The sequence below is a fragment of the Salvelinus fontinalis genome, unplaced genomic scaffold (assembly GCF_029448725.1).
Source record: "Salvelinus fontinalis isolate EN_2023a unplaced genomic scaffold, ASM2944872v1 scaffold_0137, whole genome shotgun sequence".
Classification (NCBI taxonomy): Eukaryota; Metazoa; Chordata; class Actinopteri; order Salmoniformes; family Salmonidae; genus Salvelinus; species Salvelinus fontinalis.
The window spans coordinates 8,382-121,905 of NW_026600346.1; the positions used below are offsets into that span (position 1 = coordinate 8,382).

At 49.4% G+C, this 113,524-nt stretch overlaps 1 protein-coding gene across 1 annotated transcript; it reads right to left on the bottom strand.

The window, feature by feature from the left end:
• Positions 1 to 7,845: 7,845 nt before the first annotated feature.
• LOC129843452 (regulator of G-protein signaling 7-like) lies at positions 7,846 to 51,423 on the bottom strand. Its single transcript, XM_055912164.1, has 4 exons — positions 51,074 to 51,423; positions 49,884 to 49,996; positions 32,250 to 32,346; positions 7,846 to 8,181 (listed from the first exon to the last, which is right to left on the bottom strand). The coding sequence occupies exons 2-4, from the start codon at positions 49,959 to 49,961 to the stop codon at positions 8,114 to 8,116; spliced, it is 243 nt and encodes an 80-aa protein (XP_055768139.1). The 5' UTR covers positions 49,962 to 49,996; positions 51,074 to 51,423; the 3' UTR covers positions 7,846 to 8,113.
• Between the last annotated feature and the right edge of the window lie 62,101 nt (positions 51,424 to 113,524).

Sequence of the window (113,524 nt, forward strand, 5' to 3'; positions counted from 1 at the left end):
ACTGATTGGTTACCTACCTGCAGATTCATCCAGGGTAGTAACATCATGAGTTGGGATTGTTTCCCTAGCTAGCTAACTAAATGTCTTAACTCCACTATGCAAGTAACCATTTCGGGTGCGTTCGTAAATTCAGTCTGGCCATCTACTCCGATTTCAGAGCACTCTCGTCTGAGTGTGCCAGAGCGCAGAATAACTGATGAATTTACTAACGCTCAACACCTGTTGAATACGGCCGGTGTCAGAAAACCGTTGGCAGAAAAGCGTAATTAAATTGTTGCCAGCAGCACAGTTACAGTCAACCAACGCACTGCATAACATGAAAACAGCCTAACCAGCTCTGCTACGGTGAGTAAAATGATCAGAGTGAGGTGTTCTCTCATTTGTGCTCTCTGATCAACCCTACTCCTCGACCAGTGTCCAGTGTGCTCTCAGATCAACCCTACTCCTCAACCAGAGTGTCCAGTGTGCTCTCAGATCAACCCTACTCCTCGACCAGTGTCCAGTGTGCTCTCAGATCAACCCTACTCCTCCTCCAGAGTGTCCAGTGTGCTCTCAGATTGTCCAGTGTGCTCTCAGATCAACCCTACTCCTCAGCCAGAGTGTCCAGTGTGCTCTCAGATCAACCCTACTCCTCGACCAGAGTGTCCAGTGTGCTCTCAGATCAACCCTACTCCTCAGCCAGTGTCCAGTGTGTTCTCAGATCAACCCTACTCCTCCTCCAGAGTGTCCAGTGTGCTCTCAGATCAACCCTACTCCTCAACCAGTGTCCAGTGTGCTCTCTGATCAACCCTACTCCTCGACCAGTGTCCAGTGTGCTCTCAGATCAACCCTACTCCTCAACCAGAGTGTCCAGTGTGCTCTCAGATCAACCCTACTCCTCAACCAGAGTGTCCAGTGTGCTCTCTGATCAACCCTACTCCTCAGCCAGTGTCCAGTGTGCTCTCTGATCAACCCTACTCCTCAGCCAGTGTCCAGTGTGCTCTCTGATCAACCCTACTCCTCAACCAGTGTCCAGTGTGTTCTCTGATCACTCCGAGAGCGAAACGCTCTGAATTTACGAACGGACAATCTGACAGCACAGTTTCAGTCACCAACACTCTGGATAACTTAACAGCCTAACCAGCTCTGCTAGGGCGAAGTAACGTTCAGTGAGCTGTTCTTTAATTTGTGTCTGGAAGTAGCTAGCAAGTTAGCTTGGGTGCTTGACTGCTGTTGTTAGTTGAGAGTGCTCGGATCACCCCTTAAAGAGATGGGTGGGACTAAGGCTTAAGAGGGTGTGAACGATGCTGAATGGGTGTAGACAAAGAAGAGCTCTCCAGTAGGTACCAAAAACATTCAAGGCCATTTTCTCAAAAAGTTCAACTTTCAAAGCAGAATTACTTTCCCATTGTTCCTCAACTATAGTGTATGATATACCATGTTGTAGCTCTGAGTCTCTACTTTTATCCAATGTAAAAAAAAAAAAAAACATTTCAAATTCCGATTTGAGCCGGTCGGTCACATATGTGTCTCTAATATGGTCATACATTTGGCAGGAGAATAGGAAGTGCAGCTCAGTTTCCACCTCATTTTGTGGACAGTGTGCACATAGCCTGTCTTCTCTTGAGAGCCAGGTCTGCCTACGGCGCCCTCTTTTGATAGCAAGACTATGCTCACTGAGTCTGTACATAGTCAAAGATTTCCTTAATTTTGGGTCAGTCACAGTGGTCAGGTATTCTGCCACTGTGTACTCTCTGTTTAGGGCCAAATAGCATTCTAGTTTGCTTTGTTTTTTTGTTAATTCTTTCCAGTGTGTCAAGTAATTATATTGTTGTTTTCTCATGATTTGGTTGGGTCTAATTGTGTTGCTGTTCTGGGGCTCTGTGGGGTCTGTTTGTGAACAGAGCCCCAGGACCAGCTTGCTTAGGGGACTTCTCTGATAGTTTTTTGTGTGCTCTAGGGCAATGGTGTCTAGATGGAATTTGTACTTGTGGTCCTGGCAACCGGACCTTTTTTGGAATGCCATTCATTTTGTCTGACTGAGATTTAATATCAGGGCCCAGGTCTGACAGAATCTGTGCAGAAGATCTGGGTGCTGCTGTAGGCCCTCCTTGGTTGGGGACAGAAGCACCGGATCATCAGCAAAAAGTTCCCATTTTAACCGCACACTTGTTGTTTGTGTACATGGATTTTATAATGTCGTATGTTTTAACCCCAACACCACTTTCCATCAATTTGTATAGCAGACCCTGATGCCAAATTGAGTCGAAAGCTTTTTTGAAAGACTTTGCCTTTGTTTTGGTTTCTTTGCTTGTCAATTAGGGTGCGCAGGGTGAATACGTGGTCTGTTGTACGGTAAATTGGTAAAAAAAGCCAATTAACCATTTGAGGCTGACCCTTCGTTAGAGTCCTAATTGTATTTTCATATGGTTCATTATGATGCAGTTGACTCTGGCCTGGTGAAACGAACAAGAAGAGTGCTATATCAGAAATGGGGGCCATTTTGCCCACACTGTGTTTTTTATCCTTCTGCAACACTTCAAAGCCAGCATCCCCTCCCTCCAGTGAGAAGGCTTTCTGAGCTGTCCTCCCCTCCCCCCCATCTGCTCTAAAGCTCATCAAACGAAGGGTCACGGTTTGAGGGGTTCAGCCTCTACTCTGTCCACAGCTGGGAGCTGCTGTGTGCTGGGCTGATGGCTCAGGGCTGGGAGCTGGGATGCTGTGCTGGGCAGACCAGGTGCCAGGGGACTGCGGTGGGGCTCAGAGCTCGGCTGGAGAGGAGTCACTCAAGGAGAGCTAGGGGAGAGGGAGTTTGAGGAGAGGAGGATTGGATGAAAAGGAGTTTGGGAGGAGGGGGATTAGAGGGGGAGGGGGATTAGAGGAAAGGGAGTTTGAGGGGGAAGGGGATTAGAGGAAAGGGAGTTTGAGGGGGAGGGGGATTAGAGGAAAGGGAGTTTGAGGGGGAAGGGGATTAGAGGAAAGGGAGTTTGAGGGGAGGGTGATTGGAGGAAAGGGAGTTTGAGGGGGAGGGGGATTGGAGGAAAGGGAGTTTGGGGGGAGGGTGATTGGAGGAAAGGGAGTTTGAGGGGAGGGTGATTGGAGGAAAGGGAGTTTGAGGGGAGGGGGATTGGAGGAAAGGGAGTTTGAGGGGAGGGGGATTAGAGGAAAGGGAGTTTGAGGGGAGGGGGATTAGAGGAAAGGGAGTTTGAGGGGAGGGGGATTAGAGGAAAGGGAGTTTGAGGGGAGGGGGATTAGAGGAAAGGGAGTTTGAGGGGAGGGGGATTAGAGGAAAGGGAGTTTGAGGGGAGGGGATTAGAGGAAAGGGAGTTTGAGGGGAGGGGGATTAGAGGAAAGGGAGTTTGAGGGGAGGGGATTGGAGGAAAGGGAGTTTGAGGGGAGGGGGATTAGAGGAAAGGGAGTTTGAGGGGAGGGGGATTAGAGGAAAGGGAGTTTGAGGGGAGGGGGATTGGAGGAAAGGGAGTTTGAGGGGAGGGTGATTGGAGGAAAGGGAGTTTGAGGGGAGGGGGATTGGAGGAAAGGGAGTTTGAGGGGAGGGGGATTAGAGGAAAGGGAGTTTGAGGGGAGGGGGATTAGAGGAAAGGGAGTTTGAGGGGAGGGGGATTGGAGGAAAGGGAGTTTGAGGGGAGGGGGATTAGAGGAAAGGGAGTTTGAGGGGAGGGGGATTGGAGGAAAGGGAGTTTGAGGGGAGGGGGATTAGAGGAAAGGGAGTTTGAGGGGAGGGTGATTGGAGGAAAGGGAGTTTGAGGGGAGGGGGATTGGAGGAAAGGGAGTTTGAGGGGAGGGGGATTAGAGGAAAGGGAGTTTGAGGGGAGGGGGATTAGAGGAAAGGGAGTTTGAGGGGAGGGTGATTGGAGGAAAGGGAGTTTGATGGGAGGGGGATTGGAGGAAAGGGAGTTTGAGGGGAGGGGGATTAGAGGAAAGGGAGTTTGAGGGGAGGGGGATTGGAGGAAAGGGAGTTTGAGGGGAGGGGGATTAGAGGAAAGGGAGTTTGAGGGGAGGGTGATTGGAGGAAAGGGAGTTTGGGGGGAGGGGGATTAGAGGAAAGGGAGTTTGGGGGGAGGGGGATTAGAGGAAAGGGAGTTTGGGGGGAGGGGGATTAGAGGAAAGGGAGTTTGAAGGGAGGGGGATTAGAGGAAAGGGAGTTTGAAGGGAGGGGGATTAGAGGAAAGGGAGTTTGGGGGGAGGGGGGTTAGAGGAAACGGAGTTTGGGGGTAGGGGGATTAGAGGAAAGGGAGTTTGAGGGGAGGGTGATTGGAGGAAAGGGAGTTTGAGGGGAGGGGGGTTAGAGGAAAGGGAGTTTGGGGGGAGGGGGATTAGAGGAAAGGGAGTTTGGGGGGAGGGGGGTTAGAGGAAAGGGAGTTTGGGGGTAGGGTGATTGGAGGAAAGGGAGTTTGGGGGGAGGGGGATTAGAGGAAAGGGAGTTTGAGGGGAGGGTGATTAGAGGAAAGGGAGTTTGGGCTAAAGTTTTCACCGAATAAAAATCAAATGTTTAAAGTGTTTCCAACTCTACCGATAGTTTTGTTAAATAGATAATAATAGTTTTGCCACAAACTGTCGCGTTAAATAGAAAATGTGCCTCCTCTGTTCTTGGCATGTGCACTCTAGCCAACAGCGCACAGATCCAGTGCTGGTTGGCTCTGCAGCTAGGCAGACACAGTGCTGGTTGGCTCTGCAGCTAGGCAGACACAGTGCTGGTTGGCTCTGCAGCTAGGCAGACACAGTGCTGGTTGGCTCTGCAGCTAGGCAGACACAGTGCTGGTTGGCTCTGCAGCTAGGCAGACACAGTGCTGGTTGGCTCTGCAGCTAGGCAGATACAGTGCTGGTTGGCTCTGCAGCTAGGCAGACACAGTGCTGGTTGGCTGTACAGCTAGGCAGATAGTGCTGGTTGGCTCTGCAGCTAGGCAGATACAGTGCTGGTTGGCTCTGCAGCTAGGCAGATACAGTGCTGGTTGGCTCTGCAGCTAGGCAGACACAGTGCTGGTTGGCTCTGCAGCTAGGCAGACACAGTGCTGGTTGGCTCTGCAGCTAGGCAAATACAGTGCTGGTTGGCTCTACAGCTAGACAGATACAGTGCTGGTTGGCTGTACAGCTAGGCAGACACAGTGCTGGTTGGCTCTGCAGCTAGGCAGACACAGTGCTGGTTCGCTGTACAGCTAGGCAGACACAGTGCTGGTTGGCTCTGCAGCTAGGCAGATACAGTGCTGGTTGGCTCTGCAGCTAGGCAGATACAGTGCTGGTTGGCTCTGCAGCTAGGCAGATACAGTGCTGGTTGGCTCTGCAGCTAGGCAGACACAGTGCTGGTTGGCTCTGCAGCTAGGCAGATACAGTGCTGGTTGGCTCTGCAGCTAGGCAGACACAGTGCTGGTTGGCTCTGCAGCTAGGCAGATACAGTGCTGGTTGGCTCTGCAGCTAGGCAGACACAGTGCTGGTTGGCTCTACAGCTAGCCAGATACAGTGCTGGTTGGCTGTACAGCTAGGCAGACACAGTGCTGGTTGGCTCTGCAGCTAGGCAGACACAGTGCTGGTTGGCTGTACAGCTAGGCAGACACAGTGCTGGTTGGCTCTGCAGCTAGGCAGATACAGTGCTGGTTGGCTCTGCAGCTAGGCAGACACAGTGCTGGTTGGCTCTGCAGCTAGGCAGATACAGTGCTGGTTGGCTCTGCAGCTAGGCAGATACAGTGCTGGTTGGCTCTGCAGCTAGGCAGATACAGTGCTGGTTGGCTCTGCAGCTAGGCAGACACAGTGCTGGTTGGCTCTGCAGCTAGGCAGACACAGTGCTGGTTGGCTCTGCAGCTAGGCAGATACAGTGCTGGTTGGCTCTGCAGCTAGGCAGACACAGTGCTGGTTGGCTCTGCAGCTAGGCAGATACAGTGCTGGTTGGCTCTGCAGCTAGGCAGATACAGTGCTGGTTGGCTCTGCAGCTAGCTAGACACAGTGCTGGTTGGCTCTGCAGCTAGGCAGACACAGTGCTGGTTGGCTCTGCAGCTAGGCAGATACAGTGCTGGTTGGCTCTGCAGCTAGGCAGACACAGTGCTGGTTGGCTCTGCAGCTAGGCAGATACAGTGCTGGTTGGCTCTGCAGCTAGGCAGATACAGTGCTGGTTGGCTCTGCAGCTAGGCAGACACAGTGCTGGTTGGCTCTGCAGCTAGGCAGATACAGTGCTGGTTGGCTCTATTGGAAAGGAGCATCAAGTTCATCACCGTGCACTTTCACCACCCTGTGAAGTTCATCGTAATGTATTTAATCTGTAGCCTAAAAAAACTGCATGGTTTCCTGAGTCGTAGTGGGAGGATCACACACCGTGTCATCGTGTGACAAAAAGATCATGCCATGTCAAACAAACAAATTATCTATTGGTTTTTATACAATAGAACCAAAACGTCCTGTTATCACAGCTGTATTTATACAATAGAACCAAAACGTCCTGTTATCACAGCTGTATTTATACAATAGAACCAAAACGTCCTGTTATCACAGCTGTCGTAATTTTGTTTTATACTGTCTGATTTTACTCCATAAAATCCGTGGATGTTGTTACTGTTGATACCACAAGTCAAGACTATTGATACCACAAGTCAAGACTATTGATACAACAAGTCAAGACTATTGATAAAACAAGTCAAGACTATTGTTACAACAAGTCAAGACTATTGGTACAACAAGTCAAGACTATTGATACAACAAGGCAAGACTATTGAGCTAGTGGCACTGATACAACAAGTCAAGACTATTGAACTGATGGCTTTGATACAACAAGTCAAGACTGTTGATACAACAAGTCAAGACTATTGATACAACAAGTCAAGACTATTGATACAACAAGTCAAGACTATTGAGCTAATGGCACTGATACAACAAGTCAAGACTATTGAACTGATGGCTGATACAACAAGTCAAGACTATTGATACAACAAGGCAAGACTATTGAGCTAATGGCACTGATACAACAAGTCAAGACTATTGAACTGATGGCTTTGATACAACAAGTCAAGACTATTGATACAAGTCAAGACTATTGATACAACAAGTCAAGACTGTTGATACAACAAGTCAAGACTATTGATACAAGTCAAGACTATTGATACAACAAGTCAAGACTATTGGTACAACAAGTCAAGACTATTGGTACAACAAGTCAAGACTATTGGTACATCAAGTCAAGACTATTGATACAACAAGTCAAGACTATTGATACAACAAGTCAAGACTGTTGATACAACAAGTCAAGACTATTGAGCAATTGGCACTGGTACAACAAGTCAAGACTATTGATACAACAAGTCAAGACTGTTAATACAACAAGTCAAGACTATCGATACAACAAGTCAAGACTATTGGTACAACAAGTCAAGACTGTTGATACAACAAGTCAAGACTATTGATACAACAAGTCAAGACTATTGGTACAACAAGTCAAGACTGTTGATACAACAAGTCAAGACTATTGGTACAACAAGTCAAGACTATTGATACAACAAGTCAAGACTATTGAGCAAATGGCACTGATACAACAAGTCAAGACTATTGATACAACAAGTCAAGACTATTGGTACAACAAGTCAAGACTGTTGATACAACAAGTCAAGACTGTTGATACAACAAGTCAAGACTATTGATACAACAAGTCAAGACTATTGGTACAAGTCAAGACTATTGATACAACAAGTCAAGACTATTGATACAACAAGTCAAGACTATTGATACAACAAGTCAAGACTATTGATACAACAAGTCAAGACTATTGATACAACAAGTCAAGACTATTGATACAACAAGTCAAGACCATTGATACAACAAGTCAAGACTATTGGTACAACAAGTCAAGACTATTGAGCTGATGGCACTGATACAACAAGTCAAGACCATTGAACTGATGGCTTTGATACAACAAGTCAAATCACATTGAATGTTAAAAAATCTGAAGCATTTCAGAGGAAACAAAGTAATGTATTTGAATGGTTGTTGGATCATTCTGGATTTCTAGGAATTTAGAGTCTGAATCGTTCAGATCCTTCATTAGGAAAACCAAAACATTAGATATGAAACAGTTGAGTTGCTGACATTTCCAATGATACATCAACACCAAAAACAGGCACATTGAATGTAAATAACATCATAAATAAATCTTACCTTGATCATCAATGTTTAGGTTTTTGATCATCCACTGTACAATGTCAGAACCTGCAAGACAAAACAAAACACTCAACATTCTGCAAGACAAAACAAAACACTCAACATTCTGCAAGACAAAACAAAACACTCAACATTCTGCAAGACAAAACAAAACACTCAACATTCTGCAAGACAAAACAAAACACTCAACATTCTGCAAGACAAAACAAAACACTCAACATTCTGCAAGACAAAACAAAACACTCAACATTCTGCTTCTGCTGGTATGAAAAACATGTGAGCGGAAAAAATAACATATTTAAATAACTTAACATAAATGTCTCTTCTCATGTATGGTATATTGTTACGTGCATATCAAAAGGAGAGGTGAGTCTGGAACATCACCACGGCTCTCCTTTCCTTACTGCAGCAAATCTCCTGGCAGTCTATATTCACCGCTCCCCAATCCAATCTCCTAGCAGTCTATATTCACCGCTCCCCAATCCAATCTCCTAGCAGTCTATATTCACCGCTCCCCAATCCAATCTCCTAGCAGTCTATATTCACCGCTCCCCAATCCAATCTCCTGGCAGTCTATATTCACCGCTCCCCAATCCAATCTCCTAACAGTCTATATTCACCGCTCCCCAATCCAATCTCCTGGCAGTCTATATTCACCGCTCCCCAATCCAATCTCCTAGCAGTCTATATTCACCGCTCCCCAATCCAATCTCCTGGCAGTCTATATTCACCGCTCCCCAATCCAATCTCCTGGCAGTCTATATTCACCGCTCCCCAATCCAATCTCCTGGCAGTCTATATTCACCGCTCCCCAATCCAATCTCCTAGCAGTCTATATTCACCGCTCCCCAATCTCCTAGCAGTCTATATTCACCGCTCCCCAATCCAATCTCCTGGCAGTCTATATTCACCGCTCCCCAATCCAATCTCCTAGCAGTCTATATTCAGTCTATATTCACCGCTCCCCAATCCAATCTCCTAACAGTCTATATTCAGTCTATATTCACCGCTCCCCAATCCAATCTCCTAACAGTCTATATTCAGTCTATATTCACCGCTCCCCAATCCAATCTCCTAACAGTCTATATTCAGTCTATATTCACCGCTCCCCAATCCAATCTCCTGGCAGTCTATATTCACCGCTCCCCAATCCAATCTCCTGGCAGTCTATATTCACCGCTCCCCAATCCAATCTCCTAGCAGTCTATATTCACCGCTCCCCAATCCATTCTCCTAGCAGTCTATATTCACCGCTCCCCAATCCAATCTCCTAGCAGTCTATATTCACCGCTCCCCAATCCAATCTCCTAGCAGTCTATATTCACCGCTCCCCAATCTCCTAGCAGTCTATATTCACCGCTCCCCAATCCAATCTCCTAGCAGTCTATATTCACCGCTCCCCAATCCAATCTCCTAGCAGTCTATATTCACCGCTCCCCAATCTAATCTCCTAGCAGTCTATATTCACCGCTCCCCAATCCATTCTCCTAGCAGTCTATATTCACCGCTCCCCAATCCAATCTCCTAACAGTCTATATTCACCGCTCCCCAATCCATTCTCCTAACAGTCTATATTCACCGCTCCCCAATCCAATCTCCTAGCAGTCTATATTCACCACTCCCCAATCCATTCTCCTAGCAGTCTATATTCACCGCTCCCCAATCCAATCTCCTAGCAGTCTATATTCACCGCTCCCCAATCCATTCTCCTAGCAGTCTATATTCACCGCTCCCCAATCCAATCTCCTAGCAGTCTATATTCACCGCTCCCCAATCCAATCTCCTAGCAGTCTATATTCACCGCTCCCCAATCCAATCTCCTAGCAGTCTATATCCCCCGCTCCCCAATCCAATCTCCTAGCAGTCTATATTCACCGCTCCCCAATCCAATCTCCTAGCAGTCTATATCCCCCGCTCCCCAATCCAATCTCCTAGCAGTCTATATTCACCGCTCCCCAATCCAATCTCCTAGCAGTCTATATTCACCGCTCCCCAATCTCCTAGCAGTCTATATTCACCGCTCCCCAATCCAATCTCCTAGCGGTCTATATTCACCGCTCCCCAATCCATTCTCCTAGCAGTCTATATCCCCCGCTCCCCAATCCATTCTCCTAGCAGTCTATATTCACCGCTCCCCAATCCAATCTCCTAACAGTCTATATTCACCGCTCTCCAATCCAATCTCCTAACAGTCTATATTCACCGCTCCCCAATCCAATCTCCTAACAGTCTATATTCACCGCTCCCCAATCCAATCTCCTAGCAGTCTATATTCACCGCTCCCCAATCCAATCTCCTAGCAGTCTATATTCACCTCTCCCCAATCCAATCTCCTAGCAGTCTATATTCACCGCTCCCCAATCCAATCTCCTAGCAGTCTATATTCACCGCTCCCCAATCCAATCTCCTAGCAGTCTATATTCACCTCTCCCCAATCTCCTAACAGTCTATATTCACCGCTCCCCAATCCAATCTCCTAACAGTCTATATTCAGTCTATATTCACCACTCCCCAATCCAATCTCCTAGCAGTCTATATTCACCGCTCTCCAATCCAATCTCCTAGCGGTCTATATTCACCGCTCCCCAATCCAATCTCCTAGCAGTCTATATTCACCGCTCCCCAATCCAATCTCCTAGCAGTCTATATTCACCGCTCCCCAATCCAATCTCCTAGCAGTCTATATTCACGGCTCCCCAATCCAATCTCCTAGCAGTCTATATTCACCGCTCCCCAATCTCCTAGCAGTCTATATTCACCGCTCCCTAATCCAATCTCCTAGCAGTCTATATTCACCGCTCCCCAATCTCCTAACAGTCTATATTCACCGCTCCCCAATCCAATCTCCTAACAGTCTATATTCACCACTCTCCAATCCAATCTCCTAACAGTCTATATTCACCGCTCCCCAATCCAATCTCCTAGCAGTCTATATTCACCGCTCCCCAATCTCCTAACAGTCTATATTCACCGCTCCCCAATCCAATCTCCTAGCAGTCTATATTCACCGCTCCCCGATCCAATCTCCTAGCAGTATATATTCACCGCTCCCCGATCCAATCTCCTAGCAGTCTATATTCACCGCTCCCCAATCCAATCTCCTAGCAGTCTATATTCACCGCTCCCCAATCCAATCTCCTAACAGTCTATATTCACCGCTCCCCAATCCAATCTCCTAGCAGTCTATATTCACCGCTCCCCAATCCAATCTCCTAGCAGTCTATATTCACCGCTCCCCAATCCAATCTCCTAACAGTCTATATTCACCGCTCCCCAATCCAATCTCCTAACAGTCTATATTCACCGCCCCCCAATCCAATCTCCTAGCAGTCTATATTCACCGCTCCCCAATCGAATCTCCTGGCAGTCTATATTCACCGCTCTCCAATCTCCTAGCAGTCTATTTTCACCGCTCCCCAATCCAATCTCCTAGCAGTCTATATTCACCGCTCCCCAATCCATTGTCCTAGCAGTCTATATCCCCCGCTCCCCAATCCAATCTCCTAGCAGTCTATATTCACCTCTCTCCAATCCAATCTCCTAGCAGTCTATATTCACCGCTCTCCAATCCAATCTCCTAGCAGTCTATATTCACCGCTCCCCAATCCAATCTCCTAGCAGTCTATATTCACCTCTCCCCAATCCAATCTCCTAGCAGTCTATATTCACCGCTCTCCAATCCAATCTCCTAGCAGTCTATATTCACCGCTCCCCAATCCAATCTCCTAGCAGTCTATATTCACCGCTCCCCAATCCATTGTCCTAGCAGTCTATATTCACCGCTCCCCAATCCAATCTCCTAGCAGTCTATATTCACCGCTCCCCAATCCAATCTCCTAGCAGTCTATATTCACCGCTCCCCAATCCAATCTCCTAGCAGTCTATATTCACCTCTCCCCAATCCATTGTCCTAGCAGTCTATATCCCCCGCTCCCCAATCCAATCTCCTAGCAGTCTATATTCACCTCTCTCCAATCCAATCTCCTAGCAGTCTATATTCACCGCTCTCCAATCCAATCTCCTAGCAGTCTATATTCACCGCACTCCAATCCATTTCTTAAGGACCAGACAGAATCAAGGGAAAAGAGAGTCAGAGTCAACCTGCAGAGACTACATTACAGAATAAAGGGAAAAGTCTGACTAGGATTCAATCTGCAGAGACGACATTAGAATGTAGATTAGAACACAGAACACACAAAGCCAACTGCTGGGTTTGGATAAACAAGTCAAGTGTCTATATTTACCTGAATGGCGTTAATCACGGTTAGCTAATCAAATAAAATGACAATCAGTGGAAATTCTATGGAGCATTTTATTTTACAACGTAATTTCACAGTGAAAAAAAAGCAAGGCCTTGCCGAAATAAAATCCAAGGCACGGAATACAAACCTGGTCCGATCTAAATCACATAAACATATACTGTAGAGATGCACACACACAAACACTCTACGGAACCATACAATCCTAGTAGACCCTCTATGGACCCACATGATTCTAACAGACCCTCTATAGACCCATATGATTCTAACAGATCCTCTATGGACCCATATGATTCTAACAGACCCTCTATAGACCCATATGATTCTAACAGACTCTCTATGGACCCATATGATTCTAATAGACTCTCTATAGGCCCACATGATTCTAATAGACTCTCTATGGACCCACATGATTCTAATAGACTCTCTATGGACCCATATGATTCTAATAGACCCTTTATGGACCCATATGATTCTAACAGACCCTCTATGGACCCATATGATTCTAATAGACCCTGTATGGACCCATATGATTCTAATAGAACCTCTATGGACCCATATGATTCTAATAGAATCTCTATGGACCCATATGATTCTAATAGACCCTCTATGGACATATATGATTCTAACAGATTCTCTATGGACCCATATGATTCTAACAGACCCTCTATAGACCCATATGATTCTAACAGACTCTCTATGGACCCATATGATTCTAATATACCCTCTATAGACCCATATGATTCTAACAGACTCTCTATGGACCCATATGATTCTAATAGACCCTCTATGGACACATATGATTCTAACAGATTCTCTATGGACCCATATGATTCTAACAGACCCTCTATAGACCCATATGATTCTAACAGACTCTCTATGGACCCATATGATTCTAACAGACCCTCTATAGACCCATATGATTCTAACAGACTCTCTATGGACCCATATGATTCTAATAGACCCTGTATGGACCCATGTGATTCTAACAGACCCTCTATGGACCCATATGATTCTAATAGACCCTCTATGGACCCATATGATTCTAATAGACTCTCTATGAACCCATATGATTCTAATAGACCCTCTTTGGACCCATATGATTCTAATAGACCCTCTTTGGACCCATATGATTCTAATAGACCCATACGATTTGAATATAAAAGGCTCAATCCAGCACCATGGACAGCACTACTCACAGCTCCTACAGTATTGACAGTAGCTCCTATCAGAATATTGGCTCCATTCAGAACCATGGACAGCACTACTCACAGCTCCTACAGTATTGACAGTAGCTCCTATCAAAATAATGGCTCCATTCAGAACCATGGACAGCACTACTCACAGCTCCTACAGTATTGACAGTAGCTCCTATCAGAATATTGGCTCCATTCAGAACCATGGACAGCACTACTCACAGCTCCTACAGTATTGACAGTAGCTCCTATCAGAATAATGGCTCCATTCAGAACCATGGACAGCACTACTCACAGCTCCTACAGTATTGACAGTAGCTCCTATCAGAATATTGGCTCCATTCAGAACCATGGACAGCACTACTCACAGCTCCTACAGTATTGACAGTAGCTCCTATCAGAATATTGGCTCCATTCAGAACCATGGACAGCACTACTCACAGCTCCTACAGTATTGACAGTAGCTCCTATCAGAATATTGGCTCCATTCAGAACCATGGACAGCACTACTCACAGCTCCTACAGTATTGACAGTAGCTCCTATCAGAATATTGGCTCCATTCAGAACCATGGACAGCACTACTCACTGCTCCTACAGTATTGACAGTAGCTCCTATCAGAATAATGGCTCCATTCAGAACCATGGACAGCACTACTCACAGCTCCTACAGTATTGACAGTAGCTCCTATCAGAATATTGGCTCCATTCAGAACCATGGACAGCACTACTCACAGCTCCTCCAATCAGAATAAAGGCTCCATTCAGAACCATGGACAGCACTACTCACAGCTCCTCCAATCAGAATAAAGGCTCCTTTCAGCACCATGGACAGCACTACTCACAGCTCCTCCAATCAGAATAAAGGCTCCATTCAGCACCATGGACAGCACTACTCACAGCTCCTCCAATCAGAATAAAGGCTCCATTCAGCACCATGGACAGTACTACTCACAGCTCCTATCAGAATAAAGGCTCCATTCAGCACCATGGACAGCACTACTCACAGCTCCTCCAATCAGAATAAAGGCTCCGTTCAGCACCATGGACAGCACTACTCACAGCTCCTCCAATCAGAATAAAGGCTCCATTCAGCACCATGGACAGCACTACTCACAGCTCCTCCAATCAGAATAAAGGCTCCATTCAGCACCATGGACAGTACTACTCACAGCTCCTATCAGAATAAAGGCTCCATTCAGCACCATGGACAGCACTACTCACAGCTCCTCCAATCAGAATAAAGGCTCCATTCAGCACCATGGACAGCACTACTCACTGCTCCTCCAATCAGAATAAAGGCTCCATTCAGCACCATGGACAGCACTACTCACAGCTCCTCCAATCAGAATAAAGGCTCCTTTCAGCACCATGGACAGCACTACTCACAGCTCCTCCAATCAGAATAAAGGCTCCATTCAGCACCATGGACAGCACTACTCACAGCTCCTATCAGAATAAAGGCTCCATTCAGCACCATGGACAGCACTACTCACAGCTCCTCCAATCAGAATAAAGGCTCCATTCAGCACCATGGACAGCACTACTCACTGCTCCTCCAATCAGAATAAAGGCTCCATTCAGCACCATGGACAGCACTACTCACTGCTCCTCCAATCAGAATAAAGGCTCCTTTCAGCACCATGGACAGCACTACTCACAGCTCCTCCAATCAGAATAAAGGCTCCATTCAGCACCATGGACAGCACTACTCACAGCTCCTCCAATCAGAATAAAGGCTCCATTCAGCACCATGGACAGCACTACTCACAGCTCCTCCAATCAGAATAAAGGCTCCATTCAGCACCATGGACAGCACTACTCACAGCTCCTCCAATCAGAATAAAGGCTCCGTTCAGCACCATGGACAGCACTACTCACTGCTCCTCCAATCAGAATAAAGGCTCCGTTCAGCACCATGGACAGCACTACTCACTGCTCCTCCAATCAGAATAAAGGCTCCGTTCAGCACCATGGACAGCACTACTCACGGCTCCATTCAGCACCATGGACAGCACTACTCACTGCTCCTCCAATCAGAATAAAGGCTCCGTTCAGCACCATGGACAGCACTACTCACAGCTCCTCCAATCAGAATAAAGGCTCTATTCAGCACCATGGACAGCACTACTCACTGCTCCTCCAATCAGAATAAAGGCTCCATTCAGCACCATGGACAGCACTACTCACTGCTCCTCCAATCAGAATAAAGGCTCCATATAGCACTACTCACAGCTCCTCCAATCAGAATAAAGGCTCCGTTCAGCACCATGGACAGCACTACTCACTGCTCCTCCAATCAGAATAAAGGCTCCATATAGCACTACTCACAGCTCCTCCAATCAGAATAAAGGCTCCGTTCAGCACCACGGACAGCACTACTAACTGCTCCTCCAATCAGAATAAAGGCTCCATTCAGCACCATGGACAGCACTACTCACTGCTCCTCCAATCAGAATAAAGGCTCCATTCAGCACCATGGACAGCACTACTCACAGCTCCTCCAATCAGAATAAAGGCTCCATTCAGAGCCCTATTCCCTATATAGAACACTACTGTTGACCAGAGCCCTATTCCCTATATAGAACACTACTGTTGACCAGAGCCCTATTCCCTATATAGAACACTACTGTTGACCAGGGCCCTATTCCCTATATAGAACACTACTGTTGACCAGAGCCCTATTCCCTATATAGAACACTACTGTTGACCAGAGCCCTATTCCCTATATAGAACACTACTGTTGAAAGGCACTAGACTTTAATTACAGCCTTATCAACCCTCATGGAGCAGGACACACCAGGTGACAGACACTTCAACTCCAGTGTTCTGATTCTATTCCAAAGTTCTAGTGTTCTAAATTCAACTCCAGTGTTCTGATTCTATTCCAAAGTTCTAGTGTTCTAAATTCAACTCCAGTGTTCTGATTCTATTCCAAAGTTCTAGTGTTCTAAATTCAACACCAGTGTTCTGATTCTATTCCAAAGTTCTAGTGTTCTAAATTCAACTCCAGTGTTCTGATTCTATTCCAATGTTCTAGTGTTCTAAATTCTACTCCAGTGTTCTGATTCTATTCCAAAGTTCTAGTGTTCTAAATTCAACTCCAGTGTTCTGCAGACTATTCTAATGTTCTAGTGTTCTAAATTCAACTCCAGTGTTCTGCAGACTATTCTAATGTTCTAGTGTTCTAAATTCAACTCCAGTGTTCTGCAGACTATTCTAATGTTCTAGTGTTCTAAATTCAACTCCAGTGTTCTGCAGACTATTCTAATGTTCTAGTGTTCTAAATTAAACTCCAGTGTTCTGCAGACTATTCTAATGTTCTAGTGTTCTAAATTCAACTCCAGTGTTCTGCAGACTATTCTAATGTTCTAGTGTTCTAAATTCAACTCCAGTGTTCTGCAGACTATTCTAATGTTCTAGTGTTCTAAATTCAACTCCAGTGTTCTGCAGACTATTCTAATGTTCTAGTGTTCTAAATTCAACTCCAGTGTTCTGCAGACTATTCTAATGTTCTAGTGTTCTAAATTCAACTCCAGTGTTCTGCAGACTATTCTAATGTTCTAGTGTTCTAAATTCAACTCCAGTGTTCTGCAGACTATTCTAATGTTCTAGTGTTCTAAATTCAACTCCAGTGTTCTGCAGACTATTCTAATGTTCTAGTGTTCTAAATTCAACTCCAGTGTTCTGCAGACTATTCTAATGTTCTAGTGTTCTAAATTCAACTCCAGTGTTCTGCAGACTATTCTAATGTTCTAGTGTTCTAAATTCAACTCCAGTGTTCTGCAGACTATTCTAATGTTCTAGTGTTCTAAATTCAACTCCAGTGTTCTGCAGACTATTCTAATGTTCTAGTGTTCTAAATTCAACTCCAGTGTTCTGCAGACTATTCTAATGTTCTAGTGTTCTAAATTCAACTCCAGTGTTCTGCAGACTATTCTAATGTTCTAGTGTTCTAAATTCAACTCCAGTGTTCTGCAGACTATTCTAATGTTCTAGTGTTCTAAATTCTATTCCAGTGTTCTGCAGACTATTCTAATGTTCTAGTGTTCTAAATTAAACTCCAGTGTTCTGCAGACTATTCTAATGTTCTAGTGTTCTAAATTCAACTCCAGTGTTCTGCAGACTATTCTAATGTTCTAGTGTTCTAAATTCAACTCCAGTGTTCTGCAGACTATTCTAATGTTCTAGTGTTCTAAATTAAACTCCAGTGTTCTGCAGACTATTCTAATGTTCTAGTGTTCTAAATTCAACTCCAGTGTTCTGCAGACTATTCTAATGTTCTAGTGTTCTAAATTCAACTCCAGTGTTCTGCAGACTATTCTAATGTTCTAGTGTTCTAAATTCAACTCCAGTGTTCTGCAGACTATTCTAATGTTCTAGTGTTCTAAATTCAACTCCAGTGTTCTGCAGACTATTCTAATGTTCTAGTGTTCTAAATTAAACTCCAGTGTTCTGCAGACTATTCTAATGTTCTAGTGTTCTAAATTCAACTCCAGTGTTCTGCAGACTATTCTAATGTTCTAGTGTTCTAAATTAAACTCCAGTGTTCTGCAGACTATTCTAATGTTCTAGTGTTCTAAATTCAACTCCAGTGTTCTGCAGACTATTCTAATGTTCTAGTGTTCTAAATTCAACTCCAGTGTTCTGCAGACTATTCTAATGTTCTAGTGTTCTAAATTAAACTCCAGTGTTCTGCAGACTATTCTAATGTTCTAGTGTTCTAAATTCAACTCCAGTGTTCTGCAGACTATTCTAATGTTCTAGTGTTCTAAATTCAACTCCAGTGTTCTGCAGACTATTCTAATGTTCTAGTGTTCTAAATTCAACTCCAGTGTTCTGCAGACTATTCTAATGTTCTAGTGTTCTAAATTCAACTCCAGTGTTCTGCAGACTATTCTAATGTTCTAGTGTTCTAAATTCAACTCCAGTGTTCTGCAGACTATTCTAATGTTCTAAATTAAACTCCAGTGTTCTGCAGACTATTCTAATGTTCTAGTGTTCTAAATTCAACTCCAGTGTTCTGCAGACTATTCTAATGTTCTAGTGTTCTAAATTCAACTCCAGTGTTCTGCAGACTATTCTAATGTTCTAGTGTTCTAAATTAAACTCCAGTGTTCTGCAGACTATTCTAATGTTCTAGTGTTCTAAATTAAACTCCAGTGTTCTGCAGACTATTCTAATGTTCTAGTGTTCTAAATTCAACTCCAGTGTTCTGCAGACTATTCTAATGTTCTAGTGTTCTAAATTCAACTCCAGTGTTCTGCAGACTATTCTAATGTTCTAGTGTTCTAAATTCAACTCCAGTGTTCTGCAGACTATTCTAATGTTCTAGTGTTCTAAATTCAACTCCAGTGTTCTGCAGACTATTCTAATGTTCTAGTGTTCTAAATTAAACTCCAGTGTTCTGCAGACTATTCTAATGTTCTAGTGTTCTAAATTCAACTCCAGTGTTCTGCAGACTATTCTAATGTTCTAGTGTTCTAAATTCAACTCCAGTGTTCTGCAGACTATTCTAATGTTCTAGTGTTCTAAATTCAACTCCAGTGTTCTGCAGACTATTCTAATGTTCTAGTGTTCTAAATTCAACTCCAGTGTTCTGCAGACTATTCTAATGTTCTAGTGTTCTAAATTCAACTCCAGTGTTCTGCAGACTATTCTAATGTTCTAAATTAAACTCCAGTGTTCTGCAGACTATTCTAATGTTCTAGTGTTCTAAATTCAACTCCAGTGTTCTGCAGACTATTCTAATGTTCTAGTGTTCTAAATTCAACTCCAGTGTTCTGCAGACTATTCTAATGTTCTAGTGTTCTAAATTCAACTCCAGTGTTCTGCAGACTATTCTAATGTTCTAGTGTTCTAAATTAAACTCCAGTGTTCTGCAGACTATTCTAATGTTCTAGTGTTCTAAATTCAACTCCAGTGTTCTGCAGACTATTCTAATGTTCTAGTGTTCTAAATTCAACTCCAGTGTTCTGCAGACTATTCTAATGTTCTAGTGTTCTAAATTCAACTCCAGTGTTCTGCAGACTATTCTAATGTTCTAGTGTTCTAAATTCAACTCCAGTGTTCTGCAGACTATTCTAATGTTCTAGTGTTCTAAATTCAACTCCAGTGTTCTGCAGACTATTCTAATGTTCTAGTGTTCTAAATTCAACTCCAGTGTTCTGCAGACTATTCTAATGTTCTAGTGTTCTAAATTCAACTCCAGTGTTCTGCAGACTATTCTAATGTTCTAGTGTTCTAAATTCAACTCCAGTGTTCTGCAGACTATTCTAATGTTCTAGTGTTCTAAATTCAACTCCAGTGTTCTGCAGACTATTCTAATGTTCTAGTGTTCTAAATTCAACTCCAGTGTTCTGCAGACTATTCTAATGTTCTAGTGTTCTAAATTCAACTCCAGTGTTCTGCAGACTATTCTAATGTTCTAGTGTTCTAAATTCTATTCCAGTGTTCTGCAGACTATTCTAATGTTCTAGTGTTCTAAATTCAACTCCAGTGTTCTGCAGACTATTCTAATGTTCTAGTGTTCTAAATTCAACTCCAGTGTTCTGCAGACTATTCTAATGTTCTAGTGTTCTAAATTCAACTCCAGTGTTCTGCAGACTATTCTAATGTTCTAGTGTTCTAAATTCAACTCCAGTGTTCTGCAGACTATTCTAATGTTCTAGTGTTCTAAATTCAACTCCAGTGTTCTGCAGACTATTCTAATGTTCTAGTGTTCTAAATTCAACTCCAGTGTTCTGCAGACTATTCTAATGTTCTAGTGTTCTAAATTCACTCCAGTGTTCTGCAGACTATTCTAATGTTCTAAATTAAACTCCAGTGTTCTGCAGACTATTCTAATGTTCTAGTGTTCTAAATTCAACTCCAGTGTTCTGCAGACTATTCTAATGTTCTAGTGTTCTAAATTCAACTCCAGTGTTCTGCAGACTATTCTAATGTTCTAGTGTTCTAAATTCAACTCCAGTGTTCTGCAGACTATTCTAATGTTCTAGTGTTCTAAATTAAACTCCAGTGTTCTGCAGACTATTCTAATGTTCTAGTGTTCTAAATTCAACTCCAGTGTTCTGCAGACTATTCTAATGTTCTAGTGTTCTAAATTCAACTCCAGTGTTCTGCAGACTATTCTAATGTTCTAGTGTTCTAAATTCAACTCCAGTGTTCTGCAGACTATTCTAATGTTCTAGTGTTCTAAATTCAACTCCAGTGTTCTGCAGACTATTCTAATGTTCTAGTGTTCTAAATTCAACTCCAGTGTTCTGCAGACTATTCTAATGTTCTAGTGTTCTAAATTCAACTCCAGTGTTCTGCAGACTATTCTAATGTTCTAGTGTTCTAAATTCAACTCCAGTGTTCTGCAGACTATTCTAATGTTCTAGTGTTCTAAATTCAACTCCAGTGTTCTGCAGACTATTCTAATGTTCTAGTGTTCTAAATTCAACTCCAGTGTTCTGCAGACTATTCTAATGTTCTAGTGTTCTAAATTCAACTCCAGTGTTCTGCAGACTATTCTAATGTTCTAGTGTTCTAAATTCAACTCCAGTGTTCTGCAGACTATTCTAATGTTCTAGTGTTCTAAATTCTATTCCAGTGTTCTGCAGACTATTCTAATGTTCTAGTGTTCTAAATTCAACTCCAGTGTTCTGCAGACTATTCTAATGTTCTAGTGTTCTAAATTCAACTCCAGTGTTCTGCAGACTATTCTAATGTTAAAGTGTTCTAAATTCAACTCCAGTGTTCTGCAGACTATTCTAATGTTCTAGTGTTCTAAATTCAACTCCAGTGTTCTGCAGACTATTCTAATGTTCTAGTGTTCTAAATTCAACTCCAGTGTTCTGCAGACTATTCTAATGTTCTAGTGTTCTAAATTCTATTCCAGTGTTCTGCAGACTTGCGTAACCATCTGGAGAGCAGGGCACTAGCTACCTGTGTTATTGACAGAGTCCTCGACCCTCCTCTACTCCAAAAACACTCTCTGAAACCATCTGATCCTCTCTGATAACTTTAACCTACATTCAACTACATGACAGCCCCCACAGGAAGCAGTTCCAGTAGTATCAGAGAGAGTAGTACTGCGTCAGACCTGTACCTTCTAAGATCATGTATCCAGCAGCATGGTTCCATAATTCTGCTGGTACATTACACAACACTCAGTTAGGAAGCAGCGTCCAGGGTTAGGGTTACACAGGAAGCAGCATCAAGGGTTAGGGTTACACAGGAAGCAGCATCAAGGGTTACAAAGAAAGCAGCATCCAGGGTTAGGGTCACACAGGAAGCAGCATCCAAGGTCACACAGGAAGCAGCATCCAGGGTTACACAGGAAGCAGCATCCAGGGTTAGGGTTACACAGGAAGCAGCATCCAGGGTTACACAGGAAGCAGCATCAAGGGTTAGGGTTACACAGGAAGCAGCATCAAGGGTTACACAGGAAACAGCATCCAGGGTTACACAGGAAGCAGCATCCAGGGTTAGGGTCACACAGGAAGCAGCATCCAGGGTTAGGGTTACACAGGAAGCAGCATCCAGGGTTAGGGTTACACAGGAAGCAACATCCAGGGTTAGGGTTACACAGGAAGCAGCATCCAGGGTTACACGGGAAGCAGCACCCAGGGTTAGGGTCACACAGGAAGCAGCATCCAAGGTCAAACAGGAAGCAGCATCCAGGGTTACACAGGAAGCAGCATCCAGGGTTAGGGTCACACAGGAAGCAGCATCCAGGGTTAGGGTCACACAGGAAGCAGCATCCAGGGTCACACAGGAAGCAGCATCCAGGGTTAGGGTCACACAGGAAGCAGCATCCAGGGTCACACAGGAAGCAGCATCCAGGGTTAGGGTTACACAGGAAGCAGCATCCAGGGTTACACAGGAAGCAGCATCCAGGGTTAGGGTTACACAGGAAGCAGCATCCAGGGTTAGGGTTACACAGGAAGCAGCATCCAGGGTTAGGGTTACACAGGAAGCAGCATCCAGGGTTAGGGTTACACAGGAAGCAGCATCCAGGGTTACACAGGAAGCAGCATCCAGGGTTAGGGTTACACAGGAAGCAGCATCCAGTGTTAGGGTTACACAGGAAGCAGCATCCAGGGTTAGGGTCACACAGGAAGCAGCATCCAGGGTTAGGGTTACACAGGAAGCAGCATCCAGGGTTAGGGTTACACAGGAAGCAGCATCCAGGGTTAGGGTTACACAGGAAGCAGCATCCAGGGTTAGGGTTACACAGGAAGCAGCATCCAGGGTTAGGGTCACACAGGAAGCAGCATCCAGGGTTAGGGTCACACAGGAAGCAGCATCCAGGGTTAGGGTTACACAGGAAGCAGCATCCAGGGTTAAGGTTACACAGGAAGCAGCATCCAGGGTTAGGGTTACACAGGAAGCAGCATCCAGGGTTAGGGTTACACAGGAAGCAGCATCCAGGGTTAGGGTTACACAGGAAGCAGCTTCCAGGGTTAGGGTTACACAGGAAGCAGCATCCAGGGTTAGGGTTACACAGTAAGCAGCATCCAGGGTTAGGGTTACACAGGAAGCAGCATCCAGGGTTAGGGTCACACAGGAAGCAGCATCCAGGGTTAAGGTTACACAGGAAGCAGCATCCAGGGTTAGGGTTACACAGGAAGCAGCATCCAGAGTTAGGGTTACACAGGAAGCAGCACCCAGGGTTAGGGTTACACAGGAAGCAGCATCCAGGGTTAGGGTCACACAGGAAGCAGCATCCAGCATCCAGCATTAGGGTTACACAGGAAGCAGCATCCAGGGTTAGGGTTACACAGTAAGCAGCATCCAGGGTTAGGGTTACACAGGAAGCAGCATCCAGGGTTAGGGTCACACAGGAAGCAGCATCCAGGGTTAGGGTTACACAGGAAGCAGCATCCAGGGTTAGGGTTACACAGGAAGCAGCATCCAGGGTTAGGGTTACACAGGAAGCAGCACCCAGGGTTAGGGTTACACAGGAAGCAGCATCCAGGGTTAGGGTCACACAGGAAGCAGCATCCAGGGTTAGGGTTACACAGGAAGCAGGGTTAGGATCACACAGGAAGCAGCATCCAGGGTTAGGGTCACACAGGAAGCAGGGTTAGGGTCACACAGGAAGCAGCCTCCAGGGTTAGGGTTACACAGGAAGCAGCATCCAGGGTTAGGGTTACACAGGAAGCAGCATCCAGGGTTAGGGTTACACAGGAAGCAGCATCCAGGGTTAGGGTCACACAGGAAGCAGCATCCAGGGTTAGGGTTACACAGGAAGCAGCAACCAGGGTTAGGGTTACACAGGAAGCAGCATCCAGGGTTAGGGTTACACAGGAAGCAGCATCCAGGGTTAGGGTTACACAGGAAACAGCATCCAGGGTTAGGGTCACACAGGAAGCAGCATCCAGGGTTAGGGTTACACAGGAAGCAGCATCCAGGGTTAGGGTTACACTGGAAGCAGCATCCAGGGTTAGGGTTACACAGGAAGCAGCATCCAGGGTTAGGGTCACACAGGAAGCAGCATCCAGGGTTAGGGTCACACAGGAAGCAGCATCCAGGGTTAGGGTTACACAGGAAGCAGCATCCAGGGTTAAGGTTACACAGGAAGCAGCATCCAGGGTTAGGGTTACACAGGAAGCAGCATCCAGGGTTAGGGTTACACAGGAAGCAGCATCCAGGGTTAGGGTTACACAGGAAGCAGCATCCATGGTTAGGGTCACAAAGGAAGCAGCATCCAGGGTTAGGGTCACACAGGAAGCAGCACCCAGGGTTAGGGTTACACAGGAAGCAGCATCCAGGGTTAGGGTTACACAGGAAGCAGCGTCCAGGGTTAGGGTTACACAGGAAGCAGCATCCAGGGTTACACAGGAAGCAGCATCCAGGGTTAGGGTTACACAGGAAGCAGCATCCAGGATTACACAGGAAGCAGCATCCAGGGTTAGGGTTACACAGGAAGCAGCATCCAGGGTTACACAGGAAGCAGCATCCAGGGTTAGGGTTACACAGGAAGCAGCATCCAGGGTTAGGGTTACACAGGAAGCAGCATCCAGGGTTAGGGTTACACAGGAAGCAGCATCCAGGGTTAGGGTCACACAGGAAGCAGCATCCAGGGTTAGGGTCACACAGGAAGCAGCATCCAGGGTTAGGGTTACACAGGAAGCAGCATCCAGGGTTAAGGTTACACAGGAAGCAGCATCCAGGGTTAGGGTTACACAGGAAGCAGCATCCAGGGTTAGGGTTACACAGGAAGCAGCATCCAGGGTTAGGGTTACACAGGAAGCAGCATCCAGGGTTAGGGTTACACAGGAAGCAGCTTCCAGGGTTAGGGTTACACAGGAAGCAGCATCCAGGGTTAGGGTTACACAGTAAGCAGCATCCAGGGTTAGGGTTACACAGGAAGCAGCATCCAGGGTTAGGGTCACACAGGAAGCAGCATCCAGGGTTAAGGTTACACAGGAAGCAGCATCCAGGGTTAGGGTTACACAGGAAGCAGCATCCAGAGTTAGGGTTACACAGGAAGCAGCACCCAGGGTTAGGGTTACACGGGAAGCAGCATCCAGGGTTAGGGTCACACAGGAAGCAGCATCCAGCATCCAGCATTAGGGTTACACAGGAAGCAGCATCCAGGGTTAGGGTTACACAGTAAGCAGCATCCAGGGTTAGGGTTACACAGGAAGCAGCATCCAGGGTTAGGGTCACACAGGAAGCAGCATCCAGGGTTAGGGTTACACAGGAAGCAGCATCCAGGGTTAGGGTTACACAGGAAGCAGCATCCAGGGTTAGGGTTACACAGGAAGCAACATCCAGGGTTAGGGTTACACAGGAAGCAGCATCCAGGGTTACACGGGAAGCAGCACCCAGGGTTAGGGTCACACAGGAAGCAGCATCCAAGGTCACACAGGAAGCAGCATCCAGGGTTACACAGGAAGCAGCATCCAGGGTTAGGGTCACACAGGAAGCAGCATCCAGGGTTAGGGTCACACAGGAAGCAGCATCCAGGGTCACACAGGAAGCAGCATCCAGGGTTAGGGTCACACAGGAAGCAGCATCCAGGGTCACACAGGAAGCAGCATCCAGGGTTAGGGTTACACAGGAAGTAGCATCCAGGGTTACACAGGAAGCAGCATCCAGGGTTAGGGTTACACAGGAAGCAGCATCCAGGGTTAGGGTTACACAGGAAGCAGCATCCAGGGTTAGGGTTACACAGGAAGCAGCATCCAGGGTTAGGGTTACACAGGAAGCAGCATCCAGGGTTACACAGGAAGCAGCATCCAGGGTTAGGGTTACACAGGAAGCAGCATCCAGTGTTAGGGTTACACAGGAAGCAGCATCCAGGGTTAGGGTCACACAGGAAGCAGCATCCAGGGTTAGGGTTACACAGGAAGCAGCATCCAGGGTTAGGGTTACACAGGAAGCAGCATCCAGGGTTAGGGTTACACAGGAAGCAGCATCCAGGGTTAGGGTTACACAGGAAGCAGCATCCAGGGTTAGGGTCACACAGGAAGCAGCATCCAGGGTTAGGGTCACACAGGAAGCAGCATCCAGGGTTAGGGTTACACAGGAAGCAGCATCCAGGGTTAAGGTTACACAGGAAGCAGCATCCAGGGTTAGGGTTACACAGGAAGCAGCATCCAGGGTTAGGGTTACACAGGAAGCAGCATCCAGGGTTAGGGTTACACAGGAAGCAGCATCCAGGGTTAGGGTTACACAGGAAGCAGCTTCCAGGGTTAGGGTTACACAGGAAGCAGCATCCAGGGTTAGGGTTACACAGTAAGCAGCATCCAGGGTTAGGGTTACACAGGAAGCAGCATCCAGGGTTAGGGTCACACAGGAAGCAGCATCCAGGGTTAAGGTTACACAGGAAGCAGCATCCAGGGTTAGGGTTACACAGGAAGCAGCATCCAGAGTTAGGGTTACACAGGAAGCAGCACCCAGGGTTAGGGTTACACAGGAAGCAGCATCCAGAGTTAGGGTCACACAGGAAGCAGCATCCAGCATCCAGCATTAGGGTTACACAGGAAGCAGCATCCAGGGTTAGGGTTACACAGTAAGCAGCATCCAGGGTTAGGGTTACACAGGAAGCAGCATCCAGGGTTAGGGTCACACAGGAAGCAGCATCCAGGGTTAGGGTTACACAGGAAGCAGCATCCAGGGTTAGGGTTACACAGGAAGCAGCATCCAGGGTTAGGGTTACACAGGAAGCAGCACCCAGGGTTAGGGTTACACAGGAAGCAGCATCCAGGGTTAGGGTCACACAGGAAGCAGCATCCAGGGTTAGGGTTACACAGGAAGCAGGGTTAGGATCACACAGGAAGCAGCATCCAGGGTTAGGGTCACACAGGAAGCAGGGTTAGGGTCACACAGGAAGCAGCCTCCAGGGTTAGGGTTACACAGGAAGCAGCATCCAGGGTTAGGGTTACACAGGAAGCAGCATCCAGGGTTAGGGTTACACAGGAAGCAGCATCCAGGGTTAGGGTCACACAGGAAGCAGCATCCAGGGTTAGGGTTACACAGGAAGCAGCAACCAGGGTTAGGGTTACACAGGAAGCAGCATCCAGGGTTAGGGTTACACAGGAAGCAGCATCCAGGGTTAGGGTTACACAGGAAACAGCATCCAGGGTTAGGGTCACACAGGAAGCAGCATCCAGGGTTAGGGTTACACAGGAAGCAGCATCCAGGGTTAGGATTACACAGGAAGCAGCATCCAGGGTTAGGGTTACACAGGAAGCAGCATCCAGGGTTACACAGGAAGCAGCATCCAGGGTTAGGGTTACACAGGAAGCAGCATCCAGGGTTAGGGTCACACAGGAAGCAGCATCCAGGGTTAGGGTTACACAGGAAGCAGCATCCAGGGTTAGGGTTACACAGGAAGCAGCATCCAGGGTTAGGGTTACACAGGAAGCAGCATCCAGGGTTAGGGTTACACAGGAAGCAGCATCCAGGGTTAGGGTCACACAGGAAGCAGCATCCAGGGTTAGGGTCACACAGGAAGCAGCATCCAGGGTTAGGGTTACACAGGAAGCAGCATCCAGGGTTAAGGTTACACAGGAAGCAGCATCCAGGGTTAGGGTTACACAGGAAGCAGCATCCAGGGTTAGGGTTACACAGGAAGCAGCATCCAGGGTTAGGGTTACACAGGAAGCAGCATCCAGGGTTAGGGTTACACAGGAAGCAGCTTCCAGGGTTAGGGTTACACAGGAAGCAGCATCCAGGGTTAGGGTTACACAGTAAGCAGCATCCAGGGTTAGGGTTACACAGGAAGCAGCATCCAGGGTTAGGGTTACACAGTAAGCAGCACCCAGGGTTAGGGTTACACGGGAAGCAGCATCCAGGGTTAGGGTCACACAGGAAGCAGCATCCAGCATCCAGCATTAGGGTTACACAGGAAGCAGCATCCAGGGTTAGGGTTACACAGTAAGCAGCATCCAGGGTTAGGGTTACACAGGAAGCAGCATCCAGGGTTAGGGTCACACAGGAAGCAGCATCCAGGGTTAGGGTTACACAGGAAGCAGCATCCAGGGTTAGGGTTACACAGGAAGCAGCATCCAGGGTTAGGGTTACACAGGAAGCAGCACCCAGGGTTAGGGTTACACAGGAAGCAGCATCCAGGGTTAGGGTCACACAGGAAGCAGCATCCAGGGTTAGGGTTACACAGGAAGCAGGGTTAGGATCACACAGGAAGCAGCATCCAGGGTTAGGGTCACACAGGAAGCAGGGTTAGGGTCACACAGGAAGCAGCCTCCAGGGTTAGGGTTACACAGGAAGCAGCATCCAGGGTTAGGGTTACACAGGAAGCAGCATCCAGGGTTAGGGTTACACAGGAAGCAGCATCCAGGGTTAGGGTCACACAGGAAGCAGCATCCAGGGTTAGGGTTACACAGGAAGCAGCAACCAGGGTTAGGGTTACACAGGAAGCAGCATCCAGGGTTAGGGTTACACAGGAAGCAGCATCCAGGGTTAGGGTTACACAGGAAGCAGCATCCAGGGTTAGGGTCACACAGGAAGCAGCATCCAGGGTTAGGGTTACACAGGAAGCAGCATCCAGGGTTAGGGTTACACAGGAAGCAGCATCCAGGGTTAGGGTTACACAGGAAGCAGCATCCAGGGTTAGGGTCACACAGGAAGCAGCATCCAGGGTTAGGGTCACACAGGAAGCAGCATCCAGGGTTAGGGTTACACAGGAAGCAGCATCCAGGGTTAAGGTTACACAGGAAGCAGCATCCAGGGTTAGGGTTACACAGGAAGCAGCATCCAGGGTTAGGGTTACACAGGAAGCAGCATCCAGGGTTAGGGTTACACAGGAAGCAGCATCCATGGTTAGGGTCACAAAGGAAGCAGCATCCAGGGTTAGGGTCACACAGGAAGCAGCACCCAGGGTTAGGGTTACACAGGAAGCAGCATCCAGGGTTAGGGTTACACAGGAAGCAGCATCCAGGGTTAGGGTTACACAGGAAGCAGCATCCAGGGTTACACAGGAAGCAGCATCCAGGGTTAGGGTTACACAGGAAGCAGCATCCAGGATTACACAGGAAGCAGCATCCAGGGTTAGGGTTACACAGGAAGCAGCATCCAGGGTTACACAGGAAGCAGCATCCAGGGTTAGGGTTACACAGGAAGCAGCATCCAGGGTTAGGGTTACACAGGAAGCAGCTTCCAGGGTTAGGGTTACACAGGAAGCAGCATCCAGGGTTAGGGTTACACAGTAAGCAGCATCCAGGGTTAGGGTTACACAGGAAGCAGCATCCAGGGTTAGGGTCACACAGGAAGCAGCATCCAGGGTTAGGGTTACACAGGAAGCAGCATCCAGGGTTAGGGTTACACAGGAAGCAGCATCCAGGGTTAGGGTTACACAGGAAGCAGCACCCAGGGTTAGGGTTACACAGGAAGCAGCATCCAGGGTTAGGGTCACACAGGAAGCAGCATCCAGGGTTAGGGTTACACAGGAAGCAGCATCCAGGGTTAGGGTCACACAGGAAGCATCATCCAGGGTTAGGGTTACACAGGAAGCAGCATCCAGGGTTAGGGTTACACAGGAACCAGCATCCAGGGTTAGGATCACACAGGAAGCAGCATCCAGGGTTAGGGTTACACAGGAAGCAGCATCCAGGGTTAGGGTTACACAGGAAGCAGGGTTAGGGTCACACAGGAAGCAGCATCCAGGGTTAGGGTTACACAGGAAGCAGCATCCAGGGTTAGGGTCACACAGGAAGCAACATCCAGGGTCACACAGGAAGCAGCATCCAGGGTTAGGGTTACACAGGAAGCAGCATCCAGGGTTAGGGTTACACAGGAAGCAGCATCCAGGGTTACACAGGAAGCAGCATCACTAAAACAGCACTAAAACACACTTCCAGCTCCACCAGTCCATAGACCAGCCAGTTCTCAGACAGCCGTCAAATCAAATCAAATGTATTTATATAACCCTTCTTACATCAGCTGATATCTCAAAGTGCTGTACAGAGACCCAGCCTAAAACCCCAAACAGCAAGCAATGCAGGTGTAGAAGCACGGTGGCTAGGAAAAACTCCCTGGAAAGGCCAGAACCTAGGAAGAAACCTAGAGAGGAACCAGGCTATGAGGGGTGGCCAGTCCTCTTCTGGCTGTGGTTAGGGTTAGGGTTAGCCAGCTCTCTCTGACAGCCGTCCAGCTCCACCAGCCCATAGACCAGCCAGCTCTCTGACAGCCATCCAGCTCCACCAGTCCATAGACCAGCCAGCTCTCTGACAGCCATCCAGCTCCACCAGTCCATTCAGGTATTTTGGTTCAAAATCAAGGTTTTAGGTATGGAATATGGATTTGGAAGGTTTTAATGTTGAGGTTAGTATTCTGTGAAGTGATGTACATTATATCTGATGAGTGTTATTTATTGAATCCACTATGTTTAAATGTTACCCGATTTAATGAACTATGAAACATTTAACTCATTAGGAATTTGGGGGCACCACGGAAGAAGTTGTTTAACGAGTTACCGTCTCCAGAATTAAACTCTAGAAGATATATATAAGTTATATATATCGATAACAGTCACGTATTAATCATTACCTCATATCAGTCTCATTCGGAACAGTCGTAACCTTCTTGGATCTGCAAGAACCCCAACCTCATCATTCAGTACTATACAAATTAGTTTTAATTATCTATTTACTAACTAACTAAATAATAACACAGAATACACATACATAGAGAAAAAGGGGACATTTATCGTGGAAACATTCTAGGACTGTCTTCACATTAATGATATACATATCCACACGAACCGCCACATGTTTTGGTAATAAGAAGCAATGAATGTATTTACGTGTTTGAATGTCGCCGTTCGTCATCTATCTCTGTTGAAACCTTCTTGAAAGGTTTTCTTCCGTTTTGTCCACACATTTTCCATAGGATGGAGGTCAGGGCTTTGTGATGGCCACTCCAATACCTTGACTTTGTTGTCCTTAAGTCATTTTGCCACAACTTCGGAAGTATGCTTGGGGTTATTTTCCATTTGGAAGACCGATTTGCGACCAAGTTTTAACTTCCTGACTGATGTCTTGAGATGTTGCTTCAATATATCAACATAATTGTCCTTCTCATGATGCCATCTATTTTGTGAAGTGCACCAGTCCCTCCTGCAGCAAAGCACCTCCACAACATGATGCTGCCACCCCCGTGCTTCACGGTTGGGATGGTGTTCTTCGGCTTGCAAGCCTCCCCCTTTTTCCTCCAAACATAATGATGGTGATTATGGCCAAACAGTTCTATTTTTGTTTCATCAGACCAGAGGACATTTCCACAACAAGTACGATCTTTTTCAGTTGCATGTGCAGTTGCAAACCGTAATCTGTCTTTTTTATGGCGGTTTGGGAGCAGTTGCTTCTTCCTTGCTGAGCAGCCTTTCAGGTTATGTCGATATATGACTCGTTTTACTGTGGATATAGATACTTTTGTACCTGTTTCCTCCAGCATCTTCACAAGGTACTTTGCTGTTGTTCTGGGATTGATTTGCACTTTTCGCACCAAAGTACGTTCATCACTAGGAGACAGAACGCGTCTCCTTCCTGAGCGGTATGACGGCTGCGTGGTCCCATGGTGTTTATACTTGCGTACTATTGTTTGTGCAGATGAACGTGGTACCTTCAGGCATTTGGAAATTGCTCCCAAGGAGGAACCAGACTTGTGGAGGTCTACAATTGTTTTTCTGAGGTCTTGGCTGATTTCTTTTGGTTTTCCCATGATGTCAAGCAAAGAGGCACTGAGTTTGAAGGTAGGCCTTGAAATACATCCACAGGTACACCTCCAATGGACTCAAATGATGTCAATTAGCCTATCAGAAGCTTCTAAAGCCATGACATAATTTTCTGGAATTTTCCAAGCTGTTTAAAGGCACAGTCAACTTAGTGTATGTAAACTTCTGACGCACTGGAATTGTGATACAGAACATTTTAAGTGAAATGATCTGTCTGTAAATAATTTTTGGGAAAATTACTTGTCATGCACAAAGTAGATGTCCTACTAACCGACTTGCCAAAAATATAGTTTGTTAGCAAAGAAATTTGTGGAGTTGGTTGAAAAACGAGTTTTAATTAATGACTCCAACCTAAGTGTTTGTAAACTTCCGACTTCAACTGTATATACTATATATATATATCTTTCTTTCGCACTCACTCTCTCACACACAAACATATTTTTACTGTAACTATAAAAAAAAAATTGTCTTACCTGAAAAAACACTTGGGATCTTAGATAAAAAACTCTTGACTGTGCGGACAGGAATTCCATTTTTCTCATCTTGCATATGAGCCATGACATCTTCCATCTGGAAAAGAAAGGAGATGGTTGAATGATTATCTCAAACATCAGCAGCATCAATAGTCAGGGGAGAGTAGGGGAAGATGAGCCACCGATGTTCCTAGGAAACAGTCAAATGAATCATGTGATCAAATATGTAGGAAGAGGTCATCATTTCATGGAGTCTGTGAAGGAAGAAACCACATGGAAAAAGTGACCAGCAAGTTAGGGCCAAAAAAACAGATTGAATGAATTTGTGTTAGTGGTTTCATTATGCTTGTATCTAAACCAACGTAGATCATTTTAACATTGTTATAAACATCAGTTAAATCTCTATTAGCTTCAATATGAGGTCATAAATGTAGCATGAAAGTGTATCCTTTTAGCTGTGTAGGCTGATATAGTCTAAATGTTTGCCTTGGGGTAAGTTGAGCTAATGGCCTTGGGGTAAGTTGAGCCAATGGCCTTGAGGTAAGTTGAGCCAATGGCCTTGGGGTAAGTTGAGCCAATGGCCTTGGGGTAAGTTGAGCCAATGGCCATGGGGTAGGTTGAGCCAATGGCCTTGGGGTAAGTTGAGCCAATGGCCTTGGGGTAAGTTGAGCCAATGGCCATGGGGTAGGTTGAGCCAATGGCCTTGGGGTAAGTTGAGCCAATGGCCTTGGGGTAAGTTGAGCCAATGGCCATGGGGTAGGTTGAGCCAATGGCCTTGGGGTAAGTTGAGCCAATGGCCATGGGGTAAGTTGAGCCAATGGCCATTGGGTAGGTTGAGCCAATGGCCATGGGGTAAGTTGAGGCCATGGCCTTGGGGTAAGTTGAGCCAATGGCCTTGGGGTAAGTTGAGCCAATGGCCATGGGGTAAGTTGAGCCAATGGCCATGGGGTAAGTTGAGCCAATGTCAAGTTGAGTACATTTTTATGTTTTCTTCCCCATACCCAGAGACCACCCCATACCCAGAGACCCCCCCATACCCAGAGACCACCCCGTACCCAGGGACCACCCCATACCCAGGGACAACCTCATACCCAGAGACCCCCCCATACCCAGAGACCACCCCGTACCCAGGGACCACCCCATACCCAGAGACAACCTCATACCCAGAGACCCCCCCGTACCCAGAGACCCCCCCGTACCCAGGGACCACCTCATACCCAGGGACCACCCCGTACCCAGAGACCCCCCCGTACCCAGAGACCCCCCCGTACCCAGGGACCACCCCGTACCCAGGGACCACCCCATACCCAGGGACCACCCCATACCCAGGGACCACCCCATACCCAGAGACCACCCCATACCCAGGGACCACCTCATACCCAGAGACCCCCCCATACCCAGGGACCACCTCATACCCAGAGACCCCCCCATACCCAGAGACCCCCCCATACCCAGAGACCCCCCCATACCCAGGGACCACCTCATACCCAGAGACCCCCCCATACCCAGAGACCACCCCGTACCCAGGGACCACCCCATACCCAGAGACCCCCCCATACCCAGAGACCACCCCGTACCCAGGGACCACCCCGTACCCAGGGACCCCCCCATACCCAGAGACCCCCCCATACCCAGAGACCACCCCGTACCCAGGGACCACCCCGTACCCAGGGACCCCCCCATACCCAGAGACCACCCCGTACCCAGGGACCACCCCATACCCAGAGACCACCCCGTACCCAGAGACCACCCCATACCCAGAGACCACCCCATACCCAGAGACTACCCCATACCCAGAGACCACCCCATACCCAAAGACCACCCCGTACCCAGAGACCACCCCATACCCAGGGACCACCCCATACCCAGAGACCACCCCATACCCAGGGACCACCCCGTACCCAGGGACCAACCCGTACCCAGAGACCACCCCTTACCCAGAGACCACCCCGTACCCAGAGACCACCCCGTACCCAGAGACCACCCCGTACCCAGGGACCACCCCGTACCCAGGGACCACCCCGTACCCAGGGACCACCCCATACCCAGGGACCACCCCATACCCAGAGACCACCCCATACCCAGAGACCACCCCGTACCCAGGGACCACCCCATACCCAGGGACCACCCCATACCCAGAGACCACCCCATACCCAGAGACCACCCCATACCCAGAGACCACCCCATAACCAGAGACCACCCCATACCCAGAGACCACCCCATACCCAGAGACCACCCCGTACCCAGAGACCACCCCATACCCAGAGACCACCCCATAACCAGAGACCACCCCATACCCAGAGACCACCCCATACCCAGAGACCACCCCGTACCCAGAGACCACCCCGTACCCAGGGACCACCCTATACCCAGAGACCACCCCGTACCCAGAGACCACCCCGTACCCAGAGACCACCCCATACCCAGAGACCACCCCGTACCCAGAGACCACCCTATACCCAGAGACCACCCCGTACCCAGAGACCACCCCGTACCCAGGGACCACCCCGTACCCAGAGACCACCCCATAACCAGGGACCACCCCATACCCAGGGACCACCCCGTACCCAGAGACCACCCCATAACCAGAGACCACCCCATACCCAGAGACCACCCCATACCCAGAGACCACGCCATACCCAGAGACCACCCCATACTCAGGAACCACCCCATACCCAGGGAACACCCCATACTCAGGAACCACCCCATACCCAGGAACCACCCCATACCCAGGGACCACCCCATACGCAGGGACCACCCCATACCCAGAGGAAGCTACAGTATATGGCTCATAAATTTTTATTTCAGATTTTCACAACTACCCATCAACCAGAAGTGTTTTAGAATTCCCTGGCAGAAGACAGTAAACAGGGGGTTTGAGAAAGATAACAGAGAGAGAGAGAGAGAGAGGGAGAGATGATCAGTGACAGGAAATGCAGGATAATCCCAAAACAGGGATGACATTTGGATCAGGAGGATCCCTCCCCCGGTCTCTCTCCTGGAGGGGCTTGGCAGCCATCTCCTCATTCTCTCTTCTCCTCCTCACCTCTCCTCTCCATCAATTCCCTTCCTAATTTCCCTCACTCTTCTTCTTTTCCCTCTCTCCCCTCTAACGCTCCTCTCCCTCCCTGAACGCCCTCTCCCTCTTAATCTCCCTCCTCTCACCTCTCTCTCCCTCCTGCTCACTTCTCACTCTCTCTCCTCTTTCCCCCTCCTCTCTTCCCCTCTCGTTCACTCTTCTCTCCTCTCTCTCCCTCCTGCTCACTCCTCTCTCTCTCTCCTCTTTCTCCCTCCTCTCTTCCCCTCTTCTCGTTCACTCCGAACTCTCTCCATCCTCTCTCTCCCTCTGGCTCTCTCCCCTCTCTCCTCTTTCCCCCTCCTCTCATCCCCTCCTCTCGTTCACTCCAATCTCTCTCCATCCTCTCTCTCCCTCGGGGTCTCTCACCTCTCTCCTCTCTCTCCCCCTCTCTCTCCCCCCTCTCGTTCACTCCTCTCTCGCCTCCCTTCCCACCCCAAAAGCCATCTTAGAGCCAACATGTTTTTTCACTGCAGTAATCTTCTCTGATTGACTGAGAGAGTCAAGGAGCTATCATCGTTAACTACAGGATCAGAGTCCCTAAATCGGGACAGTTGCTTCTCAATATGCGATATGTGACTAGAATGGTGTTGTAAACAACGGCCAACTTTTCCGGGACATTGACATGTCTTATATCGTCAGAAAGCTTAAATGATTGTTAATCTCACTGCAGTGTCCAATTTACAGTAGTTATTACAGTGAAACAATACCATTCCATTGTTTGAGGATACTGTATAACAACAAAACACTTTTATCCAACTGGTTTGTTACAGCTGTCACCAAGGCAACTGGTTTGTTACAGCTGTCACCAAGGCAACTGGTTTGTTACAGCTGTCACCAAGGCAACTGGTTTGTTACAGCTGTCATCAAGGCAACTGGTTTGTTACAGCTGTCACCAAGGCAACTGGTTTGTTACAGCTGTCACCAAGGCAACTGGTTTGTTACAGCTGTCACCAAGGCAACTGGTTTGTTACAGCTGTCACCAAGGCAACTGGTTTGTTACAGCTGTCACCAATGCAACTGGTTTGTTACAGCTGTCACCAAGGCAACTGGTTTGTTACAGCTGTCACCAAGGCAACTGGTTTGTTACAGCTGTCACCAAGGCAACTGGTTTGTTACAGCTGTAATCAAGGCCAATGGGTGGCTACCTTGAAGAATCTCAAATATAAAAATATATTTTGATTTGTTTAACACTTTTTTTGGTTACTACATGATTCCATATGTGTTATTTCATAGTTTTGATGTCTTCACTATTATTCTACAATGTAGAAAAAAAATACAAATAAAGAATAACCTTGGAATGAGTAGGTGTATCCAAACTTTTGATTGGTACTGTATATATATACAGTTGAAGTCGGAAGTTTACATACACCTAAACCAAATACATTTATACTCAGTTTTTCACAATTCCTGACATTTAATCCTAGTTAAAAGTCCCTGTCTTAGGTAATTTAGGATCACTTCTTTATTTTAAGAATGTGAAATGTCAGAATAATAGTAGAGAGAATGATTTATTTCAGCTTTTATTTATTTCATCACATTCCCAGTGGGTCAGAAGTTTACATACAGTCAATTAGTATTTGGTAGCGTTGCCTTTAAATTGTTTAACTTAGATCAAACATGTCGGGTAGCCTTCCACAAGCTTCCCACAATAAGTTGGGTGAATTTTGGCCCATTCCTCCTGACAGAGCTGGTGTAACTGAGTCAGGTTTGTAGGCCTCCTTGCTCGCACACACTTTTTCAGTATTACCCACACATTTTCTATAGGATTGATGTCAGGACTTTGTGATGGCCACTCCAATTCCTAGACCTTGTTGTCCTTAAGCCATTTCGCCACAACTTTGGAAGTATGCTTGGGTCCATTGTCCATTTGGAAGACCCATTTGCGACCAAGCTTTAACTTCCTGACTGATGTCTTGAGATGTTGCTTCAATATATCCACATAATTTTCCTGCCTCATGATGCCATCTATTTTGTGAAGTGCACCAGTCCCTCCTGCAGCAAAGCACCCCCACAAAATGATGCTGCCACCCCCGTGCTTCACGGTTGGGATGGTGTTCTTCGGGTTGCAAGCCTCCCCCTTTTTCCTCCAAACATAAGGATGGTCATTACGGCCAAGCAGTTCTATTTTTGTTTCATCAGACCAGAGGACATTTCTCCAAAATGTACAATCTTTGTTCCAATGTGCAGTTGCAAACCATAGTCTGGCTTTTTTATGGCGGTTTTGGAGCAGTGGCTTCTTCCTTGCTGAGCGGTCTTTCAGGTTATGTCGATATAGGACTCGTTTTACTGTGGATATAGATACTTTTGTACCTGTTTCCTCCAGCATCTTTACAAGGTCCTTTGCAGTTGTTCTGGGATTGATTCGCACTTTTCGCACCAAAGTACGTTCATATCTAGGAAACAGAACACGTCTCCTTCCTGAGCGGTATGACAGCTGCGTGGTCTCATGGTGTTTATACTTGCGTACTATTGTTTGTACAGATGAACGTGGTACCTTCAGGCGTTTGGAAATTGCTCCCAAGGATGAACCAGACTTGTGGAGGTCTACAATTTTTTTTCTGAGGTCTTGGCTGATTTCTTTTGATTTTCCCATGATGTCAAGCAAAGAGGCACAAATTTTGAAGGTAGGCCTTGAAATACATCCATAGGTACCATCTCCAATGGACTCAAATGATGTCAATTAGCCTATCAGAAGCTTCTAAAGCCATGACATCATTTTCTGGAATTTTCCAAGCTGTTTAAAGGCGCAGTCAACTTAGTGTATGTAAACTTCTGACCCACTGGAATCGTGATACAGTGAATTATAGGTGAAATAATCTGTCTGTAAACAATTGTTTGTGTCATGCACAAAGTAGCTGTCCTAACCGACTTGCCAAAACTATAGTTTGTTAACAAGAAATGTGGGGATTAGTTGAAAAACTAGTTTTAATGTCACCAACCTTAACTGCTGCTCCAGTTTCAACTGTTCTGCCTGCGGCTATGGAACCCTGACCTTTTCACCGGATGTGCTACCTGTCCCAGACCTGCTGTTTTCAACTCTCTAGAGACAGCAGGAGCAGTAGAGATACTCTTAATGATCGGCTATGGAACCCTGACCTGTTCACCGGACGTCCTACCTGTCCCAGACCTGCTGTTTTCAACTCTCTAGAGACAGCAGGAGCAGTAGAGATACTCTGAATGATCGGCTATGGAACCCTGACCTGTTCACCGGACGTCCTACCTGTCCCAGACCTGCTGTTTTCAACTCTCTAGAGACAGCAGGAGCGGTAGAGATACTCTGAATGATCGGCTATGAAAAGCCAACTGACATTTACTCCTGAGGTGCTGACTTGCTGCACCCTCGACAACCACTGTGATTATTATTATTTGACCCTGCTGGTCATTTATGAACATTTTGAACATCTTGGCCATGTTCTGTTATAATCTCCACCCGGCACAGCCAGAAGAGGACTGGCCACCCCTCATAGCCTGGTTCCTCTCTAGGTTTCTTCCTAGGTTTTGGCCTTTCTTGGGAATTTTTCCTAGCCACCGTGCTTCTACACCTGCATTGCTTGCTGTTTGGGGTTTTAGGCTGGGTTTCTGTACAGCACTTTGTGATATCAGCTGATGTAAGAAGGGCTAAATAAATACATTTGATTTGATTTGTATGTAAACTTCCGACTTTAACTGTATATATTTACAAAAATATATGGGGTATTGGAAATGATGCAGACAATTACATTGATGGAAGATCTGCAATATTAATATTACACCCTAAAAACATTACTACAAACCCTGATTCATTATTATCAGCCATGATGCTCTCATTTAAAATAACCCTGATTCATTATTATCAGCCATGCTACTCTCATTTAAAATAACCCTGATTCATTATTATCAGCCATGATGCTCTCATTTATAATAACCCTGATTCATTATTATCAGCCATGATGCTCTCATTTAAAATAACCCTGATTCATTATTATCAGCCAGATGCTCTCATTTATAATAACCCTGATTCATTATTATCAGCCATGATGCTCTCATTTAAAATAACCCTGATTCATTATTATCAGCCATGATGCTCTCATTTAAAATAACCCTGATTCATTATTATCAGCCATGATGCTCTCATTTAAAATAACCCTGATTCATTATCATCAGCCATGATGCTCTCATTTAAAAGAACCCTGATTCATTAATATCAGCCATGATACTCTCATTTAACATAACCCTGATTCATTATTATCAGCCATGATGCTCTCATTTAAAATAACCCTGATTCATTATTATCAGCCATAATGCTCTCATTTAAAATAACCCTGATTCATTATTATCAGCCATGATGCTCTCATTTAAAATAACCCTGATTCATTATCAGCCCGTTTGAAGAGCAAGACTGATTCAGAAGATGCTAAATGTTTCAGTGCAACGACTTTCAGAGCATCAGAGGTCGTCACCCGTTGCTGTATTCACAGCTGCCCTCCAGGACTATAATTGATTCAGCAGCTAAACTGTGTTGGAGAGAGAACAGAGGAGAGCAGAGAGAGGAGAGGACAGGAGAGGAGAGAGAGGAAAGAGGAGAGAGGACATGAGAGGAGAGAGAGGAAAGAGGGGAGAGGACAAGAGAGGAGAGAGAGGAGAAAGGAGAAAGACGAGAGGAGAGGACAAGAGAGGAGAGGAGAGGACAAGAGAGGAGAGGAGAGAGAGGCAAGAGGAGCGAGAGAGGAGAGGACAAGAGAGAAGAGAGAGACGAGGACAAGAGAGGAGAGGAAACTGAGGAGAGAGCAGATGACAAGAGAGTAGAGGAAAGCGAGGAGAGAGGGGACAAGACAGGAGAGGAAAGCGAGGAGAGAGGGGACAAGACAGGAGAGGAAAGCGAGGAGAGAGGGGACAAGACAGGAGAGGAGAGGACAAGAGAGTAGAGGAAAGTGAGGAGAGAGAGGAGGAGAGAGAAGAGAGGGATGACCTTCCTCCGTCTGACGTTAATCTGGATAATCACTAAGAAATAAGATCTAATAACAGCATCACTACATCACCTCTTACTGTTGATAAGGAAGTGATTCCCTGGAGAGAAAATAAGATAAAATAACACAAAGACACGGCAGGCAGCAGGGCTGTGGTTTAATCTGTCATTGAGCCATCCTCTGCCAGACAGGGTTGAGGTAGTTAGGAGATGGCAGACAGCAGGGCTGTGGTTTAACTTGTCATTGAGCCATCCTCTGCCAGACAGGGTTGAGGTAGTTAGGAGATGGCAGGCAGCAGGGCTGTGGTTTAACTTGTCATTGAGCCATCCTCTGCCAGACAGGTTTGAGGTAGTTAGGAGATGGCAGGCAGCAGGGCTGTGGTTTAACTTGTCATTGAGCCATCCTCTGCCAGACAGGTTTGAGGTAGTTAGGAGATGGCAGGCAGCAGGGCTGTGGTTGAATCTGTCATTGAGCCATCCTCTGCCAGACAGGGTTGAGGAAGTTAGGAGATGGCAGACAGCAGGGCTGTGGTTGAATCTGTCATTGAGCCATCCTCTGCCAGACAGGGTTGAGGTAGTTAGGAGATGGCAGACAGCAGGGCTGTGGTTTAACTTGTCATTGAGCCATCCTCTGCCAGACAGGGTTGAGGAAGTTAGGAGATGGCAGACAGCAGGGCTGTGGTTTAATCTGTCATTGAGCCATCCTCTGCCAGACAGGGTTGAGGAAGTTAGGAGATGGCAGACAGCAGGGCTGTGGTTTAACTTGTCATTGAGCCATCCTCTGCCAGACAGGGTTGAGGAAGTTAGGAGATGGCAGACAGCAGGGCTGTGGTTTAACTTGTCATTGAGCCATCCTCTGCCAGACAGGGTTGAGGAAGTTAGGAGATGGCAGACATATAATAATATAAATTAAATCTGGTGATTAAAAGGTGTCCACAATGTGCATGATATTCAAACAGTATCAGACATCAAAGGACATTCGCCCAAAGAATTTGAATAATGATTTGCTTCCCAACAGATGAACTGGACGTTTCCATCCATTTTACTTCTGGTCCTGAAGGTGTTCATCAACCTGACTCCTCAGACATTAAACTGACTCCTCAGACATTAAACTGACTCCTCAGACATTAAACTGACTCCTCAGACATTAAACTGACTCCTCAGACATTAAACTGACTCCTCAGACATCAAACTGACTCCTCAGACATTAAACTGACTCCTCAGACATTAAACTGACTCCTCAGACATTAAACTGACTCCTCAGACATTAAACTGACTCCTCAGACATTAAACTGACTCCTCAGACATTAAACGGACTCCTCAGACATTAAACTGACTCCTCAGACATTAAACTGACTCATCAGACACTAAACTGACTCATCAGACACTAAACTGACTCCTCAGACATTAAACTGACTCCTCAGACATTAAACTGACTCCTCAGACATCAAACTGACTCCTCAGACATCAAACTGACTCCTCAGACATCAAACTGACTCCTCAGACATCAAACTGACTCCTCAGACAATAAACTGACTCCTCAGGCATCGACCTGACTCCTCAGACATTAAACGGACTCCTCAGACATTAAACGGACTCCTCAGACATTAAACGGACTCCTCAGACATTAAACGGACTCCTCAGACATTAAACTGACTCATCAGACACTAAACTGACTCCTCAGACATTAAACTGACTCCTCAGACATTAAACTGACTCCTCAGACATTAAACTGACTCCTCAGACATTAAACTGACTCCTCAGACATCAAACTGACTCCTCAGACATCAAACTGACTCCTCAGACAATAAACTGACTCCTCAGGCATCGACCTGACTCCTCAGACATCAAACTGACTCCTCAGACAATAAACTGACTCCTCAAACATCAGACTGACTCCTCAGGCATCGACCTGACTCCTCAGACATCAAACTGACTCCTCAGACATCAAACTGACTCCTCAGACATCAAACTGACTCCTCAGACATCAGACTGACTCCTCAGACATCAAACTGACTCCTCAGACATCAAACTGACTCCTCAGACATCAAACTGACTCCTCAGACAATAAACTGACTCCTCAGGCATCAAACTGACTCCTCAGGCATCAAACTGACTCCTCAGACATCAAACTGACTCCTCAGACAATAAACTGACTCCTCAGACATCAGACTGACTCCTCAGACATCAGACTGACTCCTCAGACAATAAACTGACTCCTCAGGCATCAACCTGACTCCTCAGACAATAAACTGACTCCTCAGGCATCAACCTGACTCCTCAGACAATAAACTGACTCCTCAGACTGACTCCTCAGACATCAAACTGACTCCTCAGGCATCAACCTGACTCCTCAGACATCAAACTGACTCCTCAGACAATAAACTGACTCCTCAGACATCAAACTGACTCCTCAGACATCAGACTGACTCCTCAGACATTAAACTGACTCCTCAGACATTAACCTGACTCCTCAGACATCAAACTGACTCATCAGACACTAAAGGATATCAAACTGACTCCTAAGACATCAAACTGACTCCTCAGACATCAAACTGACTCCTCAGACATTAAAGGACATCAAACTGACTCCTCAGACAATAAAGGACATCAAACTGACTCCTAAGACATTAAACTGACTCCTCAGACATTAAAGGACATCAAACTGACTCCTCAGACATTAAAGGACATCAAACTGACTCATCAGACATTAAAGGACATCAAACTGACTCCTCAGACATTAAAGGACATCAAACTGACTCCTCAGACATTAAAGGACATCAAACTGACTCCTCAGACATCAAACTGACTCCTCAGACATCAAACTGACTCCTCAGACATTAAAGGACATGAAACTGACTCCTCAGATATTAAAGGACATGAAACTGACTCCTCAGACATCAAACTGACTCCTCAGATATTAAAGGACATCAAACTGACTCCTCAGATATTAAATGACATCAAACTGACTCCTCAGACATTAAAGAACATCAAACTGACTCCTCAGACATTAAAGGACATGAAACTGACTCCTCAGACATCAAACTGACTCCTCAGATATTAAAGGACATCAAACTGACTCCTATATTAAAGGACATCAAACTGACTCCTCAGATATTAAAGGACATCAAACTGACTCCTCAGACATTAAAGAACATCAAACTGACTCCTCAGACATTAAAGAACATCAAACTGACTCCTCAGACATTAAAGGACATCAAACTGACTCCTCAGACATCAAACTGACTCTTCAGACATTAAAGAACATCAAACTGACTCCTCAGACATTAAAGGACATCAAACTGACTCCTCAGACATCAAACTGACTCCTCAGACATTAAAGGACATCAAACTGACTCCTCAGACATCAAACTGACTCCTCAGACATTAAAGGACATCAAACTGACTCCTCAGACATCAAACTGACTCCTCAGACATTAAAGGACATCAAACTGACTCCTCAGACATTAAAGAACATCAAACTGACTCCTCAGACATTAAAGGACATCAAACTGACTCCTCAGACATCAAACTGACTCTTCAGACATTAAAGAACATCAAACTGACTCCTCAGACATTAAAGGACATCAAACTGACTCCTCAGACATCAAACTGACTCCTCAGACATTAAAGGACATCAAACTGACTCCTCAGACATCAAACTGACTCCTCAGACATTAAAGGACATCAAACTGACTCCTCAGACATCAAACTGACTCCTCAGACATTAAAGGACATCAAACTGACTCCTCAGATATTAAACTGACTCTTCAGACATCAAACTGACTCTTCAGACATCAAACTGACTCTTCAGACATCAAACTGACTCCTCAGACATTAAACTGACTCCTCAGACATTAAAGGACATCAAACTGACTCTTCAGACATTAAAGGACATACACCAAAGAATTGGAATGGTTATTTGCTTCTCAAAAGCATACACTTTCCCAGGCGTGTTTCACTTGGTCCAGTGCACTCTGAAACACCAAGCATGAGACAATCCCAGACACTATGAATACCTACAGGAAGTGTCTTCTAAAAATACAGAGAACATAACGTCTACCTACAGGAAGTGTCTTCTAAAAATACAGAGAACATAACGTCTACCTACAGGAAGTGTCTTCTAAAAATACAGAGAACATAACGTCTACCTACAGGAAGTGTCTTCTAAAAATACAGAGAACATAACGTTCATGAGTAAAGTGCAAATGGGATGATGCGCCTGGAATCACCTCAGAGGACTAGAGGGACTGACTCCCAAATGGTGCACTATTACCATAGGGCTCTAGGCAAAAGTAGAGAGAGAGAGAGAGAAAGAGAGGGAGGGAGAGAGAGAGAAAAACCTGGACTAAACCAAATAAATAAAGACATTGTCATCCTACAAGAAACCTGCAGAGAAGCTCCTCCTACCTGCTAGCTTTTAGCAGGACTGTCCCTAGAGAAAACGATAGTCCTCAAAACGTACCAACAGCCAAGGTGTTTTTTGTTTTTTACCTTAATTTAACTACGAAAGTCAATTATCACCTGGGTGCTATTTAAGAGCGGCTGGCCCAGGTGATCATGGGACAGTCTCTGTTGTAGAGGTGATCATGGGACAGTCACTGTTGTAGAGGTAATCATGGGACAGTCACTGTTGGTGATCATGGGACAGTCACTGTTGGTGATCATGGGACAGTCACTGTTGTAGAGGTAATCATGGGACAGTCACTGTTGTAGAGGTGATCATGGGACAGTCACTGTTGTAGAGGTGATCATGGGACAGTCACTGTTGTAGTGGTAATCATGGGACAGTCACTGTTGTAGTGGTAATCATGGGACAGTCACTGTTGTAGAGGTAATCATGGGACAGTCACTGTTGTAGTGGTGATCATGGGACAGTCACTGTTGTAGAGGTAATCATGGGACAGTCACTGTTGTAGAGGTAATCATGCAACTCCTGATTCTATGGTATGGTATCCAAGACATGACCATCCATAGAAGTTATCATTCCATTATGGAGAGAGCACCAACACCCACCACCTGAACAATTTGGGTCGGGGACGTAGGAGGAGAGGTATCAGAACCCATTAAGAGGTACCAGAACCCATTAGGAGGAGAGGTATCAGAACCCATTAGGAGGAGAGGTATCAGAACCCATTAAGAGGTACCAGAACCCATTAGGAGGAGAGGTATCAGAACCCATTAGGAGGAGAGGTATCAGAACCCATTAGGAGGAGAGGTATCAGAACCCATTAGGAGGAGAGGTATCAGAACCCATTAGGAGGAGAGGTATCAGAACCCATTAGGAGGAGAGGTATCAGAACTCATTAGGAGGAGAGGTATCAGAACCCATTAGGAGGAGAGGTATCAGAACCCATTAGGAGGAGAGGTATCAGAACCCATTAGGAGGAGAGGTATCAGAACCCATTAGGAGGAGAGGTACCAGAACCCATTAGAAGGAGAGATATCAGAACCCATTAGGAGGAGAGGTATCAGATCCGAGGAGAGGTATCAGAACCCATTAGGAGGAGAGGTATCAGAACCCATTAGGAGGAGAGGTGTCAGAACCCATTAGGAGGAGAGGTACCAGAACCCATTAGGAGGAGAGGTATCAGAACCCATTAGGAGGAGAGGTATCAGAACCCATTAGGAGGAGAGGTATCAGAACCCATTAGGAGGAGAGGTATCAGAACCCATTAGGAGGAGAGGTATCAGAACCCATTAGAAGGAGAGGTATCAGAACCCATTAGGGGGAGAGGTATCAGAACCCATTAGGAGGAGAGGTATCAGAACCCATTAGGAGGAGAGGTATCAGAAACCATTAGGAGGAGAGGTATCAGAACCCATTAGGAGGAGAGGTATCAGAACCGAGGAGAGGTATCAGAACCCATTAGGAGGAGAGGTATCAGAACCCATTAGGAGGAGAGGTGTCAGAACCCATTAGGAGGAGAGGTACCAGAACCCATTAGGAGGAGAGGTATCAGAACCCATTAGGAGGAGAGGTATCAGAACCCATTAGGAGGAGAGGTATCAGAACCCATTAGGAGGAGAGGTATCAGAACCCATTAGGAGGAGAGGTATCAGAACCCATTAGGAGGAGAGGTATCAGAACCCATTAGAAGGAGAGGTATCAGAACCCATTAGGGGGAGAAGTATCAGAACCCATTAGGAGGAGAGGTGTCAGAACCCATTAGGAGGAGAGGTGTCAGAACCCATTAGGAGGAGAGGTACCAGAACCCATTAGGAGGAGAGGTATCAGAACCCATTAGGAGGAGAGGTATCAGAACCCATTAGGAGGGGAGGTATCAGAACCCATTAGGAGGAGAGGTATCAGAACCCATTAGGAGGAGAGGTATCAGAACCCATTAGGAGGAGAGGTATCAGAACCCATTAGGAGGAGAGGTATCAGAACCCATTAGGAGGAGAGGTATCAGAACCGAGGAGAGGTATCAGAACCCATTAGGAGGAGAGGTATCAGAACCCATTAGGAGGAGAGGTGTCAGAACCCATTAGGAGGAGAGGTGTCAGAACCCATTAGGAGGAGAGGTACCAGAACCCATTAGGAGCAGAGGTATCAGAACCCATTAGGAGGAGAGGTATCAGAACCCATTAGGAGGAGAGGTATCAGAACCCATTAGGAGGAGAGGTATCAGAACCCATTAGGAGGAGAGGTATCAGAACCCATTAGGAGGAGAGGTATCAGAACCCATTAGGAGGAAAGGTATCAGAACCCATTAGGAGGAGAGGTATCAGAACCCATTAGGAGGAGAGGTATCAGAACCCATTAGAAGGAGAGGTATCAGAACCCATTAGGAGGAGAGGTATCAGAACCCATTAGGAGGAGAGGTATCAGAACCCATTAGGAGGAGAGGTATCAGAACCGAGGAGAGGTATCAGAACCCATTAGGAGGAGAGGTATCAGAACCCATTAGGAGGAGAGGTGTCAGAACCCATTAGGAGGAGAGGTGTCAGAACCCATTAGGAGGAGAGGTACCAGAACCCATTAGGAGGAGAGGTATCAGAACCCATTAGGAGGAGAGGTATCAGAACCCATTAGGAGGAGAGGTATCAGAACCCATTAGGAGGAGAGGTATCAGAACCCATTAGGAGGAGAGGTATCAGAACCCATTAGGAGGAGAGGTATCAGAACCCATTAGAAGGAGAGGTATCAGAACCCATTAGGGGGAGAAGTATCAGAACCCATTAGGAGGAGAGGTATCAGAACCCATTAGGAGGAGAGGTATCAGAACCGAGGAGAGGTATCAGAACCCATTAGGAGGAGAGGTATCAGAACCCATTAGGAGGAGAGGTGTCAGAACCCATTAGGAGGAGAGGTGTCAGAACCCATTAGGAGGAGAGGTACCAGAACCCATTAGGAGCAGAGGTATCAGAACCCATTAGGAGGAGAGGTATCAGAACCCATTAGGAGGAGAGGTATCAGAACCCATTAGGAGGAGAGGTATCAGAACCGAGGAGAGGTATCAGAACCCATTAGGAGGAGAGGTATCAGAACCCATTAGGAGCAGAGGTATCAGAACCCATTAGGAGGAGAGGTATCAGAACCCATTAGGAGGAGAGGTACCAGAACCCATTAGGAGGAGAGGTATCAGAACCCATTAGGAGGAGAGGTACCAGAACCCATTAGGAGGAGAGGTACCAGAACCCATTAGGAGGAGAGGTATCAGAACCCATTAGGAGGAGAGGTACCAGAACCCATTAGGAGGAGAGGTATCAGAACCCCATTAGGAGGAGAGGTATCAGAACCCATTAGGAGGAGAGGTATCAGAACCCATTAGGAGGAGAGGTATCAGAACCCATTAGGAGGAGAGGCATCAGAACCCATTAGGAGGAGAGGTACCAGACCCCATTAGGAGGAGAGGTATCAGAACCCATTAGGAGGAGAGGTATCAGAACCCATTAGGAGGAGAGGTGTCAGAACCCATTAGGAGGAGAGGTATCAGAACCCATTAGGAGGAGAGGTATCAGAACCCATTAGGAGGAGAGGTATCAGAACCCATTAGGAGGAGAGGTATCAGAACCCATTAGGAGGAGAAGTATCAGTACCCATTAGGAGGAGAGGTATCAGAACCCATTAGGAGGAGATGTATCAGAACTCATTAGGAGGAGAGGTATCAGAACCCATTAGGAGGAGAGGTATCAGAACCCATTAGGAGGGGAGGTATCAGAACCCATTAGGAGGAGAGGTATCAGAACCCATTATGAGGAGAGGTATCAGAACCCATTAGGAGGAGAAGTATCAGAACTCATTAGGAGGAGAGGTGTCAGAACCCATTAGGAGGAGAGGTATCAGAACCCATTAGGAGGAGAGGTATCAGAACCGAGGAGAGGTATCAGAACCCATTAGGAGGAGAGGTATCAGAACCCATTAGGAGGAGAGGTGTCAGAACCCATTAGGAGGAGAGGTGTCAGAACCCATTAGGAGGAGAGGTACCAGAACCCATTAGGAGCAGAGGTATCAGAACCCATTAGGAGGAGAGGTATCAGAACCCATTAGGAGGAGAGGTATCAGAACCCATTAGGAGGAGAGGTATCAGAACCCATTAGGAGGAGAGGTATCAGAACCGAGGAGAGGTATCAGAACCCATTAGGAGGAGAGGTATCAGAACCCATTAGGAGCAGAGGTATCAGAACCCATTAGGAGGAGAGGTATCAGAACCCATTAGGAGGAGAGGTACCAGAACCCATTAGGAGGAGAGGTATCAGAACCCATTAGGAGGAGAGGTACCAGAACCCATTAGGAGGAGAGGTATCAGAACCCATTAGGAGGAGAGGTATCAGAACCCATTAGGAGGAGAGGTACCAGAACCCATTAGGAGGAGAGGTATCAGAACCCCATTAGGAGGAGAGGTATCAGAACCCATTAGGAGGAGAGGTATCAGAACCCATTAGGAGGAGAGGTATCAGAACCCATTAGGAGGAGAGGCATCAGAACCCATTAGGAGGAGAGGTACCAGACCCCATTAGGAGGAGAGGTATCAGAACCCATTAGGAGGAGAGGTATCAGAACCCATTAGGAGGAGAGGTGTCAGAACCCATTAGGAGGAGAGGTATCAGAACCCATTAGGAGGAGAGGTATCAGAACCCATTAGGAGGAGAGGTATCAGAACCCATTAGGAGGAGAGGTATCAGAACCCATTAGGAGGAGAAGTATCAGTACCCATTAGGAGGAGAGGTATCAGAACCCATTAGGAGGAGAGGTATCAGAACTCATTAGGAGGAGAGGTATCAGAACCCATTAGGAGGAGAGGTACCAGAACCCATTAGGAGGAGAGGTATCAGAATCCATTAGGAGGAGAGGTATCAGAACCCATTAGGAGGGGAGGTATCAGAACCCATTAGGAGGAGAGGTATCAGAACCCATTAGGAGGGGAGGTATCAGAACCCATTAGGAGGAGAGGTATCAGAACCCATTAGGAGGAGAGGTATCAGAACCCATTAGGAGGAGAAGTATCAGAACTCATTAGGAGGAGAGGTGTCAGAACCCATTAGGAGGAGAGGTATCAGAACCCATTAGGAGGAGAGGTATCAGAACCGAGGAGAGGTATCAGAACCCATTAGGAGGAGAGGTATCAGAACCCATTAGGTTATTTACATTAGATGCCTTTCTTACCTTTCTGTAGACCAGCATGTTGGGGGCTTCATCAGCCACTCCATTGCTGCTCTGACTATAACTGTTTGTCTGCGCCATGGCTTAACGTGATCTCCTGGCAGTGTGAAGTGCTCCTGGAAGAGAGAGATGGGAAAGAGAAGATTTTTTGTTTTATTTCACCTTTATTTAACCAGGTCGGCCGGTTGAGAACAAGTTCTCATTTACAACTGCGACCTGGCCAAGATAAAGCAAAGCAGTTCGACACAAACAACAACACAGAGTGACACATGGGGTAAAACAAACATACAGTCAATAACACAATAGAAAAAGAACATTGAAAAGAAAAATGAAAAATCTATGTACAGTGTGTGCAAGGGAGGTAAGGCAATAAATAGGCCATAGTGGCAAAATAATTACAATTTAGCAAATAAACACTGGAGTGATAGATGTGCAGAAGATGAATGTGCAAGTAGAGATATTGAGGTGCAAAGGAGCAAAAAATAAATAAATAACAGTGTGGGGGATGAGATAGTTGGATGGGCAATTTACAGATGGGCAATTTACAGATGGGCTATGTACAGGTGCAGTGATCTGTGAGCTGCTCTGACAGCTGGTGCTTAAAGCTAGTGAGGGAGATATGAGTCTCCAGCTTCTGTTAACTATTGCGGATAGCCTACACCCAATCACTCTTCTGTTTCATTTTAGGATTACAATTCAGGTATTTTGTCTTGGAAATATCTAGTTTCAGAATAAAAACATGTAAAATCCTGAACCTTTCAGTGAAAAAACGTAGCTTTAGTGTAGATAACCCTCACAATACTTATTTTTCTTCTCAAAATGAGCAATCAACTTATTTTACATCGATGTTATGGAACCGTCAAGGAAGGAGGTGACACCTTATTCAAATATGATGTTAAATGACCGTATCCTAGTCGGTTTTAAAAACGGAAACTTTTAAGTGTATCAACATGCACAGGGTAGCAAGCCACCCACATGAATCTATTCAATAACTAAGGGGTGAAACGCCAGTAATATATTAGGAGCTACTATCGGTTCCAGGACCTGGGACAGCTCCTATAACTAAAGTGAGGCGCGCAATGCAACTAGTACAGCTATCCGGTCTAGATTTGTTGTCCCGGTACGTTCCCCGGAGGAGAAAACAAAGACGTGTTGCTAGCTAAACCACGAGAGATATTTGAGGTGTATCCTACCCCGATCAAAGCCCGTGAGGAAGACTCTGTGTTCCGATAGAGACCGTCAGATCAGGTTGTCAGGTTGTCAGTCGAAGGAATGTGATGATAATTCATTGGAAATGATGTAAATATGGCGTTCTTTCTATCGATGCTTGCAGTCAGACTGTGGCGCTCTCTCTACCAGTCCTCTCCTCTTTACTCTTCTCTTCTCTCTACACCACGAACGGAGCTTGATGTTCAGGCACAGATGATCTATTATATTGGACAGATAATCAAGTGGCCGCTCTAACAATGGAAAATAAGTGTCCTCAAAAATGGAAGGTATTCCGGAGGCGGCAAGATCAGGTGGGACCATTCTAACCAATGACAGGGCAGATACGCAGGTAAACAACAGGCACAACGGTTTCCAATAGTTACCAAAGCCACAAAGTCAAAACGTCTATCACAAATTAATTGAGCTTTTTGGTCTTCATTTAAGGTTAGGCATAAGGTTAGCAGTGTGACTAGGGTTAGGTTTAAAATCACATTTTAAGAAGATAAATTGTACACATGGGCGGTTTTTAAGACTTTGTGGCTGTGATAACTAGTGACGACCAGACACAACTCCGATATAAAGTGTTTTTTTTCTCAAAGTTGCCCGGATGTCTCGTGTCCTACTTATATCAGTACACTCGTAATAACCTCATCCTGAAGAAACGTCTGTTTGATCAAATAAGCCATACGTGTTTTTTAAAACAAATTTTACAACCTCTCATAGACCTCCATATAAAAAGATCCTCACCGGTGAGTGAAAACAACGAAAAAATGACACCTGCTGGAAAAGACAGTTTGGCGGCCCAGCTATCCCTCTCGCTTCACCATCCTCTCTGTTACAGACGGGCGCGGGGCTGGCGGGAGCGCGCTCATAACTAGCACGTGGACGCGCATCGACTCCTTGGCCAATCACGTGTCAGGAATCTCGAGCGCCTTGACAACTGCACGGCTAAAAAGGCATCGACCTCCGTCCTCCCTCTCCTCTCCACACAACCTGCCTTCCTGCCATATATCTCAAAGAACAAATTAATGTAACAGTCTAATAGTACTGCCTCTACAATAAACAATAGATAAGGTTTATGGCTTATTATGTTCTTTTGTAGACCAAGGTGATATACTGAAAATGTATCAAGAAAGATATCTTTCCCCTCTTTTCAAAGGGAAAAGAGTACACATTTTTATTTTTATTTTTTAAATGTTGAAAAGCATTTCGTAACCTAACACTCGAGCTTGACTATTTTCCCTCTTACTAGCCGTGACTTTGCTGATAGCTATTTTACTGAGGAAAACATGGACTCACTACGAGTGTGATATGTGGTGGCTGTCTGAAGAGGAATGCACTAACTGTAAGTCTCTCTGGATAAGAGCATCGGCTAAATGACTAACATGATCGATTGTAAAAGGGTAAAGGCCTTCGCTGTTTCACACATCACGAATCACTGAAAACATTAATTATATAAAGGTATCATCAAACAGTTTACTGTCTCTACATCTTAGTTAGTATGTCCCCTGTGTCTAGCTGGAGTCATCATCTGTACTAACACAATGGAAGTGAACTCAAACAGTTCATAGACTCCTGAAGCTTGAAGACAAACAGTTAATTGACTCCTGAAGCTTGAAGACAAACAGTTCATTGACTCCTGAAGATTGAAGACAAACAGTTCATTGACTCCTGAGTCTTGAAGACAAACAGTTCATTGACTCCTGAAGATTGAAAACAAACAGTTCATTGACTCCTGAGTCTTGAAGACAAACTGTTTATTGACTCCTGAGTCTTGAAGACAAACAGTTCATTGACTCCTGAGTCTTGAAGACAAACAGTTCATTGACTCCTGAGTCTTGAAGACAAACAGTTCATTGACTCCTGAGTCTTGAAGACAAACAGTTCATTGACTCCTATGGAGTGAAGACAAACAGTTCATTGACTCCTGAGGATGGAAGACAAACAGTTCATTGACTCCTGCTGGACTGACTGCTTCGTGTGTTGAATGCACAATCAACCAGATGGTCCTATCACACCGTGTACGTTCTCCTACCTAATCCACCAGACGTTCCTGAGACGTAGGATCCACACCGTGTAACGTTCTACTACCTAATCCACCAGACGTTCCTGAGACGTAGGATCCACACCGTGTACGTTCTACTACCTAATCCACCAGACGTTCCTGAGACGTAGGATCCACACCGTGTACGTTCTACTACCTAATCCACCAGACGTTCCTGAGATGTAGGATCCATACCCTGTACGTTCTACTACCTAATCCACCAGACGTTCCTGAGACGTAGGATCCACACCGTGTACGTTCTACTACCTAATCTACCAGACGTTCCTGAGACGTAGGATCCACACCGTGTACGTTCTACTACCTAATCCACCAGACGTTCCTGAGACGTAGGATCCACCAGACGTTCCTGAGACGTAGGATCCACACCGTGTACGTTCTCCTACCTAATCCACCAGACGTTCCTGAGACGTAGGATCCACGCAGTGTAACGTTCTACTACCTAATCCACCAGACGTTCCTGAGACGTTGGATCCACACCGTGTACGTTCTACTACCTAATCCACCAGACGTTCCTGAGACGTAGGATCCACACCGTGTACGTTCTACTACCTAATCCACCAGACGTTCCTGAGACGTAGGATCCACACCGTGTAACGTTCTCCTACCTAATCCACCAGACGTTCCTGAGACGTAGGATCCACACCGTGTACGTTCTACTACCTAATCCACCAGACGTTCCTGAGACGTAGGATCCACACCGTGTAACGTTCTACTACCTAATCCACCAGACGTTCCTGAGACGTAGGATCCACACCGTGTAACGTTCTACCACCTAATCCACCAGACGTTCCTGAGACGTAGGATCCACACCGTGTACGTTCTACCACCTAATCCACCAGACGTTCCTGAGACGTAGGATCCACACCGTGTACGTTCTCCTACCTAATCCACCAGACGTTCCTGAGACGTAGGATCCACACCGTGTACGTTCTACTACCTAATCCACCAGACGTTCCTGAGACGTAGGGTCCACACCGTGTACGTTCTACCACCTAATCCACCAGACGTTCCTGAGACGTAGGATCCACACCGTGTAACGTTCTACTACCTAATCCACCAGACGTTCCTGAGACGTAGGATCCACACCGTGTACGTTCTACTACCTAATCCACCAGACGTTCCTGAGACGTAGGATCCACACCGTGTACGTTCGCCTACCTAATCCACCAGACGTTCCTGAGACGTAGGATCCACACCGTGTAACGTTCTACTACCTAATCCACCAGACGTTCCTGAGACGTAGGATCCACCAGACGTTCCTGAGACGTAGGATCCACACCGTGTACGTTCTACTACCTAATCCACCAGACGTTCCTGAGACGTAGGATCCACCAGACGTTCCTGAGACGTAGGATCCACACCGTGTACGTTCTCCTACCTAATCCACCGGACGTTCCTGAGACGTAGGATCCACACCGTGTAACGTTCTACTACCTAATCCACCAGACGTTCCTGAGACGTAGGATCCACACCGTGTACGTTCTCCTACCTAATCCACCAGACGTTCCTGAGACGTAGGATCCACACCGTGTACGTTCTACCACCTAATCCACCAGACGTTCCTGAGACGTAGGATCCACACCGTGTACGTTCTACCACCTAATCCACCAGACGTTCCTGAGACGTAGGATCCACACCGTGTACGTTCTACCACCTAATCCACCAGACGTTCCTGAGACGTAGGATCCACACCGTGTACGTTCTACTACCTAATCCACCAGACGTTCCTGAGACGTAGGATCCACACCGTGTACGTTCTACTACCTAATCCACCAGACGTTCCTGAGACGTAGGATCCACACCGTGTACGTTCTACTACCGGATCCACCAGACGTTCCTGAGACGTAGGATCCACCAGACGTTCCTGAGACGTAGGATCCACCAGACGTTCCTGAGACGTAGGATCCACCAGACGTTCCTGAGACGTAGGATCCACACCGTGTAACGTTCTACCACCTAATCCACCAGACGTTCCTGAGACGTAGGATCCACACCGTGTACGTTCTACTACCTAATCCACCAGACGTTCCTGAGACGTAGGATCCACACCGTGTAAGTTCTACTACCTAATCCACCAGACGTTCCTGAGACGTAGGATCTACACCGTGTACGTTCTACTACCTAATCCACCAGACGTTCCTGAGACGTAGGATCCACACCGTGTACGTTCTACTACCTAATCTACCAGACGTTCCTGAGACGTAGGATCCACACCGTGTACGTTCTACTACCTAATCCACCAGACGTTCCTGAGACGTAGGATCCACCAGACGTTCCTGAGACGTAGGATCCACACCGTGTACGTTCTCCTACCTAATCCACCAGACGTTCCTGAGACGTAGGATCCACGCAGTGTAACGTTCTACTACCTAATCCACCAGACGTTCCTGAGACGTTGGATCCACACCGTGTACGTTCTACTACCTAATCCACCAGACGTTCCTGAGACGTAGGATCCACACCGTGTACGTTCTACTACCTAATCCACCAGACGTTCCTGAGACGTAGGATCCACACCGTGTAACGTTCTCCTACCTAATCCACCAGACGTTCCTGAGACGTAGGATCCACACCGTGTACGTTCTACTACCTAATCCACCAGACGTTCCTGAGACGTAGGATCCACACCGTGTAACGTTCTACTACCTAATCCACCAGACGTTCCTGAGACGTAGGATCCACACCGTGTAACGTTCTACCACCTAATCCACCAGACGTTCCTGAGACGTAGGATCCACACCGTGTACGTTCTACCACCTAATCCACCAGACGTTCCTGAGACGTAGGATCCACACCGTGTACGTTCTCCTACCTAATCCACCAGACGTTCCTGAGACGTAGGATCCACACCGTGTACGTTCTACTACCTAATCCACCAGACGTTCCTGAGACGTAGGGTCCACACCGTGTACGTTCTACCACCTAATCCACCAGACGTTCCTGAGACGTAGGATCCACACCGTGTAACGTTCTACTACCTAATCCACCAGACGTTCCTGAGACGTAGGATCCACACCGTGTACGTTCTCCTACCTAATCCACCAGACGTTCCTGAGACGTAGGATCCACACCGTGTACGTTCTCCCACCTAATCCACCAGACGTTCCTGAGACGTAGGATCCACACCGTGTACGTTCTACTACCTAATCCACCAGACGTTCCTGAGACGTAGGATCCACACCGTGTACGTTCGCCTACCTAATCCACCAGACGTTCCTGAGACGTAGGATCCACACCGTGTAACGTTCTACTACCTAATCCACCAGACGTTCCTGAGACGTAGGATCCACCAGACGTTCCTGAGACGTAGGATCCACACCGTGTACGTTCTACTACCTAATCCACCAGACGTTCCTGAGACGTAGGATCCACCAGACGTTCCTGAGACGTAGGATCCACACCGTGTACGTTCTCCTACCTAATCCACCGGACGTTCCTGAGACGTAGGATCCACACCGTGTAACGTTCTACTACCTAATCCACCAGACGTTCCTGAGACGTAGGATCCACACCGTGTACGTTCTCCTACCTAATCCACCAGACGTTCCTGAGACGTAGGATCCACACCGTGTACGTTCTACCACCTAATCCACCAGACGTTCCTGAGACGTAGGATCCACACCGTGTACGTTCTACCACCTAATCCACCAGACGTTCCTGAGACGTAGGATCCACACCGTGTACGTTCTACCACCTAATCCACCAGACGTTCCTGAGACGTAGGATCCACACCGTGTACGTTCTACTACCTAATCCACCAGACGTTCCTGAGACGTAGGATCCACACCGTGTACGTTCTACTACCTAATCCACCAGACGTTCCTGAGACGTAGGATCCACACCGTGTACGTTCTACTACCGGATCCACCAGACGTTCCTGAGACGTAGGATCCACCAGACGTTCCTGAGACGTAGGATCCACCAGACGTTCCTGAGACGTAGGATCCACCAGACGTTCCTGAGACGTAGGATCCACACCGTGTAACGTTCTACCACCTAATCCACCAGACGTTCCTGAGACGTAGGATCCACACCGTGTACGTTCTACTACCTAATCCACCAGACGTTCCTGAGACGTAGGATCCACACCGTGTAAGTTCTACTACCTAATCCACCAGACGTTCCTGAGACGTAGGATCTACACCGTGTACGTTCTACTACCTAATCCACCAGACGTTCCTGAGACGTAGGATCCACACCGTGTAACGTTCTACCACCTAATCCACCAGACGTTCCTGAGACGTAGGATCCACACTGTGTAACGTTCTGCTACCTTATCCCCCAGACGTTCCTGAGACGTAGGATCCACACCGTGTACGTTCTACTACCTAATCCACCAGACGTTCCTGAGACGTAGGATCCACACCGTGTACGTTCTCCTACCTAATCCACCAGACGTTCCTGAGACGTAGGATCCACACCGTGTACGTTCTACTACCTAATCCACCAGACGTTCCTGAGACGTAGGATCCACCAGACGTTCCTGAGACGTAGGATCCACCAGACGTTCCTGAGACGTAGGATCCACACCGTGTACATTCTACTACCTAATCCACCAGACGTTCCTGAGACGTAGGATCCACACCGTGTACGTTCTACTACCTAATCCACCAGACGTTCCTGAGACGTAGGATCCACACCGTGTACGTTCTACTACATAATCCACCAGACGTTCCTGAGACGTAGGATCCACACCGTGTACGTTCTACTACCTAATCCACCAGACGTTCCTGAGACGTAGGATCCACACCGTGTACGTTCTACTACCTAATCCACCAGACGTTCCTGAGACGTAGGATCCACACCGTGTACGTTCTACTACCTAATCCACCAGACGTTCCTGAGACGTAGGATCCACCAGACGTTCCTGAGACGTAGGATCCACACCGTGTACGTTCTACTACCTAATCCACCAGACGTTCCTGAGACGTAGGATCCACCAGACGTTCCTGAGACGTAGGATCCACACCGTGTACGTTCTACCACCTAATCCACCAGACGTTCCTGAGACGTAGGATCCACACCGTGTACGTTCTACCACCTAATCCACCAGACGTTCCTGAGACGTAGGATCCACACCGTGTACGTTCTACCACCTAATCCACCAGACGTTCCTGAGACGTAGGATCCACACCGTGTACGTTCTACCACCTAATCCACCAGACGTTCCTGAGACGTAGGATCCACACCGTGTACGTTCTACTACCTAATCCACCAGACGTTCCTGAGACGTAGGATCCACACCGTGTACGTTCTACTACCTAATCCACCAGACGTTCCTGAGACGTAGGATCCACACCGTGTACGTTCTACTACCTAATCCACCAGACGTTCCTGAGACGTAGGATCCACACCGTGTACGTTCTACTACCGGATCCACCAGACGTTCCTGAGACGTAGGACCCACCAGACGTTCCTGAGACGTAGGATCCACCAGACGTTCCTGAGACGTAGGATCCACCAGACGTTCCTGAGACGTAGGATCCACACCGTGTAACGTTCTACCACCTAATCCACCAGACGTTCCTGAGACGTAGGATCCACACCGTGTACGTTCTACTACCTAATCCACCAGACGTTCCTGAGACGTAGGATCCACACCGTGTACGTTCTACTACCTAATCCACCAGACGTTCCTGAGACGTAGGATCTACACCGTGTACGTTCTACTACCTAATCCACCAGACGTTCCTGAGACGTAGGATCCACACCGTGTAACGTTCTACCACCTAATCCACCAGACGTTCCTGAGACGTAGGATCCACACTGTGTAACGTTCTTCTACCTAATCCCCCAGACGTTCCTGAGACGTAGGATCCACACCGTGTACGTTCTACTACCTAATCCACCAGACGTTCCTGAGACGTAGGATCCACACCGTGTACGTTCTCCTACCTAATCCACCAGACGTTCCTGAGACGTAGGATCCACACCGTGTACGTTCTACTACCTAATCCACCAGACGTTCCTGAGACGTAGGATCCACCAGACGTTCCTGAGACGTAGGATCCACCAGACGTTCCTGAGACGTAGGATCCACCAGACGTTCCTGAGACGTAGGATCCACACCGTGTACGTTCTACTACCTAATCCACCAGACGTTCCTGAGACGTAGGATCCACCAGACGTTCCTGAGACGTAGGATCCACCAGACGTTCCTGAGACGTAGGATCCACACCGTGTACGTTCTACTACCTAATCCACCAGACGTTCCTGAGACGTAGGATCCACACCGTGTACGTTCTACTACCTAATCCACCAGACGTTCCTGAGACGTAGGATCCACACCGTGTACGTTCTACTACCTAATCCACCAGACGTTCCTGAGACGTAGGATCCACACCGTGTACGTTCTACTACCTAATCCACCAGACGTTCCTGAGACGTAGGATCCACACCGTGTACGTTCTACTACCTAATCCACCAGACGTTCCTGAGACGTAGGATCCACACCGTGTACGTTCTACTACCTAATCCACCAGACGTTCCTGAGACGTAGGATCCACACCGTATAACGTTCTACTGCCTAATCCACCAGACGTTCCTGAGACGTAGGATCCACACCGTGTACGTTCTACCACCTAATCCACCAGACGTTCCTGAGACGTAGGATCCACCAGACGTTCCTGAGACGTAGGATTCACGCCGTGTACGTTCTACTACCTAATCCACCAGACGTTCCTGAGACGTAGGATCCACACCGTGTAACGTTCTACTACCTAATCCACCAGACGTTCCTGAGACGTAGGATCCACCAGACGTTCCTGAGACGTAGAATCCACACCGTGTACGTTCTACCACCTAATCCACCAGACGTTCCTGAGACGTAGGATCCACCAGACGTTCCTGAGACGTAGGATTCACGCCGTGTACGTTCTACTACCTAATCCACCAGACGTTCCTGAGACGTAGGATCCACACCGTGTACGTTCTACTACCTAATCCACCAGACGTTCCTGAGACGTAGGATCCACACCGTGTAACGTTCTACTACCTAATCCACCAGACGTTCCTGAGACGTAGGATCCACCAGACGTTCCTGAGACGTAGGATCCACACCGTGTACGTTCTACCACCTAATCCACCAGACGTTAACGAGACGTAGGATCCACACCGTGTAACGTTCTACTACCTAATCCACCAGACGTTCCTGAGACGTAGGATCCACACCGTGTACGTTCTACCACCTAATCCACCAGACGTTCCTGAGACGTAGGATCCACGCCGTGTACGTTCTACTACCTAATCAACCAGACGTTCCTGAGACGTAGGATCCACACCGTGTACGTTCTACCACCTAATACACCAGACGTTCCTGAGACGTAGGATCCACAGCGTGTACGTTGTCCTACCTAATCCACCAGACGTTCCTGAGACGTAGGATCCACACCGTGTACGTTCTACTACCTAATCCACCAGACGTTCCTGAGACGTAGGATCCACCAGACGTTCCTGAGACGTAGGATCCACCAGACGTTCCTGAGACGTAGGATCCACACCGTGTACGTTCTACTACCTAATCCACCAGACGTTCCTGAGACGTAGGATCCACACCGTGTACGTTCTACTACCTAATCCACCAGACGTTCCTGAGACGTAGGATCCACACCGTGTACGTTCTACTACCTAATCCACCAGACGTTCCTGAGACGTAGGATCCACACCGTGTACGTTCTACTACCTAATCAACCAGACGTTCCTGAGACGTAGGATCCACACCGTGTACGTTCTACTACCTAATCCACCAGACGTTCCTGAGACGTAGGATCCACACCGTGTACGTTCTACTACCTAATCCACCAGACGTTCCTGAGACGTAGGATCCACACCGTATAACGTTCTACTGCCTAATCCACCAGACGTTCCTGAGACGTAGGATCCACACCGTGTACGTTCTACTACCTAATCCACCAGACGTACCTGAGACGTAGGATCCACACCGTGTACGTTCTACCACCTAATCCACCAGACGTTCCTGAGACGTAGGATCCACCAGACGTTCCTGAGACGTAGGATTCACGCCTTGTACGTTCTACTACCTAATCCACCAGACGTTCCTGAGACGTAGGATCCACACCGTGTAACGTTCTACTACCTAATCCACCAGACGTTCTTGAGACGTAGGATCCACCAGACGTTCCTGAGACGTAGGATCCACACCGTGTACGTTCTACTACCTAATCCACCAGACGTTCCTGAGACGTAGGATCCACACCGTGTAACGTTCTACTACCTAATCCACCAGACGTTCCTGAGACGTAGGATCCACCAGACGTTCCTGAGACGTAGGATCCACACCGTGTACGTTCTACCACCTAATCCACCAGACGTTCCTGAGACGTAGGATCCACGCCGTGTACGTTCTACTACCTAATCAACCAGACGTTCCTGAGACGTAGGATCCACACCGTGTACGTTCTACCACCTAATCCACCAGACGTTCCTGAGACGTAGGATCCACACCGTGTACGTTGTCCTACCTAATCCACCAGACGTTCCTGAGACGTAGGATCCACACCGTGTAACGTTCTACTACCTAATCCACCAGACGTTCCTGAGACGTAGGATCCACACCGTGTACGTTCTCCTACCTAATCCACCAGACGTTCCTGAGACGTAGGATCCACACCGTGTACGTTCTACTACCTAATCCACCAGACGTTCCTGAGACGTAGGATCCACACCGTGTACGTTCTCCTACCTAATCCACCAGACGTTCCTGAGACGTAGGATCCACCAGACGTTCCTGAGACGTAGGATCCACACCGTGTACGTTCTACTACCTAATCCACCAGACGTTCCTGAGACGTAGGATCCACACCGTGTAACGTTCTACTACCTAATCCACCAGACGTTCCTGAGACGTAGGATCCACACCGTGTACGTTCTACTACCTAATCCACCAGACGTTCCTGAGACGTAGGATCCACACCGTGTACGTTCTACTACCTAATCCACCAGACGTTCCTGAGACGTAGGATCCACACCGTGTACGTTCTACTACCTAATCCACCAGACGTTCCTGAGACGTAGGATCCACACCGTGTACGTTCTACCACCTAATCCACCAGACGTTCCTGAGACGTAGGATCCACACTGTGTAACGTTCTACTACCTAATCCACCAGACGTTCCTGAGACGTAGGATCCACACCGTGTACGTTCTCCTACCTAATCCACCAGACGTTCCTGAGACGTAGGATCCACACCGTGTACGTTCTCCTACCTAATCCACCAGACGTTCCTGAGACGTAGGATCCACACCGTGTACGTTCTACCACCTAATCCACCATACGTTGCTGAGACGTAGGATCCACACCGTATAACGTTCTACTGCCTAATCCACCAGACGTTCCTGAGACGTAGGATCCACACCGTGTACGTTCTACTACCTAATCCACCAGACGTTCCTGAGACGTAGTATCCACACCGTGTACGTTCTACCACCTAATCCACCAGACGTTCCTGAGACGTAGGATCCACCAGACGTTCCTGAGACGTAGGATTCACGCCGTGTACGTTCTACTACCTAATCCACCAGACGTTCCTGAGACGTAGGATCCACACCGTGTACGTTCTACTACCTAATCCACCAGACGTTCCTGAGACGTAGGATCCACACCGTGTAACGTTCTACTACCTAATCCACCAGACGTTCCTGAGACGTAGGATCCACCAGACGTTCCTGAGACGTAGGATCCACACCGTGTACGTTCTACCACCTAATCCACCAGACGTTCCTGAGACGTAGGATCCACACCGTGTAACGTTCTACTACCTAATCCACCAGACCTTCCTGAGACGTAGGATCCACACCGTGTACGTTCTACCACCTAATCCACCAGACGTTCCTGAGACGTAGGATCCACACCGTGTACGTTCTACTACCTAATCCACCAGACGTTCCTGAGACGTAGGATCCACACCGTGTAACGTTCTACTACCTAATCCACCAGACGTTCCTGAGACGTAGGATCCACCAGACGTTCCTGAGACGTAGGATCCACACCGTGTACGTTCTACCACCTAATCCACCAGACGTTCCTGAGACGTAGGATCCACACCGTGTACGTTGTCCTACCTAATCCACCAGACGTTCCTGAGACGTAGGATCCACACCGTGTAACGTTCTACTACCTAATCCACCAGACGTTCCTGAGACGTAGGATCCACACCGTGTACGTTCTCCTACCTAATCCACCAGACGTTCCTGAGACGTAGGATCCACACCGTGTACGTTCTACTACCTAATCCACCAGACGTTCCTGAGACGTAGGATCCACACCGTGTACGTTCTCCTACCTAATCCACCAGACGTTCCTGAGACGTAGGATCCACCAGACGTTCCTGAGACGTAGGATCCACACCGTGTACGTTCTACTACCTAATCCACCAGACGTTCCTGAGACGTAGGATCCACACCGTGTAACGTTCTACTACCTAATCCACCAGACGTTCCTGAGACGTAGGATCCACACCGTGTACGTTCTACTACCTAATCCACCAGACGTTCCTGAGACGTAGGATCCACACCGTGTACGTTCTACTACCTAATCCACCAGACGTTCCTGAGACGTAGGATCCACACCGTGTACGTTCTACTACCTAATCCACCAGATGTTCCTGAGACGTAGGATCCACACCGTTTACGTTCTACCACCTAATCCACCAGACGTTCCTGAGACGTAGGATCCACACTGTGTAACGTTCTACTACCTAATCCACCAGACGTTCCTGAGACGTAGGATCCACACCGTGTACGTTCTCCTACCTAATCCACCAGACGTTCCTGAGACGTAGGATCCACACCGTGTACGTTCTCCTACCTAATCCACCAGACGTTCCTGAGACGTAGGATCCACACCGTGTACGTTCTACCACCTAATCCACCATACGTTGCTGAGACGTAGGATCCACACCGTGTACGTTCTACTACCTAATCCACCAGACGTTCCTGAGACGTAGGATCCACACCGTGTACGTTCTACCACCTAATCCACCAGACGTTCCTGAGACGTAGGATCCACCAGACGTTCCTGAGACGTAGGATTCACGCCGTGTACGTTCTACTACCTAATCCACCAGACGTTCCTGAGACGTAGGATCCACACCGTGTACGTTCTACTACCTAATCCACCAGACGTTCCTGAGACGTAGGATCCACACCGTGTAACGTTCTACTACCTAATCCACCAGACGTTCCTGAGACGTAGGATCCACCAGACGTTCCTGAGACGTAGGATCCACACCGTGTACGTTCTACCACCTAATCCACCAGACGTTCCTGAGACGTAGGATCCACACCGTGTAACGTTCTACTACCTAATCCACCAGACCTTCCTGAGACGTAGGATCCACACCGTGTACGTTCTACCACCTAATCCACCAGACGTTCCTGAGACGTAGGATCCACGCCGTGTACGTTCTACTACCTAATCAACCAGACGTTCCTGAGACGTAGGATCCACACCGTGTACGTTCTACAACCTAATCCACCAGACGTTCCTGAGACGTAGGATCCACAACGTGTACGTTGTCCTACCTAATCCACCAGACTTTCCTGAGACGTAGGATCCACACCGTGTAACGTTCTACTACCTAATCCACCAGACGTTCCTGAGACGTAGGATCCACACCGTGTACGTTCTCCTACCTAATCCACCAGACGTTCCTGAGACGTAGGATCCACACCGTGTACGTTCTACTACCTAATCCACCAGACGTTCCTGAGACGTAGGATCCACACCGTGTACGTTCTCCTACCTAATCCACCAGACGTTCCTGAGACGTAGGATCCACCAGACGTTCCTGAGACGAAGGATCCACACCGTGTACGTTCTACTACCTAATCCACCAGACGTTCCTGAGACGTAGGATCCACACCGTGTAACGTTCTACTACCTAATCCACCAGACGTTCCTGAGACGTAGGATCCACACTGTGTACGTTCTACTACCTAATCCACCAGACGTTCCTGAGACGTAGGATCCACACCGTGTACGTTCTACTACCTAATCCACCAGACGTTCCTGAGACGTAGGATCCACACCGTGTACGTTCTACTACCTAATCCACCAGACGTTCCTGAGACGTAGGATCCACACCGTGTACGTTCTACCACCTAATCCACCAGACGTTCCTGAGACGTAGGATCCACACTGTGTAACGTTCTACTACCTAATCCACCAGACATTCCTGAGACGTAGGATCCACACCGTGTAACGTTCTACTACCTAATCCACCAGACGTTCCTGAGACGTAGGATCCACACCGTGTACGTTCTCCTACCTAATCCACCAGACATTCCTGAGACGTAGGATCCACACCGTGTACGTTCTACCACCTAATCCACCAGACGTTCCTGAGACGTAGGATCCACACTGTGTAACGTTCTACTACCTAATCCACCAGACGTTCCTGAGACGTAGGGTCCACACGGTGTACGTTCTACTACCTAATCCACCAGACGTTCCTGAGACGTAGGATCCACACCGTGTACGTTCTCCTACCTAATCCACCAGACGTTCCTGAGACGTAGGATCCACACCGTGTACGTTCTACTACCTAATCCACCAGACGTTCCTGAGACGTAGGATCCACCAGACGTTCCTGAGACGTAGGATCCACCAGACGTTCCTGAGACGTAGGATCCACACCGTGTACGTTCTACTACCTAATCCACCAGACGTTCCTGAGACGTAGGATCCACACCGTGTACGTTCTACTACCTAATCCACCAGACGTTCCTGAGACGTAGGATCCACACCGTGTACGTTCTACTACCTAATCCACCAGACGTTCCTGAGACGTAGGATCCACACCGTGTACGTTCTACTACCTAATCCACCAGACGTTCCTGAGACGTAGGATCCACACCGTGTACGTTCTACTACCTAGTCCACCAGACGTTCCTGAGACGTAGGATCCACACCGTGTACGTTCTACTACCTAATCCACCAGACGTTCCTGAGACGTAGGATCCACACCGTATAACGTTCTACTACCTAATCCACCAGACGTTCCTGAGACGTAGGATCCACACCGTGTACGTTCTACACCCTAACCCACCAGACGTTCCTGAGACGTCGGATCCACACCGTGTAACGTTCTACTACCTAATCCACCAGACGTTCCTGAGACGTAGGATCCACCAGACGTTCCTGAGACGTAGGATCCACACCGTGTACGTTCTACCATCTAATCCACCAGACGTTCCTGAGACGTAGGATCCACCAGACGTTCCTGAGACGTAGGATTCACGCCGTGTACGTTCTACTACCTAATCCACCAGACGTTCCTGAGACGTAGGATCCACACCGTGTACGTTCTACTACCTAATCCACCAGACGTTCCTGAGACGTAGGATCCACACCGTGTAACGTTCTACTACCTAACCCACCAGACATTCCTGAGACGTAGGATCCACACCGTGTACGTTCTACTACCTAATCCACCAGACGTTCCTGAGACGTAGGATCCACACCGTGTACGTTCTCCTACCTAATCCACCAGACGTTCCTGAGACGTAGGATCCACCAGACGTTCCTGAGACGTAGGATCCACACCGTGTACGTTCTACTACCTAATCCACCAGACGTTCCTGAGACGTAGGATCCACACCGTGTAACGTTCTACTACCTAATCCACCAGACGTTCCTGAGACGTAGGATCCACACTGTGTACGTTCTACTACCTAATCCACCAGACGTTCCTGAGACGTAGGTTCCACACCGTGTACGTTCTACTACCTAATCCACCAGACGTTCCTGAGACGTAGGATCCACACCGTGTACGTTCTACTACCTAATCCACCAGACGTTCCTGAGACGTAGGATCCACACCGTGTAACGTTCTACCACCTAATCCACCAGACGTTCCTGAGACGTAGGATCCACACTGTGTAACGTTCTACTACCTAATCCACCAGACGTTCCTGAGACGTAGGATCCACACCGTGTACGTTCTACCACCTAATCCACCAGACGTTCCTGAGACGTAGGATCCACACTGTGTAACGTTCTACTACCTAATCCACCAGACGTTCCTGAGACGTAGGGTCCACACGGTGTACGTTCTACTACCTAATCCACCAGACGTTCCTGAGACGTAGGATCCACACCGTGTACGTTCTCCTACCTAATCCACCAGACGTTCCTGAGACGTAGGATCCACACCGTGTACGTTCTACTACCTAATCCACCAGACGTTCCTGAGACGTAGGATCCACCAGACGTTCCTGAGACGTAGGATCCACCAGACGTTCCTGAGACGTAGGATCCACACCGTGTACGTTCTACTACCTAATCCACCAGACGTTCCTGAGACGTAGGATCCACACCGTGTACGTTCTACTACCTAATCCACCAGACGTTCCTGAGACGTAGGATCCACACCGTGTACGTTCTACTACCTAATCCACCAGACGTTCCTGAGACGTAGGATCCACACCGTGTACGTTCTACTACCTAATCCACCAGACGTTCCTGAGACGTAGGATCCACACCGTGTACGTTCTACTACCTAATCCACCAGACGTTCCTGAGACGTAGGATCCACACCGTATAACGTTCTACTACCTAATCCACCAGACGTTCCTGAGACGTAGGATCCACACCGTGTACGTTCTACTACCTAACCCACCAGACGTTCCTGAGACGTAGGATCCACCAGACGTTCCTGAGACGTAGGATTCACGCCGTGTACGTTCTACTACCTAATCCACCAGACGTTCCTGAGACGTAGGATCCACACCGTGTAACGTTCTACTACCTAATCCACCAGACGTTCCTGAGACGTAGGATCCACCAGACGTTCCTGAGACGTAGGATCCATACCGTGTACGTTCTACCATCTAATCCACCAGACGTTCCTGAGACGTAGGATCCACCAGACGTTCCTGAGACGTAGGATTAACGCCGTGTACGTTCTACTACCTAATCCACCAGACGTTCCTGAGACGTAGGATCCACACCGTGTACGTTCTACTACCTAATCCACCAGACGTTCCTGAGACGTAGGATCCACACCGTGTAACGTTCTACTACCTAACCCACCAGACGTTCCTGAGACGTAGGATCCACCAGACGTTCCTGAGACGTAGGATCCACGCCGTGTACGTTCTACTACCTAATCAACCAGACGTTCCTGAGACGTAGGATCCACACCGTGTACGTTCTACCACCTAATCCACCAGACGTTCCTGAGACGTAGGATCCACACCGTGTACGTTCTCCTACCTAATCCACCAGACGTTCCTGAGACGTAGGATCCACACCGTGTACGTTCTCCTACCTAATCCACCTACGTTCCTGAGACGTAGGATCCACACCGTGTACGTTCTACTACCTAATCCACCAGACGTTCCTGAGACGTAGGATCCACACCGTGTACGTTCTCCTACCTAATCCACCAGACGTTCCTGAGACGTAGGATCCACCAGACGTTCCTGAGACGTAGGATCCACACCGTGTACGTTCTACTACCTAATCCACCAGACGTTCCTGAGACGTAGGATCCACACCGTGTAACGTTCTACTACCTAATCCACCAGACGTTCCTGAGACGTAGGATCCACACCGTGTACGTTCTACTACCTAATCCACCAGACGTTCCTGAGACGTAGGATCCACACCGTGTACGTTCTACTACCTAATCCACCAGACGTTCCTGAGACGTAGGATCCACACCGTGTACGTTCTACTACCTAATCCACCAGACGTTCCTGAGACGTAGGATCCACACCGTGTAACGTTCTACTACCTAATCCACCAGACGTTCCTGAGACGTAGGATCCACACCGTGTACGTTCTCCTACCTAATCCACCAGACGTTCCTGAGACGTAGGATCCAGACCGTGTACGTTCTACTACCTAATCCACCAGACGTTCCTGAGACGTAGGATCCACACCGTGTAACGTTCTACTACCTAATCCACCAGACGTTCCTGAGACGTAGGATCCACACCGTGTACGTTCTCCTACCTAATCCACCAGACGTTCCTGAGACGTAGGATCCACCAGACGTTCCTGAGACGTAGGATTCACGCCGTGTACGTTCTACTACCTAATCCACCAGACGTTCCTGAGACGTAGGATCCACACGGTGTACGTTCTACTACCTAATCCACCAGACGTTCCTGAGACGTAGGATCCACACCGTGTAACGTTCTACTACCTAATCCACCAGACGTTCCTGAGACGTAGGATCCACCAGACGTTCCTGAGACGTAGGATCCACACCGTGTACGTTCTACCACCTAATCCACCAGACGTTCCTGAGACGTAGGATCCACACCGTGTAACGTTCTACTACCTAATCCACCAGACGTTCCTGAGACGTAGGATCCACACCGTGTACGTTCTACCACCTAATCCACCAGACGTTCCTGAGACGTAGGATCCACGCCGTGTACGTTCTACTACCTAATCAACCAGACGTTCCTGAGACGTAGGATCCACACCGTGTACGTTCTACCACCTAATCCACCAGACGTTCCTGTTACGTAGGATCCACACCGTGTACGTTCTCCTACCTAATCCACCAGACGTTCCTGAGACGTAGGATCCACACCGTGTACGTTCTCCTACCTAATCCACCTACGTTCCTGAGACGTAGGATCCACACCGTGTACGTTCTACTACCTAATCCACCAGACGTTCCTGAGACGTAGGATCCACACCGTGTACGTTCTCCTACCTAATCCACCAGACGTTCCTGAGACGTAGGATCCACCAGACGTTCCTGAGACGTAGGATCCACACCGTGTACGTTCTACTACCTAATCCACCAGACGTTCCTGAGACGTAGGATCCACACCGTGTAACGTTCTACTACCTAATCCACCAGAAGTTCCTGAGACGTAGGATCCACACCGTGTACGTTCTGCTACCTAATCCACCAGACGTTCCTGAGACGTAGGATCCACACCGTGTACGTTCTACTACCTAATCCACCAGACGTTCCTGAGACGTAGGATCCACACCTTGTACGTTCTACTACCTAATCCACCAGACGTTCCTGAGACGTAGGATCCACACCGTGTAACGTTCTACTACCTAATCCACCAGACGTTCCTGAGACGTAGGATCCACACCGTGTACGTTCTCCTACCTAATCCACCAGACGTTCCTGAGACGTAGGATCCACGCCGTGTACGTTCTACTACCTAATCCACCAGACGTTCCTGAGACGTAGGATCCACACCGTGTAACGTTCTACTACCTTATCCACCAGACGTTCCTGAGACGTAGGATCCACACCGTGTACGTTCTCCTACCTAATCCACCAGACGTTCCTGAGACATAGGATCCACACCGTGTACGTTCTCCTACCTAATCCACCAGACGTTCCTGAGACGTAGGATCCACACCGTGTACGTTCTCCTACCTAATCCACCAGACGTTCCTGAGACGTAGGATCCACACCGTGTACGTTCTACTACCTAATCCACCAGACGTTCCTGAGACGTAGGATCCACACCGTGTAACGTTCTACTACCTAATCCACCAGACGTTCCTGAGACGTAGGATCCACCAGACGTTCCTGAGACGTAGGATCCACACCGTGTACGTTCTACCACCTAATCCACCAGACGTTAACGAGACGTAGGATCCACACCGTGTACGTTCTACCACCTAATCCACCAGACGTTCCTGAGACGTAGGATCCACGCCGTGTACGTTCTACTACCTAATCAACCAGACGTTCCTGAGACGTAGGATCCACACCGTGTACGTTCTACCACCTAATCCACCAGACGTTCCTGAGACGTAGGATCCACACCGTGTACGTTGTCCTACCTAATCCACCAGACGTTCCTGAGACGTAAGATCCACACCGTGTACGTTCTACTACCTAATCCACCAGACGTTCCTGAGACGTAGGATCCACCAGACGTTCCTGAGACGTAGGATCCACCAGACGTTCCTGAGACGTAGGATCCACCAGACGTTCCTGAGACGTAGGATTCACGCCGTGTACGTTCTACTACCTAATCCACCAGACGTTCCTGAGACGTAGGATCCACACGGTGTACGTTCTACTACCTAATCCACCAGACGTTCCTGAGACGTAGGATCCACACCGTGTAACGTTCTACTACCTAATCCACCAGACGTTCCTGAGACGTAGGATCCACCAGACGTTCCTGAGACGTAGGATCCACACCGTGTACGTTCTACCACCTAATCCACCAGACGTTCCTGAGACGTAGGATCCACACCGTGTAACGTTCTACTACCTAATCCACCAGACGTTCCTGAGACGTAGGATCCACACCGTGTACGTTCTACCACCTAATCCACCAGACGTTCCTGAGACGTAGGATCCACGCCGTGTACGTTCTACTACCTAATCAACCAGACGTTCCTGAGACGTAGGATCCACACCGTGTACGTTCTACCACCTAATCCACCAGACGTTCCTGAGACGTAGGATCCACACCGTGTACGTTCTCCTACCTAATCCACCAGACGTTCCTGAGACGTAGGATCCACACCGTGTACGTTCTCCTACCTAATCCACCTACGTTCCTGAGACGTAGGATCCACACCGTGTACGTTCTACTACCTAATCCACCAGACGTTCCTGAGACGTAGGATCCACACCGTGTACGTTCTCCTACCTAATCCACCAGACGTTCCTGAGACGTAGGATCCACCAGACGTTCCTGAGACGTAGGATCCACACCGTGTACGTTCTACTACCTAATCCACCAGACGTTCCTGAGACGTAGGATCCACACCGTGTAACGTTCTACTACCTAATCCACCAGACGTTCCTGAGACGTAGGATCCACACCGTGTACGTTCTACTACCTAATCCACCAGACGTTCCTGAGACGTAGGATCCACACCGTGTACGTTCTACTACCTAATCCACCAGACGTTCCTGAGACGTAGGATCCACACCGTGTACGTTCTCCTACCTAATCCACCAGACGTTCCTGAGACGTAGGATCCACGCCGTGTACGTTCTACTACCTAATCCACCAGACGTTCCTGAGACGTAGGATCCACACCGTGTAACGTTCTACTACCTAATCCACCAGACGTTCCTGAGACGTAGGATCCACACCGTGTACGTTCTCCTACCTAATCCACCAGACGTTCCTGAGACATAGGATCCACACCGTGTACGTTCTCCTACCTAATCCACCAGACGTTCCTGAGACGTAGGATCCACACCGTGTACGTTCTCCTACCTAATCCACCAGACGTTCCTGAGACGTAGGATCCACACCGTGTACGTTCTACTACCTAATCCACCAGACGTTCCTGAGACGTAGGATCCACACCGTGTAACGTTCTACTACCTAATCCACCAGACGTTCCTGAGACGTAGGATCCACCAGACGTTCCTGAGACGTAGGATCCACACCGTGTACGTTCTACCACCTAATCCACCAGACGTTCCTGAGACGTAGGATCCACACCGTGTACGTTGTCCTACCTAATCCACCAGACGTTCCTGAGACGTAAGATCCACACCGTGTACATTCTACTACCTAATCCACCAGACGTTCCTGAGACGTAGGATCCACCAGACGTTCCTGAGACGTAGGATCCACCAGACGTTCCTGAGACGTAGGATCCACACCGTGTACGTTCTACTACCTAATCCACCAGACGTTCCTGAGACGTAGGATCCACACCGTGTACGTTCTACTACCTAATCCACCAGACGTTCCTGAGACGTAGGATCCACACCGTGTACGCTCTACTACCTAATCCACCAGACGTTCCTGAGACGTAGGATCCACACCGTGTACGTTCTACTACCTAATCAACCAGACGTTCCTGAGACGTAGGATCCACACCGTGTACGTTCTACTACCTAATCCACCAGACGTTCCTGAGACGTAGGATCCACACCGTGTACGTTCTACTACCTAATCCACCAGACGTTCCTGAGACGTAGGATCCACACCGTGTAACGTTCTACTACCTAATCAACCAGACGTTCCTGAGACGTAGGATCCACACCGTGTACGTTCTACCACCTAATCCACCAGACGTTCCTGAGACGTAGGATCCACACCGTGTACGTTCTCCTACCTAATCCACCAGACGTTCCTGAGACGTAGGATCCACACCGTGTACGTTCTCCTACCTAATCCACCTACGTTCCTGAGACGTAGGATCCACACCGTGTACGTTCTACTACCTAATCCACCAGACGTTCCTGAGACGTAGGATCCACACCGTGTACGTTCTCCTACCTAATCCACCAGACGTTCCTGAGACGTAGGATCCACCAGACGTTCCTGAGACGTAGGATCCACACCGTGTACGTTCTACTACCTAATCCACCAGACGTTCCTGAGACGTAGGATCCACACCGTGTAACGTTCTACTACCTAATCCACCAGACGTTCCTGAGACGTAGGATCCACACCGTGTACGTTCTACTACCTAATCCACCAGACGTTCCTGAGACGTAGGATCCACACCGTGTACGTTCTACTACCTAATCCACCAGACGTTCCTGAGACGTAGGATCCACACCGTGTACGTTCTCCTACCTAATCCACCAGACGTTCCTGAGACGTAGGATCCACGCCGTGTACGTTCTACTACCTAATCCACCAGACGTTCCTGAGACGTAGGATCCACACCGTGTAACGTTCTACTACCTAATCCACCAGACGTTCCTGAGACGTAGGATCCACACCGTGTACGTTCTCCTACCTAATCCACCAGACGTTCCTGAGACATAGGATCCACACCGTGTACGTTCTCCTACCTAATCCACCAGACGTTCCTGAGACGTAGGATCCACACCGTGTACGTTCTCCTACCTAATCCACCAGACGTTCCTGAGACGTAGGATCCACACCGTGTACGTTCTACTACCTAATCCACCAGACGTTCCTGAGACGTAGGATCCACACCGTGTAACGTTCTACTACCTAATCCACCAGACGTTCCTGAGACGTAGGATCCACCAGACGTTCCTGAGACGTAGGATCCACACCGTGTACGTTCTACCACCTAATCCACCAGACGTTCCTGAGACGTAGGATCCACACCGTGTACGTTGTCCTACCTAATCCACCAGACGTTCCTGAGACGTAAGATCCACACCGTGTACATTCTACTACCTAATCCACCAGACGTTCCTGAGACGTAGGATCCACCAGACGTTCCTGAGACGTAGGATCCACCAGACGTTCCTGAGACGTAGGATCCACACCGTGTACGTTCTACTACCTAATCCACCAGACGTTCCTGAGACGTAGGATCCACACCGTGTACGTTCTACTACCTAATCCACCAGACGTTCCTGAGACGTAGGATCCACACCGTGTACGCTCTACTACCTAATCCACCAGACGTTCCTGAGACGTAGGATCCACACCGTGTACGTTCTACTACCTAATCAACCAGACGTTCCTGAGACGTAGGATCCACACCGTGTACGTTCTACTACCTAATCCACCAGACGTTCCTGAGACGTAGGATCCACACCATGTACGTTCTACTACCTAATCCACCAGACGTTCCTGAGACGTAGGATCCACACCGTATAACGTTCTACTGCCTAATCCACCAGACGTTCCTGAGACGTAGGATCCACACCGTGTACGTTCTACTACCTAATCCACCAGACGTACCTGAGACGTAGGATCCACACCGTGTACGTTCTACCACCTAATCCACCAGACGTTCCTGAGTCGTAGGATCCACCAGACGTTCCTGAGACGTAGGATTCACGCCGTGTACGTTCTACTACCTAATCCACCAGACGTTCCTGAGACGTAGGATCCACACCGTGTAACGTTCTACTACCTAATCCACCAGACGTTCCTGAGACGTAGGATCCACCAGACGTTCCTGAGACGTAGGATCCACACCGTGTACGTTCTACTACCTAATCCACCAGACGTTCCTGAGACGTAGGATCCACACCGTGTAACGTTCTACTACCTAATCCACCAGACGTTCCTGAGACGTAGGATCCACCAGACGTTCCTGAGACGTAGGATCCACACCGTGTACGTTCTACCACCTAATCCACCAGACGTTCCTGAGACGTAGGATCCACACCGTGTAACGTTCTACTACCTAATCCACCAGACGTTCCTGAGACGTAGGATCCACACCGTGTACGTTCTACCACCTAATCCACCAGACGTTCCTGAGACGTAGGATCCACACCGTGTACGTTCTACTACCTAATCCACCAGACGTTCCTGAGACGTAGGATCCACACCGTGTAACGTTCTACTACCTAATCAACCAGACGTTCCTGAGACGTAGGATCCACAACGTGTACGTTCTACCACCTAATCCACCAGACGTTCCTGAGACGTAGGATCCACACCGTGTACGTTGTCCTACCTAATCCACCAGACGTTCCTGAGACGTAGGATCCACACCGTGTAACGTTCTACTACCTAATCCACCAGACGTTCCTGAGACGTAGGATCCACACCGTGTACGTTCTCCTACCTAATCCACCAGACGTTCCTGAGACGTAGGATCCACCAGACGTTCCTGAGACGCAGGATTCACGCCGTGTACGTTCTACTACCTAATCCACCAGACGTTCCTGAGACGTAGGATCCACCAGACGTTCCTGAGACGTAGGATCCACCAGACGTTCCTGAGACGTAGGATCCACACCGTGTACGTTCTACTACCTAATCCACCAGACGTTCCTGAGACGTAGGATCCACACCGTGTACGTTCTACTACCTAATCCACCAGACGTTCCTGAGACGTAGGATCCACACCGTGTACGCTCTACTACCTAATCCACCAGACGTTCCTGAGACGTAGGATCCACACCGTGTACGTTCTACTACCTAATCAACCAGACGTTCCTGAGACGTAGGATCCACACCGTGTACGTTCTACTACCTAATCCACCAGACGTTCCTGAGACGTAGGATCCACACCATGTACGTTCTACTACCTAATCCACCAGACGTTCCTGAGACGTAGGATCCACACCGTATAACGTTCTACTGCCTAATCCACCAGACGTTCCTGAGACGTAGGATCCACACCGTGTACGTTCTACTACCTAATCCACCAGACGTACCTGAGACGTAGGATCCACACCGTGTACGTTCTACCACCTAATCCACCAGACGTTCCTGAGTCGTAGGATCCACCAGACGTTCCTGAGACGTAGGATTCACGCCGTGTACGTTCTACTACCTAATCCACCAGACGTTCCTGAGACGTAGGATCCACACCGTGTAACGTTCTACTACCTAATCCACCAGACGTTCCTGAGACGTAGGATCCACCAGACGTTCCTGAGACGTAGGATCCACACCGTGTACGTTCTACTACCTAATCCACCAGACGTTCCTGAGACGTAGGATCCACACCGTGTAACGTTCTACTACCTAATCCACCAGACGTTCCTGAGACGTAGGATCCACCAGACGTTCCTGAGACGTAGGATCCACACCGTGTACGTTCTACCACCTAATCCACCAGACGTTCCTGAGACGTAGGATCCACACCGTGTAACGTTCTACTACCTAATCCACCAGACGTTCCTGAGACGTAGGATCCACACCGTGTACGTTCTACCACCTAATCCACCAGACGTTCCTGAGACGTAGGATCCACACCGTGTACGTTCTACTACCTAATCCACCAGACGTTCCTGAGACGTAGGATCCACACCGTGTAACGTTCTACTACCTAATCAACCAGACGTTCCTGAGACGTAGGATCCACAACGTGTACGTTCTACCACCTAATCCACCAGACGTTCCTGAGACGTAGGATCCACACCGTGTACGTTGTCCTACCTAATCCACCAGACGTTCCTGAGACGTAGGATCCACACCGTGTAACGTTCTACTACCTAATCCACCAGACGTTCCTGAGACGTAGGATCCACACCGTGTACGTTCTCCTACCTAATCCACCAGACGTTCCTGAGACGTAGGATCCACCAGACGTTCCTGAGACGCAGGATTCACGCCGTGTACGTTCTACTACCTAATCCACCAGACGTTCCTGAGACGTAGGATCCACACCGTGTAACGTTCTACTACCTAATCCACCAGACGTTCCTGAGACGTAGGATCCACCAGACGTTCCTGAGACGTAGGATCCACACCGTGTACGTTCTACTACCTAATCCACCAGACGTTCCTGAGACGTAGGATCCACACCGTGTAACGTTCTACTACCTAATCCACCAGACGTTCCTGAGACGTAGGATCCACCAGACGTTCCTGAGACGTAGGATCCACACCGTGTACGTTCTACCACCTAATCCACCAGACGTTCCTGAGACGTAGGATCCACACCGTGTAACGTTCTACTACCTAATCCACCAGACCTTCCTGAGACGTAGGATCCACACCGTGTACGTTCTACCACCTAATCCACCAGACGTTCCTGAGACGTAGGATCCACGCCGTGTACGTTCTAATACCTAATCAACCAGACGTTCCTGAGACGTAGGATCCACACCGTGTACGTTCTACCACCTAATCCACCAGACGTTCCTGAGACGTAGGATCCACAACGTGTACGTTGTCCTACCTAATCCACCAGACGTTCCTGAGACGTAGGATCCACACCGTGTAACGTTCTACTACCTAATCCACCAGACGTTCCTGAGACGTAGGATCCACACCGTGTACGTTCTCCTACCTAATCCACCAGACGTTCCTGAGACGTAGGATCCACACCGTGTACGTTCTACTACCTAATCCACCAGACGTTCCTGAGACGTAGGATCCACACCGTGTACGTTCTCCTACCTAATCCACCAGACGTTCCTGAGACGTAGGATCCACCAGACGTTCCTGAGACGTAGGATCCACACCGTGTACGTTCTACTACCTAATCCACCAGACGTTCCTGAGACGTAGGATCCACACCGTGTAACGTTCTACTACCTAATCCACCAGACGTTCCTGAGACGTAGGATCCACACCGTGTACGTTCTACTACCTAATCCACCAGACGTTCCTGAGACGTAGGATCCACACCGTGTACGTTCTACTACCTAATCCACCAGACGTTCCTGAGACGTAGGATCCACACCGTGTACGTTCTCCTACCTAATCCACCAGACGTTCCTGAGACGTAGGATCCACACCGTGTACGTTCTACCACCTAATCCACCAGACGTTCCTGAGACGTAGGATCCACACAGTGTAACGTTCTACTACCTAATCCACCAGACGTTCCTGAGACGTAGGATCCACACCGTGTAACGTTCTACTACCTAATCCACCAGACGTTCCTGAGACGTAGGATCCACACCGTGTACGTTCTCCTACCTAATCCACCAGACGTTCCTGAGACGTAGGATCCACACCGTGTACGTTCTACCACCTAATCCACCAGACGTTCCTGAGACGTAGGATCCACACTGTGTAACGTTCTACTACCTAATCCACCAGACGTTCCTGAGACGTAGGGTCCACACGGTGTACGTTCTACTACCTAATCCACCAGACGTTCCTGAGACGTAGGATCCACACCGTGTACGTTCTCCTACCTAATCCACCAGACGTTCCTGAGACGTAGGATCCACACCGTGTACGTTCTACTACCTAATCCACCAGACGTTCCTGAGACGTAGGATCCACCAGACGTTCCTGAGACGTAGGATCCACCAGACGTTCCTGAGACGTAGGATCCACACCGTGTACGTTCTACTACCTAATCCACCAGACGTTCCTGAGACGTAGGATCCACACCGTGTACGTTCTACTACCTAATCCACCAGACGTTCCTGAGACGTAGGATCCACACCGTGTACGTTCTACTACCTAATCCACCAGACGTTCCTGAGACGTAGGATCCACACCGTGTACGTTCTACTACCTAATCCACCAGACGTTCCTGAGACGTAGGATCCACACCGTGTACGTTCTACTACCTAATCCACCAGACGTTCCTGAGACGTAGGATCCACACCGTGTACGTTCTACTACCTAATCCACCAGACGTTCCTGAGACGTAGGATCCACACCGTATAACGTTCTACTACCTAATCCACCAGACGTTCCTGAGACGTAGGATCCACACCGTGTACGTTCTACTACCTAACCCACCAGACGTTCCTGAGACGTAGGATCCACCAGACGTTCCTGAGACGTAGGATTCACGCCGTGTACGTTCTACTACCTAATCCACCAGACGTTCCTGAGACGTAGGATCCACACCGTGTAACGTTCTACTACCTAATCCACCAGACGTTCCTGAGACGTAGGATCCACCAGACGTTCCTGAGACGTAGGATCCACACCGTGTACGTTCTACCATCTAATCCACCAGACGTTCCTGAGACGTAGGATCCACCAGACGTTCCTGAGACGTAGGATCCACACCGTGTAACGTTCTACTACCTAATCCACCAGACGTTCCTGAGACGTAGGATCCACCAGACGTTCCTGAGACGTAGGATCCACACCGTGTAACGTTCTACTACCTAATCCACCAGACGTTCCTGAGACGTAGGATCCACACCGTGTACGTTCTCCTACCTAATCCACCAGACGTTCCTGAGACGTAGGATCCACACCGTGTACGTTCTACCACCTAATCCACCAGACGTTCCTGAGACGTAGGATCCACACTGTGTAACGTTCTACTACCTAATCCACCAGACGTTCCTGAGACGTAGGGTCCACACGGTGTACGTTCTACTACCTAATCCACCAGACGTTCCTGAGACGTAGGATCCACACCGTGTACGTTCTCCTACCTAATCCACCAGACGTTCCTGAGACGTAGGATCCACACCGTGTACGTTCTACTACCTAATCCACCAGACGTTCCTGAGACGTAGGATCCACCAGACGTTCCTGAGACGTAGGATCCACCAGACGTTCCTGAGACGTAGGATCCACACCGTGTACGTTCTACTACCTAATCCACCAGACGTTCCTGAGACGTAGGATCCACACCGTGTACGTTCTACTACCTAATCCACCAGACGTTCCTGAGACGTAGGATCCACACCGTGTACGTTCTACTACCTAATCCACCAGACGTTCCTGAGACGTAGGATCCACACCGTGTACGTTCTACTACCTAATCCACCAGACGTTCCTGAGACGTAGGATCCACACCGTGTACGTTCTACTACCTAATCCACCAGACGTTCCTGAGACGTAGGATCCACACCGTGTACGTTCTACTACCTAATCCACCAGACGTTCCTGAGACGTAGGATCCACACCGTATAACGTTCTACTACCTAATCCACCAGACGTTCCTGAGACGTAGGATCCACACCGTGTACGTTCTACTACCTAACCCACCAGACGTTCCTGAGACGTAGGATCCACCAGACGTTCCTGAGACGTAGGATTCACGCCGTGTACGTTCTACTACCTAATCCACCAGACGTTCCTGAGACGTAGGATCCACACCGTGTAACGTTCTACTACCTAATCCACCAGACGTTCCTGAGACGTAGGATCCACCAGACGTTCCTGAGACGTAGGATCCACACCGTGTACGTTCTACCATCTAATCCACCAGACGTTCCTGAGACGTAGGATCCACCAGACGTTCCTGAGACGTAGGATCCACACCGTGTACGTTCTACTACCTAATCCACCAGACGTTCCTGAGACGTAGGATCCACACCGTGTACGTTCTACTACCTAATCCACCAGACGTTCCTGAGACGTAGGATCCACACCGTGTACGTTCTACTACCTAATCCACCAGACGTTCCTGAGACGTAGGATCCACACCGTGTACGTTCTACTACCTAATCCACCAGACGTTCCTGAGACGTAGGATCCACACCGTATAACGTTCTACTACCTAATCCACCAGACGTTCCTGAGACGTAGGATCCACACCGTGTACGTTCTACTACCTAACCCACCAGACGTTCCTGAGACGTAGGATCCACCAGACGTTCCTGAGACGTAGGATTCACGCCGTGTACGTTCTACTACCTAATCCACCAGACGTTCCTGAGACGTAGGATCCACACCGTGTAACGTTCTACTACCTAATCCACCAGACGTTCCTGAGACGTAGGATCCACCAGACGTTCCTGAGACGTAGGATCCACACCGTGTACGTTCTACCATCTAATCCACCAGACGTTCCTGAGACGTAGGATCCACACCGTGTACGTTCTACTACCTAATCCTCAGACGTTCCTGAGACGTAGGATCCACACCGTGTAACGTTCTACTACCTAACCCACCAGACGTTCCTGAGACGTAGGATCCACCAGACGTTCCTGAGACGTAGGATCCACACCGTGTACGTTCTACCACCTAATCCACCAGACGTTCCTGAGACGTAGGATCCACACCGTGTAACGTTCTACTACCTAATCCACCAGACGTTCCTGAGACGTAGGATCCACACCGTGTACGTTCTACCACCTAATCCACCAGACGTTCCTGAGACGTAGGATCCACGCCGTGTACGTTCTACTACCTAATCAACCAGACGTTCCTGAGACGTAGGATCCACACCGTGTACGTTCTACCACCTAATCCACCAGACGTTCCTGAGACGTAGGATCCACACCGTGTACGTTCCCCTACCTAATCCACCAGACGTTCCTGAGACGTAGGATCCACACCGTGTACGTTCTACCACCTAATCCACCAGACGTTCCTGAGACGTAGGATCCACACCGTGTAACGTTCTACTACCTAATCCACCAGACGTTCCTGAGACGTAGGATCCACACCGTGTACGTTCTACCACCTAATCCACCAGACGTTCCTGAGACGTAGGATCCACGCCGTGTACGTTCTACTACCTAATCAACCAGACGTTCCTGAGACGTAGGATCCACACCGTGTACGTTCTACCACCTAATCCACCAGACGTTCCTGAGACGTAGGATCCACACCGTGTACGTTCTCCTACCTAATCCACCAGACGTTCCTGAGACGTAGGATCCACACCGTGTACGTTCTCCTACCTAATCCACCTACGTTCCTGAGACGTAGGATCCACACCGTGTACGTTCTACTACCTAATCCACCAGACGTTCCTGAGACGTAGGATCCACACCGTGTACGTTCTCCTACCTAATCCACCAGACGTTCCTGAGACGTAGGATCCACCAGACGTTCCTGAGACGTAGAAACCACACCGTGTACGTTCTACTACCTAATCCACCAGACGTTCCTGAGACGTAGGATCCACACCGTGTAACGTTCTACTACCTAATCCACCAGACGTTCCTGAGACGTAGGATCCACACCGTGTACGTTCTACTACCTAATCCACCAGACGTTCCTGAGACGTAGGATCCACACCGTGTACGTTCTACTACCTAATCCACCAGACGTTCCTGAGACGTAGGATCCACACCGTGTACGTTCTACTACCTAATCCACCAGACGTTCCTGAGACGTAGGATCCACACCGTGTAACGTTCTACTACCTAATCCACCAGACGTTCCTGAGACGTAGGATCCACACCGTGTACGTTCTCCTACCTAATCCACCAGACGTTCCTGAGACGTAGGATCCACACCGTGTACGTTCTACTACCTAATCCACCAGACGTTCCTGAGACGTAGGATCCACACCGTGTAACGTTCTACTACCTAATCCACCAGACGTTCCTGAGACGTAGGATCCACACCGTGTACGTTCTCCTACCTAATCCACCAGACGTTCCTGAGACGTAGGATCCACCAGACGTTCCTGAGACGTAGGATTCACGCCGTGTACGTTCTACTACCTAATCCACCAGACGTTCCTGAGACGTAGGATCCACACGGTGTACGTTCTACTACCTAATCCACCAGACGTTCCTGAGACGTAGGATCCACACCGTGTAACGTTCTACTACCTAATCCACCAGACGTTCCTGAGACGTAGGATCCACCAGACGTTCCTGAGACGTAGGATCCACACCGTGTACGTTCTACCACCTAATCCACCAGACGTTCCTGAGACGTAGGATCCACACCGTGTAACGTTCTACTACCTAATCCACCAGACGTTCCTGAGACGTAGGATCCACACCGTGTACGTTCTACCACCTAATCCACCAGACGTTCCTGAGACGTAGGATCCACGCCGTGTACGTTCTACTACCTAATCAACCAGACGTTCCTGAGACGTAGGATCCACACCGTGTACGTTCTACCACCTAATCCACCAGACGTTCCTGAGACGTAGGATCCACACCGTGTACGTTCTCCTACCTAATCCACCAGACGTTCCTGAGACGTAGGATCCACACCGTGTACGTTCTCCTACCTAATCCACCTACGTTCCTGAGACGTAGGATCCACACCGTGTACGTTCTACTACCTAATCCACCAGACGTTCCTGAGACGTAGGATCCACACCGTGTACGTTCTCCTACCTAATCCACCAGACGTTCCTGAGACGTAGGATCCACCAGACGTTCCTGAGACGTAGGATCCACACCGTGTACGTTCTACTACCTAATCCACCAGACGTTCCTGAGACGTAGGATCCACACCGTGTAACGTTCTACTACCTAATCCACCAGACGTTCCTGAGACGTAGGATCCACACCGTGTACGTTCTACTACCTAATCCACCAGACGTTCCTGAGACGTAGGATCCACACCGTGTACGTTCTACTACCTAATCCACCAGACGTTCCTGAGACGTAGGATCCACACCTTGTACGTTCTACTACCTAATCCACCAGACGTTCCTGAGACGTAGGATCCACACCGTGTAACGTTCTACTACCTAATCCATCAGACGTTCCTGAGACGTAGGATCCACACCGTGTACGTTCTCCTACCTAATCCACCAGACGTTCCTGAGACGTAGGATCCACGCCGTGTACGTTCTACTACCTAATCCACCAGACGTTCCTGAGACGTAGGATCCACACCGTGTAACGTTCTACTACCTAATCCACCAGACGTTCCTGAGACGTAGGATCCACACCGTGTACGTTCTCCTACCTAATCCACCAGACGTTCCTGAGACATAGGATCCACACCGTGTACGTTCTCCTACCTAATCCACCAGACGTTCCTGAGACGTAGGATCCACACCGTGTACGTTCTCCTACCTAATCCACCAGACGTTCCTGAGACGTAGGATCCACACCGTGTACGTTCTACTACCTAATCCACCAGACGTTCCTGAGACGTAGGATCCACACCGTGTAACGTTCTACTACCTAATCCACCAGACGTTCCTGAGACGTAGGATCCACCAGACGTTCCTGAGACGTAGGATCCACACCGTGTACGTTCTACCACCTAATCCACCAGACGTTCCTGAGACGTAGGATCCACGCCGTGTACGTTCTACTACCTAATCAACCAGACGTTCCTGAGACGTAGGATCCACACCGTGTACGTTCTACCACCTAATCCACCAGACGTTCCTGAGACGTAGGATCCACACCGTGTACGTTGTCCTACCTAATCCACCAGACGTTCCTGAGACGTAAGATCCACACCGTGTACGTTCTACTACCTAATCCACCAGACGTTCCTGAGACGTAGGATCCACCAGACGTTCCTGAGACGTAGGATCCACCAGACGTTCCTGAGACGTAGGATCCACACCGTGTACGTTCTACTACCTAATCCACCAGACGTTCCTGAGACGTAGGATCCACACCGTGTACGTTCTACTACCTAATCCACCAGACGTTCCTGAGACGTAGGATCCACACCGTGTACGCTCTACTACCTAATCCACCAGACGTTCCTGAGACGTAGGATCCACACCGTGTACGTTCTACTACCTAATCAACCAGACGTTCCTGAGACGTAGGATCCACACCGTGTACGTTCTACTACCTAATCCACCAGACGTTCCTGAGACGTAGGATCCACACCGTGTACGTTCTACTACCTAATCCACCAGACGTTCCTGAGACGTAGGATCCACACCGTGTACGTTCTACTACCTAATCCACCAGACGTTCCTGAGACGTAGGATCCACACCGTGTACGTTCTACTACCTAATCCACCAGACGTTCCTGAGACGTAGGATCCACACCGTATAACGTTCTACTGCCTAATCCACCAGACGTTCCTGAGACGTAGGATCCACACCGTGTACGTTCTACTACCTAATCCACCAGACGTACCTGAGACGTAGGATCCACACCGTGTACGTTCTACCACCTAATCCACCAGACGTTCCTGAGTCGTAGGATCCACCAGACGTTCCTGAGACGTAGGATTCACGCCGTGTACGTTCTACTACCTAATCCACCAGACGTTCCTGAGACGTAGGATCCACACCGTGTTATGTTCTACTACCTAATCCACCAGACGTTCCTGAGACGTAGGATCCACCAGACGTTCCTGAGACGTAGGATCCACACCGTGTACGTTCTACTACCTAATCCACCAGACGTTCCTGAGACGTAGGATCCACACCGTGTAACGTTCTACTACCTAATCCACCAGACGTTCCTGAGACGTAGGATCCACCAGACGTTCCTGAGACGTAGGATCCACACCGTGTACGTTCTACCACCTAATCCACCAGACGTTCCTGAGACGTAGGATCCACACCGTGTAACGTTCTACTACCTAATCCACCAGACGTTCCTGAGACGTAGGATCCACACCGTGTACGTTCTACCACCTAATCCACCAGACGTTCCTGAGACGTAGGATCCACACCGTGTACGTTCTACTACCTAATCCACCAGACGTTCCTGAGACGTAGGATCCACACCGTGTAACGTTCTACTACCTAATCAACCAGACGTTCCTGAGACGTAGGATCCACAACGTGTACGTTCTACCACCTAATCCACCAGACGTTCCTGAGACGTAGGATCCACACCGTGTACGTTGTCCTACCTAATCCACCAGACGTTCCTGAGACGTAGGATCCACACCGTGTAACGTTCTACTACCTAATCCACCAGACGTTCCTGAGACGTAGGATCCACACCGTGTACGTTCTCCTACCAAAATCCACCAGACGTTCCTGAGACGTAGGATCCACACCGTGTACGTTCTACTACCTAATCCACCAGACGTTCCTGAGACGTAGGATCCACACCGTGTACGTTCTCCTACCTAATCCACCAGACGTTCCTGAGACGTAGGATCCACCAGACGTTCCTGAGACGTAGGATCCACACCGTGTAACGTTCTACTACCTAATCCACCAGACGTTCCTGAGACGTAGGATCCACACCGTGTACGTTCTCCTACCAAAATCCACCAGACGTTCCTGAGACGTAGGATCCACACCGTGTACGTTCTACTACCTAATCCACCAGACGTTCCTGAGACGTAGGATCCACACCGTGTACGTTCTACCACCTAATCCACCAGACGTTCCTGAGACGTAGGATCCACACCGTGTACGTTCTCCTACCTAATCCACCAGACGTTCCTGAGACGTAGGATCCACACCGTGTACGTTCTCCTACCTAATCCACCTACGTTCCTGAGACGTAGGATCCACACCGTGTACGTTCTACTACCTAATCCACCAGACGTTCCTGAGACGTAGGATCCACACCGTGTACGTTCTCCTACCTAATCCACCAGACGTTCCTGAGACGTAGGATCCACCAGACGTTCCTGAGACGTAGGATCCACACCGTGTACGTTCTACTACCTAATCCACCAGACGTTCCTGAGACGTAGGATCCACACCGTGTAACGTTCTACTACCTAATCCACCAGACGTTCCTGAGACGTAGGATCCACACCGTGTACGTTCTACTACCTAATCCACCAGACGTTCCTGAGACGTAGGATCCACACCGTGTACGTTCTACTACCTAATCCACCAGACGTTCCTGAGACGTAGGATCCACACCGTGTACGTTCTACTACCTAATCCACCAGACGTTCCTGAGACGTAGGATCCACACCGTGTAACGTTCTACTACCTAATCCACCAGACGTTCCTGAGACGTAGGATCCACACCGTGTACGTTCTCCTACCTAATCCACCAGACGTTCCTGAGACGTAGGATCCACACCGTGTACGTTCTACTACCTAATCCACCAGACGTTCCTGAGACGTAGGATCCACACCGTGTAACGTTCTACTACCTAATCCACCAGACGTTCCTGAGACGTAGGATCCACACCGTGTACGTTCTCCTACCTAATCCACCAGACGTTCCTGAGACGTAGGATCCACACCGTGTAACGTTCTACTACCTAATCCACCAGACGTTCCTGAGACGTAGGATCCACACCGTGTACGTTCTACCACCTAATCCACCAGACGTTCCTGAGACGTAGGATCCACACCGTGTACGTTCTACTACCTAATCCACCAGACGTTCCTGAGACGTAGGATCCACACCGTGTAACGTTCTACTACCTAATCAACCAGACGTTCCTGAGACGTAGGATCCACAACGTGTACGTTCTACCACCTAATCCACCAGACGTTCCTGAGACGTAGGATCCACACCGTGTACGTTGTCCTACCTAATCCACCAGACGTTCCTGAGACGTAGGATCCACACCGTGTAACGTTCTACTACCTAATCCACCAGACGTTCCTGAGACGTAGGATCCACACCGTGTACGTTCTCCTACCAAAATCCACCAGACGTTCCTGAGACGTAGGATCCACACCGTGTACGTTCTACTACCTAATCCACCAGACGTTCCTGAGACGTAGGATCCACACCGTGTACGTTCTCCTACCTAATCCACCAGACGTTCCTGAGACGTAGGATCCACCAGACGTTCCTGAGACGTAGGATCCACACCGTGTAACGTTCTACTACCTAATCCACCAGACGTTCCTGAGACGTAGGATCCACACCGTGTACGTTCTCCTACCAAAATCCACCAGACGTTCCTGAGACGTAGGATCCACACCGTGTACGTTCTACTACCTAATCCACCAGACGTTCCTGAGACGTAGGATCCACACCGTGTACGTTCTACCACCTAATCCACCAGACGTTCCTGAGACGTAGGATCCACACCGTGTACGTTCTCCTACCTAATCCACCAGACGTTCCTGAGACGTAGGATCCACACCGTGTACGTTCTCCTACCTAATCCACCTACGTTCCTGAGACGTAGGATCCACACCGTGTACGTTCTACTACCTAATCCACCAGACGTTCCTGAGACGTAGGATCCACACCGTGTACGTTCTCCTACCTAATCCACCAGACGTTCCTGAGACGTAGGATCCACCAGACGTTCCTGAGACGTAGGATCCACACCGTGTACGTTCTACTACCTAATCCACCAGACGTTCCTGAGACGTAGGATCCACACCGTGTAACGTTCTACTACCTAATCCACCAGACGTTCCTGAGACGTAGGATCCACACCGTGTACGTTCTACTACCTAATCCACCAGACGTTCCTGAGACGTAGGATCCACACCGTGTACGTTCTACTACCTAATCCACCAGACGTTCCTGAGACGTAGGATCCACACCGTGTACGTTCTACTACCTAATCCACCAGACGTTCCTGAGACGTAGGATCCACACCGTGTAACGTTCTACTACCTAATCCACCAGACGTTCCTGAGACGTAGGATCCACACCGTGTACGTTCTCCTACCTAATCCACCAGACGTTCCTGAGACGTAGGATCCACACCGTGTACGTTCTACTACCTAATCCACCAGACGTTCCTGAGACGTAGGATCCACACCGTGTAACGTTCTACTACCTAATCCACCAGACGTTCCTGAGACGTAGGATCCACACCGTGTACGTTCTCCTACCTAATCCACCAGACGTTCCTGAGACGTAGGATCCACCAGACGTTCCTGAGACGTAGGATTCACGCCGTGTACGTTCTACTACCTAATCCACCAGACGTTCCTGAGACGTAGGATCCACACGGTGTACGTTCTACTACCTAATCCACCAGACGTTCCTGAGACGTAGGATCCACACCGTGTAACGTTCTACTACCTAATCCACCAGACGTTCCTGAGACGTAGGATCCACCAGACGTTCCTGAGACGTAGGATCCACACCGTGTACGTTCTACCACCTAATCCACCAGACGTTCCTGAGACGTAGGATCCACACCGTGTAACGTTCTACTACCTAATCCACCAGACGTTCCTGAGACGTAGGATCCACACCGTGTACGTTCTACCACCTAATCCACCAGACGTTCCTGAGACGTAGGATCCACGCCGTGTACGTTCTACTACCTAATCAACCAGACGTTCCTGAGACGTAGGATCCACACCGTGTACGTTCTACCACCTAATCCACCAGACGTTCCTGAGACGTAGGATCCACACCGTGTACGTTCTCCTACCTAATCCACCAGACGTTCCTGAGACGTAGGATCCACACCGTGTACGTTCTCCTACCTAATCCACCTACGTTCCTGAGACGTAGGATCCACACCGTGTACGTTCTACTACCTAATCCACCAGACGTTCCTGAGACGTAGGATCCACACCGTGTACGTTCTCCTACCTAATCCACCAGACGTTCCTGAGACGTAGGATCCACCAGACGTTCCTGAGACGTAGGATCCACACCGTGTACGTTCTACTACCTAATCCACCAGACGTTCCTGAGACGTAGGATCCACACCGTGTAACGTTCTACTACCTAATCCACCAGACGTTCCTGAGACGTAGGATCCACACCGTGTACGTTCTACTACCTAATCCACCAGACGTTCCTGAGACGTAGGATCCACACCGTGTACGTTCTACTACCTAATCCACCAGACGTTCCTGAGACGTAGGATCCACACCTTGTACGTTCTACTACCTAATCCACCAGACGTTCCTGAGACGTAGGATCCACACCGTGTAACGTTCTACTACCTAATCCATCAGACGTTCCTGAGACGTAGGATCCACACCGTGTACGTTCTACCACCTAATCCACCAGACGTTCCTGAGACGTAAGATCCACACCGTGTACGTTCTACTACCTAATCCACCTACGTTCCTGAGACGTAGGATCCACACCGTGTACGTTCTACTACCTAATCCACCAGACGTTCCTGAGACGTAGGATCCACACCGTGTACGTTCTCCTACCTAATCCACCAGACGTTCCTGAGACGTAGGATCCACCAGACGTTCCTGAGACGTAGGATCCACACCGTGTACGTTCTACTACCTAATCCACCAGACGTTCCTGAGACGTAGGATCCACACCGTGTAACGTTCTACTACCTAATCCACCAGACGTTCCTGAGACGTAGGATCCACACCGTGTACGTTCTACTACCTAATCCACCAGACGTTCCTGAGACGTAGGATCCACACCGTGTACGTTCTACTACCTAATCCACCAGACGTTCCTGAGACGTAGGATCCACACCTTGTACGTTCTACTACCTAATCCACCAGACGTTCCTGAGACGTAGGATCCACACCGTGTAACGTTCTACTACCTAATCCATCAGACGTTCCTGAGACGTAGGATCCACACCGTGTACGTTCTCCTACCTAATCCACCAGACGTTCCTGAGACGTAGGATCCACGCCGTGTACGTTCTACTACCTAATCCACCAGACGTTCCTGAGACGTAGGATCCACACCGTGTAACGTTCTACTACCTAATCCACCAGACGTTCCTGAGACGTAGGATCCACACCGTGTACGTTCTCCTACCTAATCCACCAGACGTTCCTGAGACATAGGATCCACACCGTGTACGTTCTCCTACCTAATCCACCAGACGTTCCTGAGACGTAGGATCCACACCGTGTACGTTCTACTACCTAATCCACCAGACGTTCCTGAGACGTAGGATCCACACCGTGTAACGTTCTACTACCTAATCCACCAGACGTTCCTGAGACGTAGGATCCACCAGACGTTCCTGAGACGTAGGATCCACACCGTGTACGTTCTACCACCTAATCCACCAGACGTTCCTGAGACGTAGGATCCACACCGTGTACGTTCTACCACCTAATCCACCAGACGTTCCTGAGACGTAGGATCCACGCCGTGTACGTTCTACTACCTAATCAACCAGACGTTCCTGAGACGTAGGATCCACACCGTGTACGTTCTACCACCTAATCCACCAGACGTTCCTGAGACGTAAGATCCACACCGTGTACGTTCTACTACCTAATCCACCAGACGTTCCTGAGACGTAGGATCCACCAGACGTTCCTGAGACGTAGGATCCACCAGACGTTCCTGAGACGTAGGATCCACACCGTGTACGTTCTACTACCTAATCCACCAGACGTTCCTGAGACGTAGGATCCACACCGTGTACGTTCTACTACCTAATCCACCAGACGTTCCTGAGACGTAGGATCCACACCGTGTACGCTCTACTACCTAATCCACCAGACGTTCCTGAGACGTAGGATCCACACCGTGTACGTTCTACTACCTAATCAACCAGACGTTCCTGAGACGTAGGATCCACACCGTGTACGTTCTACTACCTAATCCACCAGACGTTCCTGAGACGTAGGATCCACACCATGTACGTTCTACTACCTAATCCACCAGACGTTCCTGAGACGTAGGATCCACACCGTATAACGTTCTACTGCCTAATCCACCAGACGTTCCTGAGACGTAGGATCCACACCGTGTACGTTCTACTACCTAATCCACCAGACGTACCTGAGACGTAGGATCCACACCGTGTACGTTCTACCACCTAATCCACCAGACGTTCCTGAGTCGTAGGATCCACCAGACGTTCCTGAGACGTAGGATTCACGCCGTGTACGTTCTACTACCTAATCCACCAGACGTTCCTGAGACGTAGGATCCACACCGTGTTATGTTCTACTACCTAATCCACCAGACGTTCCTGAGACGTAGGATCCACCAGACGTTCCTGAGACGTAGGATCCACACCGTGTACGTTCTACTACCTAATCCACCAGACGTTCCTGAGACAGAGGATCCACACCGTGTAACGTTCTACTACCTAATCCACCAGACGTTCCTGAGACGTAGGATCCACCAGACGTTCCTCAGACGTAGGATCCACACCGTGTACGTTCTACCACCTAATCCACCAGACGTTCCTGAGACGTAGGATCCACACCGTGTAACGTTCTACTACCTAATCCACCAGACGTTCCTGAGACGTAGGATCCACACCGTGTACGTTCTACCACCTAATCCACCAGACGTTCCTGAGACGTAGGATCCACACCGTGTAACGTTCTACTACCTAATCCACCAGACGTTCCTGAGACGTAGGATCCACACCGTGTACGTTCTACTACCTAATCCACCAGACGTTCCTGAGACGTAGGATCCACACCGTGTACGTTCTACTACCTAATCCACCAGACGTTCCTGAGACGTAGGATCCACACCGTGTACGTTCTACTACCTAATCCACCAGACGTTCCTGAGACGTAGGATCCACACCGTGTACGTTCTACCACCTAATCCACCAGACGTTCCTGAGACGTAGGATCCACACTGTGTAACGTTCTTCTACCTAATCCACCAGACGTTCCTGAGACGTAGGATCCACACCGTGTAACGTTCTACTACCTAATCCACCAGACGTTCCTGAGACGTAGGATCCACACCGTGTACGTTCTCCTACCTAATCCACCAGACGTTCCTGAGACGTAGGATCCACACCGTGTACGTTCTACCACCTAATCCACCAGACGTTCCTGAGACGTAGGATCCACACCGTATAACGTTCTACTGCCTAATCCACCAGACGTTCCTGAGACGTAGGATCCACACCGTGTACGTTCTACTACCTAATCCACCAGACGTTCCTGAGACGTAGGATCCACACCGTGTACGTTCTACCACCTAATCCACCAGACGTTCCTGAGACGTAGGATCCACCAGACGTTCCTGAGACGCAGGATTCACGCCGTGTACGTTCTACTACCTAATCCACCAGACGTTCCTGAGACGTAGGATCCACACCGTGTAACGTTCTACTACCTAATCCACCAGACGTTCCTGAGACGTAGGATCCACCAGACGTTCCTGAGACGTAGGATCCACACCGTGTACGTTCTACTACCTAATCCACCAGACGTTCCTGAGACGTAGGATCCACACCGTGTAACGTTCTACTACCTAATCCACCAGACGTTCCTGAGACGTAGGATCCACCAGACGTTCCTGAGACGTAGGATCCACACCGTGTACGTTCTACCACCTAATCCACCAGACGTTCCTGAGACGTAGGATCCACACCGTGTAACGTTCTACTACCTAATCCACCAGACCTTCCTGAGACGTAGGATCCACACCGTGTACGTTCTACCACCTAATCCACCAGACGTTCCTGAGACGTAGGATCCACGCCGTGTACGTTCTACTACCTAATCAACCAGACGTTCCTGAGACGTAGGATCCACACCGTGTACGTTCTACCACCTAATCCACCAGACGTTCCTGAGACGTAGGATCCACAACGTGTACGTTGTCCTACCTAATCCACCAGACGTTCCTGAGACGTAGGATCCACACCGTGTAACGTTCTACTACCTAATCCACCAGACGTTCCTGAGACGTAGGATCCACACCGTGTACGTTCTCCTACCTAATCCACCAGACGTTCCTGAGACGTAGGATCCACACCGTGTACGTTCTACTACCTAATCCACCAGACGTTCCTGAGACGTAGGATCCACACCGTGTACGTTCTCCTACCTAATCCACCAGACGTTCCTGAGACGTAGGATCCACCAGACGTTCCTGAGACGTAGGATCCACACCGTGTACGTTCTACTACCTAATCCACCAGACGTTCCTGAGACGTAGGATCCACACCGTGTAACGTTCTACTACCTAATCCACCAGACGTTCCTGAGACGTAGGATCCACACCGTGTACGTTCTACTACCTAATCCACCAGACGTTCCTGAGACGTAGGATCCACACCGTGTACGTTCTACTACCTAATCCACCAGACGTTCCTGAGACGTAGGATCCACACCGTGTACGTTCTACTACCTAATCCACCAGACGTTCCTGAGACGTAGGATCCACACCGTGTACGTTCTACCACCTAATCCACCAGACGTTCCTGAGACGTAGGATCCACACAGTGTAACGTTCTACTACCTAATCCACCAGACGTTCCTGAGACGTAGGATCCACACCGTGTAACGTTCTACTACCTAATCCACCAGACGTTCCTGAGACGTAGGATCCACACCGTGTACGTTCTCCTACCTAATCCACCAGACGTTCCTGAGACGTAGGATCCACACCGTGTACGTTCTACCACCTAATCCACCAGACGTTCCTGAGACGTAGGATCCACACTGTGTAACGTTCTACTACCTAATCCACCAGACGTTCCTGAGACGTAGGGTCCACACGGTGTACGTTCTACTACCTAATCCACCAGACGTTCCTGAGACGTAGGATCCACACCGTGTACGTTCTCCTACCTAATCCACCAGACGTTCCTGAGACGTAGGATCCACACCGTGTACGTTCTACTACCTAATCCACCAGACGTTCCTGAGACGTAGGATCCACCAGACGTTCCTGAGACGTAGGATCCACCAGACGTTCCTGAGACGTAGGATCCACACCGTGTACGTTCTACTACCTAATCCACCAGACGTTCCTGAGACGTAGGATCCACACCGTGTACGTTCTACTACCTAATCCACCAGACGTTCCTGAGACGTAGGATCCACACCGTGTACGTTCTACTACCTAATCCACCAGACGTTCCTGAGACGTAGGATCCACACCGTGTACGTTCTACTACCTAATCCACCAGACGTTCCTGAGACGTAGGATCCACACCGTGTACGTTCTACTACCTAATCCACCAGACGTTCCTGAGACGTAGGATCCACACCGTGTACGTTCTACTACCTAATCCACCAGACGTTCCTGAGACGTAGGATCCACACCGTATAACGTTCTACTACCTAATCCACCAGACGTTCCTGAGACGTAGGATCCACACCGTGTACGTTCTACTACCTAACCCACCAGACGTTCCTGAGACGTAGGATCCACCAGACGTTCCTGAGACGTAGGATTCACGCCGTGTACGTTCTACTACCTAATCCACCAGACGTTCCTGAGACGTAGGATCCACACCGTGTAACGTTCTACTACCTAATCCACCAGACGTTCCTGAGACGTAGGATCCACCAGACGTTCCTGAGACGTAGGATCCACACCGTGTACGTTCTACCATCTAATCCACCAGACGTTCCTGAGACGTAGGATCCACCAGACGTTCCTGAGACGTAGGATTCACGCCGTGTACGTTCTACTACCTAATCCACCAGACGTTCCTGAGACGTAGGATCCACACCGTGTACGTTCTACTACCTAATCCACCAGACGTTCCTGAGACGTAGGATCCACACCGTGTAACGTTCTACTACCTAACCCACCAGACGTTCCTGAGACGTAGGATCCACACCGTGTAACGTTCTACTACCTAACCCACCAGACGTTCCTGAGACGTAGGATCCACACCGTGTACGTTCTACTACCTAACCCACCAGACGTTCCTGAGACGTAGGATCCACCAGACGTTCCTGAGACGTAGGATCCACACCGTGTACGTTCTACTACCTAATCCACCAGACGTTCCTGAGACGTAGGATCCACACCGTGTAACGTTCTACTACCTAATCCACCAGACGTTCCTGAGACGTAGGATCCACACCGTGTACGTTCTACTACCTAATCCACCAGACGTTCCTGAGACGTAGGATCCACACCGTGTACGTTCTACTACCTAATCCACCAGACGTTCCTGAGACGTAGGATCCACACCGTGTACGTTCTACTACCTAATCCACCAGACGTTCCTGAGACGTAGGATCCACACCGTGTACGTTCTACCACCTAATCCACCAGACGTTCCTGAGACGTAGGATCCACACTGTGTAACGTTCTACTACCTAATCCACCAGACGTTCCTGAGACGTAGGATCCACACCGTGTACGTTCTCCTACCTAATCCACCAGACGTTCCTGAGACGTAGGATCCACACCGTGTACGTTCTACCACCTAATCCACCAGACGTTCCTGAGACGTAGGATCCACACTGTGTAACGTTCTACTACCTAATCCACCAGACGTTCCTGAGACGTAGGGTCCACACGGTGTACGTTCTACTACCTAATCCACCAGACGTTCCTGAGACGTAGGATCCACACCGTGTACGTTCTCCTACCTAATCCACCAGACGTTCCTGAGACGTAGGATCCACACCGTGTACGTTCTACTACCTAATCCACCAGACGTTCCTGAGACGTAGGATCCACCAGACGTTCCTGAGACGTAGGATCCACCAGACGTTCCTGAGACGTAGGATCCACACCGTGTACGTTCTACTACCTAATCCACCAGACGTTCCTGAGACGTAGGATCCACACCGTGTACGTTCTACTACCTAATCCACCAGACGTTCCTGAGACGTAGGATCCACACCGTGTACGTTCTACTACCTAATCCACCAGACGTTCCTGAGACGTAGGATCCACACCGTGTACGTTCTACTACCTAATCCACCAGACGTTCCTGAGACGTAGGATCCACACCGTGTACGTTCTACTACCTAATCCACCAGACGTTCCTGAGACGTAGGATCCACACCGTGTACGTTCTACTACCTAATCCACCAGACGTTCCTGAGACGTAGGATCCACACCGTATAACGTTCTACTACCTAATCCACCAGACGTTCCTGAGACGTAGGATCCACACCGTGTACGTTCTACTACCTAACCCACCAGACGTTCCTGAGACGTAGGATCCACCAGACGTTCCTGAGACGTAGGATTCACGCCGTGTACGTTCTACTACCTAATCCACCAGACGTTCCTGAGACGTAGGATCCACACCGTGTAACGTTCTACTACCTAATCCACCAGACGTTCCTGAGACGTAGGATCAACCAGACGTTCCTGAGACGTAGGATCCACACCGTGTACGTTCTACTACCTAATCCACCAGACGTTCCTGAGACGTAGTATCCACACCGTGTAACGTTCTACTACCTAACCCACCAGACGTTCCTGAGACGTAGGATCCACACCGTGTACGTTCTACTACCTAATCCACCAGACGTTCCTGAGACGTAGGATCCACACCGTGTACGTTCTCCTACCTAATCCACCAGACGTTCCTGAGACGTAGGATCCACCAGACGTTCCTGAGACGTAGGATCCACACCGTGTACGTTCTACTACCTAATCCACCAGACGTTCCTGAGACGTAGGATCCACACCGTGTAACGTTCTACTACCTAATCCACCAGACGTTCCTGAGACGTAGGATCCACACCGTGTACGTTCTACTACCTAATCCACCAGACGTTCCTGAGACGTAGGATCCACACCGTGTACGTTCTACTACCTAATCCACCAGACGTTCCTGAGACGTAGGATCCACACCGTGTACGTTCTACCACCTAATCCACCAGACGTTCCTGAGACGTAGGATCCACACTGTGTAACGTTCTACTACCTAATCCACCAGACGTTCCTGAGACGTAGGATCCACACCGTGTAACGTTCTACTACCTAATCCACCAGACGTTCCTGAGACGTAGGATCCACACCGTGTACGTTCTCCTACCTAATCCACCAGACGTTCCTGAGACGTAGGATCCACACCGTGTACGTTCTACCACCTAATCCACCAGATGTTCCTGAGACGTAGGATCCACACTGTGTAACGTTCTACTACCTAATCCACCAGACGTTCCTGAGACGTAGGGTCCACACGGTGTACGTTCTACTACCTAATCCACCAGACGTTCCTGAGACGTAGGATCCACACCGTGTACGTTCTCCTACCTAATCCACAAGACGTTCCTGAGACGTAGGATCCACACCGTGTACGTTCTACTACCTAATCCACCAGACGTTCCTGAGACGTAGGATCCACCAGACGTTCCTGAGACGTAGGATCCACCAGACGTTCCTGAGACGTAGGATCCACACCGTGTATGTTCTACTACCTAATCCACCAGACGTTCCTGAGACGTAGGATCCACACCGTGTACGTTCTACTACCTAATCCACCAGACGTTCCTGAGACGTAGGATCCACACCGTGTACGTTCTACTACCTAATCCACCAGACGTTCCTGAGACGTAGGATCCACACCGTGTACGTTCTACTACCTAATCCACCAGACGTTCCTGAGACGTAGGATCCACACCGTGTACGTTCTACTACCTAATCCACCAGACGTTCCTGAGACGTAGGATCCACACCGTGTACGTTCTACTACCTAATCCACCAGACGTTCCTGAGACGTAGGATCCACACCGTATAACGTTCTACTACCTAATCCACCAGACGTTCCTGAGACGTAGGATCCACACCGTGTACGTTCTACTACCTAACCCACCAGACGTTCCTGAGACGTAGGATCCACCAGACGTTCCTGAGACGTAGGATTCACGCCGTGTACGTTCTACTACCTAATCCACCAGACGTTCCTGAGACGTAGGATCCACACCGTGTAACGTTCTACTACCAAATCCACCAGACGTTCCTGAGACGTAGGATCCACCAGACGTTCCTGAGACGTAGGATCCACACCGTGTACGTTCTACCATCTAATCCACCAGACGTTCCTGAGACGTAGGATCCACCAGACGTTCCTGAGACGTAGGATTCACGCCGTGTACGTTCTACTACCTAATCCACCAGACGTTCCTGAGACGTAGGATCCACACCGTGTACGTTCTACTACCTAATCCACCAGACGTTCCTGAGACGTAGGATCCACACCGTGTAACGTTCTACTACCTAACCCACCAGACGTTCCTGAGACGTAGGATCCACCAGACGTTCCTGAGACGTAGGATCCACACCGTGTACGTTCTACCACCTAATCCACCAGACGTTCCTGAGACGTAGGATCCACACCGTGTAACGTTCTACTACCTAATCCACCAGACGTTCCTGAGACGTAGGATCCACACCGTGTACGTTCTACCACCTAATCCACCAGACGTTCCTGAGACGTAGGATCCACGCCGTGTACGTTCTACTACCTAATCAACCAGACGTTCCTGAGACGTAGGATCCACACCGTGTACGATCTACCACCTAATCCACCAGACGTTCCTGAGACGTAGGATCCACACCGTGTACGTTCTCCTACCTAATCCACCAGACGTTCCTGAGCCGTAGGATCCACACCGTGTACGTTCTCCTACCTAATCCACCTACGTTCCTGAGACGTAGGATCCACACCGTGTACGTTCTACTACCTAATCCACCAGACGTTCCTGAGACGTAGGATCCACACCGTGTACGTTCTCCTCCCTAATCCACCAGACGTTCCTGAGACGTAGGATCCACCAGACGTTCCTGAGACGTAGGATCCACACCGTGTACGTTCTACTACCTAATCCACCAGACGTTCCTGAGACGTAGGATCCACACCGTGTAACGTTCTACTACCTAATCCACCAGACGTTCCTGAGACGTAGGATCCACACCGTGTACGTTCTACTACCTAATCCACCAGACGTTCCTGAGACGTAGGATCCACACCGTGTGCGTTCTACTACCTAATCCACCAGACGTTCCTGAGACGTAGGATCCACACCGTGTACGTTCTACTACCTAATCCACCAGACGTTCCTGAGACGTAGGATCCACACCGTGTAACGTTCTACTACCTAATCCACCAGACGTTCCTGAGACGTAGGATCCACACCGTGTACGTTCTCCTACCTAATCCACCAGACGTTCCTGAGACGTAGGATCCACACCGTGTACGTTCTACTACCTAATCCACCAGACGTTTCTGAGACGTAGGATCCACACCGTGTAACGTTCTACTACCTAATCCACCAGACGTTCCTGAGACGTAGGATCCACACCGTGTACGTTCTACTACCTAATCCACCAGACGTTCCTGAGACGTAGGATCCACACCGTGTACGTTCTCCTACCTAATCCACCAGACGTTCCTGAGACGTAGGATCCACCAGACGTTCCTGAGACGTAGGATTCACGCCGTGTACGTTCTACTACCTAATCCACCAGACGTTCCTGAGACGTAGGATCCACACGGTGTACGTTCTACTACCTAATCCACCAGACGTTCCTGAGACGTAGGATCCACACCGTGTAACGTTCTACTACCTAATCCACCAGACGTTCCTGAGACGTAGGATCCACCAGACGTTCCTGAGACGTAGGATCCACACCGTGTACGTTCTACCACCTAATCCACCAGACGTTCCTGAGACGTAGGATCCACACCGTGTAACGTTCTACTACCTAATCCACCAGACGTTCCTGAGACGTAGGATCCACACCGTGTACGTTCTACCACCTAATCCACCAGACGTTCCTGAGACGTAGGATCCACGCCGTGTACGTTCTACTACCTAATCAACCAGACGTTCCTGAGACGTAGGATCCACACCGTGTACGTTCTACCACCTAATCCACCAGACGTTCCTGAGACGTAGGATCCACACCGTGTACGTTCTCCTACCTAATCCACCAGACGTTCCTGAGACGTAGGATCCACACCGTGTACGTTCTCCTACCTAATCCACCTACGTTCCTGAGACGTAGGATCCACACCGTGTACGTTCTACTACCTAATCCACCAGACGTTCCTGAGACGTAGGATCCACACCGTGTACGTTCTCCTACCTAATCCACCAGACGTTCCTGAGACGTAGGATCCACCAGACGTTCCTGAGACGTAGGATCCACACCGTGTACGTTCTACTACCTAATCCACCAGACGTTCCTGAGACGTAGGATCCACACCGTGTAACGTTCTACTACCTAATCCACCAGACGTTCCTGAGACGTAGGATCCACACCGTGTACGTTCTACTACCTAATCCACCAGACGTTCCTGAGACGTAGGATCCACACCGTGTACGTTCTACTACCTAATCCACCAGACGTTCCTGAGACGTAGGATCCACACCTTGTACGTTCTACTACCTAATCCACCAGACGTTCCTGAGACGTAGGATCCACACCGTGTAACGTTCTACTACCTAATCCACCAGACGTTCCTGAGACGTAGGATCCACACCGTGTACGTTCTCCTACCTAATCCACCAGACGTTCCTGAGACGTAGGATCCACACCGTGTACGTTCTACTACCTAATCCACCAGACGTTCCTGAGACGTAGGATCCACACCGTGTACGTTCTCCTACCTAATCCACCAGACGTTCCTGAGACGTAGGATCCACACCGTGTACGTTCTACTACCTAATCCCCCAGACGTTCCTGAGACGTAGGATCCACACCGTGTACGTTCTACTACCTAATCCACCAGACGTTCCTGAGACGTAGGATCCACACCGTGTACGTTCTACTACCTAATCCACCAGACGTTCCTGAGACGTAGGATCCACACCGTGTACGTTCTCCTACCTAATCCACCAGACGTTCCTGAGACGTAGGATCCACACCGTGTACGTTCTACTACCTAATCCACCAGACGTTCCTGAGACGTAGGATCCACACCGTGTAACGTTCTACTACCTAATCCACCAGACGTTCCTGAGACGTAGGATCCACACCGTGTACGTTCTACTACCTAATCCACCAGACGTTCCTGAGACGTAGGATCCACACCGTGTACGTTCTACTACCTAATCCACCAGACGTTCCTGAGACGTAGGATCCACCAGACGTTCCTGAGACGTAGGATCCACACCGTGTACGTTCTACCACCTAATCCACCAGACGTTCCTGAGACGTAGGATCCACACCCTGTACGTTCTACTACCTAATCCACCAGACGTTCCTGAGACGTAGGATCCACACCGTGTACGTTCTACTACCTAATCCACCAGACGTTCCTGAGACGTAGGATCCACACCGTGTACGTTCTACTACCTAATCCACCAGACGTTCCTGAGACGTAGGATCCACACCGTGTAACGTTCTACTACCTAATCCACCAGACGTTCCTGAGACGTAGGATCCACCAGACGTTCCTGAGACGTAGGATCCACACCGTGTACGTTCTACTACCTAATCCACCAGACGTTCCTGAGACGTAGGATCCACACCGTGTACGTTCTACTACCTAATCCCCCAGACGTTCCTGAGACGTAGGATCCACACCGTGTACGTTCTACTACCTAATCCACCAGACGTTCCTGAGACGTAGGATCCACACCGTGTACGTTCTACTACCTAATCCACCAGACGTTCCTGAGACGTAGGATCCACCAGACGTTCCTGAGACGTAGGATGCACACCGTGTACGTTCTACTACCTAATCCACCAGACGTTCCTGAGACGTAGGATCCACACCGTGTACATTCTACTACCTAATCCACCAGACGTTCCTGAGACGTAGGATCCACACCGTGTACGTTCTCCTACCTAATCCACCTACGTTCCTGAGACGTAGGATCCACACCGTGTACGTTCTACTACCTAATCCACCAGACGTTCCTGAGACGTAGGATCCACACCGTGTACGTTCTCCTCCCTAATCCACCAGACGTTCCTGAGACGTAGGATCCACCAGACGTTCCTGAGACGTAGGATCCACACCGTGTACGTTCTACTACCTAATCCACCAGACGTTCCTGAGACGTAGGATCCACACCGTGTAACGTTCTACTACCTAATCCACCAGACGTTCCTGAGACGTAGGATCCACACCGTGTACGTTCTACTACCTAATCCCCCAGACGTTCCTGAGACGTAGGATCCACACCGTGTACGTTCTACTACCTAATCCACCAGACGTTCCTGAGACGTAGGATCCACACCGTGTACGTTCTACTACCTAATCCACCAGACGTTCCTGAGACGTAGGATCCACCAGACGTTCCTGAGACGTAGGATGCACACCGTGTACGTTCTACTACCTAATCCACCAGACGTTCCTGAGACGTAGGATCCACACCGTGTACATTCTACTACCTAATCCACCAGACGTTCCTGAGACGTAGGATCCACACCGTGTATGTTCTCCTACCTAATCCACCTACGTTCCTGAGACGTAGGATCCACACCGTGTACGTTCTACTACCTAATCCACCAGACGTTCCTGAGACGTAGGATCCACACCGTGTACGTTCTCCTCCCTAATCCACCAGACGTTCCTGAGACGTAGGATCCACCAGACGTTCCTGAGACGTAGGATCCACACCGTGTACGTTCTACTACCTAATCCACCAGACGTTCCTGAGACGTAGGATCCACACCGTGTAACGTTCTACTACCTAATCCACCAGACGTTCCTGAGACGTAGGATCCACACCGTGTACGTTCTACTACCTAATCCACCAGACGTTCCTGAGACGTAGGATCCACACCGTGTGCGTTCTACTACCTAATCCACCAGACGTTCCTGAGACGTAGGATCCACACCGTGTACGTTCTACTACCTAATCCACCAGACGTTCCTGAGACGTAGGATCCACACCGTGTAACGTTCTACTACCTAATCCACCAGACGTTCCTGAGACGTAGGATCCACACCGTGTACGTTCTCCTACCTAATCCACCAGACGTTCCTGAGACGTAGGATCCACACCGTGTACGTTCTACTACCTAATCCACCAGACGTTTCTGAGACGTAGGATCCACACCGTGTAACGTTCTACTACCTAATCCACCAGACGTTCCTGAGACGTAGGATCCACACCGTGTACGTTCTCCTACCTAATCCACCAGACGTTCCTGAGACGTAGGATCCACCAGACGTTCCTGAGACGTAGGATTCACGCCGTGTACGTTCTACTACCTAATCCACCAGACGTTCCTGAGACGTAGGATCCACACGGTGTACGTTCTACTACCTAATCCACCAGACGTTCCTGAGACGTAGGATCCACACCGTGTAACGTTCTACTACCTAATCCACCAGACGTTCCTGAGACGTAGGATCCACCAGACGTTCCTGAGACGTAGGATCCACACCGTGTACGTTCTACCACCTAATCCACCAGACGTTCCTGAGACGTAGGATCCACACCGTGTAACGTTCTACTACCTAATCCACCAGACGTTCCTGAGACGTAGGATCCACACCGTGTACGTTCTACCACCTAATCCACCAGACGTTCCTGAGACGTAGGATCCACGCCGTGTACGTTCTACTACCTAATCAACCAGACGTTCCTGAGACGTAGGATCCACACCGTGTACGTTCTACCACCTAATCCACCAGACGTTCCTGAGACGTAGGATCCACACCGTGTACGTTCTCCTACCAATCCACCAGACGTTCCTGAGACGTAGGATCCACACCGTGTACGTTCTCCTACCTAATCCACCAGACGTTCCTGAGACGTAGGATCCACCAGACGTTCCTGAGACGTAGGATCCACACCGTGTACGTTCTACTACCTAATCCACCAGACGTTCCTGAGACGTAGGATCCACACCGTGTAACGTTCTACTACCTAATCCACCAGACGTTCCTGAGACGTAGGATCCACACCGTGTACGTTCTACTACCTAATCCACCAGACGTTCCTGAGACGTAGGATCCACACCGTGTACGTTCTACTACCTAATCCACCAGACGTTCCTGAGACGTAGGATCCACACCTTGTACGTTCTACTACCTAATCCACCAGACGTTCCTGAGACGTAGGATCCACACCGTGTAACGTTCTACTACCTAATCCACCAGACGTTCCTGAGACGTAGGATCCACACCGTGTACGTTCTCCTACCTAATCCACCAGACGTTCCTGAGACGTAGGATCCACGCCGTGTACGTTCTACTACCTAATCCACCAGACGTTCCTGAGACGTAGGATCCACACCGTGTAACGTTCTACTACCTAATCCACCAGACGTTCCTGAGACGTAGGATCCACACCGTGTACGTTCTCCTACCTAATCCACCAGACGTTCCTGAGACGTAGGATCCACACCGTGTACGTTCTCCTACCTAATCCACCAGACGTTCCTGAGACGTAGGATCCACACCGTGTACGTTCTCCTACCTAATCCACCAGACGTTCCTGAGACGTAGGATCCACACCGTGTACGTTCTCCTACCTAATCCACCAGACGTTCCTGAGACGTAGGATCCACACCGTGTACGTTCTACTACCTAATCCACCAGACGTTCCTGAGACGTAGGATCCACACCGTGTAACGTTCTACTACCTAATCCACCAGACGTTCCTGAGACGTAGGATCCACACCGTGTACGTTCTACTACCTAATCCACCAGACGTTCCTGAGACGTAGGATCCACACCGTGTACGTTCTACTACCTAATCCACCAGACGTTCCTGAGACGTAGGATCCACCAGACGTTCCTGAGACGTAGGATCCACACCGTGTACGTTCTACCACCTAATCCACCAGACGTTCCTGAGACGTAGGATCCACACCCTGTACGTTCTACTACCTAATCCACCAGACGTTCCTGAGACGTAGGATCCACACCGTGTACGTTCTACTACCTAATCCACCAGACGTTCCTGAGACGTAGGATCCACACCGTGTACGTTCTACTACCTAATCCACCAGACGTTCCTGAGACGTAGGATCCACACCGTGTAACGTTCTACTACCTAATCCACCAGACGTTCCTGAGACGTAGGATCCACCAGACGTTCCTGAGACGTAGGATCCACACCGTGTACGTTCTACTACCTAATCCACCAGACGTTCCTGAGACGTAGGATCCACACCGTGTACGTTCTCCTACCTAATCCACCAGACGTTCCTGAGACGTAGGATCCACACCGTGTACGTTCTACTACCTAATCCCCCAGACGTTCCTGAGACGTAGGATCCACACCGTGTACGTTCTACTACCTAATCCACCAGACGTTCCTGAGACGTAGGATCCACACCGTGTACGTTCTACTACCTAATCCACCAGACGTTCCTGAGACGTAGGATCCACACCGTGTAATGTTCTACTACCTAATCCACCAGACGTTCCTGAGACGTAGGATCCACACCGTGTACGTTCTACTACCTAATCCACCAGACGTTCCTGAGACGTAGGATCCACACCGTGTACGTTCTACTACCTAATCCACCAGACGTTCCTGAGACGTAGGATCCACACCGTGTACGTTCTACTACCTAATCCACCAGACGTTCCTGAGACGTAGGATCCACACCGTGTAACGTTCTACTACCTAATCCACCAGACGTTCCTGAGACGTAGGATCCACACTGTGTAACGTTCTACTACCTAATCCACCAGACGTTCCTGAGACGTAGGATCCACACCGTGTAACGTTCTACCACCTAATCGAGGAAATCTTTGACATCTCCCCAAAAGCTAAAATATTTCAAATGGGAAAAAACACCATCAGATTGAGTATAACCTGAACACGACAATTTGCAGACTTTTGTGTCAATGAATAAAGCATCGATGTTGAAATATGCATGTGGTTGTGGCTAAGGGCAGATAATGAGAAACAGGTCTTATAGCCTGGTTTCCATACTAATGAACAAGCCTCTGCCAGAAAGGGCATGACTTGCTAATGCCTCCTCTCCTAATCAGCTAGCCCACAATCAATACATCTCAGCAGGGGTCCAGCTAACAGAGCCAGGGCCTGCGTCCCAAACGGCTCCCTATTCCCTATACAGTGGAATACTTTTCTCCAGAGCCCTACGGCTCGTGGTCAAAAGAAGTGTACTCTATAGGGAATAGGGTGCCAATTGTGTTGCAGTTAAGGTCGGCAGGGTGTCTGCCCTTAGCCAGGCTGCCACGGCTCTGGAGGTCTGAGCTAAGTCCTTCCCCAGGGGAGATACCTGCTGGTCTCCTACATGTCACTCTAACTCTCCTCATCTCGCCTCTCTGTCCTAAATGGAACCCTATTCCCTGTAAAGTGCACTACTTTATACTACAGCCCTATTCCCTATATAGTGCACTACTTTATACTACAGCCCTATTCCCTATATAGTGCACTACTTTATACTACAGCCCTATTCCCTATATAGTGCACTACTTTAGAACAGAACCCTATTTGGGACACAGGCCTCCCTGTCTCAATAAGCTTACAGCCAGGTCTATATCCCCATTAGTTAGTCCAGGTCTATATCCCCATTAGTTAGTCCAGGTCTATATCCCCATTAGTTATTCCAGACCAGAGAGGTAGTAGGATTACGGTGGTGACAGACAGGTCTATATCCCCATTAGTTAGTCCAGGTCTATATCCCCATTAGTTAGTCCAGGTCTATGTCCCCATTAGTTAGTCCAGGTCTATATCCCCATTAGTTAGTCCAGGTCTATATCCCCATTAGTTAGTCCAGGTCTATATCCCCATTAGTTAGTCCAGGTCTATATCCCCCTTAGTTAGTCCAGGTCTATATCCCCATTAGTTAGTCCAGGTCTATATCCCCATTAGTTAGTCCAGGTCTATATCCCCATTAGTTAGTCCAGGTCTATATCCCCATTAGTTAGTCCAGACCAGAGAGGTAGTAGGATTACGGTGGTGACAGACAGGTCTATATCCCCATTAGTTAGTCCAGGTCTATGTCCCCATTAGTTAGTCCAGGTCTATATCCCCATTAGTTAGTCCAGGTCTATATCCCCATTAGTTAGTCCAGACCAGAGAGGTAGTAGGATTACGGTGGTGACAGACAGGTCTATATCCCCATTAGTTAGTCCAGGTCTATATCCCCATTAGTTAGTCCAGACCAGAGAGGTAGTAGGATTACGGTGGTGACAGACAGGTCTATATCCCCATTAGTTAGTCCAGGTCTATGTCCCCATTAGTTAGTCCAGGTCTATATCCCCATTAGTTAGTCCAGGTCTATGTCCCCATTAGTTAGTCCAGGTCTATGTCCCCATTAGTTAGTCCAGGTCTATGTCCCCATTAGTTAGTCCAGACCAGAGAGGTAGTAGGATTATGGTGCTGACAGGAACAGTTGAAGTCGGAAGTTTACATACACTTTTTACTGTGGTCTTGGTTGATTTCTTTGGATTTTCCCATGATGTCAAGTAAAGAGACACTGAGATTGAAGGTAGGCCTTGAAATACATCCACAGGTACACCTCCAATTGACGTCAATTAGCCTATCTGAAGCTTCTAAAGCCATGACATCATTTTCCGGAATTTTCCAAGCTGTTTAAAGGCACAGTCATCTTAATGTATGTAAACTTCTGACTCACTGGAATTGTGATACAGTGAATTATAAGTGAAATTATGTCTGTAAACAATTGTTGGATAAAGTACTTGTGTCATGCACAAAGTAGATGTCCCAACTGACTTTCCAAAACTATAGTTTGTTAACAATACATTTGTGGTGGTTGAAAACGAGTTTTAATGACTCCAACCTAAGTGGATGTAAACTTCCGACTTCAACTGTATGTATCTATGTAATTGTAAATTAATCTATGTAGTTGTATATGTATCTTTGTAAAAAATAGGGACCACAATGGAAATAAGTTCCCAGTCACTTTAAAAATATGTTTTTTTTTACTGACAAATATCAATCAATTTATTAATTAATCAATCCAAACTGTGCAGTAGCCAATTGATGAATAGAAAGACAGCTCTTACAAAACACCTAAAAGTTTAATGACTTTCAGAGATTGTCAAGCCAAGCCTTAGATACTGGGTAAGACTACGAGGTAGGGAGGAATGTTCTGTTTGTCCACCTTGTCTATTTATTGTGGTGTTGAAACACACAAACCATGATATTGAAGTCAGGATGCTTTGTTTATTGGGTTGCATTGTCACAGAAACCTGTTGGTGGGAAAATGTCATCAAAATGTTGAAAATGTGATTCCCCCCCCCCCCCGAGCTGATCGTCTGACGCCGGCTCTGATTTATAGTGTAATGAGACAGACGGAGAGGGAGCTCATCGGTGGTGGTCGCCGAACCCACAGCTTCTACTGTACCACAAAAGCATGCAGAAGTGGCACAGTTGATATCCATGTTTATGAACACGGGGTTATTTGAGGTTAGATGTTTGAGTTGTGGCCCTTGATAAACACACCTCATTGAAGGCTTGATGGCAAGTTGCTTCGGGTGTGCTTGTCCAGGGTTACAATAAAGCTGTCTTCTGTTGGGGGGGTTACTGTAGGACCAGGGTTGGGGGGGTACTGGAGGACCAGGGTTGGGGGGTACTGGAGGACCAGGGTTGGGGGGTACTGGAGGACCAGGGTTGGGCGGTTGGGGGGGGTACTGGAGGACCAGGGTTGGGCGGTTGGGGGGGGGTACTGGAGGACCAGGGTTGGGGGGGGTACTGGAGGACCAGGGTTGGGGGGGGTACTGGAGGACCAGGGTTGGGGGGGGTACTGGAGGACCAGGGTTGGGGGGGGGGTACTGGAGGACCAGGGTTGGGGGGGGGGTACTGGAGGACCAGGGTTGGGGGGGGGGTACTGGAGGACCAGGGTTGGGGGGGGGGTACTGGAGGACCAGGGTTGGGGGGGGGGTACTGGAGGACCAGGGTTGGGGGGGGGGTACTGGAGGACCAGGGTTGGGGGGGGGGTACTGGAGGACCAGGGTTGGGGGGGGGGTACTGGAGGACCAGGGTTGGGGGGGGGTACTGGAGGACCAGGGTTGGGGGGGGGTACTGGAGGACCAGGGTTGGGGGGGGGTACTGGAGGACCAGGGTTGGGGGGGGTACTGGAGGACCAGGGTTGGGGGGGGGTACTGGAGGACCAGGGTTGGGGGGGGGTACTGGAGGACCAGGGTTGGGGGGGGGTACTGGAGGACCAGGGTTGGGGGGGGGGTACTGGAGGACCAGGGTTGGGGGGGGGTACTGGAGGACCAGGGTTGGGGGGGGTACTGGAGGACCAGGGTTGGGGGGGGGGTACTGGAGGACCAGGGTTGGGGGGGGGGTACTGGAGGACCAGGGTTGGGGGGGGGTACTGGAGGACCAGGGTTGGGGGGTACTGGAGGACCAGGGTTGGGGGGTACTGGAGGACCAGGGTTGGGGGGTACTGGAGGACCAGGGTTGGGGGGTACTGGAGGACCAGGGTTGGGGGGTACTGGAGGACCAGGGTTGGGGGGTACTGGAGGACCAGGGTTGGGGGGTACTGGAAGACCAGGGTTGGGGGGTACTGGAGGACCAGGGTTGGGGGGTACTGGAGGACCAGGGTTGGGGGGTACTGGAGGACCAGGGTTGGGGGGTACTGGAGGACCAGGGTTGGGGGGTACTGGAGGACCAGGGTTGGGGGGTACTGGAGGACCAGGGTTGGGGGGTACTGGAGGACCAGGGTTGGGGGGTACTGGAGGACCAGGGTTGGGGGGTACTGGAGGACCAGGGTTGGGGGGTACTGGAGGACCAGGGTTGGGGGGTACTGGAGGACCAGGGTTGGGGGGTACTGGAGGACCAGGGTTGGGGGGTACTGGAGGACCAGGGTTGGGGGGTACTGGAGGACCAGGGTTGGGGGGTACTGGAGGACCAGGGTTGGGGGGTACTGGAGGACCAGGGTTGGGGGGTACTGGAGGACCAGGGTTGGGGGGTACTGGAGGACCAGGGTTGGGGGGTACTGGAGGACCAGGGTTGGGGGGTACTGGAGGACCAGGGTTGGGGGGTACTGGAGGACCAGGGTTGGGGGGTACTGGAGGACCAGGGTTGGGGGGTACTGGAGGACCAGGGTTGGGCTGTTGGGGGGTACTGGAGGACCAGGGTTGGGCTGTTGGGGGGTACTGGAGGACCAGGGTTGGGCTGTTGGGGGGTACTGGAGGACCAGGGTTGGGCTGTTGGGGGGTACTGGAGGACCAGGGTTGGGCTGTTGGGGGGTACTGGAGGACCAGGGTTGGGCTGTTGGGGGGTACTGGAGGACCAGGGTTGGGCTGTTGGGGGGTACTGGAGGACCAGGGTTGGGCTGTTGGGGGGTACTGGAGGACCAGGGTTGGGCTGTTGGGGGGTACTGGAGGACCAGGGTTGGGCTGTTGGGGGGTACTGGAGGACCAGGGTTGGGCTGTTGGGGGGTACTGGAGGACCAGGGTTGGGCTGTTGGGGGGTACTGGAGGACCAGGGTTGGGCTGTTGGGGGGTACTGGAGGACCAGGGTTGGGCTGTTGGGGGGTACTGGAGGACCAGGGTTGGGCTGTTGGGGGGTACTGGAGGACCAGGGTTGGGCTGTTGGGGGGTACTGGAGGACCAGGGTTGGGCTGTTGGGGGGTACTGGAGGACCAGGGTTGGGCTGTTGGGGGGTACTGGAGGACCAGGGTTGGGCTGTTGGGGGGTACTGGAGGACCAGGGTTGGGCTGTTGGGGGGTACTGGAGGACCAGGGTTGGGCTGTTGGGGGGTACTGGAGGACCAGGGTTGGGCTGTTGGGGGGTACTGGAGGACCAGGGTTGGGCTGTTGGGGGGTACTGGAGGACCAGGGTTGGGCTGTTGGGGGGTACTGGAGGACCAGGGTTGGGCTGTTGGGGGGTACTGGAGGACCAGGGTTGGGCTGTTGGGGGGTACTGGAGGACCAGGGTTGGGCTGTTGGGGGTACTGGAGGACCAGGGTTGGGGGGTACTGGAGGACCAGGGTTGGGCTGTTGAGGATACTGGAGGACCGGGGTTGGGGGGTACTGGAGGACCAGGGTTGGGCTGTTGGGGGGTACTGGAGGACCAGGGTTGGGCTGTTGGGGGGTACTGGAGGACCAGGGTTGGGCTGTTGGGGGTACTGGAGGACCAGGGTTGGGGGGTACTGGAGGACCAGGGTTGGGCTGTTGAGGATACTGGAGGACCGGGGTTGGGGGGTACTGGAGGACCAGGGTTGGGGGGTACTGGAGGACCAGGGTTGGGGGTACTGGAGGACCAGGGTTGGGGGTACTGGAGGACCAGGGTTGGGGGTACTGGAGGACCAGGGTTGGGGGTACTGGAGGACCAGGGTTGGGCTGTTGGGGGGTACTGGAGGACCAGGGTTGGGCTGTTGGGGGGTACTGGAGGACCAGGGTTGGGCTGTTGGGGGGTACTGGAGGACCAGGGTTGGGGGGTACTGGAGGACCAGGGTTGGGCTGTTGAGGATACTGGAGGACCGGGGTTGGGGGGTACTGGAGGACCAGGGTTGGGGGTACTGGAGGACCAGGGTTGGGGGGTACTGGAGGACCAGGGTTGGGGGTACTGGAGGACCAGGGTTGGGGGTACTGGAGGACCAGGGTTGGGGGGTACTGGAGGACCGGGGTTGGGCTGTTGGGGGGTACTGGAGGACCGGGGTTGGGCTGTTGGGGGGTACTGGAGGACCGGGGTTGGGCTGTTGGGGGGTACTGGAGGACCGGGGTTGGGCTGTTGGGGGGTACTGGAGGACCGGGGTTGGGCTGTTGGGGGGTACTGGAGGACCGGGGTTGGGCTGTTGGGGGGTACTGGAGGACCGGGGTTGGGCTGTTGGGGGGTACTGGAGGACCGGGGTTGGGCTGTTGGGGGGTACTGGAGGACCGGGGTTGGGCTGTTGGGGGGTACTGGAGGACCGGGGTTGGGCTGTTGGGGGGTACTGGAGGACCGGGGTTGGGCTGTTGGGGGGTACTGGAGGACCGGGGTTGGGCTGTTGGGGGGTACTGGAGGACCGGGGTTGGGCTGTTGGGGGTACTGGAGGACCGGGGTTGGGCTGTTGGGGGGTACTGGAGGACCAGGGTTGGGCTGTTGGGGGGTACTGGAGGACCAGGGTTGGGCTGTTGGGGGTACTGGAGGACCAGGGTTGGGCTGTTGGGGGTACTGGAGGACCGGGGTTGGGCTGTTGGGGGGTACTGGAGGACCGGGGTTGGGCTGTTGGGGGGTACTGGAGGACCGGGGTTGGGCTGTTGGGGGGTACTGGAGGACCGGGGTTGGGCTGTCGGGGGGTACTGGAGGACCGGGGTTGGGCTGTCGGGGGGTACTGGAGGACCGGGGTTGGGCTGTCGGGGGGTACTGGAGGACCTGGGTTGGGCTGTCGGGGGGTACTGGAGGACCGGGGTTGGGCTGTCGGGGGGTACTGGAGGACCTGGGTTGGGCTGTCGGGGGGTACTGGAGGACCGGGGTTGGGCTGTCGGGGGGTACTGGAGGACCGGGGTTGGGCTGTCGGGGGGTACTGGAGGACCAGGGTTGGGCTGTCGGGGGGTACTGGAGGACCAGGGTTGGGCTGTCGGGGGGTACTGGAGGACCAGGGTTGGGCTGTCGGGGGGTACTGGAGGACCGGGGTTGGGCTGTCGGGGGGTACTGGAGGACCGGGGTTGGGCTGTCGGGGGGTACTGGAGGACCGGGGTTGGGCTGTCGGGGGGTACTGGAGGACCGGGGTTGGGCTGTCGGGGGGTACTGGAGGACCGGGGTTGGGCTGTCGGGGGGTACTGGAGGACCGGGGTTGGGGGGTACTGGAGTCCCGGGGTTGGGCTGTTGGGGGGTACTGGAGGACCGGGGTTGGGCTGTGGGGGGGTACTGGAGGACCGGGGTTGGGCTGTTGGGGGGTACTGGAGGACCGGGGTTGGGCTGTTGGGGGGTACTGGAGGACCAGGGTTGGGCTGTTGGGGGGTACTGGAGGACCGGGGTTGGGCTGTTGGGGGGTACTGGAGGACCGGGGTTGGGGGGTACTGGAGGACCGGGGTTGGGCTGTTGGGGGGTACTGGAGGACCGGGGTTGGGCTGTTGGGGGGTACTGGAGGACCGGGGTTGGGGGGTACTGGAGGACCAGGGTTGGGCTGTTGGG

Coding starts and splice junctions, on each gene's coding strand:
- LOC129843452 (XM_055912164.1), bottom strand. CDS start 49,961: ATGGCGCAGACAAACAGTTATAGTCAGAGCAGCAATGGAGTGGCTGAT. Junction 32,347..49,883: donor ACATGCTGGTCTACAGAAAG/GTAAGAAAGGCA, acceptor TTTCTTTTCCAG/ATGGAAGATGTCATGGCTCA. Junction 8,182..32,249: donor GATCCCAAGTGTTTTTTCAG/GTAAGACAATTT, acceptor TTTGTCTTGCAG/GTTCTGACATTGTACAGTGG.